The sequence below is a fragment of the Lissotriton helveticus genome, chromosome 5_1, assembly GCF_964261635.1.
Source record: "Lissotriton helveticus chromosome 5_1, aLisHel1.1, whole genome shotgun sequence".
Taxonomy (NCBI): Eukaryota; Metazoa; Chordata; class Amphibia; order Caudata; family Salamandridae; genus Lissotriton; species Lissotriton helveticus.
Window position 1 is genome coordinate 1,301,398,490 of NC_136065.1, and position 144,179 is coordinate 1,301,542,668.

A 144,179-nucleotide genomic window follows, 5' to 3' on the forward strand; every position below is an offset into this window, starting at 1 on the left:
TCAATGTTGTTGACCACATTCTCATTAGAGTCCTTAAAGAAGGCTTGCAGTTTTAGTTTTCGCATAAATGGTTTCATTTCCAGACAAATCTAAAATGTGTCCATTCTGTTTGTTGGGACGAAACCTAACCCTTTCTCTAGAACTTTGCTTTGGGAATCAGTAAGTTGAAGGTCTGATTGGTTCACTACTAGGTGTCCCGGCTGGTTGAAGCTGTCATGCTCAGTGTTGATACACGTGGAGGTGCTTCTGGATTCTGGTTCCAGTGGACCTGGGTTCCCTTCCGATTCCTGCCTTTCGTGGGCCGCGGCGCTGCCCTAAAAAAGGCGGTGGGCCATAGTAACCAAAATTCGGGGTGGTGGCTGGTTCCATTGTGGGAATGGATTGTCCATGTAAGGTGGTTCCGGTGGGTATTGCATGTACCCAGGCGGGGGTTGGTAGGGTGCCCACCCTCTACCCCCTGGTCTATGCTGTCCCTGAAAACGAGCTCTGCCTAACCGGTTACCGTGATTGCTGTTCCTGCTAGATTCCGACCCATTGGAACTGGTATCAGAGGGATCAGTGTCTGTACTTTGGTCACTATAACTATGTCTTGATACATAATCATCTTTGATGTATGGATACACACGTTCATAACTGAACACATCAGTATCTTTCTTCAGTTTCTTGAATTTGCTCTTTTTCAGTGTTAATTCAAAATCCTTCATTTCCTGATTCAGTTCTTCTAACCTTTTTTTCAGTACTGCTGGGGCCTGGTAGCTTTTAATTTGGACCTCTAGTTTTTGTATGTCCAGCTTGAGTTCTTGAGTCAGCCGGGTTGCTGTCTTGATAATAAGGACCAACCAGTCCCTGGTACAATGCCAGCTGATTAGTGACCAGTCTTTTTTTAATGTTGCGTCGTGGGTGAAAATGAAAGGTTCATTTTTTACTATTAGGCCTGGTGGTGCTGCTTTGGCCTTGAGGTATTCGGTCATTAGAAGACCATGTAGAGCTGTTGTTATCTGTGTCCTTCTCAGGGCTGCTAAATCATCCCAATCCCCCCCGGTCGGGCTAGGGTCGGTGTTGATTAAACCTTCAAAAGGGTTGAGAGTTGCTAGGATTCTGTCGACCTCCTCATCGTCGAAACTCAGACCTCCTGCTTCTTCCATCGTCTAATTAGAGTGTGTGCTATGTGTGTAGTGTTTGTGATTGAAACGTGCTTGTTCCTCAAAATCGAGAAAACAAGTGGTAGAAAGGAGACAAAATAAGAATCATTCGTCTACCTTTTGGCCAGAAATTCCAGCTTTCAGGACTCCCACAGCTGTACGCTGTCTAAAGAGTAAACAAAGAATCAAAAGGGGGAGTGAAGAGGTAGTGCTAGAAAGCACTCAGGTGGGCGCACCCTCCTCCAGTTAGTGGTATAAATAAACAACAAGGTCCACCTCTAGAAGGTTTCCTGTGAGCCAGAGTATTCAGGCATACACAGTATGTGTTAAAATACCCCTCACACACCAAAAGGGCCCTTGGTGTCATGCTTCATCATCGGGGTCTTCCTGCCCCGCTGCGGGACGGGGTGTGCTACGACTAGCGACTACGCTGCAGCACTTAGATATTGTAAGTGCTATGTGAAGTGTATTGTGTGAGTGTGAGTAGGGTCAGGAGTGATATGGAAAAGTGAGATTTAAAAGAATACCTGGCCTTATGAAAGCAAAAAATTCTTTATTAGTCATAGGCTGGTATCGTTAAAAATAGTGTGGCGGAGACAATCTAGCTTAACAATGGGCTAGTTCTCCTGGTGTTGTCAACATGTTTCGAGGCTGACTGCCTCTTCGTCAGGACGGGGTCAGATCCCTCTGTCACTCACTAAGGTTGGCAACAATGTGTGCTATGTGTATATACAAGTGAATAGAATATAGATTATAATACAACTGCAATATGGCATTCAATTTTGAACAGCTATAGCCCTGTCAGTATTTCTGAGTCGTGGGCCTGCAAAGATAAAGAAAGAGCACGTAAGTATTTACTGCGCGTCCCAATGCCACCCTCCAGACCTGATCCAACTATACAACTGAATATCAGGTTTCTTCTATGTGACACCTTCACCCCAATAGACCCATTTTGCGCTTTCTAGGCAAGATGTCCGCCTCCTTTTTTCGAATCCTGATTCACCGCCCGCAGCACATACAGGCATCTCTGCATTAACAGACCCGCATGCAATTGCCAAGTTGTCTAGCCTACAGATTTCACAACCAGTCAGTTTCACCACTGGCCTCTCCAAGATGGCGCCCGTGTTTTTGATCCTTGATACTGTTCCAAGATGGCTCCAGTTTCCGTCCACCTTCCTGAGCTTACACCGTTCTCGCGTTCTGCTCAATCAGCCGCCCCTCCCAGGTACAGGTGCCAGTAATTATCCAATTTACTCTAGTATATAACCCCATGCTCCTCTCCTTCCTCTCACACCACGGAAGCCGCGGATGAGGGAGGATGCGAGGACTGCTCGAGAACTAGTAAGTACGGCATAGCCGCTTTAGGGAGCCTTATGCCTAGACTTTCAACACCTGCTACCATGACCTTACTCTAAACCATGGCATGCCCCACTTTTACTTTACCAACAGATGGAAGTTCCATGTACCCCTCTTCCAGACCAGCTCATGGGGCACGGACTCCTATTTATTCCAGTATGTATTTAGTCCTTAGTCTTTTAATTTTACAGCTCACCATGGACTTGTACAGAACTTCACGACATAGAGTGTGTTTTATGTTAAGTGTTGGTTTTGTCTTGTAGTGTTTTTCCTTTCACCTACAGGTCACAGCACCTAAGTGTATCTTACCGGCAAATTGCAAAGTCACCATATATGTCACCATCTTTCCTTCCACAGGTGATATATGAAGGCGCATTGGGACACGCAGTAAATACTTACGTGCTCTTTCTTTATCTTTGCAGGCCCACGACTCAGAAATACTGACAGGGCTATAACTGTTCAAAATTGAATGCCATATTGCAGTTGTATTATAATCTATATTCTATTCACTTGTATATACACATAGCACACATTGTTGCCAACCTTAGTGAGTGACAGAGGGATCTGACCCCGTCCTGACGAAGAGGCAGTCAGCCTCGAAACATGTTGACAACACCAGGAGAACTAGCCCATTGTTAAGCTAGATTGTCTCCGCCACACTATTTTTAACGATACCAGCCTATGACTAATAAAGAATTTTTTGCTTTCATAAGGCCAGGTATTCTTTTAAATCTCACTTTTCCATATCACTCCTGACCCTACTCACACTCACACAATACACTTCACATAGCACTTACAATATCTAAGTGCTGCAGCGTAGTCGCTAGTCGTAGCACACCCCGTCCCGCAGCGGGGCGGGAAGACCAAGATGATGAAGCATGACACCAAGGGCCCTTTTGGTGTGTGAGGGGTATTTTAACACATACTGTGTATGCCTGATATACTCTGGCTCACAGGAAACCTTCTAGAGGTGGACCTTGTTGTTTATTTATACCACTAACTGGAGGAGGGTGCGCCCAACTGAGTGCTTTCTAGCACTACCTCTTCACTCCCCCTTTTGATTCTTTGTTTACTCTTTAGAAAGCGTACAGCTGTGGGAGTCCTGAAAGCCGGAATTTCTGGCCAAAAGGTAGACGAATGATTCTTATTTTGTCTCCTTTTTACCACTTGTTTTCTCGATTTTGAGGAACAAGCACGTTTCAAATCACAAACACTACACATAGAGACACACACATAGCACACACTCTAATTAGAAGATGGAAGAAGCAGGAGGTCTGAGTTTCGACGATGAGGAGGTCGACAGAATCCTAGCAACTCTCAACCCTTTTGAAGGTTTAAGCAACACCGACCCTAGCTCGACCGGGGGGATTGGGATGAATTAGCAGCCCTGAGAAGGACACAGATAAAAACAGCTCTACATGGTCTTCTAATGACCGAATACCTCAAGGCCAAAGCAGCACCACCAGGTCTAATAGTCAAAAATGAACCTTTCATTTTCACCCACGACGCAACATTAAAAAACAGACTGGTCACTAATCAGCTGGCATTGTACCAGGGACTGGTTGGTCCTTATTATCAAGACAGCAACCCGGCTGACTCAAGAACTCAAGCTGGACATACAAAAACTAGAGGTCCAAATTAAAAACTACCAGGCCCCGGCAGTACTGAAAAAAAGGTTAGAAGAACTGAATCAGGAAATGATGGATTTTGAATTAACACTGAAAAAGAACAAATTCAAGAAACTGAAGAAAGATACTGATGTGTTCAGTCATGAACGTGTGTATCCATACATCAAAGATGATTATGTATCAAGACATAGTTATAGTAACCAAAGTACAGACACTGATCCCTCTGATACCAGTTCCAATGGGTCGGAATCTAGCAGGAACAGCAATCATTGTAACAGGGGAGGCAGAGCTCGTTTTCAGGGACCGCATAGACCAGGGGGTAGAGGGTGGGCACCCTACCAACCCCCGCCTGGGTACATGCAATACCCACCGGTACCACCTTACATGGACAATCCATTCCCACAATGGAACCAGCCACCACCCCCGAATTTTGGTTACTATGGCCCACCGCCTTTTTTAGGGCAGCGCCGCGGCCCACGAAGAGGCAGGAATCGGAAGGGAACCCAAGTCCACTGGAACCAGAATCCAGAAGCACCTCCATGTGTATCAACACGGAGCATGACCGCTTCAACCAGCCGGGACACCTAGTAGTGAACCTATCAGACCTTCAACTTACTGATTCCCAACGCAAAGTTCTAGAGAAAGGGTTAGGTTTCGTCCCAACAAACAGAATGGACAAATTTAAGATTTGTCTGGAAATGAAACAATTTATGCGAAAACTAAAACTGCAAGCCTTCTTTAAGGACTCTAATGAGAATGTGGTCAACAACATTGACCCATCAGATACAGGCCTGAGGAATAAGTCCACCTTCACTCCTCTTGACTCTACTATACCAGTTGAGTTATTGGCTTTCGAGAAAGCAGTAATGGAGGAGCTAGAAAATCTACCTACCACTGACAAGGCGACACTTCAGAACACCTGACAAAAAGAAAGGGAGGCCCTACATGAGCTAGCCAACAACTCAGAGATTATCATAAAACCGGCTGATAAAGGCGGCGCAATTGTCATTCAGACCAAGCAGAATTATGATAGAGAATGCCGCAAACTATTAAATGACAGACGGAATTACGAGATACTAAGAGAGGATCCAACTGAGGATATCCGTATCTGTATTCTGATGATGGTTGTAGAGGCCACTGCCCAGGATTGGGTATCCAAAAAAGAAACTGACTTCCTCATTCAGAGCAACCCCATAACACCTTATTTTTATACCATACCTAAAATCCACAAGGAGGCACCCTACCCACCAGGGCGCCCGATAGTATCCGGTATCGGCTCCATATTGGAACCACTCTCCAAATTCGCGGATGCGTTTTTGAGACCGACAGTCCAACAAACCGACACCTACCTTAAAGACACGAAGGCAGTACAACAATTGATTGAGGAAATACCTTTTGACCCCGAGCATGAACTATTGCTCGGGTTGGACGTGGAAAGCCTCTACACGAGTCTTCCCCATCGTGAAACCCTCGAGATAATCGAAGAGGTACTTTTCTCAACACCATGGAAATACCAGACCCCGAGACATGTGGTTTTGGAGTGCATCAGTCTGGCTTTGAAGCAAAATTTATTTCTCTATGATGGCACACATTACCTACAAAAGTACGGGACCAGCATGGGGAGCACCTTTGCTCCCAGCCTGGCTGGTCTCTATGTTCACCATTTGGAGACCACTAAAATTCTCCACCAACAGAACCCCTTCCGTGATCAAGTGGTCATTTGGAAACGGTACATTGATGAATGTTCTTGTGATTTGGAGGGGCGACACCCAGTCTGTCCAGGATTTCATGGTCTGGCTCAACCAGCAAGATCCATTTCTGAAATTTACCCACACAGTATCCAATGAAAACTTGGTTTTTCTGGACCTAAACATTTACCCTAACCGAGGCAGACTACATACCAGTACCCACTTTAAACCTACCGCTAAAAACTGCCTCTTACTGTACAACAGTTTCCACCCGAGACACTTACGAGACAACCTCCCTTACGGGCAGTTCCTTCGCCTCAGACGGAACTGCTCCAACATCACGGATTTCAAAAGCCAAGCGGCAGACCTCGAGCAAAAACTACTACACAGAAACTATCCAAGAGAAATTGTGAAGAAAGGCCTAAAAAGGGCTAGGAACAATAATAGAGAGGCTCTATTGGAACCCACGTTGCCAAAGGAACAGGAAACCAGACCAATATGTGTAACCACATTCAACACCAACTCAAACAAAATCATAACATAATAGTGAACAAACACTGGAAAATCCTTAACTGTGGCTCTTTGAACTTCCCGAAACCAATGTTCTCCCACAGAAGGGGGCGCAACATAAAAGACATCTTGGTCCACAGTAGACCAAGAATCATGAAAGACAGTGGCCCTCCTAAATTGATATCTGTAAATGGCCACCATCCTTGTGGCTCATGCACATCTTGTTAATCCACCAGTAAAAGCAAAACAATCAAATTCTCGAATGGCACGATATGGGAACAACGTGGTTTCACGAACTGCAACAGCAGAAATGTTGTCTACCTTATCACTTGCCCATGTGCCAAAGAATACATTGGAATGACTTCTAGACCAGTCAAGATTCGTATTGGTGAACATCGAAGCAACATACGTTGCATAAAAACCACGACTAGGATGGCCTCCCACTATCTAACCATGGGCCAGGGCATTCAAGATCTTCAGTGGACAGTAGTTGAATCAATTAAATTCGAGAAAGATCTCCTTGAGAAAGAGCAAAGATGGGTGTTTCGTCTTGGGACACACATCACAGGGCTGAATGATGACATACCGTGGGCCCAACTGAGCCAGTAACAACCTCTATCAGGAGATCAAAACCCTATAAGAACTGCTTGTGGTCTCTCCAACTTGAACTGGTCACACTAGCTATAGGCTGTTTGCACTCTGCAGGCCACTGTAGAGTAAGGATTAATTGCACAATGATCTGTCTCTACTTTGCACTCGTGTGTGTTGGCATGCCACTTTAAACACAAAGCGATCGTTCTGAATAGGTTAGGGCCCATTGTGTTCCTTACCCTACATTAGTATTAACTGATTTCAAAAATATGGGTCCACCGTGTTCCCTACCCTACATTAGGATTGATTATCTTTTGGCTAGTATGCGGCCCCATAATACGTATTGACGTGAGGCTTGATACTGGATCCATGAGGCCACCCTCCAGACCTGATCCAACTATACAACTGAATATCAGGTTTCTTCTATGTGACACCTTCACCCCAATACCCCCATTTTACGCTTTCTAGACAAGATGTCCGCCTCCTTTTTTTTAATCCTGATTCACCGCCCGTAGCACATACAGGCATCTCTGCATTAACAGACCCGCATGCAATTGCCAAGTTGTCTAGCCTACAGATTTCACAACAAGTTCAGTTTCACCACTGGCCTCTCCAAGATGGCGCCCGTGTTTTTTTATTCGATACTGTTCCAAGATGCCTCCCGTTTCCGTCCACCTTCCTGAGCTTACACCACTCTAGTGTTCTGCTCAATCAGCCGCCCCTCCCAGGTACAGGTATTTTATGTTAAGTGTTGGTTTTGTCTTGTAGTGTTTTTCCTTTCACCTACAGGTCACAGCACCGAAGTGTATCTTACCGGCAAATCGCAAAGTCACCATATAAGTCACCATCTTTCCTGCCATGGGTGATATATCAACGCGCATTGGGACGCGCAGTAAATACTTACGTGCTCTTTCTTTATCTTTGCAGGCCCACGACTCAGAAATACTGACAGGGCTATAACTGTTCAAAATTGAATGCCATATTGCAGTTGTATTATAATCTATATTATATACACATAGCACACATTGTTGCCAACCTTAGTGAGTGACAGAGGGATCTGACCCCATCCTGACAAAGAGGCAGTCAGCCTCGAAACATGTTGACAACACCAGGAGAACTAGCCCATTGTTAAGCTAGTTTGTCTCCGCCACACTATTTTTAACGATACCAGCCTATGACTAATAAAGAATTTTTTGCTTTCATAAGGCCAGGTATTCTTTTAAAACTCACTTTTCCATATCACTCCTGACCCTACTCACACTCACACTCACACAATACACTTCACATAGCACTTACAATATCTAAGTGCTCCAGCGTAGTCGCTAGTCGTAGCACGCCCCGTCCCGCAGCGGGGCGGGAAGACCCCGATGATGAAGCATGATACCAAGGGCCCTTTTGGTGTGTGAGGGGTATTTTAACAAATACTGTGTATGCCTGATATACTCTGGCTCACAGGAAACCTTCCAGAGGTGGACCTTGTTGTTTATTTATACCATTAACTGGAGGAGGGTGCGTCCACCTGAGTGCTTTCTAGCACTACCTCTTCACTCCCCCTTTTCATTCTTTGTTTACTCCATTTATACTACGCCTCACGACCATCTATAGCCCCCTGCTTTTGCCCAGGGCCAGTCTCTGCATTGATATTATACACTTGATTCTCTTTGTTTAGAGCCCTGTTTCGCTATTGTTGGATAAAGTACCACAAATATAGATTGCCCTGTGTGACCACTACTCAATTATGATGAAGCTTGCGCCCTGATGGATTGCTAATATTTGGTACTTTGAAACGCACGTCAGCGCACATACCCTGTCTCTTCGTTTGTTGTAATTTTTTTGTATTTAATGGGCCAATTTTTTGTGTTATGTATATGTTTATTTTTAGTTGTGTATTTTATTGTAGTGTTTTCTTCACATGATCTGTAAGTCTGTTATTTTTATATATGTACAGCGATTGTTCTTTTAGTATAGGGTTAGGGCTCTTTTTCTTTGTACACACTAATAGAGGGATTACTTATTACATGTATAAGTGTGTCTTTTAGTTCAAACTGTGATAAAATAAATGAAAAATAAACAAGAATATATATATTTTTAATAATAAATTATAGAAAACTATAAGTTCTGTGGGTCATATATACATTTGGCTATATTACCTATTTTTATGAATATTCAGTGGGGGACATTGTTCACGTTGATTAATGTTGTGTTTTTCCTAAGCATGGGCGGCAAATCCGTTACGCCCGCGGATTTTTCGGATTTTTGGTGAATACGCAATCCGTGTATTTTACGTATTTTCCCAAAAATCCGAAAAAATCCGCGGATGTAACGGGTTCAAAAGTTGAACCCCCACCCACGCATGTAATGGCGCCAGCAAGCTGCCAGCGCCGTTGTAAAATAGTTACAAAGTTAGCTTGCACAGGAACCACTAGATAAAACGAAGCAGGTGCTGCTTTATTTTATCTAAGTGCTTCCTGTGCAAGCTAACTTTGTAACTATTTTACAACGGCGCTGGCAGCTTGCTGGCGCCATTGTAAATAGTGACCCCTGCGCCCTTCGGCGCGATTGTATAGTAACACACACATGGTCGCTGTAGACAACTCTCTGGCACTTTAGGCAGCTGTAGTGTAGTAAAAGCACTATACATTTACCCAACGAGGAAGCACTTACAGATATCAATAAAGCATGTGCCCTAGTTGAAGCTTAAATTCAGTGACTCATTCATCAGCCCAGAAACAATCGTGAGCGTCGTGGAGGCAGGGCAGGTGTGGGAAGCCCCGTCCGTTTGGCCATGAGTAGGCACATTGTGTTCGCACGGGTTTCTGCACGTTCGCGAGCGTTTTGTACAATAAAACCCTCGCGAACTTGCAGAAACCCGTGCGAACACGCAAAAAAAAAAATACGCTAGGATCCGCGGATTTTGCGTATTGTCGCAATCCGCAAATCCGCAAATACGCAGATCCGCGGATTGCCAATCCGCAAAATCCGCCCATGCTTAACCTTGCCAGTTCCCCCCAGAACCTGCATTGTTCTCAGGGACCCTCCTGCGTTGCTTTTCAGTATCCATAGGCCAGACCTACGATATGTACAACGAGAACATCCGGGGGTGGAGACATCATATAGTGTTGGGAAGTTATGCCTCGATTGGCTAAAGACTTCAACACTACCCCAGGTGAAGCAACACTTGTACCTACTCGCAGAGGATGTGGACCGACAGGATTTTTTATTAAGTCCCAGAAAACCACGTCAGAAGCGTTTTTTGTATGCTGTCTATAATGAAATCTGGAAAATCTCCCATCAAGAAGCTGCAGAGAGAATAAGGGAAATAGATAGAAGGCGTTAGCCGTAATGGACAATGGCTGACTACATTAAGATCTGAGATATATTCTCTGGGCAACATTGTATCATCCGCTATCAATGTAATAGAGCAGGATTTGTCCTTATTACAACACGGACAGTTAAAGTTATGTTCTATTATTTTGCTAAGCTAGACGCTGCAGCTATTGCATGCCGGTTATGTGCCTTGTTGTTTTATCAACAGTACATCATTATTTTCTGCATATAATCGAACAGAAAAACAGATGAAAACAACACAAAGGCGAGCACAGTATACAATGCTGCGTATTGAGAAGCTTGATAGGTTACCCTTTACTGTGGGTGAGTCACCATCTACAGAACGGTTAGTCCAGAGCCATATAACATTACCGGTCACAACTTTCCAGTTTCACTATTGCCTAGAACAGCAACAGGCTGGCAGATATGAAAAAATGGTTAAGGAGTTCATCAGGGAATCCTGGGATTTGCCAGACATATTGCGATGCAGGAGTGGGGATCTGGAAGTGTTTCTAAGCGGTCCTAACTGCGAGAACACTTCAAGTGGATCTTTCATATGCCAGGACATTATGCTACACAGGGCTTGTAATGGGTCTGTGGCAAATCTGATTTGAAAGGTTCCCCTGCAGCCATGATTTCCGGTATTCAGGCTTCTCTCAAATGAGAGTTACTTGATGCTGAATGATCAAGGTTGTTGCTTCCAGGCATTGCATATCTAGTCACTGTGAGCTCCAGGGTTACTTGCTGTATGCAAGTATTAATGCTTCCAACACATACAGTCAGGGAGGCGCCGTTATGTCCTTCGCTAAATATTTCTTTTATACGGTTTGATACTCGGAGTAGAATGAAAGCCATGCTCTTACAGCAAACCGTGCCCTTAACCTCCGTGAGGGAGACTTTTGATCTCCAGACTGCAATGTCCTCGGCAGAGATACAGGCACTTATTCATAATACCTGCCCTTTCCATTTCACAGAAATGGTAAGTCATAACTTTAACATGTCTGATACTACGGGTATTGTGCACCTATTTATGACCATAGGTTTAGGGATGTTAAGCACCTTTCAAACGGTCTTGGAGTAGTACCAAACTTTATTCACTCCGTCTTTGGATGCATTTTTGGAGGGCTTCCGCTGATCCTGTTCTTAATAGCAGGAATCCTGATTGTTACCTTTCTGCTACACAACGGACGCACCAGCCACTTAAGAGATAACGACAGCACTCTTGGAGCGCAAATACTGTGAAAGCATGGTACAACATCTGGGCACACCTCGCCTACGGGAACTGAGGGCCTCTTGGTTCCTGTCATTTTGACCAGTCTGGATGGACTATGTCCTACCTGTTCTCCGATGCCTATTCTGCGGAGAAGAATGCATGTTGGACCACTGTCTGCCACCAGACGTTGATGCTTTACTGGACCCGATAACGACCCATGTTCTACAGTGTCCTCAGCGTATTCCTATGTTGTTGGCAGCATTCTTAGAGCCACCACAGGTAGTTTCTGCTCTGGTTGGTATGGATACCGGCTCCTCCACCGACACCCAGGCCTCGGATATGCCACAGGCTGCCCCAGCATCTGCTGCAGGCAGTACGGAAGATCATCTGTGCTCAATTGACATTATTTGCGAGGTGTTACAGGGATTGTCAAGTGTGTACGCAGGCAGTAGCAATGTTGCGTCTACCCGTCGCATGCTGGGAAGATTTGGCCTTTTTTTTTACAAATTGAATCCTTTTGACCGGTCTGGCTTTCAGATGCTTGTAGTTGTTTGGACTATATAAACGGACACTTTAGAGCCAGGGATTGAGCAAATTGCTTTTTAGAACACCTTTTAAAGGGTTTTTTGGGGGCTTTTTTTTTTAACTTCTCTTACGATGTTTTATTCAGATTTGCATACAAACCTCTAGACACCTTGGTAGTACTGTAGAATTTAGTAATGTCGTCCGGTCGGATGACGAGTGGGTGTTATATTTCATCTAGGGACCCCCATATAGGTCCAGGTAACATCATAACCCTTTAGCCACTTACAATACTGTACACAGTACGTAGGGTTCTTCCCTGAACACTGGTCTCATAAATTATGCATGAGGATTCTTAGTTTCTTGGAATCACAGCAGGACCATCATCTACTGCACAATAACAATGCATAAAGTTCATTCCTGACATCATCCAAAGTCCAACATTGGCACAGAAAGGTAGAACCCCCTGGGGATACCTTCGGGTATATAAACATCACATCTTGCTGAGAAAGGCAGAGAAGATCACAACTTCAATGCCGACACACTGACACGAGACACTGAGGTTCCCGCATGCAGACACTCCAGCTCGCAGTGGTCTGAACATCCCTTGCTTGGTGTCCAACTCAAGACCAGAACGGGGTCCCGCAGTATCACATCAGGTAATGGGGTTGGCTTTATCCTAGAGGGATTCTTGGGTTTACACCTACTTGCATGCTAGGTACACTTAGGTACATCTAGTTAGAGTTGCATCGCAGGAGTACACATTTTACTACCATGTATTTTATATACTTACCTGTGGTTATGATTTTAGCAAAATGGTAGAAACCTACCATCTGTTTACTTTCTTAGTTCTGTCACTTATCTATGCTACTGTGTACTGGTGATTTCAGTACACTTTATTTACACTAGATTAACAACTGTTCATTGAAGACTTACTGAAAACGTCTCAACCATTCATTCTGTGTGTCTCTCTGAGAAAACGTGAGCACGAGTGACTGAGCGAAAAGTGAGTTACTGTTTCCACGGTCCTGAAGGATCAGGGCTGTCATGTTCGATAGTTGCCAAGAACTATTCTCTCCTTGATAAGAGGAGGTGATAGTGGCATCGCGAGCTAGCTCGTACACAGGCCAACATACCCAGTGGGGGTGTCTAGAATCAGTCTGGACACCAGTCCCACAGTGTATGTAGTCTAAACGCGCAGATCCTATATAGGTCTTATAGGAACTACACAACAAACCTTTCAATTGATAAATTAGATTGGTATATTAATCATTTGAAATTTGATAAAGATACATTTTGAGATAAATTACTCCGCTGATTAGGTTTCATTATTTGTTGTGGCCCATTAATTCATTAAAAAAAACCTACCTAAAGGTATATTCAATCTGATACATTTCATCAGTAATGAAGGATTAACAATTATCATATTCCAGGTCCGATCCTCATAAGATAATTGTTCACCCCCTACGTATTCTGGTCCCTTTCAGCACAGAACAAGAACCATTGGAGATCCTAATGTGACTAATGTGGTAGCTGATGTTATCCTGAGATAGAAAATTGACCCACTAAAAACGTTTATGAGGCCCAACACGTTTACACTAGAACATGTTCATTTAAACATAACTTTGCTCTCTTTGTTTATTTAATAATGAAGAAAGAGGAGGCATTGAGTTGCAGCCTTTTTATAGCACTTACTAAGCCAATGGGTGGCACTGAAGCACTTATCAAGCTTAGGCATGTGTAGGGTGGGTGGTTGGAAGTGTTTTCTTTGGTTAGGGATCCTATGTGGAAAGTGTTTCCTTGTCTTGCCTGATGAACCCCGAGGTGCAGTTATGTTATGAGACGCATCATGTAGCAGTGTGGTGGATGATGTGTGAGACAGATATACTTAGGCTTAAAGTCAATAAAGCTGGGCATGTGGGGACAATCAGAAAAGTGTGCGAGCTGCTTGGCCTTTAGTAGCTCATGACTATTTTCACACATCAAAATAAACTCCCACTACAGAGAAGGTTGGAGACCCATGAACTAGATAAATAAAACATTTGAACAAAAAGATGCAATTCCCCTGCTCAATATTGTCTGGAAGGTGGGATTCAAGATCTATAGCATCCATGCCATTTGTGTCCCCATTTCCTTTGCACCCACATATTTTTTAGTTCACTATGAGCAGATTCTACTGTACAACATGGCTGCTGTTTGGTACTTTATGTGACTTTGTAGGAAAATTATTTGGACCGACTGGAGGTTGAGATGGGATAACTGAGCAAAGGATTATATTTAGACAGCCTCTGAACTACCTCAAGACTGTGCCCAATCCTCTCTAGCAGTTCTTTTTAGAAATGGTGATTGTAAGCTTTGCTGAAAGGCTAACAATGAAGAGGCTGAACAAAAATTAGTTGGAATTTCATTGCAGTTTTTGGGGATTTGATACAAGAACCTGGTCTGTTAATTAACCTTCTGGTTCAAAGCAGATCAACTTAATCGCTCCTCACAAAAGGAAGGATCATGCATCAGTATAGGAGTTAACTTTCTCCTTAAGCTAGCTTGAAACTATTGAGTGAAGGCACTTAAAACTTGGAAAGGTGTAACCTTTCATAACTCCTGGGTGGCCTGTGCGGAAAAGTAAGCACCATCTATGTAGCCACCATCCTGATATTTAACATGGAGGTCAGGTGGGCTGTATGCTGGACTGAATAGTCCACCATCATCATCATCAGACTCCTCAACATCAAGTAAGTGACTTGCTTGTAAAGGCAACACTTAACTAGGGGATGTATGTCCAGGAATAAAGAAACAATGAATAGCTTTTTCTGAAATTAGAATAATTTTTCTCTCATCACCGGAGTCGGCGACAGTTTTCTTGTTAACAGTGTGGTCGGCGGTGAGGTGGACGTCGTCTATGATGAAAGTCATGGACGTTGTCATCGCTGCCATCCAACTTGCCGTTAATTGTTTTTAGAGACACCGGTTTTGTAAATGGCGACAACCAGGTTTTACCGATGGATTGCAGTCTTTGACAGTTTAACAGTCATCGACGATTCCATCAGCTTTGTTTTTTAGTAAGTATTACATACCTTACTTGATGGAGTTATAGGATTAGGTCTAGACTTTGAAGAATCTTCCTTACTGGCCTGCTTTTAAGCTTTTGAAGAATATTCCTCTTTGGCCTGCTTTGAAGATGGACTTCAATCTTCAGAGTCTACGAGGACTGTTTTTTGAAGACTTTTTAGACTGCTCTTCATCCTTGCGATTTTTTGATGAATGATTCTTTGATCCGTCTCTCTAGTGAGAATTTCTGGAGGATTCTGAGGTACTTTTTCTTTTCTCAGAGACTGGTGTCTCCTTGGCATTGAGCTTTTGAAGCCACACCAGTTGCCTGTTATTTACGTCTTGGTGGAAAATGCGTGACCGTTTTGCAGTCTTTCACTTTATGATAAGGATAAAGGCAATATATACATTCCTTGTGTGGGGTCTTCTGAATATAGTCTCTTCTCACAAAAGCCACAAAGCCTGAAAGGCTCTTTTTGAGGTTTCAGACAAAGTTCTGTCAGATTCCCAGTTGTCAGAATTAAAAAATGCAAGTATAGGAGAGGATGTAGCCTTACGGCTAAAGCGGTCAACCTCGAAGCTGGGGAACCGGGTTTGTGTCTCAGCAGGAGCGCTCATCATCCTGTGATTCTGGGCAAATCACTCCATCTGTAACGAAACTGGTGCTCATGTAAAGCGCTCCGATACCCGATATCTTTTTAAGAAGTAAAACATTTGTGGAATAGGACTGCTGACGACGTAGAAACATTTGGAAATTAGTTTTCTTCCTGTTAAGAATTGCACATCGCTCAAGACTGTCATGAAGTTGAAAATCTGAAGTACGGCCACACCTGAGGGGAGTGGTTAATAGAGTGTGCAGCCTGATTGGCTGAAGTTTGGTTCTTTTCAAATGATGTGAATTAGTTATTGAATATGATATTTTACAGCCGCTTTGGTCTATGTACGAAACAATACTACTTTCTAATTTCACTGTGGGACTTAGACGATGAGGTATGATTTAAGTATGTGAATCTATGATAGATCAGATACTAAAGAACTCAAAAACTATCCCCGGCAGCTCAATTTATTAAATTTATTATCACCCTCATTAGCAAGGTGGGCAAAATGAATTCATTCATCTATCAGGTAGATACTGTTTTAGGACCTACTCCATGAGATGTCCATGGCCTCCACATCATACTCACAAGGGGCGAAATTACAGGATATAGTGAGCATAGAGGATAGGCCATTGGTGTCTGCTTTCAAAGCAATTCTAATAAAAAACCAGTAATAAATCCCTTATCCATGTTCAATGAAGAGTTTTAAATCTGCCGAATCGAAAGCCTCGAGTCCGGTCATAAAATCAAAAATGTGGTAGCATTCATCAACAAGAATTCTGGGTTCTATTAAGAGGAGATGATTATCTCATACGGATTGCATGTTCAAAGATGTTCTTTACAGTGTTCATAAATACCTATTTTCGCATCCAATTAGAATTTGATTTACTCTTTCCTACCCACTGCTGATCCACTACAGACCGAAGTATTACTTGTTCCCATTTAATGATGCTGCCTGATGTATATGTACACCCCAGCTACCAGGTTTTGATCTTCCATTGGCATCACTGCAAGATTATCGAAGTGCATGACTAACCAAATTTTTTAGCCTTCCTGACCTGTTCTTGCCCTCAGAGGGGTACAGGTATAACAGCCATGCCAGTGACTGAATAAGATATCATGATCAATAGTGCAAACTGATAGCAATAGATAACAATTTAAGAACACTTGATCGCTTTGCAAAGCACAGGGTTATCTCATGCTGTAAAGATTATTTCAGTGAAGTAAATATAGCACATTATGGCCAATACATATTTTGTTCAAGCCAGTGAACAAATAAAAGGCCAAACAAAGATCAAAATGGGTGCAGAATTGAAAATGAGGTTTGCAGATTACTGGGGAGATTGAACTCTCCCACCATGGTACTTCAGTTAACTGGTTTGGGAAAAGATCCATCACTGAAATGAAATCTGGCATGATTTACATTTTAAACTCAGATATAAGGAGGACCTAGTTATTGCAGTGGTCTAACCTGGCACAATAACATATAATTATGAAACCTTTCACTTAGCATTTTCTGAAGAGATCGACTTTATAAAGTGATATGAACAGGGATCTACACAAGAAAATGTCAGACCACCAGTGGGACCTCGTCTAACAGGGGAAAAAAGGAATCCAAACAAGAAACCAATGGTAACCAATTGGCATTAATCTAAGAAGAAGGATGCACTGCAGACCAATAATTCACCCCCCCATTCCCTTCAATTCCCATCTCTGACTGGTTTCCTAGTTAAGATACAAATGGTTCAGTCTCTGATGCTGCCTGGTTAACAGAAATGTTGTTCCTGATTACACTTCAAATTTGTTCATGCAACATATTACTCATGTATAGTGGGTAGTGTGAAGACAGTTGCAGCTGTGTGACTTCAGGTTACAGGTGGGCCATGATTGAGAGCTATGAATTTCTTACTGTGCCTCCATGTGGGTTATTAAAGGGGTTTGGAAACAGGTTCATCCAATTTTGTCTTCTGCAGATCAATTGTCTGGAGCATTTTGTATTTCACTGTATATAATCTCTATTTGTGATTATATGCAAAAGTTTGCAAAGGGAGTACACATCTGTCAAAATATAAAAGGGCGATAGTTAAAGAAAATGCAGTGTTGCTGAATGAAGATGCAAGGATTACGTGCAGGAGAGTGAAAAGAGGGTGCTGAAAGGATGCAGTGTGAAATATTCAGATGGAGCGTATATGAGAATATGTCTAACAAAGATTGCAGAACACTGTACGAAGAACGGCAGTGATAGAGACTCTGAAAACATTGCCCCATCCACAGACAATAATAATGTTTAACCCCTTGCATGCATCGGCCGGCCGGTGGGCGTGTGCATCGGACGGCTCGCGCATGCGAGGAATTCACCCACACAGCGGGGGAATTCCAGCCACGCCCAAATGGTTAATTCAGTCTCCAGGTGGCCCTGTCAGTTGCACCTGTGGGCCCTTGTGAGCCCCACCCTCCTGACAATCCTGTCTAGAGATACCACTGTCAGAAACTTTGCAGAAACTGCCACTGTAGAACACAGCACAAAGTCCCAGCGGCGAGGCCTAACTCTGCATTTTTGTATATTTTAACCTAAGATTTGTTTCGGCAGAACACAGGCCAGGCTCAATTTCCTGGTGTCCCCAGTCATGCAGACATGACAAGGCCGGTGTCTCAGAAAACCCCTCAGCCAGCATTTGTGAACTGAGGAAAGTGCAAGGGACCATACTTTTGCACAAGTTGAAGCTTGCTACCGACTGTCCTTTCTTTACATGCATATGGACGTTTACTGTGTATTCAGGATTTCTATTTACCAATCAATCAGGGATGGTAAAGCGCAACTACTCACCCATGAGGGTCGCTAGGGGGTGAGGGGGCAGCTCTGTTGAGTGCTGGGGTAATCTGAAGAGCCAGGTCTTGAGTTCCTTCCTGAATTGGGGCAATGAACTGGGACAATGCTGGGTACTAGGTTTGCATCGGAATATAACGGATTTCAGCCTTTACAATGTTTAAGACGTGCAATCATTTTTATCTGTATTTCAGTTAATATTTTTTCATTAAACTACAGAAACCAAATTGTGGGTTTGGTTCCGTTTTCATTATTATATTTTGTTCTTTCCACAGTTTAAATATAAATCAGTTAAGCCTTGTAGATACTAATAACATGTTGGATCTGTAGTGCAACATTTCGTTCCCCAGTGGCTTAATTGCTACGTTTCCACTGGAGGCAGAAGATTCTAGGGCATTCAGATAAAGAAGCCTACCCCAGGAACTAAGCAACAGACTCCATTATAAGGCCAGGTGTAGAAGGGGGTTTTCCCATTATGTGTTTATGGAAAGATGTGTTTGCACATATGGCCCATCGTGTCTAGGAGACTTTCAGTTGTTACACCATGATAGTCACCAACTGGCCAGTGTAGCCACAGAGATATTTGCAGCAGCTGGATTGAACACTTCCATCCTATCCTCACCAAGGCGGCCCGGCCCCCATGCGGATCATAAGGAGAGGGTACTGGCTCACTCCTCCATTCCCACCTCTGTTCCTCCTTCCCACTGCACTTTCCTGTTTGCAAACATTAATTTGCCTTCACCTCGTTAGACTGGTCAACATTAGGGTGCTAACCAGTGATAAAGTGTGTGCGCTCACTTCCTAAAACATGGTTAAATTGGCTTACACCTGATTGCATATTTAAAGTATTTTTAATACACTAGTAAAGTGATATACCATATACCCAAATCTGGTAAATTGAATGCTACTAGGGGACCTGCAACACTTATTGTGCCACCCACTTCAGTAGCACCGTAAAACATGTCCCAGGCCTGCCATTGCAGCTCGTATAGTTTTAAACTGCTCCCTGTTTAAAATACATCACCCCTATGGTAGGCCCTAAACAGCCCTAAGGGCATGGTTTACGGTTTCCAAAAAGTTGGGCATGTACTTTTAAGTTTTACTTACCCTGGTAGTGAAAAACTCAAATACACTTTTCACTACTGTGAGGCCAGTCGCTCCCATATGCTGGGTTATCTTATTACATGCAATATGTGCTAAAATCTTTTTGGTAAGCAGGTAGAAATGCCATGTTTGATGTCTAAAGAATTTACATTCAAAGTCCTCTTCAACTGTAAAGTCAGGTTTTAAGTCACAATTCAGAAAATGACACACTTAGAAAGTTGGAGTTTATTTGTTAACTACTTGGTGCCTGCAACCTATTCCCTGCGTTTCATGACTAGGTGTAGTTGGCCGTTGTGTATTCCTCCCAGACAGCAACACAATAGAATGGGTGGGTGTTGAGAGGATGGGCCATTTAGCGGAATGAGGAGTATGAGCTGTGCATAGCCCCACTTGTACTCCAAAGTAGCTGCCTCAGTTCACACACAAAGAACTTCATACTACCCTATTGTGACAGCAGACAGCCTGGAACCAGGGCAGGGATGCAGAAAGTTGCAGTCACTTCTGTGGGGGGGAAAACTTTGGAAGTTTCTTCCACTTCAAAGTTGGCACCAGTTATAAAAGGGGGATCCTCAGACCGACTGTTCAGTTCTCTTCTGGACCAACGGAAGGACTCTGAGAGCTGCCTTTGGCCTGCTCTGTAGCTTCAGAGGACTACCCTGCTTTGTGCCCTCAGAGGACTGACGTGCTGTTTGAGACCTGCTTTCCTGCTTGAAAGCAAGACTTCGAGATTTTCTCCATGGGCTAATGGACTGACCTCCTGATCGGAAAAGGCTCCAGCCATCTTGAACCTGGACCCAGTCTAAGTCCTGACCCTCCAACGGCTGCCCCCTCAGGTCTTGGACCTTTGGAGTGGTGCTAAAGGTGCCCAGATAGCTCAAATCCAAAACGTGCAATGTAGAAAATGTCCTATCAAGAAGTACTCCGAGAACGGAGTTGAGACCAGGATCTACAGGCTTGCTGAGGCACCCAAGGTGTTCTCTGACCAGACCGACTTTGTAGCAGTTCCCACTACTGTCTTCTTTGCAGCAGCAAATGCAGTTCAGTGGTTCCTCGCAGAAAAAATTTCCTGCCTCATGGAGCCTTCATCTGCCAAGTCCTGCTGGAGATTTTTGACTTCCATAAAAGAGACTAAGCCAGAAAGTAGAAATCTTCAATGCAACGTCGTCCAGCAGTTCCAAGACACCACTTTTTCCTCCTCAGACACCGTAAGCTGCCTTGCCAAGCTGAATTTTACCTCCTTAGATAGTTTTCTTCAAAAATTCTTTCAAGTCCAAAGGTAATGGGACACTGGGTCCAATCCACTTCTTGTAAATGAACTGCTCTCCATTGCGGTCAGTCATAACTTTTAACTTTGCCCCTGTCTCGCGCTTTGGTCTTTTAGGTGTTATTTTTCACTTTAAAAAAAAACATACCTCCAGTTCTACTGACTGGATTTTGGTGTCAAATAATTTATTAAGATGTACTCTATTTTTCTAAATTCGTGTGGGATTTTTCTTGGTGTGTTTTCACTTAATTACTGTTTAAGTACTGCATAAGTACTTAACACATTGCCTCTATCAGCCTGACTGCTTTTGTGCCAAGCTACCAGAGAGTTAAGTATAGTTTTATTTAGTTACTTTGTGGAGTACCCTCACAAGGAATGTGGCTGTTGCTCAAGTAGGTTTTCACCCCACTCAACCAACAAACACAATTTCTCACACCTTTTATTTCTCTTTCTTGCCCCATATTGCTCTATTCTTTTCACCTCAGGCCCTTTTCGTTATCCCATTAGTTCCACTCTTCGGTCCCTTTCCTTTCACCCTCGTCTGCTCCAGCTTTTCCCACTCTCCATTTATCTTTCTTAGCTACTTGTCTTTCGCCAATCTTCTTTTCGCTCCACCAATCCCCTCTCATCTTAGCTCCATATTTCTCCTTTCTATTCCTCCTTCTATTTACTACTTATCTTCACCCTTTCCCTACTACTCACCTTTCACTCTAAGATTCTTTTTTTTAAATCCTAAAATGACTTTTGCCCTTTCTCCATTTTCTTTTCCCCTTGCTTTACCCCATTCATTCTCAGCTCCCTCCTCTAGGAGCAGAACCCCAACCTGGTTGCTCACAGTGTCCAAGTAACACAGAACACAATTTAATTGGAAGATTAAAAATCCCAGTTTCAGCTCAGTTTCACCTATAGTGATCTATTATAAGTTCGCCTGTTCCCTTTATTCAAAGGGATAGCTTTATATGGTTTCCATCCTCTTCTCTGATGAAGGTTCACTACCAGACACTTCCTCCTTTACCAGCTGACCCGCAGGACAAGACTGAGGAACAAAAATGCTCAAACCAGCCCTACTCCCTTCACCTCCTTGCTCAATCTCGTTCCTCTCGCTCTTCATCCTCTCGTAACATTCTCTCTACTTTACCCTTCCCTCCTCCTCTCTCTCTTTACTGAAGCCCCCTCATGCCTGCTGCACTTAACATCAGGGATCTGGGGGAAGGCACAGAGGCACCAGGAGTGCCCTTGTGCTTTCAAAACAGACCTCCTAAGGCTCCAGATCGCTAGGGAAATGCTGGGTGAAATAAAAGGCCTGTCTGGTCCTACTGACCCGTCAGACCACTACCTTCTAACAGTACATCCAGTCAAGCACACCAGGTGCCTATACACTAGAAGTAGCCATACTTAACTCACTTACTCATGAGCAATCCAAGCATAACCTGGGATCATGAACATAACAGTCTCCGTCCATCCACCTTTAGTTTTAATCATGTATGCGGGGTGGCCATCCACTTCAGGTGGTCGTGCTTTAACAGTCACACTATTTCAGAAGCCAGGATTCCTTACATTCAGTCATTCTGGCATGTCAGTTGACCATCTACTTCCAGTAGCCATGCCTAATCCAATCATGTGCACTGAGTAACCTCCATGTCCTTCAATGTCACTTCGACCATGTCTACCATATGGCCATACTACTCCCTATCATGTCCTATCAATTGAACATTCACTTCCAGAATTTAATTACACCACTGATCATTTCTGGGTCCTCCCATGGCCTGTTTGCTAGGACTCCTTTTATGGCCCAAGTTCCTTTGTGTCACCTCTTTATTCTGGGACAGCGACTGCAGTGGATCAGCTTGCAAGACACATGTAGCTGCAAAAAAAAGGGTACTTCATGCAATGTTATTCTTGAAGTGTTCAGCTCATTGGACCTTCATTGTCTTTGTTGTTGCGGCAGAAGTGTGGCATTCATGCTGCCTTTCAGGAAAGATGGATCTGGAGGGCAGCAAGGGTATTATAAACACACACTCCAATCGGTTTTATTTAAGGATGTGGATGCAGATCTTTAAACCAGCCACAAGTTGGGGGTTGGGTGCTGGCCCTTCCTTTAGCAAATCTTATGTTCATTTCTGGAGCTTGGAAAAGGGCGAGTGTAAAGGATTTGGTATCCCCCTGGGGACTCTACACTAAGATCCCCGGTCCATCAAGCTCCCCTGTGAGGACAAGCCTGGTGTATTTCATCTGTCCTTCCCGCTCTCCTCACCCTGTCCCTTTCTGCCTTTTCTCCCGTTATTCCAATTGTATCTCTTCTTCACCACTTCTTTTCCGAATGGCAACACAAGCTGCTTTCCTGCGCCTCCAACCTCATTTCTAGCCTCCCACTATAGTGACTTGCCCCTGCCTTTCGTGCAGCTGCTTCAGCTAATTGGAGTGCATTGTAAATGAACTCATTCTCAAAAGCTTTTACACATTTCCACATGCAACTCATTCACACAACCATACTTATAGATTTAATAAAGAATACATTCATTTGAATAGCTTTCTACACACACATTGCAGCCGTGAAATGTGATCTGTTGCCCGTTTTTTAGAAGCTGTTTTGAGCAGCCACGCCCTAAGATGACTTGCTGTCCAAATTTAATGAAGTCAATGCAGACTAACCATCGAACTTTTATCTATTGTAAAGTATTACATTGCTGCACTTTCAGCATGCTTGTAACTCATGTTGCTTTTTTACTTTACCTTTTTGTTCAGAAAAGGCTTCTATTGGAAAATGTTAAATCAAATGTGAGTGATGCCGGTGCAGAGCAGAAATGCCTACTGCAACAGGCCACACTTGCTTTGTTGACAGTGGTCGATAGAGGAGTATTCCAAGTCCATCCACTAACCCACTGTAGCTATTACGTTACATGTTTCAAACACCTTTTACACTTGAAACAGCTGATTTTGTGGCTACCTATGAGCTCTGTAAAAATGAATGAAAATATGCAAACCACTTAACAGAATTGCGGAAGCACTATTAATACATTTTTAATCCATTCTATATAGAGGCGATAAATGTTCGCTGCTATGTGTAAGGAAAACAATCAAAAAACAACAACCTGAGGCTTTGCTAATGCTGGTTTCTTTTAAAAGAAGAGTGTTCATAATAAGCAACAGTAAACTGGCTGGGATTTATATTTTGAAAGTACTGGGCTAAAAATTAATTGTAAAGCACAAACTTCGTTTTAGTTTTGATGCCATCAAATAAAAAGGCAACCATACTTTTTACCTGAACTAATTAATAAAAAAAAGATTCTTATGCCCTCCTATTACTTTCTGTTCAGAGCAAGATTATGTGCCATGGTCACACCTGGAATCAAATGTAGCACTGAATTTCCCGAAAAACGTACAGATGCCATTACATTTATACTATTTTTAATATATTTTTTAACAAGACATGTTCATCCAAAAGTTATGTCTAATCGAAGAGACCAAATCCCATATCTTCATCAGACTCCTCGGATTCCTCCTTCTTCTCTTCCTCTTTCTTTTCGGCTGCAACAAATAAAATCGAGGAAATAAGTTAAGCTCCAATTCGTACACTTCTAAAAACAAGGTCATGTTTTAAATTAAGGGTGATTGGCATCAAGATCTGCAATACACAGAGCTCCATCCATAGGAGTGGACAGAAATGTGACATTCTGATGGCGGTGTGCTAATTTATTGGTTAGTGTTTCAAATTGTTAATCTCTTTCTTGTGAGACAGGGTATGTGGGATTGTAGTGTGCATTGGTAATCATGGATTTTAGAAGCAAGTGCTCTTCCTGGTCTCGTCTTTGTGTCTTTTGTGGAGTTCAGAGTGTGCCCTCTTTAAGCTCCGATGTATCCAATACAATTGACAGACTCATCTTCTTTGAGCCGGAATCTTATTTATTGGACTGCTTTCTTCATTCTAGGGGATAAACAAGCTATGTACGAGATTCCCAGGAGTAAGTAACTTTCCAACTATGTTTAAAACACGTCCCAAATGTCAAGGAATATCAGGGGTGTGGAATATCAAGTCAGGGTACTCTCGATTCCACCTAATGTCTCTTTCAGCCACCACCAGACGCACCCTGTCTCTTTATCTCACTCTTGCAGGTTCTTTTTCATTCCTACTTTCTCCCTTAGTCACCGTTTTGCTGTCTCGCTATCATTTTCTTTCCCCCTTTTGTGCTTTTCTCTGATGGAGGAAATATTAGTGCTGGTTTGGGACCAACCTGCAACCACTGTCAAAAATTAAGCGCTGCGTATGCAGCTCAGTGCTCCGATAGTTCACCATACCTCACTGTGGCAAGAACAGAAAGGAACTTGCTAGACACTGGAGTGAGAAGGGGTTCTTGTTTTTATCCCCAGGATATCAAGCTTGGTGTAAGGGTCTAAGCTCTCAATGGCGAAACTCTGACTGAACCTAGATTAAAAAACATTTTTTTTTAAAAAAAGGGTATGGATAGCAAACAGTACTTCCCCATTTAATAGGAAACGAGGCCTCTGAAACACAAGGCATTGAATTCCTTGAAAGTGTGCATGAGTGACAGTAATCCATGTTGGTCTCCTAAGATCAGCAAGAACTGGACGTGCCAAAGGATAAAGAGGAGGATTAGAATGACAAGAAACTCTAAAAGTGTTTTCCTGCCCCCTTAGCTCTCTTAACTTAGCCTGGAGACAAAACCTGTCTTTATCCCACTCTCTGGCACACATGGCATCTCCAGATATATTTCTCACAGAAGCGAGGGAGAGGAAGGCAGATGACACAAACATCACCGCAATCTAGACGTTGCTCACATGCAAAAAAAATGGTTGGTGTAGAAACCGAATTAAATACCTTAACTAGACAACGAGAAATAAGCTTTTTACCTTCAGAAGAAATGCTAGAAACAATAAACCAAGGCAACGTCCTAAGAGGACAAGTCAAGTTTATAAAAGCTCAGTTTCCCCAGTCATAAGTAGACTTTGAGAAGGCTGCTTCGTTGACAGAGCCTACCTCAACCAGTTGAAACTAAACGAATTGATTTGGTAGTGCAGGGTAGGTACAAGTGGCAGTTGCCACTACTGACAGCCTTGCTAAGCAAGGAACCGATATTCCCTTCTTTATCTTTCAACTTAAAATTCCATTTTAGGATGGCATTTTCAGACATCTAAAAATTTTACAGGCGACTTTTTTATTTATTTACAGTGGTTTCAAATTTGGAAATAAGCAAGTTGTGCTCTAGGGTGCCTTACAAAGCGCCCGGACCCCGACCACAGTTCAGCGACTCCATCGCCAACTTCGTCAGCACACACGCCCTCGCCTCCATGGACTACATCCTCCTGGGGGACCTGAACTTCCACCTCGAGAACAATGACGACACCAACTCCACCACCCTGATCGACAACTTAGCCAACCTCTGACTCAGACAACTCGTCACAACACCCACCCACTCTGCTGATCACACGCTTGACCCCATCCTCTCCGCAAGCCCCCACATCTCCTTCAACCATACCACCGAACTCCACTGGACCGACCACCGCTGCATCCACTTCACCTTCAAGAAACCCACCACGCACCACCGCACCCAACAGACGCCTCACCGCTGCTGTAGCAAAGTCACCGAAAACCAGCTAACCACCACCCTCGCCCAGAGCCCACCTGCTGACCATACCGACCCCGACACCGCCGCCCTCAACCTCAGACAGTGGATCAACGACTGCGCCAACACCCTCGCCCCGATCAAGAAACCTTCTAACAATCATACCAACAAGAAAGACAGCTGAATCACTGAAGACCTCCGGGCCTCCAAGCAAACCTGCCGAAAGCTGGAGAAGATCTGGCTCCGTGTACGAACACCGGACAGCACACAAGAATGCCACCCGCAGACACCATCACCTCATCAGATCCGCCAAAAGAGCCTCCTTCAAAGACCGCCTAGACAACAACGTGCACAACAGCAAAGAGCTCTTCAACATCGTCAAGGAACTCTCCAACACCAACGACGTCCCACCCTCGCAAGACCTGTGCGACTCGCTGGCCATCTTCTTCCACCGCAAGATCACAGACATCCACGACAGTTTCAACGCCACGACCGCCCCGACAACCACTGAGACCTCCGCCCCCACGACCACCATCCGCACCATCCGCCTGCTCTACTGGACCAACATCAACGACGATGACACCATCAAGATCGTGAACACCATCCACTCCGGATCTCCGTCAGATCCATGCCCACACCACATCTTCAACAAAGCCAGCACATCCATCGCACCCTATCTCCGGAAAGTTATCAACACCTCCTTCGAGACAGCAACCTTCCCTGCGAGCTGGAAGCACGCCGAGATCAACGCCTTACTCAAGAAACCCAAGGCGGACCCCAAGGGCCTCAAGAACTTCCGGCCCATCTCCCTGCTCCCGTTCCCGACAAAGGTCATCGAGAAGACCGTCAACAAACAACTGACCCGCTACCTCGAGGAGAACATCCTCCTGTACCCTTCCCAGTCTGGGTTCCGCAGCAACCACAGCACCGAGACTGCCCTCATCGCCGCCACCGATGACATCAAGTCCCTGCTGGACAACGGAAAAACGGCGGCCCTCATCCTCCTGGACCTGTCAGCCGCCTTCGACACGGTCTGTCACCACACACTACGAACACGCCTCCACAACGCTGGGATCCAAGAGAAGGCCCTGGACTGGACCACCTCCTTCATCTCCGGCAGAACACAGAGTGTCCGCCTTCCCCCTTCCGCTCCGAAGCCACCGAGATAATCTGTGGCGTACCCCAGGGCTCATCCCTCAGCCCAACCCTGTTTAAAATCTACATGGCACCGCTCGCCCACGTCGCTCGTCGGCACGACCTCAACATCCTCTCCTACGCCGGTGACACCCAGCTGATACTCTCCCTCACCAAGGACCCCCACACCGCCAAAACCAACCTTCACGAAGGAATGAAGGCCGTTGCTGAATTGATGAGGAACAGCCGACTGAAGCTGAACTCGGACAAGACGGAGGTCTTCATCCTCGGATCCAACCCTTCGGCCTGGGACGACTCCTGGTGGCCCACCGCACTGGGAACCTCTCCAACACCCACCGACCATGCACGCAACCTAGGGGTCATCCTCGACTCCACACTCTCCATGACTAAACAGGTCAACGCCGTCTCCTCCTCCTGTTTCAACACCCTCTGCATGCTCCGTAGGATCTACAAGTGGATCCCCACTGAAACGAGAAGAACAGTCACCGAGGCCCTGGTCAGCAGCAGGTTGGACTATGGAAACGCCCTCTACGCAGGAGCCTCAGCCAAACTCCTGAGACGGCTCCAACGCATCCAGAACGCCTCTGCACGCCTGATCCTCGATATCCCTCGCCACAGCCACATCACACCCCACCTGAGACCTGCACTGGCTCCCGGTCAACAAGAGGATAACCTTTAAGCTCCTCACCCACGCACACAAGGCACTCCACAACACCGGACCAACGTACCTCAACAGAAGACTCCGCTTCTACACCCCCACCCGCCAGCTCCGCCGACCTCGCCCTCGCCACAGTCCCCCGCTTCCGAAGAGCGACCTCAGGCGGCAGATTGTTCTCCCACCTCGCCGCCAAGACCTGGAATACCCGCCCCATCCACCTACGGCAGACCCAAGTCCTGCTGACCTTCAGAAAACTCCTCAAGACCTGGCTTTTCGAGCAGTAGCAGCATTCCCCACCCCAGCGCCTTGAGACCCTCACGGGTGAGTAGTGCGCTTTACAGATGATATGATTGATTGACATAAGGGAATACTCCATTGTTTATGAATAACGCAAAGAGTCCGATGATTGAGAACATTTATAAGCTGTCAACTATGTAAAAACCCAGAAAAAATTCAAGTCCTGAAGAAGCAATACGACCACCTCAAAAGAAAATTACAGACATAACTTATCAATAAATATATACACATACGATTAAAACGCAGATTATAATGAACCAAGATCAGTGTTAAAAAAATTTTTTAAATCATTGACCTAATGGCGGCTCCCAATATTCATCTTTCACATGAAAAACCCAAAGGGACAGGATTCAAAAGCGGTTTCCAATACTCAAGCCAGGATTGTGTCCAGAATAACTCTGAATGGTTGCATGTCTAACAGACAATACATGTCATTTTGACGAAAGCAGAAATACTGGTATCCACATTAATTTTCATTTGTAGATGGACAATTGTAAAGTAGTTCCTGCTAAATTTTTTAATGTCTTTGTATCGATGACTGTTGCTGCACAGAACAGTTTAAGGATGGCCCTGAGGACGTATTTCCTCTTGCGACTTTTAATCAATTACCTAGTGCATGCTGGAATCTGTATGCTTGGTGACATCAACACCACTAACGTGAATGATAATGTCATGTAAAACAGACAGCTGAAGGCTCGGGCGGAGCTGTATAGTTATTTAGTAACTCTAATAACTTCACCTAATTCTTCCCAAGGAACACTGGGGTTAAGCTTTACATTGTTCCTTTCAAACTTTTTTTTTAAAGAACCTGCACCAATTCACAACAAGCATTTGCAATGCAAAAGGTCTCGCATTTACGAAAGTTTAAGCTATTGGCATGGTCAATGACAATGACTTATTTAGATGTTTTGATAATTAACACAATAATAAAAGACATTGTCATGTACAATGCCAATAGCTCAAACTCTTATAATGCCAGACCTATGCAAAGAAGTGACACCATTGTCCTGTGAGGCTTAGAAAGTGAAAGCGTGCATGGTGTTCTGAATGTTGCAGGAAAGCATGCTGTGCCTGCAGTAGGAGAAACTACTTTAAGAAAATAGTGCTTATAGACAAAAAAAAAAGACTCACCATGTAACATTCCAAGTAAAAGGTCTAGTCTCAGTGGTAGGTTATGAACGAAGACAAGGCAGTACTAAGGAGGGACTAACACGCCTTTTAACGATTCAGAAGCCAGCATTTACAAAGGAGAAGGACAAGCGAATGACGGAGAATGGGCAGGTCTTCTATTTCATACTCTAATACAGCATGGCTCGCAGAGCAGCACATGCGCTTCCCAGGATACAACCTAAAAAGGACTCTTCAGTGCAGCTTCACCAGAATCAAAACTCTTGATTGGTTAACCCAGTCTCTTTAAAAAAAATAAGTTACATTATTTTACTACATGGCTTCTAATGCTCACTGCTAAAGTATCAGTCAATTGTTACGGAAGCACACAGTGTGCACAGGAACACACAAGAAGATTTATATGACAAGGCCTCGCTCTGAAATACTTGTATTGCACACAAGAAATGTTGAGGAGGCAAGGAAACACATTTGGTACAAGAACATTTTAATTGATTTGGTATTCTAGACAAAGGTTAAGAAGCTCACTCCAATTCATTGTTAGGCTTTGAAGCAGGGGATGCATCAGGCAAAGCTACTCTGTCCAATCAAGAACAGTGACCATTGAAATACTAGATTAGATGTTCAAAGCTGCAGGTGAATCATACTTCCTAGTCCAGTTGGACTTGTCGGTTGCAGTCAACACCACAGAACAAACACTAGACTATATGCCACAATAGATCGTGAATAAGAGGTTAATTGATAAACTGGTTATATTTCTTTCTATCCAATATGGATCGTCGTGATCTCTGTGCCCATTCAATTTACATGGAATCACTTCACACAAAAGTCCAGGAAAAGCTAATCAACATCTACCAGCATTTTGATGATAGACAAAATTACTTAAACATTTCCAGTCCTTCACAAATTAAGAACTCGAAAGATATTCATAGACAAACTAACAATTTTGATAAATTTATCCCTCAAACTAAATCTGGTAAAAACAGATTTTATATACCTGTAGTTCGGATGGATATCCAACTCCATATCATCATGGAAACGGTTTCCAATCCTGGGATTTTCATCTACAAACTATTGCCATTAGTTATTCATCTAAGTATTTAAATGGGAAGACACCAAGAATATAACAGAATACATTATGTTGTCAAAAGAAAGCCCAGAACCGGATTCAGTGTTTGTTGACATGGAGCGAGGTTGTCCTTTAGATGAGACAACCTCCTCCTACAGTTCAACAAAGCTTGAACAAGTATTCTCTGTAGGAATATCTAGCACATTGGTCCCATCAGTTAAAGCACTTTGATTCATCATGGGCCAGAAATGGACTACTTTAACCTGCCTTGCCAAACTATATCACTTCAACTCTTTCGACTCAATAACATCCTTCCTCCTGCCTTCAGAGTAGTGGTATACGCTGGGTTTATCACAACGTGATGGTAGCAATGCAGATGGCTTCCCCAAAACCTCGCTGACATCATTCAAGGCAATTCTGCACGCAGCAGCATGCCCTGTCTAAAGCGCCTGACAATCCTAAAACAGCACTTATTTTGAGCGACCTCCACTGACTTGCACTCGAAACTCGATTTTTTTTAAATGCCCTGCCTCAAATAAACAGTGATTTGCCTTGGTCTTTCCTCCTACCCGAGAAACAAAACCCGCACTACAGGAGGACAAGACACACTAGAAACATACATAAAGAAAGTTCAAGTGGTTCAATGTAAAACAAAACATTTCCTTCGTAAGGTGCGTGGGATTCCTAAAGACTAGGAGTTTAAATTTCTTTATAATAGATTATAAAACACAGAATACCAGATTGCTTGTAATCACATAATATTTTGCATCTTTTTCTTTTTTTCCCGTGCAATTAAGTCACTCGCACTGCACAATTTCATCTGGCATAGCTGGATAATTAAAGTACCTTTTTGAATTACAAGTGCATTCTCGGTAAACAGAAAAAAAGCGTAACGTATCCCAGAAGAAAACTGACGTTCAAGTACGTACCTGGGGCTGCAGCTCCGCCAGCAGCCGCAGCACTAGCAGTAGGTGCAGCAACAGCACCACCGGCTGGAACACAGGCTAACTTCCCGAGGCCTATGGAAAAAAAGGATAACTGTAAGCAATTGGCAGATGAACTTTTGTACAAAACAGAACACTTGCCCCCATTTTCGATTTTTGATGGAGGCCCACTAAAATTATTTGCCTTTTCTTTTATGGTATTTAAAATACTTTGTGGAAGTGGTTAAGCGTACATGCCAACTTCCCCTGTTCGATTTCTAGTCATACACACGATCTAGGACTGCTTTCACTCAGTCTAGGAGGGAAACACACCAAAGTTACGAACAACACTTGCACGTAGACTCGTGAAACGAGTATCACACCCAAGAAAAAATAGCAGGTAGGCGTGATGTACATTTGTGATTCCTTCAATATGGCTACTTGGTGTCAGTAGGCCTTCCTTTGTGTTCCCATCTTCCCAGCCTCCCATAGTACCTGCGAGTGTTCTAACTTGTATGTGAAAGTTCCAGTCTTGTCAGTTGATCGTCTGATCAGCTGGCGAGGTGTACTGCTCTGCTATCCTAATAAATCTCTTGTAACCTGAAGACATGTCTTGCGGCCTACCTAACTTATTTACAACATTTTGGCGACAATCTTGGCTGACCAGACCAGAGAGGAATCTCTAGAAGAAATACCCAGCACGAGCAGCACCTCGCACGAAGAACCCACCTAACTGCGGACTGAAACAAGAAGAAAACTATAAACCTTTGAAACGCACTTGTAACCTGAAGACGTGTCTTGCTGCCTACCTAACTTATTTACAACACATGAATAATAAAATGAAGAACGAACAGTAGTTTTGAGTCTGAATTCTTGATCACACTAAATAGAGCAGACTGGTTTTACAATTGTGATAGACTTCCTTTTGGAATTTTCCTGACAAAGGGAATTCTTGAAAAAGTTCGAGAATTGGTGAGGAGTATAAGGCGAAGCGTTAGTTTCCAGGCTCCATCCAAAGTTTGTTTTTCCGGTTGTCAGCGCTGAGCCTGAAAACTTCAAGTGGCTGGGAAGCAGATCTGTGGCTTTGACTTCATCTGCCTGTAAGGACGGAGGAGCACACTATGCCAGAATAACTATTTTGAGCTAAAAACACCAGCCACCTACAACTTATAGAAACACCCTCCGCACACTTCCACAGCTTCTCTCCAACGCCTTCCATCTCGACCTCAACTATCGTCCTCGTTAACAATACTAAGATCCCCACAAAATAACACATAGCATAACGTACAAAACAATGAAAACATTTTTAACAAGCAAAAATAAAAGTAAGTAAGTAAGTAAGTAAAGGGGGTTTTGTCATGCGCAAACTTAGCCCAGTGGGCGTCAAGGCGCCTAATTCCAAATCCAGCTCATAACAGATAACCCTGCAGCTCAACCTGTGTAGGCTCTGGAGAAGCACCACGTTTTTAAGGCCTTTTTGAAGAGCGATAGAGAAGCGTTTAACATCACTGAATGTAAAAGCATGAATACATTTCATATAATTAAATATTGTACATGGCTCCCCTAGACAAAAGTGTACATGCTTTTCATATAAATGAGTCATGTACATAGCTTGCATATCTGATGTCACCCTACAAAATAATCTTCACATTTATGAGAACGTACTATACGCCCACCTCCAGTAAAGAAGTACATTTCTCCCACTTACACTAGCACCCCAACCTGATGTAAAAGTTCCAGTTGCTTCTGACATCACACAACCATCAGAGTTTTCAACACCATCCTCCATCAATCACTGTATGCGTCCTCCACTGCATGTCACCTCATTCTCAGGCTTCTGAATTCCAACACACTTCTGGTATCTAGCAAGTTTACTAACATACCATGCCTTCCAATTACTCAATTTGGCAAAATTATTTAACAACTCCACTACTTCAAAAGGACCTATACATTTACTGCAATCCATTTCCTTTTTCAGTGGATCCATTACTTTAACTTAATCTCCAACCTGCAACATCACCTCTTTCACCCTATGATTCTGGTCATATTACTTTTTATAGTTAGACCTACAACTATTTTTATTCTTTTTAACATCCATAGAGATCGTACTCTACCTCTGTTGGTTCATACATGCTTATCTTTGGTAAACAGATCTCTTCCCTTCAAAACTTGAAAGGGTGAGTATCCAGTTACTGTAGAAGAAGTTGTGCAATAGACCCATACAAGGTTTTATATTTCCATCTTTTAGAACTCTTTACAGCCATTTGTAAATTGCCCATTAACACCTGTTGAGGCGTTCCACTACACCATTGCTTACTGAATAAACCGAGGTAGGTTTCCATAAAATGCTTCTCAGCAAGTAACCCTGGAACACACTGGACACAAACTGTGGGCCGTTGCCACCGAGTAGAGATTTGGAAATATAGTCCAGCTGGAGAATCTCCGCACACAAATGATTTCTAAAATTGACTTTCTCCATCACATACACACTTATTTATAAAACAAGTCATACAATACAACAATGTCTTGATCAACACCCTGCCGATCTGGTTTGGTTCAAAGCATAAAAAGCTAGCAGTTCCCATGGCTCATCCACACAAGCAAAAAGACAGCCTAAAATTTATCAAAGTCTTTGTGAGAAGTTGGCCTGGTAGGGGATGTTTCCAATTCTGGAACCACCTACTACCTGACCAAACAATCCCTTATGGTGTCTGGTTGTAAGTCAACCTTATTAGACAAGCTATCCTAGGGGTAGCATGGACTAAGCAGCCTAAAGGCTTAACTTAAGAGGTCGTGTTAAGCGAGCTGTTTTACCACATACAATCCTGTAATACCAAATGAAAGGACACCACACAAGTATATATTATAAAAATATATGTGTTTATTACTAAAAACAATCCCCAGTATTCTTTATGTATAAAGGGGCACAAGCGTTAAATCAAAAAGCACTGTTTAAACATACAAGTTGCACAATTATGGATGAGGGCAGGGGGCCACTCAAACCATATACTAAACAAGTGGTATAAGAGAGGCCACTCGAACAGTGGTTAGGCCTAGGGCCTAGGGAATCGCTGGGAGCAGTCAGGACAAGCAATGCTGAAGTCGGGAATGGCCCTCGGGATTCGGGAGATGTGCGGAAAGCGCACGCATGCACCAATGTTAACCAATGGTGCGTAAAAGTCAAATAGTTAAAGTTTAAGGACACTTCCGCTGAACCTAGAGGAACAAAACTTAACACACAGACCCTAGAGGTGTGCACCAGTGTGGGAACACCGGCGGAGCAAAGTTACCTCACCCACAGGAAGTGGGTGCACAGGGTCGAAGTGGCGTCGGGTTTTGACACGCAGGCTCTTGGTGCTTGAAGCTGAAAGGGCTGCAGGCAGGGTGAAGACGAAGTGTCCGGTGGAGTCCAAGAGTGGACTCAAGTTGTAGAGTACCTGAAAGCAGAGGGGACAGAGTCTGGGTCACTCAGCAGTGACCAGGGTGGAACCAGGACGGAACCAGGCAATGTCGGGCGCAATCAGGTGGTCGTCGAGGCGCTTCTCTTCGCTGTCACGTGGGCTCTGGGGCATCTGCGACGTCCAGGAGCAGGTCACGATCTGTCCCACGCAGGCTCTCACCGTCGGTGCAGTCGGCTTCCGGTTTGGAGCAAACAAGCCTTGGTAAGAGCAATCCACGCGGGATTGGAAGATGGCGTCTCACTCGGACCAGGAAGGTCAGAGTCGGGGCTCCCTTTCAGGGGAGCTGGTGTGGATCTGGAGCAACCAGAATCACGAGTCTTCTTTTGTAGTTCGTCGGCACAGGGACCACAAGCCAGCTGGCAAGTGACCGGGCCAACGCGTTGAGCCAAATCGTGCCAAAGGGCCCCACGCAGCACTCGTCGAGTGTAGAGGGCTGAACTTCGGCTCAGGAGTAGCTCAGGGTGGGGGCTTCTCAAACCCCGGTGCACAGCTTCGAGGGTCACTCGTGGGCTGCACGGTCAGCGTCTCGTGGTCACTTCAAGATGGCGTGCCCCACGCTTCCGGTCGCCTCCACGGGTCTCAGCTTTGCAGGGACTGTGGATCGGGCGGTTAGAAGCTGGGCAGGCTTGATCTCGTCGATCTCAGTCGCTCGAGTTCCGGCGGGAACTGCAACCAAGTAGACGTCGAGGGCTGGATGGTGCCTGCTGCTGCAGGGTGGTCACTCCTTGACCACAAGGGAGATTCTTCGGGCTTCCACGTTGAGATGGAGGGCGAAGGGTCCAGAATATCGTTTCAAATGTTTCTTCCAGGAAATCTGATGTGCATTGGCACTGCTCCCACTCTTATTCGAATCTGGTGGGCGTGATTACCTGCTAGGTCCCCTCCTATGGGTGGGACCCAGGAAGTGGGTGGATACACCCCCTTCCTTTGATCCAGGCCGCCCTGGCACGAGGGCTGGAGTGCCCCAGAACCGGTTTGGCCGGATTATGCAAGGGGCAGCCTTGTGCGCCCCAGGCAGTGTCTGGTTTCTTTCAAACCTCCCTGCTACAATACACTATCTCCTGTCTGGAGGGCGGTGACACCCTCCTGTGACAGGAAACCCTTTGTCCAGGACCCCCTTGACTGGGTTTCGGTCAGCTCCAGGGGTCCAGACATTTGTCTGTGGCAGAGGCATCCATTTTGTGGATCTTAAGGCCTTTGGAGAAATCAACCGCATTAAAGTGAAGTAACATGTCTTACCCCTCTAGAGGGGTGGAATGCCATCCCCGTCGCCAGAACTGGCGAGGGGATGGTATTCCAAAGCGTATGACACCTTACACGACATGTTTTGATAAAGCCAAACCAGAGTTGCTAAATAACCGCGAGGATTATAAGGCACTTAATAGTATATGGTATGGCATTATCCTGAAAACAGCTTAGGGATTTGTTCCCGACGGCTGCAGACAGGCTCAGCTCATGCTAGAGCTCCATCTCACATAAAAACCATGCACCCAGCCTCCAGGATTGGTGAGGCCTGTCTATAGGAGTGGCTCACAGGTTTACATGTGTCCAGATATAGGTTTAGACATAGGTATACTATATCTAAGCAAGGGGTGTGTACACCACCTTACCCCAGCTGAGTGATCAGCCAGTTGTGTCAATTTAAGAACCAGCCAGGGGTGGCAAAAGATATGCTGCAGCCCCTGGTAGGCCTTAGTGGCTCCTGTGCCCTGTGCACCTATAGTGCATTCTACAGGGGCTGACAAGGAGTCCATTTCCAATTGGTATGTACCTAGGGTACATGGAATCCATTTTACAGAGAGAGCAGATGGCCTGGGGCCCTGATTAGCAGGGAACCAGGTCAACTAAGTCAAAAAACCAGCTAAACACAGGCAAAAAATCTGGGGTAACCATAGTCAGGTAGCCACCTTCCTACATAACCCCCCCCCAAACGAAAGGAGATAAGGCTATCCTTGGCCAGGTAAGCCTATATTGCCTGAGTGGCCATATAAGGAAGTACCTGCACTAGCATGGGTACCCCCTGTCTCATGGTCCACTAAGCAGTCCCTCACCCTTTGGGTATTAGAGGGTCTCCACCATAGGGAATCACTACCTTGGGTGTGTTTATGCAAAGTTAAAGGCTGGTTTGGATATGGAGTATTGAAGTGAGGCTCTACTAATTTAGGGCTTAGCTTCCTCCAATTATCTTCCACCATGTGTGCCTTTCTTTCTTTAACTGAGTTGCACTGTGCTCTCAGGGTCAACCTCTGGCTACCTAAAGCTGGAGGCTGGGTCCCTCTGTTTGGCTTGCTGGAGGGACAGTTCAGGTTTGGGCCCTTTGGGTCCCAGGTTTGGCTGTGCCCAACAGAATCCATCTGGGGGAGGTCCCTAACTGTTTTTAAGGGGGCTCCCTCAGGAGTTTTTAAAGTTTTCACCTTACTAGGGCTACTAGTTTTGGTGCACCTAATCTTTTGATGGGGGTGCTTTATTTGACAGGGGGCCCTCTGGGTCTCACTGTCCTTCTTGTCCTCTGCAGCCCTGGGCTGGCTAAGGCAAGGGAGAGAGGGGCAGGTTACCTGCTCCAGACTGGGTCCCACCTGAGAAGGGTCCACTGACATCAGAGGTTCTGTCAGGCTAGGCCCAACCACCTCTGGGGCAGTTCCTTCATCAGGGGTAAGATCAGTTCCCTGAGGAGGCTGATCCTGTCCTAAAGTCTGGTGAGGGGGAGATTTCTCTTCCTCCTCCATGCTCTCAGTTTGTGTGGAGTTATCCATCATTTCAGGTTTCACAACACACGTGTCAGTTTGAGTTTGGGCTGTGGCCATCACAGCCCCACCAACCTTTTCAGGAGGAGACTCAGTTTGGGTTTCTGCTGTTATCATAACAGCTTTGCTATTCTGTTCAGGAAGAGCTTTTGCTAAAGGTGGGGCAGGGAGTATCTCCGCCCTACCAACCTTTTCAGGAAGGACATCTTGAATTGGGGCTGTAGCCATCACAGCCCCACTAACCTTTCCATTGGAATTTACCATTCTAGAATGGATTTCCTGTTCAACCCCAGCCCAGGCTGAGATTTCTAAATCATTACCCAGTAGACAGTCTACAGGCAAGTTTGGGGACACTGCCACTCTCTTTGGGCCAGTGACACCTCCCCAGCTGAGACTTACTACTGCCATGGGATGATTTGTTTGGATGCCATCAATGTTTATTACCTGGTATGTGGCACCAGGTAAAAGTTGCTTAGAGGGGACTATGCCATCGGCCACCATGGTGATGCTAGCCCCTGTGTCTCTAAAAGCTTCAACTCTTAAACCATTGATGATGGGTTCTTGTCTATACTTGCTCAAAGTATTTGGGCAAGCAGAGAAGTTGGCAAACCCCATGCCAGCCTCATAAACAAGATCATTGGGTGATGGGGACCTGGATAGGCCAGGGTCCACCTGATTTCCAAAAGTAAACCCACCCAGATTCCTGGGTGTGCTTCCACTTCCTGGGGGATTACTGCTGACAGTAACAGGAGGTGTTGAAGCTGGCTTTGGAGGTATATTTTCTTTATTGTTATTCTTGGGACAACAGCTGTCTGTTTTGTAATGCCCCACCTGTTTACAGGGATAACAATAGGGTTTTTTCTCAGTTGAAGAAGTGTCTTGGGACCCACCCCCATCCTTGGAGTTTTGGGGCCCTGGGGAAGTCTTTTCTTTACTTTTATCCCCACCCTTATCTTGAGGCTTGGTAGACTCCTTCTTCTGGTTACTGTCCTGATTCTTAGGCCTAATCCTGGTTCTGACCCATTTGTCTGCCTTCTTTCCTAATTCTTGGGGAGAGGTCAGATCAGAGTCTACCAGGTGCTGGTGTAAGAGCTGGTTCTGACAATTACTTAGGATCTGCTCCCTCATAATCAAATTATACAATCCTGTAAAGTCATGTACTTTGCTGCCATGTAGCCAACCCTCCAGAGCCTTAGTAGCACAATCTACAAAATCAGTCCAGTCCTGAGTCTGTGTCTTCTGGGTGTCTCTGAACTTGAACCTGTACTGTTCAGTGGTTAAGCCAAACCCATCTATCAGAACACTCTTCAGGACTTTGTAATTGTTTGCATCCTCATGTCTAACAGTGAGGAGCTTATCTCTCCCTTTCTCTGAAAAGGAGTACCATAAGATTGCTGCCCACTGTTCCTCAGGAACCTGCTGTACCATGCAGGCTCTCTCAAGAGCAGTCATCCATTTGTGGATGTCATCCCCTTCTTTGAAGGGGGGCACAATCTTTGTCAGGTTTCTACTATCATAGGACCTGGGTTTCTCTTTTGGAATATTGCTGCCACCAGTGGCATCTAAGCCACACAATTTCTGCTCTCTTGCCAAGGCAAGTTTAGCTTGAGCTAAGGTGAGTCTAGCTTGACTCAGGGCTACCTCCTCTCTCTCTATCTGGAGTTTGACAGCCCTCATTCTAGCCCTATGCTCAGCTTTCTGAGAAGCACTCATGCCTCTCTCTGAGTCTCTGGAGGCACTAGAAATATGAGAGTCCCCTGAGGGAGATCTCACTCTTCTGTTGCCTGGGAGAATCACATGTTGGGTTCTGGGGAGGGGCTGGCCCTCTCCATTCCCCAGTAGGTCCAAGTTGGCCTGGCTAAGCCTACCAACTGGAACCTGGCTACCCTGATCCTGTACTCCTAAGTCCTCAGCATCTGAGTCCTCATCTTCATCATCATCCTCCTCTTCAGGGGGATCAACTGCAGGGGGGTTCCCTGTGTCTAGGGAAGCTGCTTTTGCCTTCTCTAAGTCATCCTGTTCTAGGATTTCTACCAGGATTAGGCAGGTGGGGCTTCTGCCCCTTTTTAACCCTCTTGCTTTGCACAAGGCAATCAAGTCTCTGCGGGTTAGTTTGTCATATCCAAAAGTTGCCTGGGTAGGGTCAACTGTCACAGGAGCAGACCCTGAGGCTTTTCCTGTGTCAGACATGGTTACTAGTGAGGTGTAAGTGGTGCACTTACCTACACTAAGTGTTTTCCTACTGGACCTTGCTAGTGAGTTGTAGTCAGGGGTGTGCTACTCCCTTCAACCTACAACTACTAAGTTCAGTAGAACTTAATATGCTAAGCTTTTGATTTTATATGTACCTAGAGGTACTTGATGTGATCTTTCAATTTGATATAAAGATTGCAATGGTAAAACAACAGCAAGCTCAAATCCGCACCGCTGCTCACCAATGTGAGAAGTTGGCCTGGTAGGGGATGTTTCCAATTCTGGAACCACCTACTACCTGACCAAACAATCCCTTATGGTGTCTGGTTGTAAGTCAACCTTATTAGACAAGCTATCCTAGGGGTAGCATGGACTAAGCAGCCTAAAGGCTTAACTTAAGAGGTCGTGTTAAGCGAGCTGTTTTACCACATACAATCCTGTAATACCAAATGAAAGGACACCACACAAGTATATATTATAAAAATATATGTGTTTATTACTAAAAACAATCCCCAGTATTCTTTATGTATAAAGGGGCACAAGCGTTAAATCAAAAAGCACTGTTTAAACATACAAGTTGCACAATTATGGATGAGGGCAGGGGGCCACTCAAACCATATACTAAACAAGTGGTATAAGAGAGGCCACTCGAACAGTGGTTAGGCCTAGGGCCTAGGGAATCGCTGGGAGCAGTCAGGACAAGCAATGCTGAAGTCGGGAATGGCCCTCGGGATTCGGGAGATGTGCGGAAAGCGCACGCATGCACCAATGTTAACCAATGGTGCGTAAAAGTCAAATAGTTAAAGTTTAAGGACACTTCCGCTGAACCTAGAGGAACAAAACTTAACACACAGACCCTAGAGGTGTGCACCAGTGTGGGAACACCGGCGGAGCAAAGTTACCTCACCCACAGGAAGTGGGTGCACAGGGTCGAAGTGGCGTCGGGTTTTGACACGCAGGCTCTTGGTGCTTGAAGCTGAAAGGGCTGCAGGCAGGGTGAAGACGAAGTGTCCGGTGGAGTCCAAGAGTGGACTCAAGTTGTAGAGTACCTGAAAGCAGAGGGGACAGAGTCTGGGTCACTCAGCAGTGACCAGGGTGGAACCAGGACGGAACCAGGCAATGTCGGGCGCAATCAGGTGGTCGTCGAGGCGCTTCTCTTCGCTGTCACGTGGGCTCTGGGGCATCTGCGACGTCCAGGAGCAGGTCACGATCTGTCCCACGCAGGCTCTCACCGTCGGTGCAGTCGGCTTCCGGTTTGGAGCAAACAAGCCTTGGTAAGAGCAATCCACGCGGGATTGGAAGATGGCGTCTCACTCGGACCAGGAAGGTCAGAGTCGGGGCTCCCTTTCAGGGGAGCTGGTGTGGATCTGGAGCAACCAGAATCACGAGTCTTCTTTTGTAGTTCGTCGGCACAGGGACCACAAGCCAGCTGGCAAGTGACCGGGCCAACGCGTTGAGCCAAATCGTGCCAAAGGGCCCCACGCAGCACTCGTCGAGTGTAGAGGGCTGAACTTCGGCTCAGGAGTAGCTCAGGGTGGGGGCTTCTCAAACCCCGGTGCACAGCTTCGAGGGTCACTCGTGGGCTGCACGGTCAGCGTCTCGTGGTCACTTCAAGATGGCGTGCCCCACGCTTCCGGTCGCCTCCACGGGTCTCAGCTTTGCAGGGACTGTGGATCGGGCGGTTAGAAGCTGGGCAGGCTTGATCTCGTCGATCTCAGTCGCTCGAGTTCCGGCGGGAACTGCAACCAAGTAGACGTCGAGGGCTGGATGGTGCCTGCTGCTGCAGGGTGGTCACTCCTTGACCACAAGGGAGATTCTTCGGGCTTCCACGTTGAGATGGAGGGCGAAGGGTCCAGAATATCGTTTCAAATGTTTCTTCCAGGAAATCTGATGTGCATTGGCACTGCTCCCACTCTTATTCGAATCTGGTGGGCGTGATTACCTGCTAGGTCCCCTCCTATGGGTGGGACCCAGGAAGTGGGTGGATACACCCCCTTCCTTTGATCCAGGCCGCCCTGGCACGAGGGCTGGAGTGCCCCAGAACCGGTTTGGCCGGATTATGCAAGGGGCAGCCTTGTGCGCCCCAGGCAGTGTCTGGTTTCTTTCAAACCTCCCTGCTACAATACACTATCTCCTGTCTGGAGGGCGGTGACACCCTCCTGTGACAGGAAACCCTTTGTCCAGGACCCCCTTGACTGGGTTTCGGTCAGCTCCAGGGGTCCAGACATTTGTCTGTGGCAGAGGCATCCATTTTGTGGATCTTAAGGCCTTTGGAGAAATCAACCGCATTAAAGTGAAGTAACATGTCTTACCCCTCTAGAGGGGTGGAATGCCATCCCCGTCGCCAGAACTGGCGAGGGGATGGTATTCCAAAGCGTATGACACCTTACACGACATGTTTTGATAAAGCCAAACCAGAGTTGCTAAATAACCGCGAGGATTATAAGGCACTTAATAGTATATGGTATGGCATTATCCTGAAAACAGCTTAGGGATTTGTTCCCGACGGCTGCAGACAGGCTCAGCTCATGCTAGAGCTCCATCTCACATAAAAACCATGCACCCAGCCTCCAGGATTGGTGAGGCCTGTCTATAGGAGTGGCTCACAGGTTTACATGTGTCCAGATATAGGTTTAGACATAGGTATACTATATCTAAGCAAGGGGTGTGTACACCACCTTACCCCAGCTGAGTGATCAGCCAGTTGTGTCAATTTAAGAACCAGCCAGGGGTGGCAAAAGATATGCTGCAGCCCCTGGTAGGCCTTAGTGGCTCCTGTGCCCTGTGCACCTATAGTGCATTCTACAGGGGCTGACAAGGAGTCCATTTCCAATTGGTATGTACCTAGGGTACATGGAATCCATTTTACAGAGAGAGCAGATGGCCTGGGGCCCTGATTAGCAGGGAACCAGGTCAACTAAGTCAAAAAACCAGCTAAACACAGGCAAAAAATCTGGGGTAACCATAGTCAGGTAGCCACCTTCCTACAGTCTTTTTCGCATTTGAGCATGCCACACATTCACGCTCAAACCTCCTCGTCATCTCAATATCAATTCCTGGTTACCAATGAATTTGCACTCTTGTTACACTTGCTGATCCCATTTGTCCTTCATGACATTACTCTAGAACCTTGTACTGGAGTTTTGAAGGGGAAATTACTAAGCCTGGACGGACGTCACGAAGTTCCAAGTACAAAAACTCTGCCTAGATACGCAGAGCTCAGCGAGTTCCGAGTGCGTTAGATAAATGCAGTTTATGATGATTCAGTGCCAGGTGCTTGTCCGCACTGTGCAATCGCATACGGCACCATGCACAGGACAAGTGGGCACTGCTTCCTTTCTGCCACTCAAAGAGATTTTTACTCGAGCGGCAGCTTTCTCAACGCGAACGGACAGTTTCTCAACGCGAGCGGTAGTGAGCTTATGAGACCATTCGTAATGAGAAATCTGACCGCCCGCGTTGAGAAATCTTGCTGGGAGGTTGATTTTCCAAGCTCGCCAACTTGATGTAGACGATCATGAACGAGGAAAAATCTTGCTCGCGAACTTGACGTTGACGAACGAGAGTGAGGAAAAAACCTTTACGAGCTTCAAGTACTGCGGAGTGTGGAAAACTCTGCAAACTCCGCGAGCGGAGTTCACCACCCAGACTTAGAAATTACTTACTTAATACTCAAATTTGTTAGTTGCTAAATCTTTGACAAACTTAGCATAAAACTATCCTAGACCTAAAAAACAAAAAAAGAAGGGGGTTGAGGAGAAAACCCCACTAGCACCAGGAATTTTTAATGTCTGCATGTGGGCGATCCCATGGAAAAGGATCGGGACGATTTTGAGGGCCATTGGTCCCCCGGGGGGCAGAAAACACCACTGGCACCAGGAATTTATAATATTGGTGCACCTTTGGGCAAGGCTTGCCCACCCCATTTGTTTTTTACTTGTGGTTGGTTTCTGCCCCAACATCCTCCCACTACTAACATACAGCTCCCTGTGTGTAAAAGCAATTCTGCTCCGCTTCTAGCAGGCAAGCGTATTTTCTGCTCTTGCTTACTAGAAGTGTAGCCGCCTTTTCTATGGCTTAGCAATAGCAAACAGCAATGTCCTGGGGGGGGGGGGGGGGGGGGGGGTGGACCCCAGGGCCATCTAGGGATCCTGAGGGGGCTGCCCCCCTCCCCCTCCATTTTAGGTGCTAGAGCTACTCTAATTGAAGAATTATTTTTTTTACAGCGGGATAACTGCCAAACTGCACCCCAAAAATCCAAAACCCAGAGGGGCAAAAGACGGCGACTTAAAGACAATGAGCCGCAAAACAAGAACCCAAACAGAATTGCCAGAGAAAACAGCAGAAATAGACAGTGGACATACAAATCATCCCCGAGGGGATCTCTGGGCGCATTGAGGAAAGGATAATTGTTAGGCGAGCACACCTAAAACAGCCATACCATAGTTAACCTCACGCCACTGTCCCTTAACCCCTTCCATGCTGATGACGAGCTCAGCTCGTCATCAGCGTTACCTACCGTGTGCTGATGACGAGCTGAGCTCGTAATGTAACGCGGTAATCTGAAAAATGCCGCATACCGCGGGAAAAACGGCCGCACGCATGCGGTTAACAAGGCAGAGCAACAAATCTTGTCCCTGGATCTCTCCTACCATCTTGAAAGTTCATTTAAATATAGGCAAACAGGTATAGATGTGTTAAAGTTTATAAGGAAATTGAAAATAATAAATTTCCACACCACCAGACAACCCAAACAAGTTATGCCTAAATCTACAGTGAAAGAACTCTCTCATCAAATAGGACTAATAGTAGCTGATATGACATCGCTCAAGGAACAAACAGCTTTACAAAATGAACATCTAGGCTTGAGTGCACCCATTGCTAAACAGGAGCTGGATGAACAAGAGCAAAAAGAGATATGGTGTGAAACAAAATCAGCTTTCAAGTCAAAGTTTTTACCCATCACCCCACATGATGGCATCATGGGTCCGGTGACGACCTAATCAAGGATATAAATCAAATGGGCAAACAAGCTAAATAACACAAAAATTGTAATTGGCAACAACAGAGATACATTGCTTTGATCAACAAGCAACACAATATTGTAATATCTAACTCCGACAAAGGAGGAAATGTTCTCAGGACAGCAACAGCTTATAAAGAAGAAGTCAAACGCCATCTGCAGTATAGCACCTGTTAGATCAGGGCCACAAAGAAACAATGGGTCCAAGTTAAAATGAAAGAACAGTTAACGGAGTGGTGCAATGATGGACTCCTTACCCAAGAATACAGTTTGCCTGTTCTGTATGTAATCCCCCAAATTCATAGGATCTAATCAAACCACCAGGACAAACGATCATCTTGGCAATAGGAGGATTACATAAAAATGTATCTAAATATATGCTATGTGCAGAATTTGCCATCTTTCATCAAAGACACCGGTGGCTTCCTGAACGTTATTTACGACATGCCCTGGGAGGATAATTTAATTTTGATGTCCCTAAATATTTCATCGTTATACATAAGCATTCACCACACTGATGATTTAAGAGCAGTTGAACATTACCCTAGCAAAAGACCACCTGCACTACACCAACATACGGAAATGTTGATGAAGATGATTGAGCAATGTTTGTCTAATAAGTCATCCTTGGTTGATAATTGTATGTATCACACAAAATGCACAACTGTGGACAAGGTCATGTGTATATGATCAATGAGTAAGTCAGCCTCTCTCAACACCCATGTGATATCATCTACCTAACTAGGGGAGACATCCCTTAAGGATAAGAACCCTCACTCACCCGAGGGTGACATGCTTCATCATATGGGTCCCCCTTACCAGTGTAGAAATCCTGGTCCACACTGGGAGCTACTACTCCGGGATCTTAAAGGAGGAGCTCAGAGATGTTTTAATGGGCAAAGGGATGATAATCCCATATGTGAGCAAGATAGGTGTAGTGAGGATAGCAGCGCTGTGTCTATCAAAAACAAGTGAATTTAAAACTATGGAAAAAATGTGATTTTGCTGCTCCCGGGGCTAGCTCTACTCGAGCCACGAGGTACCGACGGACAGTGCGGGGCCTCCTCCCAGAGCAGCTTGTCAGGTAGAGGTGAGGCAGGATTTCCTACTTATTGAGGATACCTGGGTATGACCTGATCATCAGAATAAAAGACAGGAATACCGGTGGAGTATTTAAAATTCCAATTTAATTTCTTTTCCTTTGTTTGTCACATATTGGCAGCAGCAAAATCACATTTTTTCCAACTGGTCCTGAAGAAAGCCGATGATACTTTGTGATCAAGAGGCTGAAACATGTTGACCATTTAGTGACAGTGGTTCTACCTCTATACCACTGTGCTGTTACTTTTTAATCCTGTCAAGCGGAACACATCAATAAAATAATCTAGTGTATCCCCTTAGATAGTTTTAAATTCACTTGTTTTTGATAGACACAGCGCTGCTATCCTCACTACACCTATCTTGCTCACATATGGGATTATCATCCCTTTGCCCATTAAAACATCTCTGAGCTCCTCCTTTAAGATCCCGGAGTAGTAGCTCCCAGTGTGGACCAGGATTTCTACACTGGTAAGGGGGACCCATATGATGAAGCATGTCACCCTCGGGTGAGTGAGGGTTCTTATCCTTAAGGGATGTCTCCCCTAGTTAGGTACATGATATCACATGGGTGTTGAGAGAGGCTGACTTACTCATTGATCATATACACATGACCTTGTCCACAGTTGTGCATTGTGTGATACGTTAATTGGGGAACGCACATTCAGTGGTCTTAGAATTTCCCCACAGACCCCTAATCTACGGTAGTTTTTTTGATAATTGTATGTACCATTAAATACAGGGCCTACGATGGGTACCTGCCTCCCGACCAGCTATGCATGTGGGTTCTCAGTGTGGATCACTCCAAATGGGATGACAACATTGTGCTCTGGTTATGGTATATTGACAACCTCTTCATCATCATAGGAGAGGGTCGAAAGAGTGCTAAGGACTTAATAATACATTAACGTGAACAATCTGAATCAAGATTTCACTGGGGAAGTCAGCAAAATTAAGATACACTCGTTAGATCTGGAGGTATTTGTTGCAGAAGGCAGATTAAAAACCCAACTACACAGAAAAGGTACAGATGGAAATTCACTTTTGCATGCATCCAGGTATAATCCGGAGACATCTCATGATGCATTAATTTGCGCCAAACGAAATTGCAGTTTACCTCAACATATATAGAGCAGAATGACAAGATCCACTGATTTACACAAAAAGGATACGGCACGCAAATGATTATAACTGCAGTAGAAAAGGTTTGTCATCTAAAGAGGGAGATTTGTATTCAGCCAATGCAAAAAAACTGAGACGGAGGGCACAGTCATGTTAAAACCTCATAGCGTAATCAAATCAAAACTAGCTAAGGTAGTCAGGAAAAACTGACACATAATTTGCTCGGATTCTACTATAGGGACATAGGTCCCAGAGAGCCCCAAGTAACCTATTGCAGGGCTAGTTCAATGAGACAGTCTGGTGGGGACCAGTCCAGAAATAACAACAGCAGCTAATTGGCTTACACAAACCAACGGTTTCCATAACTGTTCAAAATGTAGAGACTGTACAATTGGTATCAACACAAAGGAATAGCTTTCTCCTTTTTATCACACACCTATTTCTATCAAGGGCAACTACAATTGCAAAAGCGAATTTGCTGTATATGTTTTTACGTGCAGTTGTAACTCAAGATATGCGAGCAGCACTGTGTTGCAGGTTCACACACACGTATACTGCAACACATGCAAGCTATTAGGAACAAGGATCTAACCTATCCGGTGGCCAGCCACTGTGCCAAAATTCATCAAGGTGATGCCACACAGATGATGTATCTCATCAAACACAATACCATACAACAGAGGGGGTGACGGGGAGAAAGCTTAAAGAAGACTTGAGAGTACATACATTTTGAATCATGATTCTAAATTCCCAAATGGTTTGAATATCGAAGAAGATCTACATAACTTTTTGTAGTTGGGATCTGGACATTTGCCTAATACTACCTAAACTGTCTTGTTGGTGTTTTAGGCTCCCTCATTAGTAAGAGCAATGCCATGCAGTAAGAAAGCAATGATGGGTTTTGAATATTATGTTCAGGAATAGGATTGGCAACACAGGTTTGCTTTGATCGTTCAATTTTCTGCATTGCAAACAGTTGTAGGAGGCAGTACAAATTCAGTATATAAAAAAAGAATGATGCATGGATATTATTTTATTATGAAGTTTCCACTGGTATAGCTAAAGCAACAAACGACAATTATTTGAATGTTATTGACAAAATAATGATGCATTTCACAGTGTTACCTTTTATAGCTTAGTGTTGTATATATTGGTATTACAGAAAGACAAGAGTATTTTTGTATGTCTGTGCCGTCTTAAAAGTTAAAATCATGTGTAGGACGCAGTGTGCGGAGCAGCATGTGCTGCGAATGGCAGGGACCAGGAAACATGCTGACTGGTGTGCATGGAGGACACAATCTTGAAGTCAGCACAAAACCATAGTTTCCCTGCAAGCGGAGTTCATCATTCGTGGACTGGACACCTTGAATTTCATTTATTCCAGGGCAGCTTGAAAATATTATCGGAACCCCATCCTCACAGCTTTCATATGTTCTGGGTGTAGCCTAATAACCAGAGAAACATTGCTAAAGTTGCCCAGGATCAAACTACAAAACGTTTCAACTGGTCTTAACCAGCCTGCAGTTCTTCATCACTTGGGATAAATGCTGTTACCTTGGAACCCTTCTGCACTCAACTGGACTTTGTGAAAGTGACTGATTAGGAGTATAGAAATGGTTTAGCTGTTGCTGATGTCCTCCACAAGAGGATGGGCAAGCCCCAGGTTCTGGTGAAAAGGTTACATCTGCAACTGCAAAACAGAAAGCTAAACTGCCTGGAGTCAAAAGGAGCAGTCCTCCAACACTCTATAGCCAGCAAGTTCCCAGGAACCATGAGGACTTTGCAGCAGTGTAAGTCTGAATCACCCACATGATGGACTGCATCACCAAAGTATATGTGTTGCCGAGGCAATCAAGGATAAATGCAGTGTGCTTGCCCCTTCCAGATTCAACAGATATTGTACAGGAGCCCTTTATCTGACCGAACCAAGCCAAGAGGTGTTTCCTCTTATCCCATTTCACCTCTCCCAAACCTAACAGTTAAAAAGTTGCATGGTTTAAAACAGCAGTTGGCCACCAAGCTCAAATGCAGGTTTTAAATGGTGGAACACGCAAGTCCAGTGGGTACCTCTAGTACCATAGTTGAACCAGTGAAACATAAATGCTGCCCTGCAGTACAGGCCCAATGCATCAACTAGTGACCATCTAGGATTCTAACTACACCCTCTCCCTCTGCCCATTGATGTGGAGCATGAACCCAGCTATTCGGTCCTGTATCTCCCTGCTAACACATCAATACTTAATTATAAACTTGGTTGTGGGTCTATTTTGGGACATGGGTGGGACTGTATTCTAGTTTGTGCATGATACAGGAAGGTGAAGGTGGGTGAAAATGAATGAGAGGAAGTAGGTTGGGTTTAATAAATTAAGTCTGGCCTAGAGCCAACTCTAGCTACTCACCACCCTCATAAAAAAAACAAATTATAAATACATGCCTATGTTAATATATGGACAGACTTCAGATCAGCAGTTTTATCCACTTGTCTGTTCAACTGTAATCCACATTTTGTTCTGCCTACTACCGACAGCATGGGTAAATGTGCCAGAGCACTCTAGGAACTGGCTCTTGAAGTGTGAGTGACAGCATGTTACCTGATCACATCTACAGATCCACCTATAAGGAGGTGCACTCAGAGCTTGAGGAAATAGGCAAATTATTTGCTTCGTTAAAAAAAAAAAGTTTTTACTCTTTATTTTTTTTTAATGTTTAATGGTCCTTGTGTGTTTTAGGTACTTCTTCAGGTTACAGTAATGCAAAGTTAAGTTAATTTTTTCCAATAAGAATCATACTGTTAGAAAATGCCTCAACTTACCTGGTCATCCCCATTTTTTTGTGGACTGTTTTTTTTCTTCAATACTCTGTGCACTGGGACTCTGCTAATCTGGCCCCAGTGCATGTGATCTGACTCATAAAACATGCTGAAATTAACCACACCGCTAATTGGCATATTTAACTGACCCATAAGTCCCTAGTACAGTTTTCTCAAACTGTGGGTCGGTCGGGAGTAAATATTTGGCGGGTCATGAAAGTCCAAACAATAAATAAAGATGCCTTTAAATTCTGAATTTATCTGGTCACATTTGCTGTGCTTAAAAGACAGATCATATATCAGGCTAAGTCTTTTGACAAATTGAGTTGTTTTTTAGGTTGAGCCTAGGCAGCGCATGCGCTTTCTGGAAGACCTGTGTTAATCACTCTACAGAGTGTAGTCCCGCCAGCTGTTTGTCACTGGCTCACTCGTCGGCTGCTCTTTTTTTCCTGGCTCCTAATTGGCTGGTGCTTGGATACATCATTTTCATTTTGTATCAAGGAGCACCGGCCAACTACAGTTTACTTGCGTGGTAGGTGATGATGTGTTTTTTTCCAGACTACTTATTCCATATCCTGAATGTGAGTCACCAAAGCGCCCGCTTAATTAGATTTGTCCTGTTCACTTCCACGTTGCACACAAAAGAGACTCGAAAGACTACGTTTGCGTGCATCTAACCCTCTCCTGCTTGTTTAACCTCTTGGGGCTGTGCCAGAATACTTTTCTCCACTGAAGACTGACAATACTTTAATCGGCTCTGGGGCCTCATATACCATCTCCTCCTTCACAAGTCTGGGGGACGTCTCAGTTTATGTTACCTGTGCCGCCTGCAGATTTCTTCAGCAATATTGTCAGCATAATTTTCTGCTGCAAAATGCAGCAGCCAGATTTCTCTGGGGTTGCACAGAGGACACCCAACATCGGCTGGAATTAGATCACTTCACTGGCTGCCCATTAAACAGCGCATTGAATTTAAATCCTTAACTTTGGTATACAAAGCAATAAATGGTGGGAGTGCAGCGGATCTTCAAAAACTTTTTATACCATATGTTCCCTTACGTGCCCTTAGATCGGCCACTCAAGGTCTCATAGAAACTGAAGTTTAAACGAGCTAGATGGGGGGGGGGGGGGGGGCAGAGCCACAACATACTGTGCGGCTAAGCTTTGGAACAAACTGCCTTGGTCCCTGAGATGCCAGCCAAACCTCCAGCTTTTCAGAAAGAATCTGAAAACCTGACCTTTTACAGCCACATAGACTTCCCTTTTTACCCTCACACCTCAGCGCCAAGACGCTTCGGCATTCGAGCGCTTTACAAGCAATTAAACAAACATTTTATTTTTCAAGAGGAGAAGGTTGGCACCACGTTGTGGTGGTTCCTGTGATTTTGTTTTCTTTGATAGAGTGGTCTACGTCGAAGGAAACAGTACGTGGAATACTTTATTACCGGTATTCACCTGCACATGTAGGAATCATCCCACTTAGGAGTGAGGCAGGCTCCTAACAATGTTTAAGGTCGGTCCCCAAAGTACGGCATGCATATAAAGACGCAAATGACAAACAACTAATATAAGGAAGAAGCTTTGATCAAATTTGCCGATTCTTGCGGTAATGCAACTGAGCCCAGTAAACAGCCACAGTTTGAACTACCTCTGGAAGGTCTGTGGATTTCCTGGCCTTTTACTTTTAAGGGGTGGAAGCACCCTCAGTGCGGGGACCAACAGCAAAAAGAAAGACCCCCATGTATATGCCTTTTCAAGCACGAGAGAGTTATCGGCATGTCACGGTGGCATGGATTGTAGAAATTTGTCAAATCTCAGGCATTTCCAGCCACTGATACCCACTGTGCAGGTGGACCTAAACCACGTCAAAAGAACAGACCAAAACATTACCCATATGAAGGCCACGCTGTTTTCAGATGGCCCAGGTTATTTGCTCCTCTTGCCGGTGATAGGCCAACCCACATAAGTGTAGATATCATCTTTACTGAAAAAAGTGGCAAGATACTAGGACGTTTGACAATCCGTGCAGGTAGCTGAACTTTCCCTAATAGAAATGTTGGCCTAAGTTAGATGTTTGCACGACATTCTGGTTTAGAAAACAGTCAATCCACAAATGTTGCACCACCCATATATTCCTTGTGGGTCTGGTTTTCAGAAACCTATGGCATTTGTAGGTTTCCCTCAGTGATGGACAAACCTGGCCCCATATACCACAGGTACCCACAATTCCAGAAAGACGGAACTTCCTAAGAAAATGCTTTATTTCTCAATATTGCATTTTTGGGCCTTTCCCGTCACAGGTGATCGGCCAACTCATGCAAGTGGGATTACATTCATATCTGGAGAAGCGTGGAGAAACAGAATAGTAGAACATTTGTAATTATCTACTTAATTTCAATCTATTTTTGGCTTCCAAACACAAGTCAGAGATGAAGAAAGACCATTCTGTAAACTGCCCTATTACGGTTAACCCGCTAATTCGGAGTCGTACAAATAACCACTTTTCCAAAAACAAATTCATTGAAACGATTAAAAAATGCGTAGCAGTCCTTTAGACCCATTTTTCATTCATTACATCAAAAGCTGCAGCTCGGTTGTCGGCTCAAAGTAATGAGTGCTTTTGGACAACCAACAACCACTATATGCCTCCCTTGCGACCGAAGAGTCGGACGTTACTTCTGTAATTCGGCCTTCGGGCAAACAAATTACAAATGAAAATACTTACCAATTTCAATTTGTGATCTACGATTATAGTTTATTTAGGAAAAATATGAGAGGTCAACCACAAATGACTGAAGAATTCAGAAATCGGTCTGTTATGAAATGTGCAGGTTTCTGGGTTCGCCTCTGGGTTTCACACCATTTCCACCACCGATGCTACAAGAGGGGGGAGGGGGGGTTATAATTTTTCTGGGCCCTGGACCTTTAGTGTCTATTAAAAATGAGATTGCTCCCATTACCTTCTCTATAGTGAACCATCTGGCTGGACCATTTTCATTTGGCTGTGCATTTCTGGTGTACTTACCTTTTGATGGCATGTTGGTGCAAAATGTTTTCTGAAAGTGTGCTATCTATTCATTCGAATGGATACTGGCATGGATGTTCATTTGGGGACCTCCACTCGGTTTGCCCACAGACGTTTGTAAAACTTTGTTTGAATCAGTTCGATTTTTGTACCTCTATGTAAAATATATGTTAAGGTGTCATGCCTTCTTAGCTGAAGTTCCTTTTTCTTTTTTTTAATAGTTTAACACTTCTCAACAAGCCACGGCTTGGGAGCTGTTTTGGTGGATCATCTCATTACACCTATATTTCGTTTTTTTTATCGGTTCTTCCTAGGTCTCAATGAAATTACAGGTGCGAAGTAAGTATTGTTCTCAAGAACAACAGGTCCAAGGATGAGCAAAGACGTTTTAGATAAGTCTGTTAAAATATTGTCAAGTTTATCTGTTTTGACGGAATGGCAGTAAAGTGTAATAACTTGAATACACCACCACACACCTTCCATATAAGCAAGCAATTACTCTGCATGTCTTGTGGACCAGCTACTAGTTCTGCTTCTCTGTACTCTCCAAGTATGTGACCAGTAATGCCAAGAGCACTTTCGTGTCATTTCAGCAGAGACAAAGCACGCACGCTAGATAGGTTAGAAGAACTGGACAATTGTGTTTTCCCCTTTGAGAGCATTACCACAAATTATGAGAAGGACTATTTCGGTGTCATATTCTGGGAGAAAGCCACGCTATTGTGGATAGCTTCTGTAAGCCTGTAGAAACATAGTTTTAGAGTATTATGACTGCTGAAGGGATTACAGAGCTAGGGTAAAGAGGAAGTCAGGAGGCTGAAATTGGCCTGCAGATGTTGGGGCCAAATGAAGAGCAGTCTGCTGATCAGTGGTAAAGAAAATGAAATGGCTTGTTAGATGGCAGCCGCTTAATGTTGGTGCACTCCTGGATATTGTAAGATGCCGTTAGATAACGAGTAGTCATGTACACTGTGAATGATGGCACTGCAGTGGTAATGTAAAATTGTTCTGGAAGTGGTGTTCAATTAGTTTCCAATGTGTCTGTTTTGTAGGTTTTTTGTGGTGTGATATACTATTTTATTGAACATTGTCAAATATTTTGCTGATAAAAGATCTTGATGGTTTGTCAGAGCTTTATAAGGAATGGTTCTCTCTTATTCAGACAGGAAAGGTTTAGCATCTAGATTAAACCAAGCTGTTTGTGTTAGGGATTAATAGCGCATGTGAATCTGTAGGTGAAATCTTTTCGAAAGCAAATATCATGCCTTAGTATACTAACGGTTGTTTTGCATTTCATATGGTTACAAAGCAAACCTTTAGTCATGTCTAAAGGTATGAAATAGCGTTTCCAACACATGATAGCTTAGTAAGACCATTTGAAACAACAGTGGTCCCATGTAAAAGAAGATTAGCCACAATGAATATAGACACAATGGAACTATATTAGTTTGACATGTCCAGCCGGACAGAGGTCTTAATCTTTACTTAATCAGGAATGAAAGAACAAAAATGAAAAAACAAGGATTCCTTTATCAGTTCAACGTAGTGGGGCACAAGCCTGCACCCAAGCACATACAGATGTGTACAGTGAGGAAACAAGGAACAGAACAGGGCTATTAGGCAAAAGCTGCGAATTTCTGTGGTATATGATGAAACAGAACATTCAAAGAAGGACCTTTACATATACATGACATAGTGTACGTTCTGTATAGGGTGCACAAAAAGGTAGACGGCATTTCGATCCCACTACGTAATCATGGGGATCATCATCAGGACATTGAATATAGCCTAATAATTGTAAGCCTCTATTGCCTAGGGGCGGAACCCTGGCGATCTCGCGAGTACGAGCAGGGGAGCTGGAGGTTGAATCGGGCTGCCCAGATAAGGGTGCCAGGAGGGGACGCGTCACTTCGAATATGATCGCGTTGTAGATAAAGAAAGGGACCCGGATCAGTCGGGTGGTTTCCTTTCCTGTCAAACTAATATAGTTCCATTGTGTCTATATTCATTGTGGCTAATATTCTTTTACATGGGACCACTGTTTCAAATAATCATGTTTCCCGAGGTCCTGTGTTGACTCGTTCGGGCTCCCTTGTTGACCTTTAAAAACAACAGCTTAGTAAGACCAGCAACTGCATTTGCATGTGTCCTTTTGAATTTGCAAGAGTATATATGAAGAAACAATATACTTCGGCCAAAAGCACAACATAAATAATTTGAACAGTAAGTCTGTATAGCTCAGAAAATTACACTCTTACCTGCATTGACAACTTCATCAAGATCTTTACCGTTCAGTTCAGTGATGACCTAGTAGGTGGAGAAAAAGGGAAAAAAGATGTGCATTTTAAATATTGTATTTATTATTATTCAGTGATTAGCTCGCAGAGGAGTAAGATTTATGGATATGTAATAAAGAGAAAAGTTATTCAGGAGAGTAAGAAAAGTGGACAATTTGTATGGTTGGTCACATGTTACCAAGTTAGTGGTTTGCCTCTCACGAATGGCTGCTGGATCACGAGGGAACAAGACCTGCAAATGCTTGGCACATTCAGATGGTTAGACGCAATATAAAAGCACAAATGAGAATCTATCAGAGACCTGCCTGCAAAAGATGAAAAAGCACCTGAACCCCATAAACTCCCCTGACGAGGCATGCCTGCCACTTGAGTACATAAAAACAAAAACGTAACAGAGTTAGTTAGTGCCTTAATGGAGCTCCTTTATCACTTCCATTAACTACATTATGCGAATCCAAGCTAATACTGGTGAAAAGGAATTGCTTTAGAAGCTTCCTAATCAAGCCTGGAACCGCGGAAGAATCTGTGTAAGGAATCTGTGAATGAACATCTATTAGATTCCATAGACTACACCATTTTTCATGAAGCACACATCAGCATGCAACTTGGCTGGTGGGCGAACTTGATTTTGATAACTATGTGGTGTATGCATGATGCTTCTGCTGTGCCATCATTAAATGCAGAGGGAAAGGCAAATAAGCAATTTTATTATACGCCACTTATAAACATAATTGTGGCCCCCTCTTTGCCAATCTAAATAAATAAATAAATAAATAAATAAATAATAAAAAGAGTGCAGCTCCCTCTGTTCAAAAGCAATTCAGCTACTCTTCTAGCAAGCAAGAGCATTTATCTGCTCTCACTTGCTATAAATGGAGTAGCGTTTGCTATAGCTTGGCGGGAGCAGTACTCATCCTGGGACATTGCAGGAGCCGGAGCTGTGGGGTGGAGGTCCACAGGGCTATCTATGGCTCCAGTGGAGGGCCGAGCGCCAGCCCACATTGTTTTAAGTTTAAGCCGAGTGGCAGTCCTCGGGGCTGGGATCCTTGCGACCCCTGCATTATTTTAGGATTAAGCCCTGGGTAGGTAGTGGTCCCTGGGGTTGGGGGTTGTCCAAGAGGGCCACCCATCCAAAAAAGAAAAAAGTTCCAGGGAGGTGACGGACCCCAAATTTATTTAAAAAAGAAGCCATGGTAAGATGGTGGTCTCCGAGGAATCAATGGGTTCCAGAAGGGAGAGGGTGCCATGCACCCCCTCCTTTACTACAATCCCTCAAGAACCTGGCCCACCAGGGGGCAAATTAGAAACAAAGTAAGTGCGGGAGCTCAAACGTAGGTTTTTTTTTTCTTTTATTTTTTGGCAGGATCCACAGATCCTGTCAAATGTTTTTCAATGCCTTTTTGGACCCAGCAGCCGCAGCCACCCCACACCCCCCAAAAAGGAGGCGTTTGGGGTCAGAGTGCTTCTACCATGCACCCTTTTCTTTTTTAAATGTTTTTTTCGTGTGACTGTTCAAATGAGCCACTAGATGGCTGCTAACACTTGCTTAATTGAAGTGTTGGCAGCCAATCTGACCCCAGCATGAGATCGGGAGGGGTCGCAGAGCCTTTGCGTCCCTATAGATACACACAACTGGAACTTTCTTTAAATAACTCCGACTACTGAACTAATTTACACAATTTAACAAACAACAAAAGGACAAACCCACAGTAATTAAGCAAATCGCCCTCTGAGTCCTTTATCTTAACACGCGTTCTTTGGTCAAACACCAACTTGACATTTTCTTGCTGCTTACTTCTGACAAGCCAGGTCTTTTAATTACGGAAACCTGGCTATCTGAGGATTCTCTACCCGACATCCTAGCAGCCCTCCCTTCCGACTATTACATCTTGTCGGCAAACCAGACGTCTGGGAAGATGGGAGGTGGGGTCGCTGCCATAATTAACAAACATTTTTTATTTTCTATTATGACCTCTCTTACTCTTTCTGAGTTCGAGAATATGGTTATAAAACTTGATACAGACACAGGTTCCCTGGTGTTAGTCCTCATCTATCGCCCCCCTCAAGTAATGCCTACCTTCCCCACCTCTTTAGGAGAACAAATGGCTTCCTTAGAAGGTGCTTCTTATCGGGGACTTGAAATACTGGTTCAATGATGCCTCAGGGGGACCCCAGGCTGCTGAACTATCTGAACTTTTATTCAACTTAAATCTAGTTCAGCACCTACATAACCCTACTCATGTCAAGGGACATATTTTGGATCACATCTGGGCTCACAATATCTCGCTCTCAATACCATTGATTACCCCATGCATTTGATCAGATCACCATCTGATACAATTCACTATTATTTCCAGTGGCTATAAAAAACCCTCCTCTTCGGCGGATGGCACAACTAGGAAATGGAAATCCCTAAATAAATTGGACTTCGTCAATACCCTGGAAAATTCTATAGCCACTTTCAGTCAGAATATCAACATCATGGAGGGAAAAGTCACTGAGTGGCTTTCTTCGGCTAGTAACACTCATGCCCCAATTGTGAAATTCTCTCGTACCCGCCACTCAGACACCCATAAATGGTTTACCACCGACCTTAAAAATCAAAAACTTGAGTTGCGTCAGTATCAGAGAAAATGGAGATCAAGATAATCCGCTGAAGATAGGGAACAATTCTCCAATGCTCGCGAAATGTACAAAAAAGCCATCCCGACTACCAAAGCGGCGTACTTTTCTACAAAATTACTCAGTGCCCAAAATAAATCCAAGGAAATTTTCAAAATAGTGAATGATTTATGTAAATGATGTTAGAACGTAGCCTATTCAGACCCCCACCCAGGAATTCTGTAACTCCTTGAACTATTACTTTCTGGATAAAATCTCTACCATTAAAGCCAGCCTTCCCAATACCAGTAATTGGGAACCATTGGATGATATCTCTAACAACCAATACACACTTGACACTCTTCAACCGATTTGTTCTAACACTCTATCAGAACTAATGACCCGTGTTACATCAGGGTCACCCAATGAATGCTGTCCTCCGCACATTCTGAAAGATGTCTTCTCCATCTTGCCTCAGAGTGTGCTCCCATTTCTTAATGAGTCACTTGCCCATGGGAAGGTTTCCACTGCCTTCAAGCATGCAACGGTAGTTCCCCTCATAAAAAAAAACCAGGGGCCGAACCCAAAAATCCTGTTAACTATCGTCCCATTTCCCTCTTACCTTTCCTGGCGAAAATACTAGAGGCCCATGTGACTAAGTGGGTGTCTAGTTTCATCGAACGCTCAGATTACCCAGAGCCTAATCAAGCTGGCTTCCGTCCGGCGCACTCAACGGAGGCCGTGTTTCTTGCTGTCTTGGACACCCTTAGAGCAAAGGCAAATAAGGGAGACCATCAAGCTTTGGTACACCTGGATTTGTCGGCTGCGTTCGAAATGGTCGACCATAAGTTTCTGTTGAACCGTGTCGAGCAGGCGGGTCTACGTGGTCCCGCACTCGGCTGGATAGAATCTTTCCTTGCGGATCGCACTCAAGCTGTGAGGCTTGGGAACCTTTACTGCCCCCAAGCTCATTTCTACCTGTGGGGTCCCTTCTTTATCCCCGTTGCTTTTCAACTTATATTTAAAGCGATTGATCCACTCACTAAGAAATAGAAACATTACCATCTTTAATTATGCTGATGACCTACAGATCATTTTCCCACTTGGCTCCCCGGAGGCCGTGGCTGAGTTTCAGGCAACAATGCTTCACATCCAGCGTTGGATTGACACGAACCACCTGAAGCTCAACCCGGGTAAGACGGAGCTGGTATTGCCTGGGAAGAGTGTGGACAGTCGGGGCTCGCATTTCTGGCCCGTGGAACTGGGGTCCCCCCCCACCCCTTCTGCCTCGGTGAAAAGCCTGGGGGTCATCATTAACGCTGACCTCTCGCTCCGAGGACAAGTGGGAGCAGTGGTCTCCGCCAGTTTCCACCAACTACGAAAAATTAAGAAAATTGCACACCTACTGACTCACTCAGCACTAATACAGGTGGTCATAGCCCTTATACTCTCTCGGCTTGACTACTCAAACTATCTAGGTTTGCCTGTTGATCTACAAAAAAGACTTCAAATGGTCCAGAATCAGGCAGCTAGACTGATTCATAAGCAGCCGAAATGGCTGTCAGCCAGATCTGGACTGGCAAAATTCCACTGGCTTCCGGTTGCCCAACGGGTAGCATTTAAGACCGGATGCTTGGCCTTTAAGGCCTTGAATGGCAATAGTCCTAGATTCATTAGCAACATGATCTCAAGGTATACTCCTTCGCGTAATCTCCGCTCAGCTCCCCTCTCCCTGTTAACCACCTCATCTTTTAGACGCAAACGACAGGGAGGATGCTGCTTTTCTCACTTGGCCCCCAAATTTTTGAACTCTCTCCCCCTGACACTCAGACTGTGACAACCTTCTGAGTTTCAGGAAAGCTTTGAAAACATGGCTGTTTGAGCAAGCATTCTTCTAGCACCCCGGCCGCAACAGTCTTCTTCAGCGCCATGAAACCCATGGGTGTCCGTGCGCTTTATAAATGGCTATTAACATAACATAACTTTCTGGACCAACAGCTACCTTTCTCCTAAATCTGGTGTTAATTCCATTCAGCAGTTTGAGTTGTAGCCGTGCCCGAGATTTCCAATGGAAATTAACATGGAGAAAACGCACTTTGGGACTCCCCTTATTCTCGGCACCAGTTTGATGGATCTCCCTGAAATTTTCAACAGCAACTGACATGAGTGGCAAATGTTTAGAAAAGTTTGAGGATCCATCAAACAACGTCAAACTTGTTGGCAAATGAAAATAACGCTCTTCCTTCGGAAACTGTGTCCTAACTAGAACTACCTACTGGAGAGCGCCAGTAGGAGATTATATACCACTCCTACGACCACACTCTAGTTATCCCCAAATCGAAGCAGACATCACTGCAGTCAACTAATTTTTTACTTTATTCACCTTGCGCAAAAACACGTTATGGCCGTGCAAGCGGCTTTGGTCACATGACATGCATGTGTTATGTCGTTATTTTGACGTTTTTACTCTCCATTGACAGAGAAGCAAGACTTTCATTAGTTATGTTCCATCGGGCGCTTTAAATACCGGTTACATTTTCTTCCATAATTAATGAAAAGGCAATTGATGTTTCTAAACATACATGATTTTGATTTCAGTTATTCATTGATTTTCCAGATTCAATTAATAGTTTTTTACGCAACTCTACATGCTTTACAAAAACAAATACCATGATAATGTTGTGTGAGGGCAAGTGACAAAATCGCTTGGAAAATGGGGATACTTTTCTTCATAATATTTCATTGCCATAGTGGGCACTCAACATTTTTCCCCTTAATCTCGAAATCATACCCACTTTACATAACTGAAATTTCATGATTCTTACTCCCACTGCATTTCTTACCGACTCATGATTGCTGTGGTGATGAACATTCATATCCCATATTGTGCTGTGGAGATGAACATTCATATCCCATATTGTACTTTATCTACTTTGCATTGTATCTACTATTCCTAAAAACGCAATCTGTACTCTTTGGCAAGTGCCTTAATAATCCTACTGTTATCACTGGATTCTCACTGATTCATTTACTACATGACTTCTTCTACTATCATGGCCCCACTTGTACACACTCGCCACTTCTTATTTATTAGCAGTTTATCCCTTGTGGGTTACTCGAAAAGTGGGATTTTCTGTTTATGGGAGTCACTTAATCTCATCGATTTCTCTTCCTGGATGTGGCCGCTCCTCATTGTCTATCAGATATTTTTTGTGCACGTTTACATTAAGTCACTTTGCTGTATTAAATTTATTGCTTGTTGGAGCAAATAAAAGAAGAAAAAAAACATTGTCTCCAATTTTCCTTCATGAATATACACATGTATATCCAGGAATGTCACCATAGATGTGCTTATGTCATACATGAAACTCAAACTCCGGTCACTGATATTCAAATTTCTAACAAACTGCTCTGCTGAGTCTACAGACCCCTTCCAACCCACAAAAAGATAATCAATAAATATAGTCCAGATTATGATGTGTTCTGTCCATGTTTCTTCTTGGTCCCTGTGGAGCACCTGTTCCTCCCACCAGCTCACATGCGTAACTGAAGGCCCAACAGGTGCCAATTGCAGTCCCGCACATCTATTGGTACAGCTCTCCATCAAACATGAAGACATTGCCTTCCAGACACCTTCTGTGACACCCATAGCAATTAACACAATCTTTTTACACAGGAATATCAGATGAGCCTCAATAAGTCCCCACTGCTTTTACATAGGATGGTAAATAGTCTACATATTGGAGAAAAAGAATATTAATGTATTTAAATGTACTCTTCATCAGGCTTTCTTTAGCTGAAATTATTAGATGACCTGGTGGGTTGAGTGCATTCTTGTGGACTTTTGGGATTAAATACAAGACTAGGAGTTTTTACATTCTCATTTAATAAAAACAAATATTCATCACACGATAACAGGCCAACGTTCATTCAGCAATCCAGTTCCTGTTTGTACTGCGACTGGGCTCGGACCTGTAATGTTTAGTCACATTCCATTTAACAAACACTCTGGTTCAGTCAATGCAAAGCTTCTTGCATATACATGTCCATTGGCGACAGCACAATTATACCACCATAAACATAGTTGCTCACCACAGCGTGCTTGCTTTTTCTTAATTGATACCAAGTTCTCATATTTCCGCATGGCAGCTGATTTCTTCCTATTCTAAGTAGACTTCTGTGTGTAGTTTCTATATTCCTTCTGCTATTAAGTCATGGAAGATATCAATGGTGTCTCTTCTGGTGATGGGCATAGTCTTTGAGTGTGATCGGAAAGGGGTGGTTGCGATCCCCCACTCCTCCATATCAAGTTCATGAATGAGGTTAAGATCCGTCAACTGGATATCGGATTGTTCATTTTCACTTTCAAATTGTCTTAAGGTTTTCAACAGTGACAAATCAGAAATAGTTGTATTGTCTTCCATAGTCCCTAGCGCCTTCGTTTCCTCCCTAGGTCTGTTGGTTAGTTTGCTGTTAAAAGAGTATGTACTTTTAGAAGCTTTAATTTCCTTACAAATTTGAAGGCATCGATCCTTGCCTGCACATAATTTAATGGACACTCCCGACAGTCCGAACAGTAAAATCTCTTTCTCAGCTTCTGTTAAACAAGGTCTGTTAGATTTACGATAGAGCTTCCCTTGTCATTACCAATTATTTTGACCATCATGATTGCTTGGTGTTGGTTTTGTTTCTTGGAGTCTTTTGCACTGTCTCTTCTTTCTGCCTCTGAGGCCTTGGATTCATTGGTCTCAATGTTTGCCTACAATCTAATCCTAAAAAACAAGCATTTACAATGCAATGGTTTTGCCTTTTGAAACGTTTAAGCTATTGGCATTGTAAATGACAACATTTTTATTTATGTGTTGGTTTTGAAAACAGATAAATAAATGGCATTGTCATTTACAATGCCAATAGTTTAATCTCTGGCAAATTCCACACAAAAACACACAGACCCCCACATACACACAGACCCACACACACCAACAGAGCCCCACCCACACACACACAGCCACACACCCAGAGCCACACACACCAACAGAGCCCCACCCACACACACACAGCCACACACCCAGAGCCACACACACACCCAGAGCCACACACACACACCCACCCAGAGCCCCACACACACACCCACCCAGAGCCCCACACACACCCACCCAGAGCCCCACACACACACCCACCCAGAGCCCCACCCAGAGCCCCACACACACACCCACCCAGAGCCCCACACACACACACACCCAGAGCCCCACACACACACACACCCAGAGCCCCACACACCCAGAGCCACACACACACACCCACCCACCCAGAGCCACACACACACACCCACCCAGAGCCACACACACACACACCCACCCAGAGCCACACACACACACACACCCACCCAGAGCCACACACACACACACACACACCCACCCAGAGCCACACACACACCCACCCAGAGCCACACACACACACACACACACCCACCCAGAGCCACACACACCCACCCAGAGCCACACACACCCACCCAGAGCCACACACACCCACCCAGAGCCACACACACCCACCCAGAGCCACACACACCCACCCAGAGCCACACACACCCACCCAGAGCCACACACACCCACCCAAAGCCACACACACCCACCCAAAGCCACACACACCCACCCAAAGCCACACACACACTCAGGAGAGCAAGCACAGCGAGGGGGCAGGGAAGCAAGCACAGCCAGGGGGCAGGGAAGCAAACAGCTCCTTAGTGAGTTTAGTGTGCAGGGAAATAAAAGATGAACCCCTGGGGTCTTGTTTGTGTGACTCTCCAGCTGACAGCGAGCAGCACCCAATGTTCTTATAAGTGCAAATATTTTGCGATGCATTGGACGGTGCCAGATCCTGCGGCCACAGAAAGTTTGTCTCCAGACACGGTGGGAAAAAAGGTGGCCTTTATCCAAAGGCAAGGACGTAGCTTCCAATTGTGTACCAGGTGCAGTGGCACCTGGACTGGGGGGTGGGTGGGGGGGAAAGGGTGCATTCAACCCTGATTAACCCCATCTTTCACCGTTTAAGCTGCTGCCAGCGGGGTCCATTCCTTCCTTGCACTAGGGCCCACGACACACTGGGTACTATTCCTTTTCTCCAAAACTTTTTAAAAACTGTGCCCTAAAATTGTTTGTTGTCTTGCACAAGTCACCCTTTGTGCACCCTTGTCCTTATGCATACTAGCCCAGCTGTCTAGTAACTAAGACCTGTGCTTCTAGCCCTTGTGCGTGAGTAGCGTTTAAGAATTGTAAATACTAACACTGTAATTGCCTGCTGTCATATAAACAACTGTTGTCAATGCACATAGCCAGTGGAGAACACCTTGATAAAGGCAGTAGGCAGAAGCTTATTGCTTGTGAAATACTCTATTTCAGAGTCTGAAGGCAGGGACTGTTTTTTGAAAATCCTGTTGAAGCACATTGTGAAAGCCTAAAGTAAGTGGCGTATTGATTATGAAACCTTTAGTCAAACCTAATAGGCAGAGAGAGCTACTGATTTCTATGTATTAATTGCTCTGGTTACCGATTCCTTTCATATAGTCATAGGAGCGGGGGGGGGGGGGTAGGGGGGAGAGGGGATATTAATCAATTATCCGATCAACCCCTCATGCCGAAAAAACACACAACTTCTACTACCCCATTACATGCACTCACTTCTTATACTTTGCAAACATGAATTGACTTCAAAAGGATTTTAACCTGTGACCTTAAAGGTTGCACGCTCAACTTTGAGACAAGCTAATTTCCTGCTGGGCTATGGAACAACGTTCTAGACATCACTGTGTTTAAATGTCTCTATTCGCCTTCTTGTAAGAAAAGGCAACAGTGTGGCCATATATTGCACAAACATTAAGTGTTTACGGCCATTAAGTTCTCCCATGGCTTCAGTGTTGAAGCTGGAGCCTTAAATATAAATCGCCCACATTAATCTAACCACAGTTAGAGCTCTAATAGGGAGAGGGAAATGAAGTGTTCATTTTACAGTCGCTGTGAGGAAAATTGAATTTTGCCCTGTCATGTGTCCCTACGTGTTCCCCATCATATGTTATATGTGCATGATCAATATGCATATTTACCCCTTTGACCGAATCAAGACGCATTTACAGTTGCGTCCAACGTTAGTATGTTAGCTATCCAGTCCCTCTTGAAAGCAACAAGTATTAGGCCTATGTTGCAAACGTCTTTACATTGTGCACGTTAAAACATCGAGATGCACCCGTTTCTAGGCCTCACAGGGCCCGGACACCAGATTCAAGCCTCAAGTCTCCTGAACCATTCAGAGGAGCGATGCAGCCCCTCCCGCATCCCTGACCCTTCACTTACTTCCTGCCAAGCAACGCGGTGCCCGGCCTGGCCTGCCTGCCAAGAATATGTTATGCCTACAGTTATCAGTTCAGCTCTCCGGTTTCACATTCCTAGCTAACGAACCTCATAAACATCTCCATCTACAGTCTAGTCTTCCTGTCTCCATGCAAGTAATTAACTGAATTAATATCCATAGAAGATTCATAGCACGCGCAATACATAAAGAAATATATGCACGCACTAGCCTTAGTTACAAATAGTCTTTGCCCTGATGACTTTTAGATTCAAGCAACATGTACTCCAAACACCAGATATCAGATATCAGATATGCTATAGGTACAGGTCGTTCTGACATCCCAGACTTTAGTCTCCTCTTCTAGTGCTAGAAGTCAGAGCCCCCAGCTCTCCCCAGTTACACGTCATGGCCCGTTTGCACGCACCACTAGGTTAAAGGTTCCAGCTGCCCAGGTAGCCCCCTCCATGTACCCACCCACTTATGACACTTCTGTGACGTCTACATCACACACCTCCGTGCACGCCCTGTGCACTCCTTCTTTTCACGCCCATATGTTCCTATCTTTCATTTGTCACTTGTTACGCCTACTGTATTCAATACAATTATACTGTTTTACTATATATACTGTATGATGTTAATGAGATGCAGCAGCTGCCATTCCATGCCATTCCCTTTCCTTGTGTCTGTCCCTTCCTGAACCTTTGCAGGTGATGGAACCCGATGGTCCATTGGCTCGAGCCATCTGATTAAAGCCTATATGACTCAGACACCCCGGATTTTGCCTCTTATTTATTGAGCTATCCTTTTTGATTAATGCATAGAAAAATAGTACCGGTAATTATTTATTTATTTACCACATAATGGCGCCCGAACAGGGACGAGCCCCTTCCCCACGCGCCGGCGATGTAACGCAGGCCCCCTGACCCTTCTACAGCCGTGACGGACCCCTACTGTGCACGTGCAGATATTTCTGCTTCAAGTCTCCCTCAGGCCCACGGAGGAGACGGAGACTGCGGTCCGGCATCCAGACGAGGCGGTGAGGAAGGCGGATCGTCCCGACCAGAGCCCAAGCCGAGAGAGCAAGGTCCGAGGTATCCGGAGGCCCACCTGTTTCCGAAGCCCGAAGCGCATGCGTAGTGTGTAGCAGTAACCAGACGTCGTAGCAGTCCAGTCCAGTCCGAAGCCTTCAGTTTTGCTTCCCGGTGAGTACCGTTGCTGGGGAAGTATCTAGACGGGTTCATTAATTTGTGCCCGGTCCGACGGGTTTGGGTACACAGATCCGGTCCGACGTGTTCACTTAGGTGGATACGGTATGACGTGTCTCTTTAGGAGACAGGTATGTTCTGTACTGTTTTAGCAGTGCATCCAGTTCTGTACTGTTTTGGCAGTGCATCCAGTAATTCTAGTAAGTCTGTTCTCGAGAAATTCAAGTATTATGTTTTCAATGTACTAGGTAGTATCTGTTCGAACTGTTATTAACGTGTATTAATGTCGTGGTATGAATGATTTGTTTTGCTAGTCATTACTGTGTTCATTGTGTATTGGGTTCAAGTTCGAGTCCGTTCAAATATGCCTCTGTTTTCAAAGTTACGTCAGATAAAAACCAGAAAAGGGTTACTCGAAGAATCAGTTCCTGTCCCTCCTAGGGACAGTCCTGATACATTTCATGTATCATAAGCATGGCTTAGATGCCATACTGTATCTAGATTTATGGGTGGACTACACCAAACATCTCGAAGAGAAATATAGATGGCCTGTTTCAGGAACTTGGGATGCCGAGTGCATCATGAGAGTAGAAGCATTATGGAAAAAGAAAGCCAGACAATCCCAGAAAGATGCCATAGAATTGTGGCGTAAAGAATCGCATAAAAGAACTGAAAAAGAATTCAGAAAAGCAGAACTAAGTAGGGAATCCTCAGGAAAAGCCCAAGAAAGGGAATTATTAGAAGAAGGTGAACGAGTTAGAGCAGAACAATCAGACAGGCAAAGAAATGCCCTTATTAAAGGTATGTATCCCCTTCTCGCCGAGGGTTTGCCGAAGGCGACCCCGGAAGCACCCTGTAATTTACCACCACCATTGGTCCCGACTAAGCTACGTCATAAACCGACCGCAGCTGAAATTTTCCTTTCTTCCTATTTAGACGACACTGTCCCAGAATATGCAAATCCGAATCCTACTCCGCCTGTTCAACCTCATCACCCTGTTAATAACGTAATCACTGTACCTCCAGCCGTGGGTCCCGGGAATCCTGTCCATGAGCCAGTATCCCCGGACCAACCCACATTACGTACACCTACTTTACCAGTCACGTTACCAGCAGCTGCACATTCAGTATTAATTGAAGATTCTAGTTCAGGAGGAGCAGGGGGAGGTATTCCTATCACCCCGCCTCAAACAAAGCGCCTGACACTAAGAGAAGCAGCATTACAGCGTACGCCAAAAGTGGCCACGTACGAAGCCCTCAAGAAGTACCTTACTGATTGTAGATATGATCCAGTGCCAGGCGAAGATCACATGATATTATATTCCGTACGTTTACGACGAGTTGCAAACTTTTTGACTGCAATGCCAGATATGAAGGAACATTTAGACAGAATATATCATTTCATCCGAACAGGGGAGAAACCAGAAAGTATTCATGAAGCTATGGCACACCGGAAAGTGGAGATTCAAAGTATGATTTTGCAGTTTTTGATAAATTGTTTAATAAGAGAACAAGATCATCCTGATAAAAACAAAGACGAGATGAAGGTCCTGACAAGGTGGAGTGACAATATAGCAGACGGAAAACACAAGACACAGAATAGTATAGAAACCATGTACAGAAAGATTCGTAAAGAAATTCTAGACATACACGAGAAGGAGAAAGCAAGAGTAATAGCAGAGAAAGAGAATGACTCTTCAGACGAAGAAGTAGACAACGAGAATCCCACCAGAATAGCATATGTAGGTAGGACGAGACCTTCCGATAGACACACATGCCTAGATTACAAGAAAGTTTTTCCTCCTCCCGTACCAGAACAGTGTTCTCTTGAACAATTATTCCAGGCTACAGATAAAGTTCTGAAACTACGAATAGGTTATAGTGAGCTTAGTACCATGCATGAACAAGAACTAGCCCGGTCAGCAGTTCGATGGACTAGTGATTCTACCACATTTCCAGACGAAGTAGTGGCCCAAATGTTTCTGAAGCTGCCCCCAGCCGAGCAGCGACTGGTGGGTATGTATATGATCCAGCACCTCATTACTCTGTACGAGAGTCAGCATTCTGATCCAGGTCCATTATATAATGTATTGAACGAGTTACTACTAAACCGATGGAAAGGTCTAGGTACTGATTTAATTAGTGTCATTTTAGAACAACGACACAAATACAGAACGTTCCTGACTCCGCATTTTGTTCCTGTTTCACCCCCATTCTACATAGATAGACAGAATCCGTTGCGAGAAGTGCATCCTGTTAAGGGAACGGGGGGTGAGCTCGAACGAGTATTTGTTTACACCCCTATAACGAAAATAGAATTACTCGAAATGAAGAAGTTAGTACCCTGTCACGATAAAGATCCAGCAGGGTTCCACCGAGAGTTAAAAGACATGCTCCGTATGGGAGAATACACATATCCTGATATCATTAAAATGTTAAAGGTCCTGTTGCCTGCGGGCATATATGAAAAACTTAAAGAAAAAGAATGGGAGGTGGGAGAGAAAAAGATTGACTGGACCGCATTAGAGAACGAAGATAAAACACGAGTTCCAGGTACTGGTCTTGGGGATAAAGCCAAAGAATTGCCCGAGTTGTTAATACAAGTCTTGCCAAGATTACTAGCCACGAAAAAGGAAGACTGGGATGCAATCTCAGCCTGTAAACAGAAACAAGACGAAGACACTAGTGATTTTTATTCCAGATTTGAGAAATGTTTCATTATTAATAGCAGTTTGAAAACAAGTAGTGAGTCGTATCCCCATCTTTTTGTTACTAAACTAGTTGAGAATTCTTTACCACAAGTTAAAAATCGAGTACTGAAAGTCGAGAGTACCTGGCAAGCTAATACTCCGTCCCAAATGCTACAAATGTTACAGTACCACCAGAACCGAATCAGAGAAGAGCAAGAACACGAAAGGAGACGTATGAAAGATACGAAAATGAAAGTACTAGTTGCACAGTCTGTTCCAGCAGATAGTCAGAGGAGGGGTACGAATCAGACAAGTCATCCTGCAGCTCCCGTTAAAGGGACATGCAATTACTGTAAACAGCCAGGTCATTACATAAACGAATGTGCCGTTCTGAAACACAACATAGCTACTGGTAAGACGAAAGAGAGACCGCGTCTTCCTAGACAGGAACATGTTCCGCAGAATACGCAACCACCGCAGAACGCACAACAGACAGTTACAGTACCGCAGCCTATCGCTGCCACACAACACGTTACACAGCAGATGTACCAGTACGCACAGTCAGATTATCCAGAATATCAGCAGTATTCATGAAACAGCCTAGAGAGGGAGGTTGGCTTGCCTCTCATCGAAGTTCCTGTAGATCAAGAGGGTCCCTATGTACACAGTCAAGTATTAGGGAAAGACAGAAAATTTCTGATTGATACAGGGGCAAGTAGGACTACCATCAGTCATGACGAGGTTCCAGGGGCTCCACTCTCAGGCTCAAGAAATGTTTCCCTGGGATTTTCAGGAAAGCCTATTGTTAATGAAATATCGAAACCAGTTTCCCTAGAAGTTGGTCCTTTGTCCCGGACTACAGACTTGTTACTTACAAAATCATGTCCAGAAAATTTACTTGGTATTAAAACATTGAAAGAATTAGGAGCTGTAATATGTTGTTCTCCGGAAGGAGTGAGATTGTTTTTACGTGATTTTAAAGGACATTATGTGTTAAGAGATTTTGATCCAAGATTATTGAACGTACCACAGCATTTATGGGCGCAAGGTCCAACTGATGTAGGTTGTATGCATATTACACCATATCGTGTCACTCTGAAGCAAGGTGTTGTATTACCCCGAATCCGACAATACAAGTTGCCACCTGAGGCTGTAACAGCCTTATCGAAAATTATTGACGAGCTCATTGCTCAAGGAGTGGTTGTAGAAACTGACTCCAATGTATGTAATTCTCCTATCATTCCGATTCTTAAACGTACTGACCCAAATGCACCTCCAGTTTATCGACTAGTGATTGACCTTCGAGAACTTAATAAATGTATCATACCCCAGTACCCAGTGGTTCCAGACATTTCTTCCCTATTGACTGCCATTGATTCCGAAGCTACGTTCTTCACTGTTATTGATCTCAAGAACGCTTTCTTTAGCGTCCCCATCCATCCAGACAGCCAGTTCCTTTTCGGATTCTGTTTAAATGGAAGAAGCTATAAATTTACACGTGCACCTCAAGGGTTCACAGAAAGTCCTAGTATTTACAGTCAAGCACTGAAAAGACAACTGGACAGTATTCACATGCCAACTGACACTGCCCTGATCCAGTATGTCGATGATCTATTGATCACAGCCCGTACAGAACGTGACTGCGAACGTGCGTCACTGACAGTCTTGTATTTCCTGGCAGACATGGGACACAAGGTGTCCCCTTCGAAACTGCAATTTTGTGTCCAGCAAGTGGTATACCTTGGACACTTACTGTCCAAGAGGGGTAGACAGTTGACACCTGACCGTATCCAGTTAATTGCACACCTTCCGCAGCCCAAGACACAGAAGGAGGTACGAGCTTTTATCGGCCTCACTTCTTACTGCAGACAATGGATCCCTCAGTACGCATATCTAGCCAAGCCACTGATACAGTTGACAACACAGGAGGCAGCGTCATCGACTGTCCTCCCTTGGACCCAGGAACATACACTTGTTTTCAATGAATTAAAGAAAGCTTTATGTCAAGCCCCCGTGCTAGCGACACCGAACTACAGTAAACCTTTTACGCTTTTTGTTACTGAACGCGATGGTACAGCATTATCTGTTCTCACACAAGATCAAGCAGGACAACACAAGCCTTGTGCTTATTTCTCTAGCACATTAGATCCAGTAGCCCAGGCTCTGCCTGCGTGCCTCAAATCAGTTGCAGCCACAGCTCTAGCTATCAGACAAAGTGATTCCATAGTGTTAGGACACTCCCTGACAGTACAGGTTCCACACTCTGTGGAAGTTCTTTTAAACCGAACACAGACTCAGCACTTGACAATTGCACGTTTAACAGGATATGAACTGACACAGTTTCAGCCACACATAGAAATCAGACGCTGCAACATATTAAATCCTGCTACACTGTTACCCTCGACTACCTCAAACCCTGCCACACATGATTGTGTGGAAGTTATTAACACCATGACGAAGCCAAGACAAGACTTGACGGACATTGCATTACCTGATCCAGACCTGACACTTTACGTGGATGGTTCATGTATGAGAACAAGTACAGGAGAGTTAGTTGCTGCATATGCAGTGACTACTGAAACTGAAGTTATAGAAACACATCGTATTGACACCCTGTCTGCTCAAGCAGCAGAGCTCATCGCTCTGACCCAAGCCTGTATACTAGGCAAGAACCTGAAAGTAAACATATATACAGATTCACGTTATGCATTCGGAGTCGTACACGACTTTGGAGTCCTCTGGCAAGAAAGAGGTTACATGACCTCTCATGGAGCCAAGATTCAGCATGGCCCCCTCATTCAAGCTCTGTTAGAAGCAATACATTTTCCGACAGCTATAGCTATTATGAAGTGCAAAGCACATACGAAAGCCACTGACACCATTTCCCAGGGTAACGATCTGGCAGATCGAACAGCCAAGCTTACAGCTCAGACTCCAGACACTCCAGTCAACATAACAAAGACAGACGTTCCAGTCCCGACAACTTGTATGACAGTTAAGGACCCTACACAAGACGTACTAGACATACAGACACATGCTACCCCAGATGAAATCAAGAAATGGACCGAACAAGGAGGGGTCCAGACAGATCAAGGATGGTTGACGAAGGGAAAAGCCACATGGTTTCTCCCCGACTCTATGGTTCAAGCCATTATTAATACAGCACATAGTCCAGCACACTTAGGAGAAAAAGCCATGTTAGACAGCATCCAGAACCTTTGGTTTAACAAGCATTTACGAGCAGCAGAGAAGCAGAAAGTACGTACCTGCATGATCTGTTGTCAGTTCAATCCAGGTAGAGGTGTTCCCGTGGAACAAGGTGGATTCCATCCTCCTGACCATCCTTTTGAAGTCCTCCAGATGGATTATATCCAGATGGATCGATGCCGAGGTTTCAAGTATGTCCTCGTAGTTGTATGCGCTTTGTCCAGATGGACAGAAGCATATCCAGTCCCAGATTACACTGCCGCGACCACTGCCAGGCAGTTGGTTCGTGAGTTCTTCCCTCGCTATGGTTTGCCCCGTGTAGTGTATTCAGACAACGGACAGCCATTCTCGTCCGAACTCATGAAACAAGTATCTCTTCTGTTAGGGTACCAGTGGAAATTCCATTGCGTACGACATCCCGAGGCAGCTGGCCTCGTAGAGAGACATAATCAAACTCTGAAAATACGAATTGCCAAGGTCTGTGCCGAGAAAGGTGTAGATTGGATGGTAGCCCTGCCGGTTGCCCTTTTCTACATGAGAATGGTCGCTCACTCCCGATCAGGTCTGTCACCGTTTGAAGTTGTGTTTGGTCGTCCCCCAAACATGTGGGGTACACCTATGCCTCGTAAAATAACCGATGTTGACAGTAATATGCTGACAGATTACCTAGCTTCCTTGATGTCTGCACTACTCTCTTGTCGTTCACAGGTCGTGGCTGCCTTTCCAGACAACACCCAGGTGAAACCGCACGAGGTCGTTCCAGGCGATCTTGTTTTGATCCGCAACTTCGATCGTTCTAGCCCCCTGGAGCCCCGCTGGAAGGAGCCGAAACTTGTTCTGATGACCACAAGGACCGCAGTGAAACTAGAAGGACGAAAGGGCTGGCTTCACTCCAGCCACATCAAGCGTTTTTATGGACTCCGTCCAAAGACTTTTCTCAAGGACTGCCCCGATACTGACTCTAAACTTCCCCTGTTAGAGAAAACTCCGCAGCAGGAGTATAAAATCAAACTGAGGTCTAGTAAGTCAGACAGCGTTTAATTGTTTAAGTCCCCCTCGGGTGAAGCGGTTAGACAGGTTCCTGACATGTATGAGATAGACCCACATAGTGAGAGAGATAGAAACTCCAAGAAAATACGTTACTTTAAGAGTCTGCGAAGCAGATGCATTGTTACATTATTGTTTATGTTATTTCTGAGTCTTACGATCACAAGTATAAGTTATGTTTTACATGTATTTTTTCCTCCTCTTGATTCACATGTACATCTTTCCTCTAATGATACAGTAGAGCACACCTTTAGTGAACTACCCCCTCACGAGTTATCCTATCGACTTTCAATGCGCAACAATACTTTTATCCGCATGTTACACTATTCGCATCAGACCAGTAATGCCACTGATTGCTGGGTATGTGGTCGACTCCCCCCTTTCCAGACAGTGAAGGGAGCTCTGCCACTCTTTCCCTATCCGTTTTCACATAATGGTTCGTGTGGAGCATGGTTTACGTTGACATCATCCTTAGACGATAAGTCCCTTCTGAATAGAACATGCTTCCCAGACAAGGACGGTCTTTCCCATAGGACGGGGTTAGATCTCGAAAATGAAGTATATGATCTAGGTAATTTTTCCTCCAACCTCATGGTTTTGAATGTTCAGTCCGAGACCACTCCAGACTTACCTGCTATAACAGTTCTATCAGTGAAAGGCGAATTATGTGTTAGAAAGAATGGTTCAGTACACCTAGGACACAGTGATTGTACTACTGTGGTCGAGTATGGTGACAGTGGGAAGTCTACTTTCAAAGCTTCACGTCATTCCTATTTTGTATGTGGTCAGACCGCTTATGTACGTTTGCCCCTAGATTGGGATGGAACATGTTACATTGCCTTGCTACTGCCACCAGTTTTCCTAGCCCCATCCGATTATCACAGAAATTCACATCTAGTACACGTCAGACATAGAAGGGAGATCGAGTCCCCAATTGTCGATCAGACTGAAACTGCATTAGAACAGTATACAGATTTCAATAAAGGTTTCTTTTTCTTCATAGGTCCTGTTCAGAATAGTAAATTAATACGCAGGTTAACCAGAACCCTTGAAGCAGTAGTGAATGAGACTACTTCCGCTCTAGGTAACTTAACAGAAGAACAATCTGCTATGAGATTTGTCGTTCTTCAGAACCGCCTTGTTCTTGACGTCATACTGGCCGATAGGGGCGGAGCTTGTAGAGTCATCGGATCTAGTTGTTGCGTTTTCATTCCTAATAACGCACCGTCTGTGTATTCAGCAAAAACTCGACTTCATAAAATAGCCCATCAGCTACACCAGAATCCAGGCACCTGGACTTGGTCCGGTTGGCTCTGGAATATAATATCTGCCTGGGGATGGAAAGTACTGTCATTCCTAGGAATAGTAGTAATGATCATATTCAGTTGCTGTCTCTGTTTACAATGTGGCCCTGCGATTTGCGGCTTGTGCGCTACCTCTTGTATTCCAAGTTCAAAGTCCCATTCCCGAAAGATAAGAGACGAGCAAATGATGCTGTATGAACAGATAGATGGTATCATGAATATTGATGTTTCCTGAAAGGAAACGTAGGGAACAAGGAGGGAATGAGGAAAATTGAATTTTGCCCTGTCATGTGTCCCTACGTGTTCCCCGTTATATGTGCATGATCAATATGCATATTTACCCCTTTGACCGAATCAAGACGCATTTACAGTTGCGTCCAACGTTAGTATGTTAGTTATCCAGTCCCTCTTGAAAGCAACAAGTATTAGGCCTATGTTGCAAACGTCTTTACATTGTGCACGTTAAAACATCGAGATGCACCCGTTTCTAGGCCTCACAGGGCCCGGACACCAGATTCAAGCCTCAAGTCTCCTGAACCATTCCGAGGAGCGATGCAGCCCCTCCCGCATCCCTGACCCTTCACTTACTTCCTGCCAAGCAACGCGGTGCCCGGCCTGGCCTGCCTGCCAAGAATATGTTATGCTTACAGTTATCAGTTCAGCTCTCCGGTTTCACATTCCTAGCTAACGAACCTCATAAACATCTCCATCTACAGTCTAGTCTTCCTGTCTCCATGCAAGTAATTTACTGAATTAATATCCATAGAAGATTCATAGCACGCGCAATACATAAAGAAATATATGCACGCACTAGCCTTAGTGACAAGTAGCCTTTGCCCTGATGACTTTTAGATTCAAGCAACATGTACTCCAAACACCAGATATCAGATATCAGATATGCTATAGGTACAGGTCGTTCTGACATCCCAGACTTTAGTCTCCTCTTCTAGTGCTAGAAGTCAGAGCCCCCAGCTCTCCCCAGTTACACGTCATGGCCCGTTTGCACGCACCACTAGGTTAAAGGTTCCAGCTGCCCAGGTAGCCCCCTCCATGTACCCACCCACTTATGACACTTCTGTGACGTCTACATCACACACCTCCGTGCACGCCCTGTGCACTCCTTTTCACGCCCATATGTTCCTATCTTTCATTTGTCACTTGTTACGCCTACTGTATTCAATACAATTATACTGTTTTACTATATATACTGTATGATGTTAATGAGATGCAGCAGCTGCCATTCCATGCCATTCCCTTTCCTTGTGTCTGTCCCTTCCTGAACCTTTGCAGGTGATGGAACCCGATGGTCCATTGGCTCGAGCCATCTGATTAAAGCCTATATGACTCAGACACCCCGGATTTTGCCTCTTATTTATTGAGCTATCCTTTTTGATTAATGCATAGAAAAATAGTACCGTTAATTATTTATTTATTTACCACAGCTGCATGGATACATCCAACTCACATTATTCATGTATTTTAAATTTAAGTACAGAAGGCTTCATACCCGTCTTATTTCATAATAATTCTTTTCGGCAGTGTCTAACTGATGTGAGCCTTTTTCTTGGGAAATACGTCAGTGTCATTTAGTAAACAAAATAATTACCACCATTTTCCCTGGGGCAGTGGGTGGAGTATGCATGTTTTGAAGGAAGCCTCAAGTGACTCAGTAAAGTGGATAAAGCCCAAGATGTTTGCCGAAAACATTCAAATTATGCCATCCGGAAACATTCCATATACAGAAAAAAAAATCAAGCATTGACAGACAATAGTTTAAGCGTGGTCCCAGTGAAAGACATGTTACCACCGCGATCGAGAATATATGAGGGAGGGGAAGAGAGCAGAGAGGGAGGGAAAGAGAGCAGAGAGGGATGCAGTCTTAAATCGGGAGACGGTCCAGAAGAAGAGGGGCGGAATAGGGAAGGAGGAGTTTGAAATGACAGAGGAGAAGCATGTACGGGGAGGGGGCCGGGGCGCGTGGGACTGGGCCCTGAACAGAGAGATGGGTTGCAGAAAAAAAGGGCACTCCGTCCACACCGGTGACCCGCTGATTCTGCAGGTGAGGGGCACAGCTCCACCGGCCCGGGGGCTACTGTGACCCCGAGATCGACACAAAAGGAGGAATAGACAGGCCCAAAAATTAAAGTAGGCCTAATAACAACTAGCCACAGCCTGAATGGTAATTAATCCAGAGTGGGCTGCCAATTGGAGCTTTCATGCATGTCATACGACTTTAATGAACAAGAGCTGTCCTGAGACAGCGGGAGGGAAGGCAGGAAAGGCACGGACAGCGGGAGGCGGTGGCTGCCCTGCTGCTATCAGACCGCAGAGGCCCGGCCCAGATCAGGAGCTTGAGACAGTGTTACCAGCGCTTTCCCGGCGGGTATATTTTAGCTTCTCCGCAGATACATTATATGATAAAGTAGATGATGCCAAATGTTCACATCTATCCGATACATATTAGAGAGGGGTCAGAAGTATGCATCAAACAGCAGCAGAGCCATGTGTGTTAAGCATATTGTAAGTGCGGGCTCAGGCTTCCGTCGTCTCAGATTCTCCAGGAGTGAGGCAAGAGAGCAGAGGTAGGGGTCTGTCCGCCTTCACTGCAGCTGCTTCCCACAGCCGGCCAAGAAACACCGACCGCCCCACGGTGCAGAAGGCCGCAGGGTAGTCCATGTGCACCAATGCCAACCCTCCCCTGGTGGCGCTGGTCCGGCAGAGCTCTTAAGAGCACGTGAAAGACATGTCCCAGCCCCTGCCAGGCTGCTGTCTGGACTTCCCTTACCCACTGGTTTTCGCTCACCTTCTTTCGCTCTCTACATATACTCTGGGCGCCCGCAGAGGTCGCCGTGCTCTTTAATTACCAAAGGACAGACTGACGCAGAGGTGAAGTATTTCTGAGTGTTCGCTTCAGTCTCATGAATCTGGTGGGCTGATGACGATAGCTGTGTTCCCACCATCTATCCACGCTTGTGATTCCTGGAGCTCGAGTCACATCTCTTGCTGCTTCGATCTGAGGAACAAAATCAGCTGATTGGTTTCCTGTACACTTAAAGTGACCTTCGGTGCGCTAGACACTGCAGGAATCGGACCTCTGCTTGGGTGAGGGTGGCAGAGCAGCTAAGCACGACGAAGGGCATTTACTCTGTTGATTAACCAAAAAAAGAGTTTACTTTGACTCAACGTGTGATTTGCAAACAATTCAAGAGGTAAGCCGTGAATACCTCAATTCTATCACCTGCCATAAACTGAAGTCTTAAGCCTTCAGCAGAGGATACTGACAGATAAGAGTTTATGTAACAGGCACATGGAAACGGTGCGAGTTTAATGTGCGTGAAAAGAAAATCCCGGAGGCACAGTAAGCTCGTCAAGTTACCGCAAACGGATTGTCTCGTTTTCCTACACAAGTCATCGTGTTTTAGGTGCTGGCGTCACGCAATTGGATCATTGTTGCTAATTCGGCATAACAATCGTGCTAAATGTCAGAGGGAAAACTGTAGTTCAGTTGCCTAATAAAGGATTTCTCTCACACCCCACTAACGTTTCAGACCCCGTTTGTCGACTTGACGCTTGAAAAGCACGGACAGCGGGAGGGGGGGGGAGGGTAAGGGGAAGGGGGGGCGGGACAGGGGGAGGGGGGCAGGCAGACACACGGACAGCGGGAGGGTGTTACGGGGAGGCACACGGTCAGCGGGAGGGGGGAAAGAACGGCAAGATAGGCACTCACCTCGACTTCCTCCGGCGGCGGTCGGCCGCGTAATGGGGAAAACAAACAAATTTTTTTTTAAAACGTAACTCCGCCCACCGCCGCGATGACGACATCGCAGAGGCGGAGAAGGGAAAAAATCTCGGGAACGCCCCCGAATCTGGTCCGGCCTTGACGGACAGATCCGGCTCCCAATGGCTAGCCTCCATTTATGGAGCTAGCCAATGGGAGGAGGGGGCGGATACCCGACTCCACAGAGGAAAACATTAGATTTTGCTAGCGCATGCGTACTTCGTACGCATTGCCAAGCAAAACCTAAAAATCGAGCTCATCTGAAATGGACAGAACATTGCTTGATGCACTTTCACTTCATCCCTTTGCTTGCCCAGGCTCATCATTGTCAGTTTCAAGCGCTGAACTCATTTCAGTTTCGGTGTCAACTTGACGGCTTTCCTGTTGTTTCCTAGTGCCTTCTACTTGCCGTTGCCTTCTGAAGTGCTCAAAACTCCAGGCAAATGTAAATATTTGAATACGTTCGTAGTGCATTTTATCCCTGGTAAACTGTTACCCCTTACTTTGTTTAATTGATTCTTCGTGTTTTTTCAGGCGCAATTCCATCTCTGCCCGGTATTTTTAAATTAATTCCTGCCGTTGCTGAATACCACAATCTGCTTCCAGCAACTCTATTTGCTGCAATATGCTCATCTTGTCTTAATCTGCATATTTAGTTAGGCTTTGAACCAGTCGAGCCGACGCTTCCAGATTACTAGACACTCATTTCTTTAACATCTTTGGGTCAGGATTTTCAAAACTCCGGCCCACCAATATTCTCAGGCCTCTGTGGATCGTTCCCACCTCCGGGTACTTAGTTAATGATCGGACTTCCTACCACTTGGTGAGTGAGTTGCACACGAGTCTCTTGATTAAAAGCTGGATCACCGGGTAATTTGTGCCCTATATTAGTCAAGATCTCTTCACTAAACATCTGCTATGCAACCTATTGTCTCTCGCGTATATTACAAATGTATATTATTTTTTTCACACAAAAAATCCAAAGGTAACATAGGGAATTTATAGTTGGGTTCAGATTTTACTGTCCCAAAACCATAGAAATTCAGCAGTTATAGTAAGACTTATCTGAAGAAAGTAAATTGTGCCCCAAGAGAACTATAACTCGCGCCCACGCCATGCACTTTTCACATTAATAATTTTATTACAAATGTTGCAGTTATATTATCTATAATGCCATAGAAGAAGGGCTGATGTAATATGTGGGGTAATTAGTGCATGGCGAGGGCACGAGGTATTGTTTGTTACCTTCGGTCATGAGTTATACTTATCTGAAGAAACAAACTTGAATTTCTTTGGTTTTGTTCATGTATGGCTTCTTAGGTCTCAGCTAGACAGTGCTTACGTTGTCTTGAAGAGACATGTGTTTAATCTGTGGTCTTCAGCCAACCCACAGGCTTCCCATTTGCTCCCTCCATCTTCTATCTCATATTCGTTGTCACCATTTGTCCCTGGCATGCATGGTCATGTCTCTTCTTGTGTTTAGCCCTTCCTCCAGAGCACTGACAAAGTACTTATAAACATCCACTAAATCTTTTTGGGACCATTTTAGGACCTACATTTTCTTTTTCAGTACTCTGCATACTGCTTGTGCTTTTACCAGCTCTGTCTCCTCCCACTCGTCTTCATGCCAGGTCCAAAGATCACCCAGCTCAAAGTCACTGCTTTTCCCTTTATTGCTGCTTTCGGTTTTTCTAACCTCCTCCCTCCCGTCTCTACTTGCTCACTCACACCTATCGGCGTTAACCTGCCCACCAACCACTCACTCACTCACTCACACGAACCGGTCACTGCTTTAAACCCCCATTTTAGTATATTGTTCTAGTGACCTTTGACTCTGTCCTCAGGTAGGTCGCCCCCGCCACTGACGCTGCCCCCGCGGTCGCCTCTGCCACTGCCTGGTGCCGCGTGAGTCCCCTCTGTTGCTTGCTGTATTTTCATTTTTTTACTGTACTTTGTGATTTCTTGTACTCCCCTGTTGTGCCTTGTATCCCCTTTGCCTTCTGTGCCCACTTGGTCCCCCATTTTGCCTCCGGTGTCCTGTCCCCCGTTCCTCTGTACCTTCTCCCCGCCGCTGCGTCCCCACCCCCCGCCGTTCACATTCGCCGCCCCACTCCTGCCTCCCAGCTGCCCCTCCCTCCCACAGCCACTCATATGGAGGCCGCGCGGCGGTAAAGGGAGCGACCTTTGACCCTGTCCTCCGGTAGGTCGCCCCCCAGCCGCCACACGGTCCTGCTGTGACGCTGCCCCCGCTGTCGCCTCTGCCGCTGCCTGGTGCCGCGCGAATCCCCTCTGTTGCTCGCTGTATTTTCATTTTTTTTACTGTACTTTGTGATTACTTGTACTCCCCTGTTGTGCCTTGTACCCCCTTTGCCTTCTGTGCTCCCTTGGTCCCCTGTTTTGCCTCCCGTGTCCTGTCCCCCCGGTTCCTCTGTGCCTTCTCCCCGCCGCTGCGTCCCTGCGGCCCGCCCCCCGCCGTTACCATTCGCTGCCCCACTCGCGCCTCCCAGCGGCCCCTCCCTCCCACAGCCCCATATATAGAAGCCGCGAAGCGGCCGAGCAGCTGGCAAGCCAAAGGTGTGCCAAAGGCAAGCCCGCCTGCGCCCGTACGCACCTGGACCGCGCCCAGTGCACGTACCCCTTGCCCCCGCCTGATCCAGGGAACTCGACTGAGATACGACTCCTCTGCCCTCAACGCACTCAACACCGGACACCAATCCGCCTGCTACAGAGCGACCCTGAAGCGAACCCAGGGACCCTTCACCTGTCAAGCCTGCAAATTCACCTGCCTCTGAACCTGCAGACCACCCGCCAGACCTAACATCAACAACAACCACCTCAAGTGCATCCTACTCAACACCCGCTCCGTCCACAAGCACGCCGTCGAACTCTGGGACCTCCTCGACACAACACCAGAAATCGCCTTCCTCACAGAAACCTGGATGAACGCTTCCTCGGCCCTCAACATCGCCATAGCCATCCCGGACAGCCACAAGATCACCCGGAAGGACAGCATCAACCAAACCGGAGGAGGAATCGCCATCGTCCACAGGGACACCATCAACATCACGACCAACACTGAAGACACACTCTCCACCGCCGAAAACCTACACTTCCAGATCCACACCGACCCCAAGACCCCCCTCAGAGGAACGCTCATCTACAGACCCCCGGGCCCGCGCACACAATTCAGCGAAACCATCACCGACTTCATCAGCCCACACGCCCTGGCCTCACCAGAATACATCCTCCTAGGGGACCTGAACTTCCACCTGGAGAAAAACAACGACAACACCACCACCCTGCTCGACAACCTCGGACTCAAACAACTCGTGAACACCCTCGACCCCATGTTCTCCGCCAGCAACCACGTCTCCTTCAGCCACGCCACCGGACTACACTGGACAGACCACAGATGCATCCACTTCACCTTCAAAAAGAATACATCACACCGCCGCACGCAACAAATCCCCCGTAGATGCTGGAGCAAAATCACCACAGACCAGCTCCTCTCATCACTAAGACAGAACCCGCCAGCCGACACCGCTGACACCAACAACGCAGCCCACAACCTCGCACAGTGGATCACCAACTGCGTCAACGACCTCGCCCCACTGAAGAACCCCCCAGGGAGGAACGGCATTTGCTCACATTTGCCGTTTGTTGCCTTTCGCTGCTTGCCTCCGCTGAAGTACCTTTGCACAGATCTTTTCCTCCCTCGACTCTGCACTTCACATTTGATTTTTTTTTGCAGTTTTATGTAGCGCCAACACCACTCAAAGGTATAGGAGCACTTCACATAAGCACCAGTTCAGTTACTTTACACAAGGACACATTCATTAGGTCTCGTGGCGTTAACCGTGCGAAAGCGCGGTCTCGCCAGAGACCTATTGTCAGCGACTCAGCTTCCCAGGAGACAGGACGTGGCCACGCGCATCTTCCAAATGGCGATTGGAGCAGGCCGCGCGCGCGAGAACACGCTCGTCGTGGCCATCTCCTGTCTCCTGGGAAGCACAAACATACATAGGCACACCTCCCCCTGCACCCATGCGCACACACAGACACACACACACACGAGCGCACATACACGCACGCACACATACAGAGACTCCCCCCACCCCCGCACACAAACACACACACAAGCGCACCCCCTCCCCCGTCCCACTTACCGCCAATCCGGTGTTCTGCAGGCTCCGCTGGGCTCCCTCGGGCATGGGAGCCCTGCGTCACCGTGAATTATGTCCGCCCTCCAGCGCGCGGAACATCCGAGGCCGGGGCCAATGGACTCAGAGAACGAGGCTGACGTCACAGCAGCCCTCCCTCGCCCCCTCCTCCGACGCCGGATGACGCAGACTGCCACTTGAGCCGTGAAACCCCTTGCACTGTTCCTGGTAACTCGTAATAGTATGCAGGGAGTGCTGGCCCTTCAAAAACAAATTACATTACAGGAAGTGTGTTATTATTTAGTTACGCTTATGAGGTGCTGCGTAATATTACATCCGGCCGCAGCCATTTTAAAGCTGATTTGGGCGTGTCTTTGCGCCTGCCCTGTGCCCCTCTGCCGACTGTAGCCACTTAATGCCGGTGGCCCTACAACATGCCGCCTGTCACAAGAGATTTGGCTGATCTGGGCGGAGGAGAGCTCGCTGCCCCCGGGCTCCTATTAGCCTCAGCTGTGGCACCGCAACAGGTCGCGTTTGTTGCAGCCGGAGCAGGAAATAAACCCACTCAGCCACCCAGCCTGCAGGTGCGCGCGGACATGAAGAGCACGTGCAGGAGGGCAGGGGCGCGCGCTCCGGCGGGGGCCTCCGCTGGCTAATTGATGCCTGTCCAGCGCGAGACTGACGTTTCAATCCGGGCTCTTTTTTATGGCTGAAGGTTCAAAGCCCGGGAGGCCCTCTTGGGAGGATGGGGGAGGTCGGGCCCTTGGGGGGGTCAAGTCAACACAATCCAGAATTCCAAGTAGAGGACTGACAAGTGAGGCTCCCACACGTGGGATTCATGTTTGTGTCGGTGGTTTGGGGGTCAGAGGTGAGGTAAAACATCTGATTTTAAAAGGGAAGATGGCAGTAGCTTTTAAGGTACTCATTTTCAAGCTCGGGTTTTGTATGTAAACTTCAGTTGACTTTTTCTACCACGAGAGTCCTGCTTGAACAACCTATGACTTCACTTTGCAAATTCGGTGAATATTCTGCTAAACTTTAGAACGTGCAGCTTTTTTCATTCATTAAGCGAGAGAAAATTCAGTGAAAATGTTCTCTCTATTGAATCCCTTCAGCCCATCCATAATAAACTCCTCTGGGTTTTCTTTGGGTCTGGTGTTAGCAAAGACCTTTTGATTTTAGTGACATTTTATATGTGATATACATACTTATTTATAGAGGCTCTCATGCAGAATCTTCTTCCATGGGTCTGTTGTTGTCTCATTATCGTTTATCTTTCACCAGCTACAGCAGGCAGCATGGGGCAATGGGTAGCCCACGTAAGCCATTGGCTAATCACTAGTATATGCAGTAGACCTTTGTACTCTTTACCATTCCTTTGTGACTCTTAGACTATATCCATTGGTATCCCTTCCCTATGTCTCTTCTTTGTGTGGCTTTACATCTTGTACATTTGCAATTTTTTCTGTATGTTTTTTATGTATCGCATGTAATCCTTATGTTTTGCAACTGGTTCTTATGTAAAACGCTCTGACACCTTCGGGTAAAGTTTGCGCTATAGAAAATCGCATTAAATAAAAGAAATAAAAAAGAAAGAAATGAAGCTCCCCTGCTGTATGAGATTTGTATATGGAGGAGGAGCTGGGAGGATAGCACTACGAGGCAGCGCAAGCCGCTCTGTACCTACCGGCAGCGGTCATCTGAGGTACGGGAGAATCTCGGCCAGGTACAGTGAGCAGTGCTGTGAGGTACAGAGAGAGGAGCGCACCCTCCAGTGGGAGTCTAACTGGTTCATGGGGGAGGGGCCCAGAGTATAGCGCTGGGAGGCACAGAAGAAGCGCACTGTGAGGTACCGAGGGAGCAGCAGCGCCAGGTGCAGCTAACAGTCCTGTGAGGTACGTACATAGAACAGCCTGTGGCGTAGATGTTGCTGCACTGTGAGGTACAGAAAAAGCATCAAACCCTTCAGCAAGTGTCAAAGATATACCTCGAAGAAGCGCGCAGATGATAGCGCCGAGAGGCGCAGCTGTATCGCACTGTGAGGTACAGGTAGCTGGAACACGGGTGCGAGGTACATGCAATACACCTGTGAGGTGGCACAGGAAGCCTGTGTCATACATGGTGCAGCGCTGAGGTACGTGGGTAGCACTGTGGCCTCCAGTGAGGCGCAGGCTTGAGGTAGAGTTGCACATGGACGTATACTCAGAGGACGACGTTGAGAGGCGCTGCAGGAGTGCTGTGAGGTACAGCGGGAGCAGCTGGGCCAGGTCCAGGCAGCTGTCCTGTGAGGTACGTAAGTGGAGGAGGTTTTGGATCACACAAAGCGAGGAAAGCGAGTAGCACCGTGAGGTAGAGATGGTAACGAGGCAACCTCCAGGGAGGTGTATGATAGAGGCCGAGTTGTGTAAAGACGAATTACGCAGAAGATAGAGCCGAGAAGCGCAGCAGTAGCACGTTGTGAGGTACAGCGGATGTCAGGTATATGCAATAGTCCTGTGGGCTGCGCACGGGGAGCCTGTGCTGTGATGCACACGATGCAGCACTGAGAGGTACGGTGGGTAACACTCGGAGGATAGCGCAGAGAGGCGAGCAGGAGCAGCGCTGTGAGCAGCAGGGTCGTGTACAGGGGCAGCACTCTGAGGTACAAAGGGAATAGCGGGTGAGGTACGTACACTGTGCAGCAAAGTACACAGGGTGTGCGGCACGCAGCCAGTAGCATCTCTGGGCTCTGTGAGACCTGATTTTAGAGCAGCTGTTGGAGCCTTTGTCAGTCTGTCTGGAGCTCAGTCTGTGTGTCCATCGCCTTATCTCTTACAGTCACCTCTTTTTCTTTACCTCCCATCAATCAAACATCGTGCTTCGGGCCCCCCTCTCTCCTCTTGTCTCTGTTGGAAACTCTCTCTGCTCCTCGCTCGGTCTCTGCCTCTCCACCCCGTGGGCTCCTCTGTGTGTCTCACTACCTCGGGCGCCCCCTGTCTCGCGGTTTTATTTACCATCTGTGCCTCGAGCTAAAGCACCCTGCAAACACACCAACACAAATAACATAACGTAACCTAACATAACATGCGTATTTGTTAAGCACACGTTCACCCTTGGTATCTTGGCGCTGATAACAGATGTTTATGGTTACCCAACTCAATGAGACTCATTTTATCGTCCTCCGAAGGATGAATTGCTGAGTGGACACAGTCTACTTACCTCTGTATGTCGGTGTCTGACAGTGCTGTGGGTCTCTGAGTGTGAGTAAACTGACAGGGTCTACCTGTATAACCGTGCCATGGGTCTCGGAGTGTCTGCAAACTGTCTAGTTACCGCTGTTTGTGTCAGACCATACTGTGGGTCTCAGAGTATCTGTAAATGGTCTAGTAATGTCTTCCTGTCTATGGCTCACCCTGCTGTGTATCTCAGAGTGTCTGTAAACTGTCTAGTTACTGGGATCTGTCTGTGTCTGACTGTGCTGTGGGTATCTGAGTGTCTGTAAACTATCTTACTACCTTTGTCTGTCAGTGTCTGACCGTACCGTGAGTCTCGGAGTGTCAGTAAACTGTCTAGTTACTTACCTCGGTCCGTCTGCGTCTGACTATACTCTGTGCCTGACTGTGCTGTTGGTCCTCTTTAGTTTCCACTGTCTGTCTGTGTCTCAAATAACGTCAGCCCGCCTTCAGGTGTCCCTGAAGCACCTTCAGCCATGCCTCCTTTCCTCTTTCTATTCTTGCTTCCTTACACTCTCATCCATTTCCCATCCTCCCGTTCCTTGGTGCATTTCTTCCTTCTTCCTCCTTTCATTCAATACTTACTTTTTATCCTGGTCCTTCCTTTATCCCTTCTTTAATTTCTTTTCTTACCTTCAACCCTTCCTTCTGCTTTTCTTCCTCATTTCCTTTCTTCTTGCTATTCATCCATCACACATCATCCACTTCCTTTCTCCCTCATTCCTTCTATCCCTTCATTTTTTCCTTTCACATTCTTTTCTTATTTCCTCCTTCTTTATCCATTACTCATTTAATTCCTCATTCCATTACTCACCTTCCTGCCTGAATTTGTTGCTGTCTACTTTGATGTATTCCTTCCTTCATACCTTTCTTTCTTTTAAACAGCACAGTACAAGCACATTCTCTAGTGTATTTATGCATTTATTTAAGTGATGCTTTTTGTAAAGCACCTATAGCTCCTGAGCCTTTTTCAGACCACTTAACTGACTTGGGAAATGAATATGCTCAGTTGGTGTTTCCAATGTAGTGCCTTTCCAGAGAGTCTTCAAAATGAGGTTAGTGTGCATGCTGTACCTTAATTCCACTGGGGGTCATGTCCTCCGCCGCCTCCTTTTTTTTACCCGTCGCCTGCCCAAGATCAGGAAGCAGGCACACCGAACCGGCACCTCCTCACCACTTCTTGTCAGCCAATAGCAACCCCCATGCCCAGCATACACAGAGAACTACACTGCTATGGCACAGCACTACGTACTGCCTGCCTTCCTACCCCTACACTGCTACCCCGCGGTGCAGCCACAGGACAGTGGCTACATTGCCTGTGTCTGCCCCGCAACACGTTGTTCCTGCCATGGTGGTTTCCCACATCCAGACCGCTGCCCCGGTAGCGGGGCAGCGGTCTGGATGTAGGTAATGGCCTTAACCACCACGGCAAAACTAATATGTTTCTAACCGAGGTGACACCACCCCCTGCCCTCCGATGCTAAAAGATACTACAATAGGGGTCTTTTTTCTTTTACTCACCACGCTCACCCAGTGTGGTTAGAGCTTTCACCATTAGCGATTTTTTGCTTACATGGTCACAAGGAGATAGTATTGGGTGTGCCTTATAGGGGGCGCAGACCGTCCACCTTCCTTGTTCTTGGTCCTGACGAAAACCTGCCACATTCCTTTTAGGTTGAAACATGTAGACCAGATCACATACATAGATACTTTGGGTCATAATCTACCCTTAAAGTATCTCATCGCCTTTTTTTTAACATTGTCCAGTTGCTTGTAAATAAAATGTATCTTCCCACTGAGTTAAACCAGGACAATTTTTAACACCCTTTTTTTGCACTTCACACCCACAACCTGCTCCACTGTAATTCAGGTGTTGTAGCACACCCTGGTGGCGTTAGGTCATCAGGGTGGACCCCGATGATGAAGCATGTCACCACTAGGTTGGTGAGTGAAGGGTTTTTTACAAAAGGATAAATCCTTTCCTTTTGTCTTCTACACACCCCATTAGGATTTTTTTTTATTCTCTATGGTGGTACTCCTCCATTTGTTTAATTAATTGATACCCAAAGATATGTGGCATCGCAGAATAAGAACGAACGTGGTACAGGTAGGCTTTTTATTTATTTGTTTTTACTTTTATATAGCGCAAACTTTACCCGCAGGTATCAGAGCGCTTTAAATCAGCATGCTTATAACAAGCAACACTAGCACTCTATATTACTGTCAACTTTGCTTAGCATAAGCAACAGCTAACCATTCACAAACAATGTTTATATACCAATTGCAAATTAAAAAAAAAATTAATGGAAAGCATTGTCATTTACAATGCCAGTAACTAACTTTAATGCTGCGAGACCTATTGCATTGTAAATGCTTGTTTTTGTAGGCACACTAAGATTAAGTGATCTGTCCAGAATCAAGGATGTTAAGCAGACTCCAAAACTCAAACCTGGTTTCCATAGTCTGCATCGCTGGCCTTTACACCACACCCTCTCCCTAGTAGTAATCTCGTGTTTCAATTTGTAATGCTACTTCTAACAAGCAGCCTCTCCTTTACCCAGAGGCAAAATATTCAACACATTTAGGACCATCGCAGAGGGAGAGCAAGACATAAAAATCGTGATTGTTATTTCCAAGCTACATTTTTTGTAGGGGGGAGGGGTCGGTCCAGAGTCCCAAGATGGCTGCCAACACTTCCCTGGCTGAAGTGTTGGTAACTAATCACATCTCACCGGAAGATCGGTGCATAGGCTCTGCCCAAATAACTATATTTCTTTTTTCTTTAATAACTCCAAAACTATTGAACAAATTTACACCAATAACTCTAGTCTATGCGAGATGTATTGGCTTTGTCAATGTTTTTTATCCATATTGTACAGCAGCCCTGGCTTTCATGCAGCATGTCTGAAAGTTAAAAAAAAAAAAAGTGCTACGATAAAGTCAAAGCAGGCTGTATCAGAGCTATTTTTCTTTACTTTCAAACACGTTGCAACATGGCAAAGAAACATTGGCAAATACAACAGATCGCACATAGGCCAGACCCATTGGCATTGCCAATACTGGTTAGAACTCGTATAACCAGTTCTGTGACCTGCTGTTGGATTTCTTTAGTTATAGGCATGAAATTGATTGAAGGCCTAAGAATTCAAACTGCCACAATCACGTCTGTATCATTTTCACTTTCATAAACGTCACCACCGAAACATCGTATTTGACTTTGCACTGATGAAAAACACGAAACAAAACCATGTTCGCCATGCTTGTCCTTGTAAAACAAGGAATGAAGCAAACCGATTTATTCAAGGGACAGTGGTACAGAATTGTACTTTTGCCTAAATAAATATAGAAAATAATGTCCTAAAATGTTTAAAAAATATGAAAATATATCTGTCAACGGATTTTCAACAATGCTATGTTAAACAATCACGCAACCTGACCTTGTACCAACCCGGACACCTTTGTGAACGCTATAAAAATATACCTATTTCTTATTACAAACACAAGCAGGGCCTCTGGGTGCTACCATACGATATAAAATATTTTCATCAAGCCTAGTCCTATCACATTCAAAAAGCGAAAGCGAAGAGAAATCCCATTTCCAGTCTAATAAATAAACACAGCTACAACACTGCAAACGTACTTTTGCTTCATCGATTTGTGGAAAAACTGAACACATTCATTTGGTTCATTACTTTTTCACTGGTGAAAGAAGTACTGCTTTTAGAATAGTTGTACTAAGAGTGCCTTTGGAAAATATACAGTAAACTCCTTTGGGAGTGCATGTCCTGTTTATCAGACATCTTTCTACACTATCATTGCTATGGTGGGTGCAGAGCATGTCATGCGGCAAGAGTTGTGAGCCATGGAAGCTTCGAACAATATTACTCACTGCTTTCCAAGTGACTTCTCTTGCGCCTCTCAGGACGCAAACCGATGGTTGCACCGGTGAAGGGAAAAAAGGAAGGGAAAAAAGGTGGAAGACCAAACCTCAACAAGCATTGGAAATGCAATAGGTAGCGCATTAGGAAAGTTTGAGCTATTGGTCTTATAAATTACTTTTTTTAATTATTGTGTTGTTTTTTGAAATAGCTAAATTAATAGCTTTGTCATTTACAATGGCAATAGTTATAACTTTCGCAAATGTTACACCTATAGCATTTGTAATGCAACATGTTTTGTATTTACGTGACTTAAATGTATTGATATTACAAATAACAATGGCTTTTAATTTTTTTAAATGATTAACTTAAATAAAATTATTTAATTTGTAATGGCAATAGCTTAAACTTTTGTAAATAACTTTTGTGAAGATTATGTTCAGTGTTTTTTATTGTGACGAAAATCCAAGAACTGAAGTGAAATATTAACATCTTGTTGTGATTTGTAATAAGCTTGAAAGCTTGAAAACAGCCTGAAACAGGAGAGGGTTGAGTGAGGAGAGCGTTGAGTGAGGAGAGTGTTGAGTGAGGGGGGGTTTCGGCCAGCTCTCTTAATCCAGTGGTCTGTTATTGTCATTCATATTGTTCCTCTGTCTACTACAATGTTCAGCATGAGCCAGCGGTTCAACCCATTCAATCTATTGGCTAATTTGACTGTGTGGGTCTGCATACTGCCCTTTGACAAGGAGCACATCCACACACACACATTAGTTTCCTTGAGTGACTGGGACCACTGCGGCAGTGTGTGCTTTTTGGGACAAAAAATGTGCTTTTGCTTTTACCGATGGTTTGAGCAAGTCGCACTCCTTTACCAGACACTGTGAACTGTCTGGTTGTTCCCTTTGTTGAAGTTATTCTGCTTGAAGAGCAGGGAGAACATTTAGACTGAGTCTTAAATACAGGAAGGCTAGTCTGAAACAGCGCTGTGTGTACCAGCCTAACAGCTTTCCAACATACATAATGCTTTTTTTTTGCCAGAGAAGTCGATGGGACCGATTGTAAGACCCGTTTTAAAAGAACCGTTTGCAGGGATCACATTTTTTCAGTTTATTATGTCATGTCCTGTGAATTTCTGAAAACTTGACGTTCATAATAATCATCTAAACAAATTCGACCAATTTTCTTGTGCTAAGAGTAGATTGATGAAGTGGATTTTGTGCAGGGCGTCTTTGTTTACAAGAATGACTGCAATGATGAGTGTAAAGCGCCCCTCCTCAGTGATAGGTTTGATGACAACGGAGCTCCAGCAAGCTCTTTAAACAAGGAGGGAGTGAGAGAAGGGAGGGGGGGTGAGAGCGGAGAGCTGGGGGTGGAGGAGCATGGAAAGAGACAACAATATGCTTCTGGCTACACAAATGGCCCACAATGTTTCCGTATTGCTGTGCGGCTGATTTTTTAAATCGCCGGAGGCATCAAGTTTGTTCGGTCTGTGTGCGCCTCAGAGGCTGGAGAGAAGAATATGCAAGAAACTTTAAAAAGCAAGTAGGAAGGGGAGCTGCGGTGCGCCGCGAGGCAGTTGGGTTCCCGGAAGAGACACAGCTAGGAGGGTGAAGGGCACAAATCCACTCTTGCACTGGCGAGAGCTATGAGAAAATGCGCGGCTGCCATTTGAAAAGATAAAACACAGCAGGCGCCCGGTTGATGAAAGGAAACATGCTGTGTGCTTCCTATAGCAGCTGGTCGAAGCGTGGTTGGAGAAATGCATAGCCGTTGTGCCTCCAAGAACAGCTTTAAAGAAGTGGAAGTACGGTCAAAGTGGGAAAAGCTGGAGAACGTATCACGTGCACTTAGACCGTGTTTGTGATTAAAAGTTAACGCAAGCCCAAAAAATGCATTACGGTTGGGGAATGTATAAAGTGAACAGCTTCTAACAAATGTTTTATATTTGGGGAAGTACGGTTGGAGAAATGCGTAGCTTTTGTGCCTGCAACAACAACTATGTTGCAGTCAGTAAAGTGGGTTAGCATTCCACGGTGCACTTAGACCCCGTGACTGATGAAAAGATAACTTAAAGAGAAAACAAGTTAAATAAACGTGGCCGCGAAAAGGTAAACAAGTTAAAAGAAAAGGAGACACGGCCTGCCGGCCGTGAAACTGAAAGCACGGCCGGCCGTGAAATCCTTTGATGCAGCAGGGGGCGGAGCGGGAAGAGCTGCTGGCGGCACCAAGCTGGGCAACAGATGGCTGGCGATTTGATGCTGTGCACGCGCATTTTAACTCATTGCGCTTGCGCATTGAGCTAAAAGCGCACATGCACTTCATCAAATCGCCAGTCTGGTTAAACTCGGTTTAAGCCCCTATAGTCTCGCTCCGCTCAATGCGCATGCGCATTGACAGGCGAGACCTAAAAAGGTACATGTAGGGCAACGGCTGCAGCTGAACTACGTTCTACGAAGCGGTCTCTAAAAAACGTACAAAACACTGTTTGGGTAGGCACACAAACATACATAACAGCCAATAGCAAAACTGAAATACTTGCAAAGTGTTAATGACATTTTGGTTGGCTCAACGTTACGCTCTGTATGTTTTTGGTGTTGATGACATGAGACTCGCTAATAATGAGAATATAGATAGGCAAAGGCAGTGGATCATTGTGCATATCTCTAACATACAATTTGGAACCTGATTCCATAACTCACCACCTCATTAATGGGCTAAAAATCCAATTAACTATTTGAAGCATTCTTGTGAAGCCCGACATTTTCAAAAAAGCCTATTAAAAGAATAAACTTAAAAAAGCTGGAAATTGCTCTAATGAAAAGATGTAATATTTTACATATAACTTTTACTCACTCATAAAAATTACCACCAAGCCACATGAATGCATAAAATCCAGAACAGTTGGTTTAACTGGTTTTATAGAGCGCAACAGCAACCCAAATCAAGCTTCCCAGAGCTCACTGGAAGATAGGTAACAGAATCACTAAGAATAAACTGAAACTCTATCCAGAAAGGGGATTTTTTTAGTCGTTTCCTGAAACTTAGATTATTGTTAAACCGGAGCTGTCCCAAAATAGATTTGCATAATTTGGCAGTAAAGTCACTAAATGGGCAACCTCCTCCTCTCATTCTCTTGATTTTGGGCACTGCGAGGAGGAAGAGATTATTTGATCTCAGTGCTATTGATGCTCTATGGGGTGTGGTGAGATAATGCAAAAGGTCTGGCTGAATATTTTAACTTTTGGGCAATGCATAGGGATTTAAATTTGATACATTTTTTAATGGGTAGCCTCTGCAACTACAGAAGAGCTGGGCGCACTGAATTCATATTGGGCAAACCCAAAAGAGCCTGTGCTGCTGATTATGTATGACCTGCAATTTCTGTTAACATATGCTAGACTGCCCAAGTATAAGTAGTTGCCGTAGTCAAGGTGTGAAACAATCAAGCCTTGAACCACCATCCTACAACTCTCCATCAGAAGCCACCTAGGGATCTTAACAGGCCAAAGCAGGTGCCCACCACCTTTTTGCCCTGGGAGATCATGGTCAGATCTTTGGCCAGGGCAACCCTCGGGTTCTTCAACTCAGATTTAGGAGTAGGGGATTCTCCCTGACAGGGTGGCGATGTAAGTTGTACCCAGAGCGACAGGTTGGATGTCCACCACCATCATCTCCAATTTGCCTCTATTCAACTGGAGACAGCTCGCAGCCATCCAGCTGGCCAACTGTTCTAAACATATATTTAGTCTTGTGGAAGTGGAATTGGTTTCAGGTGACGACTATTTGAGTGCTATCAGCGTAGGCTGCTGTGGTAAAACCATGGGCACAGATAATCTCAGAGAGATTTGACAAATGTTAAACAGTGTGGGTCCCAATGCAGAGCCCTGTGGCACTCTACATTCTACTTACAGGTTTCAGATTGAAAGGGACCTTCACGGATTTGGAAGCTTTTATTGGATACGAGCACGGCTGACCATTTTGGTGATTTTCCTATTCCCTTCATACTGCCTCTCAAAAGTGAGAGGGACAGTTTTGAATGCTGTGCTCAAAACAAGAAGGATGAGCGCAGCCAACAACCCTTAGACTAGGGTCATTCTCATGTCTTCGGTAGCCAGCAAGTGGGCTGTTTCCATGCTACAGCCAGGGTGGAAACCAGTTGGCGTTTGTTGCAGCACATTGTTGGTAATCAGGAAGGAAGAGAGAACTATTCTGCAATCTCTCAAGGATTTTGCTTATTCGAAGCACCAATGAAACAGACCTGTAATCCTCTGGTATTTCAGGGTCCCTTTTTTCAACAATAGCCTTATAATGGCATGCTTCCATGAATCTGGGACACAACCGTGCTCAATCACCCAAACATGGCTCAACAACCTAACAGCACTCAATGTCCAACCCACCATCGTGGACTCAGCGAAATCCCTAGGCATCACACTGGACGCCAAGCTCAACATGCAGCAGCACGTCAGCAAAGCCACAAAAGCAGCTAATTTCCAAATCAACACACTGAGGAAAATTAAACCCTTCCTCCCTGCTGAAGACTTCCGAACTGCTGTACAAGCGTTAGTCATCCCTCGAATAGACTACGGAATTGTGGCCCTCAGCGGACTCCCGCTATCCACAACAGCACCCTTAAGAGGCTCCCTGAACGCTGCCGCAAGACTCATTACTGGCTCAAGAAAACATTCGCATATTTCCCCAGACTTAAAGTCCCTAAAATGGTTGCCTTTTGAAGCCAGAATACAACTAAAAATTGCAGTTATGACACACGCGGCAGTGCACCACAATGCACCCAACTACCTCGCTCAAAAGTTGTCTATATCAGGAGGTTCGAGATCCAATAGAAGCTCAAAAAATCTACTCCTGAAACCCCGTAGATTCCGGAAAGAGAAAACTTACAAGCGCTCCTTCTCAGGAATGGCACCCAGGATCTGGAATGCGCTCCCTCCTGAAACCAGGCTTATCTCCTCCACTGCACTCATCAAGAAAGAGGTGAAAACCATCCTTCTGGCCAAGATCTCCTGAACGCTATAGGTGTTGGATCAGAGACTCTGCATTGCCTTGTGTCAATGCTCACCTTGTCCTTTGGCACTATACCTCTACTTGAGGGAGACACTATTACGCTACTCTCTTACTACCGACCAATACATGATACACGTTGGGTCACTGATTCACCCTCCCGCTGCCCCCACTCAGTGCTCTCTCTATACTAAAACACTGTTATAAGCCTTCCACACACCCAAACTGTACCTGAACACCTCTGCAGTGGGATCAATGACTTATGCCGTCTTATATTAATTGTTTACCTGACTGTATATTGATATGTTTTATGTATGTTATTATTATCCTTCATGTTAGTGACTACTACATTGCACCCATTACCTCTGTTCATTCCTACTGCCCCTACCCTGTCATTGTGAAGCGCTCCGATATCTGTAAGGATCTTGTTCGCGCTATATAAAACTTTGAATAAATAAATAAATAAATAACCGTCCTCCAAAGAAAGTATATGGTAATTAAGGCCGATATTATAGTTTCCTCTCCATTCAATAGAATGTTCACTGGTGCTGCGTCTAACAGTGATCCTGATGTTATTGTGCCTGCTACTCTTATGATCTCATTTATGCTCAGCCTAGGAGAAGATGAAAATTCTACTACGGGTACTGTCCGTGATATTGGCTTTTGGAGTCTCCAGGGAGACTGGCGGCACCACCAAGGAATCATAGAATTGTTGAACTTTATCCAGGAAGAAGTGTGCAAAACGCTTGCATCGTTCCTGAGAGGAAAAGGACTCTATCCCTACCACATTTGGTTTTAGGAACTACTGTGCTGTATATTTCTCTGGAGGAGCGAGTAGCCTGCTTGATCTTATCTGCAAAGTCATTCAATTTGCTCCCGTGGATTGCTTGGTGGTATTGTTTTGGACTCGTCCTACAGACTTTTTTTTTGCTTTTCTCATCATATTGGCACCTATATTTTCTCTTTTGTTAGCACTCTCTTTAAATCTTTCAATTCGGGTAGAAACAGCATATATTAACTCTGGCTTGCGAGGAACGGCCAGAACTTCTGGGTACCATATGTTCTAATGCAGAGTCTACTCATTCCCTAAAAGTTAGATAGCAAGCACAAACATCATTATTCAGTCTAGGGATGGATTTAATCAAAGCAGTTTGCCCACCTGGAACATCCAGTTTTGACCATTGTGCAGATGTTGTCAAAATGGATGTTTAAGTCCAGTAGTAATGTAAAATTGTCTGCCGCCAGATTGAGTGCAGCTTTTAATTTTGTACAGTCTATATAAATTGTGTTGCAGACCCATTTCACTTAAATACTTAATGAAACTCTTGTAACTATGAATAAAATGAGTAGTTTCAAGGAATCTGCCTTGGGAACTTGATCAAATTCACCGGGATCCACAGGGGAGATGGCTATGGGTAGCTGCAAGACAGAATGGGAGGATTTTAAACGTTGGAAATTATGACAGCCCGGTCTTTGATGATGCCTCTGGGTTGACCAAGATTAATGAGCTATAAGGGGTGCCCCTGGCCAGATCATTATTGGGGGAGATTTTAACTATACACAGGATTTAAAGAAGGACACCTCAAATTGAAAAAAACCCAATTGAAACCAATAACTAAAAGAATTTTTGAAGTCATTAGAAACGATTATCAGCTAATAGATCCTTGGAGATCCGCCAATGTAAAGATTGTTACACATGCCACTCTTGCCGACATCAGACCACTTCTCGCATGGACTTCTTCCTAATATCTACATTATTTAATATTCTGAAGACAGATTTCGGGATCTATCTTGAAGTGGAGATTGGTGAGGCAAGAGCAGAGAAATCCGGGGGGCAGATGGATCATCTCCTCTTGCAGGATCAGAAAGGGATTGAAGGGTTTAAAACATGGATCCTAGAATATTTTAGGATCAACGAGGAGAGGCAGAACCCTTTGCAGTTTGGGGTGGGTTTAAGGCTGCGGCATGAGGACAAATTATTTCTTGCTCAGCTGCCCAGTCCAGAGCGCGACAAGGTAAAATAGCTGAATTACAGCTGGCAGTGGAAAGGGCACAGATTCAGAGTCCGCTTGAAGACGATAAAAAGGCTCTGAGGGAATTTCTTTACTTTAGAAGAGATTAGCAGTTCTCGTACCTATCAACAACGGATTAATGAAGATAGTCAAATGGTTGGCAAATTGCTAGCCAGCTCTACAAAAATTAGACAAGAAAAGGCTCATATCTCGAAGGTGATCGACCCCAAGAGCGGAGATGAAGTTTTTAATAGTGAGGGGATTGCCCAGATCTATTAGGAGCATTTCCAGCAGCTCTATATTATGCAATATTAGGTCGGGGAAAGGAATATCCTTTACTTTAATGTTAAAAGTAAAGCGCAGGTGCCGCGATTATAGCAAAAGTAAAGCGTGGGTGCTGCGATTATAGCAAAAGTAAAGCGTGGGTGCTGCGATTATAGCAAAAGTAAAGAAATAGACGTTTTTTCCCTATTTCTTTACTTTTGGTATAATCGCGGCACCCACGCTTTACTTTTAACATTAAAAGTAAAGCATCGGTGCCATGAAACTTGTTACAATATTGCTTTGCAAAGCCTAAACAGAAAATTGTTGCTGCGAAAAAGACCAAATTAAAAGAACACACGCTTGTTGGGTCATGTTTCCTAGAAACGATCAACAGATTCAAACATTTATCTTTTTAGTGACAAGTTGACTAAAACTAAGGCACTTTGTGTGACAGAGAAACGCAGAAGGCAAGAGAGAGAAACGCAGAAGGCAAGAGAGAGAGAAACGCAGAAGGCAAGAGAGAGAGAAACGCAGAAGGCAAGAGAGAGAGAGAAACGCAGAAGGCAAGAGAGAGAGAGAAACGCAGAAGGCGAGAGAGAGAGAGAAACGCAGAAGGCGAGAGAGAGAAACGCAGAAGGCGAGAGAGAGAAACGCAGAAGGTGAGAGAGAGAAACGCAGAAGGCGAGAGACACACACACACACACAAATAGAGAGATCCCCAAGTGTTTGGAAGCATTTTATCACCCCAGAAGGATGAAGAGAGGAGTTGGCTTTTTGTGGGTTGAATCTGTGGTGATCAGTATAGCGAGTTCTCTCACATACTATTCTTAAGTCTTTACACAAGCTTTTGAAAGTGGACGCACCATTTTACATCTCCAAAGACAGAAGTTTCTGTTTAATGTAAGACTTCTCATTTCCCATGTTTGGAAAGTTTGTGAATCCTGCAGGGGTTGCTGATTAATAGACTACGAGAAATCTAATCTAATAAATAGAAATTTAGAAAGAGGTACGCACTGGTTCTGAAAGTAAGTGGTGAGGGTCCCTGTCTACCGCAAGAGATTGTGAAATGTCCACCTTTCACCTTCAAGTTACATTCTCCGGATCCACTTGAAAGGACAGGTTGAAAACATAGTGAAGGATGCTCTGTGTATTCGGATTAGTGACAGCCATGTCACAGTGGGTACCAATATCCATGGGCAGTTTAAGGCCTTCCGTAGAGCACCACTAAGGTTCTGGAAAATTTCCTTTGCGCCCCTTCAGAACCTTTGGATTTTTGTTGAACATTTATGTGACAATTGTGCTGTAAAAGTCAGTGTTTGGCGATTTATTTTTTAAGTGTGAACCCCTCCTCACCAGAACCTATTAGGTATGTTCCCCAGCTAATATTGCTTCCAAGCTGGCCCGGTAGTAACCCTGAAAACAGCGGGATGTATGACGTTACAACGCATACTTTTACAACGCCTACCTTTACATCGCAAGTTTTACAACGCATACCATTACAACGCATAATGCTTTTGGGCGCTGGATAGTGAATAGTTTAATTTACTATTCCAACTCCAGTCCCCGTGGATTGTAGGGAAGGTGTTGAATAGTACATTAAACCTATTCCCTATCCTAGAGCGCCCCCCAGCGCTATGCGTTGTAATGGTTTGCGTTGAAAAGTTGCGTTGTAATGGTAGTTCGTTGTAAACGTTTCGTTGTAAAGGCTGTATACCAAACAGCGGACAGTGAGATGGCGGCCCACTGGTGCAAACCCTCCTTAGAAACATTTTGGGCAACTGCACACATTTGTTCATATCATGATTAATGAAGGAATTTAGTTTTACAAATTAAGTACTGCCTAATAGCTACTCCTGTTATATATAGCACTTAGAAGAGATAGAAGGGAAAACCCTTGGAGGGAGGAGAGGGGGGAGGAGCAAGAGGGTGCACACTTGATTTCGCCCAGGGCGCTAGCTATCTCTGGTCCCACATGCACACCCAGGCTGCATTACGCTCTGGTGCACGTTGTCTTCCATCACCTTGCTCTCTGTACCTGCTTCTCCCATCGAGCGGTTCTCTTCCCAGCAGTGGACAGTAAGAACCTACAGTCAAATCCCGGAGTGCCTCGTGAAAGCAAGTAGTGGGCGTGGTTCCCTGCAGATAAAGATATGTTAATATCTGTTTTGCACCAACATTATGAACGGCGTGTCCTTTCTTTTAGGATAGGTGTTTAACCTGCTTTGCACATTCTTCTGCCTTCACCTGCCATGCTCTAAAATGTGCATATTATCAAACAGCAGCTGGGGCGCAGCTCCCAGTGTGCACAGCACAGAGCAGGGTGTTTCTTGTGAGTGACTCACACTGTGCAGTTAAGATGGAGCAGTCTCTGGACACAGCAGTTCAATATCCTGTAGAACCTGTTTTCTTTCTCAGACTCACCCGGACTCGCTCAATCCTCTCTCCTATTGACTCTCCACCCAATGAACAGCAATGCTACTTACCTGAGGTGTGTGACCGTCGTCCATTATATAGGCTACTGCAGCTCTGTGAGCAGCGTGTGGGTCCATAGCTCAGGGGTTAGAGCACTGGTCTTGTAAACCAGGGGTCGCAAGTTCAAATCTCGCTGGGGCCTCTCCCTCCAACTTTTAATAAAAAAATACCAGTTTTCTTGTTTAAAAGGGGTCCTCGATAGAAATCGGACCAGGACTGCCGTTCTTCAAATAAAATGAAAAGATCAAATACACTTCTCGCCAAGCAAGGTGTTTATTATGTTCATGGGCGACCTTATGATGTGGTATTTTAATAAAATATGAATACCTAGTTTGCCAGGAAGGGCCTGCTAACCTCCCAGGCACTACATCCACGAGGAACAGCCGTCACCTGCAGGGCACCTTCAGCTCACAAGGTCATTTTGGGTCTCTAGTGCCTTTACATTAGTTACATTTCTTTATTTTGCTTGAACACAGTGTCATTTTTAGGTCAATCTATGGGCAGCGGATGTGCTGCTCTGCAAGGCATGGTGCATGGAGGTAGGGACTTGAAGCCCCGCCCACTCTCCGTCCGCATTTTTCATTGGCTTGTATCATTGTCCACTGTAAACTGTGGCTGTTCATTTGTCATAATGCTTAGTAGACCCTCCTTAGTACCACCTGCTCTCCTTTTGTAACATCCCACGGCGACACCCATTACGTGTGTTGTTACTCAATAGGCTTTAATTACATACTCCTAGCAATATTGTCTCAACTAGCTGTGTCCTGCCTGTTGTTGCTGGCAGGACACGCTCTCTCCTAACGCTTTAAAAAATGTATAGCATGCATTTGCAATGTAATAGGTCTTGCATTTGCAAGAGTCTAAGCTATTTGCATTGTAAATGGCAATGTCTTATTTATGTGCACTCCTTGCAGGTTTTCAAAACACATAAATAAAAGACTGTCATTTACAATGCCAATTGCTCTAAATCTCGCAAATGCGAGACCTATTGAATTGCAAATGCTTGTTTAAAGGGGCGGGCTCTTCCGGGTTACATTATCTAAACTTGAGGGAGTGCAAGCATCTCGGCCTCCCAATTCAATCTTGCCATCTAAAAAATTGGAAGTCTTGTGGTATACTTGAGCCAAGACATTTTTTAATTCGGAACCGGATATTAACCTGGAAAGAGGTGCTGTCGAGAAACGAAGACCAGAGGAAGCCTCCCTTTTTCGAGTATTTACATATTATGCACTTTTTAAATAAACAGAATTTTTTACTTTGCACACCGTCCAAACTTGCGTCAGCCTTGCTCGGAGCAAAGATAAGAGGAGTGAGGTATTGGTATAGCTTGTTACATAACTCGGGCCACTACCTGTTGGTGCAGAGCCAGCTTGAAAGGGTGTCCCGTGTAACGCAAGGTACCTTCTCAGAGCATGAATGGGAGGTTTTATGTATCCACAAGAGGAAGGGCCTGAGAGCAGCCAACTTTAAAAGAATGACATATTTATCCCGTTGGTTGGCATATCTGACTCCACAAGCACTCAAAAGACATCCGGGGGCTTAAAATAGATGGGCAGAAGGCGTAGGAAGATGGCTAAATATTTTCTATACTTGTCCTAGAATAGGGCCCTTTTGGGGGGGAATATTTTTTCAGCTTTAAATAGGGCAATTAAGAAGAAGATAGTGCCTGAAGCCGAGGTAGCCCTGTTCGGAATTAGCAAGGATAGGAAAAATTTGAGGAAAGCTGAAGAGACTTTTCTTGCCATTTCCTCCCTAGTCACTCGCTCTTTAATCCTACAGAATTGGAGGTCGAGGGAAGTTCCCACTTACAATAAATAGATCAATAAAATGAAACGGGTAAGGGCCTTTGAAGTAGCCTACGCGAAGCGAGTGGGCGCTGCCAAAAAGTTTAATGACAATTGGACGTTTTTGAGTAATCTGGAAAGTTTGACTGATCATTAGCACTAGCCTGAAATGGATCTCAGGCTCTCTTTTATATCGAGTTTGCTGGTACATGGAATATTTAAATAAATGATCTGAGTTTTTTTCTTGCTCAAAATCCAGCACTTTAGCACAAGCACTTAAGCACTGGGACACTTTACTATAATCTTCTCAAGTTCTAAAAAATCTAAAAAATACTTGGTAGCTCCATATGAAATCAAAAATGGAGCTCCTTTCTGGTAATAATTCTGTAGAGACAGCTTGTATAGTGAATTAAATGTTAATTAATATAGATTTGATGAAAAATGTCAACTTATTGATTCCTGCCACTGTAATGTGTATGTGCTTTGTTCTCGATGCTCTGCTCAATAAAAAAAAAAAAAAAATAACTATGAATAAAATGACTAACGAAAATATCTCAACAATTCATACTTCAAAGCAAATGGATGTTTGTACAGTGTTAATATAAACTCAAAGATATTCACATTTATAGACCTCGGACAGAAGAGGATTCAAATAGATAGCCAGATCGACCTCACATACAAAACATTCCCTACCACATCAACCACCCCACGCCCAGCCAGCATTGTGTGCTTCAATGATGCATCTTTTGCAATTCTGCATCTGATAAAGCTTTTTGTGTGCAAATTACTTAGAGAAGATATCCAAACCTTTTTGAGACGTTCAGAATCAGCTTCAATTCCTACGCTGTCAAGAATCTTCGTTATGTCCTGGGCAGAGGGGTTGTTGTTGCCACCTAGGGCGGCAAGTAGGTAAGCGGCCACGTAACGCATTCTTAAGAAGAAAAAAAAACATAGTTAGTCCTTTAATAATTCCAGTTCCTGTACATCTCCACCAACGTTACTGTTTCATCTGGTTGATGGGACTAAGAATAGCCTGAGAATAAAGATATTCCATGACTAGAGAGGTGTCTATAGTAAATTGTTCTTATTACTGCCCACCCAAGCATAAACATTTTTCGAATAAGACTTGGGACAAAGCATGCAAAGAATAATGATTTAAAATCGTGGGGATAGCCCAAGTTGCAGCTTCACAAATGGTGTTTAAAATAACATGCTTTCGACAGCCTGTATGGGATTGCATTCCTATGACAAGGAGAAAATCCTTAAATTAGCAACTTTCAGTGATAACCAAAATTATACATCTTACCATGGGTGCCTTAGAGGCTTCGTTTCCCCAGCAAAAAACACTAAAAGAAACACATAGCCCATAACTTTCTGTACATATTTCGAATTCCGTCAAGTTAACTAAATGGGAAGTCCTTCAAGCATCTAGTGCAAAACTAGGAATTGAGAAAAGGTAAAAAGTGACCAATTCGAATAAGTCTGCACTACTTCATTAGAAAACATTTACAGATTGTCTGCTGATAAGACTAGTAATTAATTTCTTGTCTATTCATAAATAACAGTGACCAGGAAATACACCAATAAAGTAATAAATACGAGACCTGGTTTAAAACGAATTGTAGGCCCTGAGAAGAATGTGGTTTTATAGTGGGAGGACACCATCATATAAAACCATCACAATGTCTCTAATCACCATTTTGGATTATTATTATTATTTTTTTTTAATTCAGGCTTGTGTGGAATATTTTCTCTATGGTTGAACATTGAATTTGCAGCTCTATACATGGAGGCAAACACACAAAACAAGCAGGAAATCTTTTCCCCTTTAGCATTTCAGCCAGTAAGGAAATACAAGTCTTAACCCCTTCGACGCTCATGACGAGCTGGGCTCGTCATGAGGTAGCCTCCTCGCACGCTCATGACGAGCCCAGCTCGTCACGTAACATGCGAATCCGCAAAACCCAGCGCACGGGCGGAAATCCTACCGCACGCATGCGGTTAAAGAGAAGCTGCTGTCACAGGTAAGTTATGACATTCTCTGTTCATCTTCCACTTTGTACAGAAGCAAGATGAAGAGTTTCCTTTTAATGTATTCGGTTCACAGCTTTATTACCTTTCAAGTGTGGGCGCCAGCCAGTCCGTTGGCCGACACTGGGGAGAGCTTGAAAAAGGACCCTCTGGTGCTCGCACCAGAGGGTTTCTTTCTTTGTCCTTCAAGCTGGGCTGCTGGAGATAGGTTTCCCCAGCAGACAGTCTTTGTCTTGTATTTTCTTTTTGTACAGGGATACTCAGCGCACATGGCACACTGACAATTTTCTCTGAAAGCGAATGAGCAGATTGGCTACTTCAGTTTATCTGTGCTCAGGGCATACCTCAGCCCCAAGCTTCAATATACCTGGGGTAAGAAGTATCGCTGGAAATGGGAGAATCTCTCTTTTCCGATGATCTCTCTAGTGGATTCGTGCTTGAGGTTGCTAATGGAAGGGGTCCTCAAGCAGGGATCCACCCACTAGATGCCAGGGATATGGATGGTGGGGAGTGGGGTTGTGGACACCCAGGCATGGGCCTCTGATACTCCTATCCCATTCCCCATTAGTCTTTCTGCACCCGAATGTACCCCCGGGCAGGCAAAAAGTCTAATAGATGCCAAGTACTGGCCAATCACATTTTTTACTTTCACCCAACCCTGGGGGTTGGGGGGAGGAGCAACTGGAAGCACAAGAGACAATCAGGGAAAATAAGGCTTGAAAAACAGTACCCCATGCGTGACTGGCTTTAACACCCGCAACACAAAAGACACCAAAGCACTGGCATTTAAATGTCTACTCCGGTGCTTGTGACAGTCTGCCTCAAGGTGGCGCTCTCCGGGTTAATTTCGAGATGACTTCAACAACAGTTAATTGTTAGTTCAATATATACTAACAGTGGCTTTTGCTGCAGCCCAAGTCATTCTTATAGCCATTGGGGACTGACATACTCCGAATTGTCACACTTTTGGGTGTGTTCTGGTTAGTAGTTGTGTTATTACTATCAGCGTCAAAGGGGCACCATGTGGTGCAAACTGCAGTGGCCTCCTGACAAGAGCCCTGGAGCATATTGTTTTTACAAATTAAGCACTGCTTGGGTCCCATGATAGTTTCCTACTCACAATTTCCTGCAAATCTTAAACTTTGCCTAAAAATGCAAATTTTCATTGGATTTCTGGGACAAACTTCTTGATCCTGCAAGGCTCCACAAATTCTTAACACCCACCATCTCACCACTTTTCTTGATAAAAATGCTATCCTACTTGTGCGGCTGGGCCTAGCACCTCCGACAGGAATGATTAAATCAGGGTCACTAGGTGCCCTGGCTTATTAGGGTATAACGTGTCGCGAGCAATAATCCCACGGGGGTACCATTTGTATGACGAGATGTGTGGGAATACACAGTAGTAGAACATTTGTTATTCTTAGGGATTTTTCTGCATTTGTTCCTTAAAATTGTATACCAGTATGTAAGAAAGAAGATATTTTTCAAAATGCCTTCTAAATGAAAGCCATAGTAGGAGTACTCACAAATTCGGGGTTGTGCCAATAACCACTGATCCTAAACTCAGCAACTGGTGCACATTTTAGATATACATAGGTTTCCTTCATACCTATTTTTCACTCTTAATATACGTTACCATATGAACTGCTCTATACACGATACACAATGAAAAACCATTGTAATGTGCAGTTAAACACAATATATCCCCGCAACAAGAAGGGTCTAGTGGATGCACAAGTGTATTGCTTTAGTAAACTGTGATGAGGTTACAGGTGAAAAAATTGTCACAAATTGCTTTTTACTATTCATGTTCAATATTTTATTTTAGCAGTTAGTTTATTAGGGAAACCTTGAGGGATCCACGCAAATGACCCCTTGCTGAATTCAAAATGTTGACTAATGTTCAGAAACGTATAGCTTTTTGATATCACACATGGGTTTCACACCTGTTTCCACCACAAACTAAATGGATAATAACGAAAATTAATGACTAATATTTAACCCCCCATCTGATGAAAAGGTTATTCAATTAATGAAGTCAAAAAAATGTCCCTCCCAATTTTCAATTAACAGACACTGACAAAAATAGTGAGATGAAAATAATTCATATACAAATTTACAATCATGACATCTATAATCACACAGTATTATTACAAAGAAAAAACAACATACAACACAATCATAATAGACAGGTGATAAACAATACAAAACTTTTTGACACATAATACAAAAGACAATAATATCAACCAACAATATCCACAATATCCACGTCAAATTCATTAATGAATGTCCTGTGCTTGAAATAACCAATTATTCCAACTTTCAATGACCAGCAGGGACTAAGACATTTAATCTCAAAAGTACGTTGACGTTTCGACCCCCTCTATTACTGCGAAGTAATCAAACCATCGCTATGGGGTCTTCATCAGGACTATAGAAGTAAGTGTGTTAAACCGAGTAGAAATCACAGTAGCCTTGTTTGGAAAAATCTTCTAATATGGCTGCCTTCAATCACAAATTGCAGACAGAATCAGATCCATACATATGGTGTAATTCAAACTCCCAAAATGTTCCCGTTTCATACCTCAATTTCAAGGAGAAACTGCCTCCGGCTAAAGGGCCGAAAATCCTTTCATACTACGTGCAATAAATGCAATGACTCAATGCGAATTCTCCATTGAATCCATACACACAGAACAACCAGCGTTATTAATTCATGCTTGGTCGCTCCCGTTGACTAATCAGAGTGATCGTCACTCTTGTTGCTCAAATAACCAGTGTTAGCGACCAAGCATGAATTAATACGCTGGTTGTTCTATGTGTGTGGATTCAATGGTGGTAAGGGGGACGGTGGCAGCTTCCCTGGAACCCGCTGGGCGCCAATTTTAGAGCACTACTGCTCGTAATTATTTTAAAAGTGCGGAATTGTAGCAAGAAGCTCCGTGAGCCTGTGACTATTTTAATTATATTTGTGAATGCACTGTTTAGCCTACCCGTGTGTAAACTGAATGCTAGTTTCACATCACTGAATAATATCACTCACCCGCACGCACTGAGGGACCTGCCCTTGCTGATAGTAGATCTGTGCCTGCCCGCCCAGTCCGACCCTCCAGCCAATCACGGGTGCGGAAGGCGGGGCAGAGCCAGGAACAGCGTGGGAGGCGAGCGGTTAGCGCTCTAGCTCTCCCTAACTCCAGGGCCATAAAGCAACTCGTCGGCCCAACGCGCAGTGTTGACGCGCAGTGTGGCGCCTAAGCCTGCGCCTAAGACGAGCCAAAGACCAGCCCGTCTGCGCCCGTCCGCGACAGGACGGGCCAAGGGGCCATGGCTTCTCATACCCTCCTTGCAGAGAAGGGCCATGGCACTATTCAGGCTTATTCACGCCAGACTCTTATGGAAATAGGCAGGTACGTCTCCACACTGTGTCCCTATTGGACTCGTTCCAGCGTGGGGGGACCTTTCTCTTGTTCGGGGTGTCACTTGCAATTTACCAGCACTGCGGTAATAACTCCCTGTCACCTAAAGCCTGCTAGTTCAGGTCGAAGCCCCAATCCTGCATTTCAGCTCACCAATATACCTAAAGATCCGCCCCTTACGTGTAAAAACATTCTGTGTAATGTCCGCTCCCTTGTCTCACATGCTACACAGGTTTGGGACCTCATTACAACGGAGAGTCCCCATCTGCGTTTCCTAACGGAAACTTGGTTGAAGCCTCACACAGTCCCAGCTATAACGTTGGGGGTACCGACAGGGTACAAAATAGTAAGGTTGGATCGCCCGATTAAAACGGGAGGTGGGCTGGCTATTGTGTTTAAACAGGAGATGGAGGTTGTTGTCATCGAAACTGTGTGTACCCCGGAAATGGAACTTGTGATTTTTACGATCAACCCCACTTCTAGGGAAACCAGAAGGGGTGCACTTGTGTATCGACCTCCCGGCCCGTGTGGGACTTTTTCCATTAAATTAATGGAAATTTTGGCAGCTCACATACAAGCTAACTCTGAGTTCCTTCTGGTGGGTGACTTTAATATCCACAGTGAGATCACCACGTGCACGGAAGCACAGACTGTGTTAGCAGACTTGGCCACTCTTGGACTTAATAAAATGAATCAGGGGCCTACCCATTCTGCAGGGCATACTCTTGACCTAGTGCTATGTAATTCAACAGCTATCAACTGTCTTAGCCCCAATCAAGTTGATTGGACAGACCACTCGGTCATTATGTTTTACACCCGCTCTAACCATAAAGTCAAAGCTATCCATAGGCCTATGGCCAATGTTAGAAGGCCTTGGAATAAACTGGCCCCTGTAGACTTTAGGGAAAACTACTCTGAGCCCAATTGGGAAATATGCGGAGAAAATGCCACTCTAGCCCTAAGCGCACTCAGTGAAGCTACATTAAGAACTATAAATCGTGTGGTTCCACTGAGAACATATAAACCCCGACCGGCCCCAAAACAAGAAGTCTGGTTCACCGGGGATCTCAGACAACTAAAACAGACTATGAGAAAGTTGGAGAAAAAATGGAGAGGCACACACAAGGCAGATGATAAGGAGAACTTTATGAGGTCGTTTAAAAACTACCATAAAGCAATCCGCGCTGCAAGGAAACAGCATATAGCAGTTCAACTATCAGATGCTGGTGCTAACCCAAAAACCCTGTATAACATTCTACAGACGTTCACCAAGCCCACTGCCTGTGACACTGAGGGGATAGAATCCCAAGAACTTTGTGATAATATTTCACAGTTCTTTGTCAGGAAAATTGACGCAATATATAACAAAATACTTGCGTCAAACTCCATCTCTAACAATCCAGTTGCAATTGACTGTCGAGCCCTGTCGCATACTATGACTAAAGATAATGAGGTGAACAAGCTTGGCGCTTTCCCACCCATCTCCACTGAAGAGCTGACTGTTCTTGTCATGCAAACAAAGAGTGGGTGCCCGACAGACATCATCCCAGCACGTATTATGCCACTTCTGCTGGATGATCTGGGGGCAGGAATGCGACATGTAGTCAATCTATCTTTGTTTACGGGGGAGGTCCCTTTAGCCTGGAAACAGGCTCATGTGAGACCTCTACGTAAAAACAATTCAATTCCCTGGTCGGATCTGACAAATCTGAGACCGATCTCTCTTCTCCCTTTTATAGGGAAGCTTGCCGAGAGACATGTAAATCAGTATTTGTCTAAATTTATTGAACATACGGGTGGACTCGACCCCTCCCAGTCGGGCTTTAGGCCCAGGCACAGCACCGAGACCGCCTTGCTGTCCGTCGCTGACAATCTTCAGATGCTACAGGACAAGGGTTACTCCGTTGTCCTGGTGCTTCTGGACTTGTCAGCGGCGTTTGACACTGTCACATGCCATCATGACCTCCAGACTAGTCGACATCGGTCTGGAAGGCAAGGCTCTGGCCTGGCTAAGGAGCTTTCTCAGTAAACGCACCCAGAGAGTCATCTTGGGATCATACCAATCAGAGGAGGTGGTGATCTCTAAGGGGGTGCCACAGGGCTCATGTTTGAGCCCTACGTTATTTAATATCTACGTGGCACCCCTAGCTAACATCATGAGATCCCACGGGTTCATTCCAGTATCATACGCGGATGATACCCAACTCCTCTTCCCTTTTAAAATCATGACTCCTGAGGTGCGTGACTCCTTCGCTCGGGGGATGAAGGAGGTGGCACGCTGGATGGCAGCCAACTTCCTGCAGTGCAACGTCTCCAAGACAGAGGTTATGCTCTTTGGAGAGGCCAGACGTCTATGGACTCTGGACTGGTGGCCTCAAGATCTTGGCCCCGTCCCTGAGCCCAAGACGGTGGTAAAAGATCTGGGAGTGAAACTGGACCATGAGCTCACCCTAACACAACAAACTAATCAAGTGGTGGGTTCATGCTTTCATGTCATTGGTCTTCTCAGGAGAGTTTTCCCTCTGTTACCGGATTCCACCAGGAGAACGTTGGTCCAGTCACTAGTGCTAAGTAGGCTGGACTACTGCAATGGTTTGATGCTGGCTGCCAATGAGGGTATTCTGGACAGATTGCAGGTTGTGCAAAACACTGCTGCACGACTTGTTCTAAATGTCCCGCCCCGGACTCCCTCAAAACCATTGTTGGCCAAACTGCACTGGCTCCCAGTAAGGCAGAGGGTGATGTTTAAGATCTGCTGTGTCATCCATAAGTGCCTTATTGGGAGGGGTCCTGGCTACCTCTCTGAAAAATTCATCCCGTATGTTCCGTCCAGATCTCTGAGATCAGGTGACCAGGAACTGCTATGTGTTCCCAGGGCCATGAAGGCCAGAAAGGGGGGAAGGGCCCTATCTGTAGCTGGTCCTAAACTGTGGAACCAACTCCCGAAGGAAATTAGAGTATGCAGGGAACATTTCCCTTTTAGGAAGAAGCTCAAAACGTTCCTTTTTAACTATTAGATAGCGTAGGGCTCTGTTTCTAAACTGCGACTAGTTGCTGTTCTTAAATTGCTGCCAAAGGCGCGGAGATACTCCTCCGGGAGTCGATTCATAGCGCCATACAAACATGCAAATAAAAATAAATAAAAAATGGAGAATGCGCATGGAGTCATTAAATTCCAACGGAGTCCAGGAATATGTTCAACCATAAGATTAGCGGTAAGGCACCCCGGTGCGCCGTGATGAGAAGCCAGGGCCGCCGCTCAGGATGTGGGTCGTGGAAATTGCAGCCGCAATTCCTCCCCCTCCTTTGTGCTGCCAGGTAACGTGATCCCAGCCCTCGCCCTCTGCATTTAAATGGTTCAATTAAGAACTGCGCTCATCAGCCCCAGCGGCTTACCTGCTCCTGCAGTGGCGCGCTGCTCATTACTGGACTCCCATTGTCCTTGCAAATAAGGCCGGCCAGGGCCGGGCCTCCTGTGCAGGGACCTAGGAGTGCGGAACCCCGTGCGTGACGAACACAGAGGACCGGACCGGCAAACCTGAGGAGGGGGATCGTGCGGATGAGCCGAGGCAAAAGCCAGGAGGCCAACGACCCCATGAAGCACCAAGCCGCGCTCCAGGAGCGTGGCTCACACAGGTGCATGCTCTGTTTCGGGGCCGAGGGTGGTGGGTAGGAGAGAGGTAAGGGATGTCAAGGAGCAGAGGCTGATGCTTGCTTCCTCACACTGCCTACCTAGGCCCCGGGCCCTCTTTGCTTCCTTACTGGTGATAGTCCTCTCCACACCCTTTCCGTCTGAAGGGTGTATGTATTCCCTCACTCCCTGTCCTGTGTATATGGAAAGGAAGCGGCCATAGACCCGATACCCTGTTTTCTTTCTTTTTGTTTATTTGAGCAAACAGCGGTTCCTCTCCTGGGCCTTCTTGGGATTTTATATTCATTTTTTAATTAAATGTTGGTCTCTTTGTACCAAGCTGTAACAGTAAAAATAAAAAATAAAGATAATGTAGCCTAGTTATTTTAATTTATGATGTCATGTTTAACATGTCATGAGTGTTGTACTATATGAAGTCATGAACAGTGCATGAAAGGGCACAAGGTATAGTGTTCAAGCTCAGGTACATACTTTTTTCCCTCTTTTTTCTTAAACCTTTATTTAACTTTTTGTCCATTAAAGACATTGCACATCATAGCTGAAAAAGAGGCCTAAAAAAATAGGCTTTCCACAGGGAGCTATCAGTTATTACAAGTGATTCAAAAGGTACACATCACAACAAGCACTGTAGGTGTATCTGGCCATAGCAATACATCACTGTGGTATGAGAACAGATTCAGGCAACATTGGGACATTATATGTAACCATCGGACACCTGGAGGACGTCACTAACGAACAACTTGTTGTTTATTATGTCATAAAGCGTACGGTGAAGATAGCTGAAAATCCTCAACAAGGAACATACATGCACAGGACGATGGTCGACAGACACCTGTATTATGGAACGTTCTGTGTGTCGAAGGCCATGGGGTGGGGATTGAAACATACCTAGAGAAAGTTAGTCTCACCTTTACCCCCTAGTATCCTGCTCCGGGGTGAAGGAGTCAGACTCCTCTGTGGTGTGTTTTAAGTGACTGCTAAAGAGTTAAGATTTTTTTTTTCATCCTAAGGCTGAAGGCAAAAATGGAGAGCCCGATAGGAACCCATCTTGACACCTGCTTTTTAGGACTGCCCCGGAAGGACCCAGCTCACTTAAAACACTGGGTAGATGGGATCTGGTGAGCCATCTTGGGTTCATCAGAGCCCACCCCACGTAAACTTCTTGCAACGTCACAGAGCTCCGTGAGCCTTTCTCTAGCCTGGTTACTTTTAGTGGGAGTGCTTTAAGCTAGAATGTATGACCCAACAACTACTGCCTAAACCACGACTTCCTCAATAACGAAAGCTAAACCACGAACTGTATTTAACAACTACTTTTTTAACAACCACTTGCTAAACAAAGAAAATAATTAGCTTAAAATGCACATTCCCTAATAATGCCATTTTGTTATTTAAAATAAATACGTTACGAGCTGTGTTATTTATTCTGATTAAACAATAGAGCAGAGTGAAGCACAATTAAACTATTATTTTTAAAGTTATGTATGCGTAAATAAGCTTTTTTGAGATTGAAAAGCCATACTTCAAAATACAGAAAACGAGTCAGCCCCTTAAACCCTACACCCAGTCTCAAATTACTAAACAAATAAAAATAATATCTTTTCTCATTAAATTAACTGTAAATTTAAATTAATACCTAGGTATTACATTTATTCAATTTTTATTTTTTTTAAACGTACCTGATATGCCAGTTGATTCCATGAAACGCTATTCCCACGACATGCTACCATTTGCAGATTCAATCAATTTTAATAGATACGAGTTGGGGGGAGGGAGATGAGTGACGTTATACTACGTCACTTGCCAATCAAAATGCAGGAAAGGTGAATGGGACGTGCCTAAACATTCCTCCCGGATATCGTTGTTCCAGCCAAGGTGAATGAGTGCGGAAAAAAGACGACCCACCTAACATTCTTCACTGACTTCGTGGTTCTAGTCTTCGTAGTTCCAGACTTCGTAGTTCCAGTCTTCGTTGTTCGTCGTGGTTCGTTGTTAAGACATCGTGGAAAACGTAAGTCGTTGTTTAGACTTCGTGGTATAGGATGTTCCCCTGTGTTGTATGCATTGAGAAGTACTTTATAACGTTTTATGATGGTGATGGCTACTCTCTGAATCCTTCATCACGTTTAGGCTTGATTCTTCTTGTAGACCAGTGGTTCCCAAAATGTATGCCGCTTCACCCCAGTGCGCCAGTAAAAAAATGGTGGGGAGCCACGGCCAACTGCCAATTAGGTCAAGGGAGCCACGGGTCAAAAAAGTTTTGGAACCACTGGACTAGTGGGTCATGGGGCCATTTGAAAGGGCAGGGCTAATTTATAAAGTCTTAAGTGTAAGGTCATGAAAGAATACTAAAAACAGCTTGTGGGTATTCACAAACATTTTACCATTTGCTCTACTGGCTCTGATCCCACGAATCAATATGTGAACAACAACTTAATTTTTAGTCTCCAATTTGAAATTACTTCACATTTACTGAATGTTTTAGAATTTTCAGTTTAGGTTAATGGACACTGTTATACTAGTAAATTTAATTAATTTTGTAAACAAACGCAGACTCCATGAGTAAGCACCGCGGACCTGAGTTTAAGGACTGCTGTGACAAACAGTTGCCAATCTCCCAACCAAGATACAGATTTCCAGCAGAAAAAAAAGTCAAGCTTACAGGCTAGCCTGCCAAAATATTCTGTACACATTTGTTATAAAACATAGGACACAAACCTGACAATACTCGGAAATATTAAATGAGCAGCAACAATCTCTAACAATTTCCAGCTAAAAAGCAAAGGGCACAAACAATTGGTAAAATGATTTGGCAAAAACCTCACACCCACTTATGGACAAGTTTAACAGTCCACACTGGGAGCTTTTCAAGAATAGAATAAACAAAACACAGGAGCGCTGTGAAGAAGTACATCTCAATTGAAGGTTAGATAAACAAGTTTCTTTATTCTTATAAGAGGAAGAAAGGATCCCATCCACAGCAGGGATAGGCAGTCAGCAACTGTCTTTGTGCTGGACAGATTGGAACCATAACAAGACTACATCATCAGGTTCTAAGGATAACATTCTAGTAAGGGTGAGGCAGAGAAGCAGGTAAACAGAGAGGAAGATACCACACACCTTCCCCTGAAACACAAAAAAACAATGATAGAAAAAAAAAAAATATTTCTAAATATAATCATTTAGAGCAGAAGGAGCATAACGTAAGCGCCCACTTTTCCTGGTGGGGACATCAGACACAACATCAGATTTAGGAAGTACACATTTCTTGGCCCGACTGATGTTCGCATCTTGTCTCCCAGCCGAACCTAAAAAGGGAGCAATGCGATTCAAATTCCAGATTCTTCCATCATTTAACTTAACAGCATTACGAAACAATTTTGCAACAACAAAAGGAGAGGAAAACTTAGGACCTGAGGATCTGAGTGGAAGACGGACTCTCACCTGATCACCAACACAAACCTTGGTAGCAGAGACAGCATTTCTGCTATCAAAGTTCTCTTTTCTCAGCTCAGATTTCACCTTTTGCTTTAGGACTGGATCCCTGTTAAAAGTAATAGTTTCCACCCCCAAATTCCTCATCCAAGTCTGAAATAAAGATGTGTTCGGAGTGCGACCACGAAAAAGTACAAAAGGTACCTCACCTGTGGAGGAATGTGGCGTAATTCTATAGATCATGACCCTCTCCATAAGATTCACCTTCCAATCTGAACCCTGGTCTTTAGAAATTTGAATGGATTCCTTAAGAACCCGGTTGAACCTTTCCACCATACCGTTACTTTCCGGATGGTAAAGTGAACAACGCTTGTGTTTAATACCTTTACTAGCTAAAAAATCTTCCATCTCTTTTGAAACCAGCTGTACCCCGTTATCAGTAAGGATGGTTTCAGGAAACCCCACCCTACTGAAAACCTCACGTAAAAACTTGACAACATCTTTAGTCTCAATGTTTTGAGTGATTTTAATCTCAGGCCAACGAGAGAACATATCTACCATGACTAAGACATACCGTGGAGAGTTGTTCCCTGAAGAAATGGGACCTAGGATGTCCAAAGCAACATCTTGCCAACAACGCACAGGGGCATCCCTAATAACCATCGGTTGTGTTCTTGTTTTACAAACCTTATCAGAGGAGCTACATTCAATGCAATCACGAATCATACGTTCCACAAGAAGGTCAATACCCGGCCACCAGAAATGCAGACGTATCCTTTCCTTAGTTTTGGAAATACCCTGATGTCCTTGGTGAGCCAAGAGAAGAATTTTTTCCTTGATTAATGAAGGTGGTATGAGTCTAGTACCTCTCCACAACAAACCATCCTTTAAAGATAACTCATCTTTGACGTTCCAATACCTCTTGGCACTATCGCTCAGATTCTTGAGACATGGCCAACCATCACTCACCAACTTGCAGACCTCTTGTAACTCAGGATCTGCACATATTGCCTCCCGCCAATCACACTCCTGAACAATTCCTTCTACAACCTCACACACCTTAAACTCATCAATCTCCCATGAATCCTCTGATGATTCATCCTTCTGGTTATTTTGCTCCACAACCAACCTAGAGAGACAATCGGCAACCTTATTGTTCACCCCCGGCAAGTACTTCACTTCAAATTCAAACTCTTGAAGAGCAATAACCCATTTACAGATACGTGAGGAAATGGCATCTAGACCCTTTTTATAAAAGACCTCCTTCAGTGGTTTGTGATCAGTGTGAACTACAAAAGCATTGCCCCACAAGAACTTCTTCAGTTTCTTAATGGCCCAATAAATACAAAGTGCCTCCTTTTCAATCACCGAGTATGACAATTCTGGACCAACTAAAGACCTTGATAAGAACAAAATGGTAACCTCTTTTCCATTTCTCACTTGCTTGAGTACAGCACCTAACCCCCGGGAACTGGCATCTGTGACCAAAATGGAACTATTATCAACATCAAAGCTACGTAATGAGGGAGCCAGACTTAGATCTCGTTTAACAAGTTCATATTCCTCTTGACAAACCTGAGACCAAGTAAATTTCACCCCTTTCTTTAACAAAGCCCTCATGTTAGAAGTTTTATTGGCAAAGTGTGGTATAAACTTATTATAATATTCCGCCATACCTAAAAAGGTGACTAACTCTTCCCTAGACTTTGGTGTAGGCAAGTTATGTATGGTCTTCACCAACTTGTCTTTAGGTTTGACACCATCAGGAGTCAAACAATGACCTAGATAGTCAATTTCAGTCAAATTGAATCTACACTTGTTTTCTCTCAAAGTCAAACCTCTGTCCTTAAATCGTTCCAAGACAGACCTAACTCTTAAATCATGTTCATCCTGTGAAGAGCCAAAAACAAGCACGTCATCTTGATAAATTTTGACTCCCATAATACCTTTTATTACATCCTCCATCACTCGCTGGAAAACAGATGCTGCAGATATTAAACCAAAAGGCAGGCGAGTAAACTTAAATGTTCCTAAAGGCGTGATGAAAGTAGTGAATCCCATGGAAGTCTCATCAATCCTCACCTGATGGTAAGCAGCCCTCAGGTCAAGAGTGGAGAACATGCAGGCATCTCCTAACTGAGTCAACATGGTGTTGATATTGGGAAGGGGATATCTATCTGCCACAACCTCCCTATTGAGAGCCCTGAGGTCGACACAAAAACGAATCTCGCCTGAGGGTTTATGAGCTAAAACAACTGGCGAAACCCATTCACTCGCCTCCGTCTTAACAATAATCCCATCATTCAAAAGTTTTTCCAATTCCAATCGCATCGGTTCTTGCATGGCCAAAGGAACATTACGCACTTTACATGCCACTGGAACAGCATTAGTCTTTAAGATAATGTTATGAATATACCCAGAAAGACAACCAAGTTTGTCACTAAAGACTCCTTCATATAGTCTGCGCCAATCAGGAAATGACCCAACCTTCTTACATACATCAGAGAATTTTTGAGCTGATACCTCATTACAGCCAGATATAGATGGAGTCGCATCCTTTAAGGAAGAAAGATTGTCCTCAGGGTGAGAGACCACATCTCTTAACACAATGCAGGGGTCTTCACCAGGAAATAAGGCAATACGTAAATCAGCCTGATGAAACCAACTTAAGATGCTGTCACCCCTACATGAGATGTAGACTTTACCTGCAGTGAGTCATCCCTTGTAGTCAATATGACCAATGAAGTAACCCACGATTTTTATAGGCTTCCTACCATAGGCCAATGGCCTTATGTCAGGTTTAAAAACTTTCACCTTTCCAAACAGTTTTTCATCAAAGAAAGTTTCAGGAATTAAAGTGATCTTTGCCCCAGAGTCAAATAGCATCTTGACTTCACAATTATCAATGTAAACAACATCAACAGCACCCTTACATTTTTTTCCCATCAGATAAGGATACCTCACCACAGTGTAGTTCATCCGAATCAGGATCATAGTCATCATCAAATACAGAAATTTCTTCACAATGTAATTCATCAGAATCAGAGTCAGAGTCATCGTCAATCAATACCTCCTTCACTTGCTTTTTCTTTCTGATTACCTGAGACCTGCAAGCCTTAGAGTAATGTCCTACTTTACCACAATTATTGCATTTAGAAGACAAGGCAGGACATGACTTATCATTAGCTAAATGATCTAAGGCATTGCATCGGTAACACTTTAACTTTGAATTGGTAGAGGTTCTTGAAAAAGTATGAGAAGAAGAAGGTGTACCGTACACTTTCTTAGAGGTTTTAGAGGTTGATCTTGGGTCTGATCTCTCTGTATGCTTATTTTTATTAACCACAAAAACCTTTTCCTCCAAGATCTCCTTCTGTTTCTTAAAAACTTTCACACATGCATCGGAGTGTTCTAGTCTTTTGGCTATAGCAATAACTTCGTCTAAGTTAGGATCATCCTTTTGCCACAGTTCGTCCTTAATTTTTTCTAGACAACATCCTAGCATGAACTGGTCACGCAGTCTTTCCTCTAAAGTACCATCAAATTTGCAAGTGGCAGCTAACTTTCGTAAAGCCGTGACATAAGTCTCAATAGACTCTTCCTCTTTCTGCATGCGTCTGCCAAAGTGGTACCTTTCTAAGATGGTACTCACTTTTGGTAAATAGTGTTTATCAAGTTTTTTAATGTTGACATCAAATTCATTTAAATTATTAGCCTCTTCAGTAGTTAACTCAGGCAAATGTTCAAATACTTCTTGCCCTTCTGAGCCTAGGCAGTGCATTAGAAGTGCCGACTTCCTTTCTGCAGAAAGAGAAGTGCCACATACTCTAGCGTAGTTTAAAAATACCTTTTTCCATTTAGACCAGCGAATAGGTGGATCCCCTGGTTTTGAAAGGAAAAAGGGTGCAGCCGTAACGTTTTGCATAACTTCAATGAATTAAACAAAATTTAATGAAAATCAGAAAATCCTGCAAAGGAAGATGACGTCAAAATAAGTATCAATATCAAAGAGGAAACATCAATGAAAAAGATAGTTAAAAGTAAAGTGACTTAAATATTAAATATAAGTACAACCTGTAAAAGAAAAGGTTATTAGCACAGACTGAAAGGTTAAAACCACTTAAAGTCAAGTTTAGCTGCACACATGAATGAAGCTGAGTGTGTCAGCGCAGATAAGATTTCTCAGGACTTAGATTCAGTAGCACTTGTCCAGTAGAAGTCTTTGAGTCCCAAACAGAAGAAGTCAAGGTTGATTATAATCACCTTAATTCCGAATTAAAGTTGTAGAATAAAACTCCTTTACCTTTTTCAGATATAATAAAATTGTTCATTGAGTGAAGTGCAGCTGAAATGGGCACTCGAAAATCTGGCTATCAAGGAACTGATCCGAAGCGTTATCTTGTAAGGGGATTTTAAGCGCCGCTGAGGAAAGGCACTCGACGATCCAGTTGCTAAGGAGAGTAAACGTTGCTAAGCAAGGCTCACTGTGATGTTAGTGGAGCGCAGCGAATGAAATGCAGCGTTATTTGAAGAGCCTGTGACGTATACAACCAGGAGCGGCACAGCGTATCCGAAGAAAGGGCAGATGAAGTGCCAGTGACGTGCACATCCAGGAGCGTCACAGTTCTCAGAAGGAAGAGCAGAAGCTGGTAATGGAGCGTGACGGCGATGAAGGCGCGCAGAGCATGAAGGCGCGCAGACAATGTCGGTATTTATTTTTAAACAGTCTGGTGATGGAGCGTGAAGGCGCACAGATGCGGTGTTTATATTTAACACATTAGCATGAAAGCGTACTCGGTGAAAGATCACAAGCCCCAAGCGTCAACATGTCAATGGACTCGGCGGGCAAGCACCACACACAGTAAAGCCATCAATCCAGCACATTATACATCGCCTCAAAGCAGATTGTTAAAGCAAGCGTTTTGAACGGCAGGTATCACGCTTTAATCCTACGGCAGGCACCACGCTTTAGCGCTATAACAGTCTAGCGTGCCAAAGATAGAGTCTGTAAATTAGCTCTTTAAATTAAAGGCAAACAATGTGTTGAATGCGCAAAGTCAAATATATCAGCTAAAAAGAAGAAGACTACTGTCTTTAAATTATGAGGAGAGTAGACAGATAGTATCAAGCCTCAGGAGAATACATTAAATAAAGGTAATTTAAGTGTAGTAGATCAAAGACTCATAATGCTGCCAAGTCTTAGAGTCAGTACATGACCAAAGAGTACCTTGAGTTGAGGCTTGGTGTTGAGATCCTTTTGTGAAGTTTTCAGTTAAGCGAAAATGTTCCTCTTTTTTTTTTTTGAAGATAAAGTTGCTTGTAGTAGGGAACCTTCTTTCTCATCCCGTCCTCGTCGCCAATGTGAAGAAGTACATCTCAATTGAAGGTTAGATAAACAAGTTTCTTTATTCTTATAAGAGGAAGAAAGGATCCCATCCACAGCAGGGATAGGCAGTCAGCAACTGTCTTTGTGCTGGACAGATTGGAACCATAACAAGACTACATCATCAGGTTCTAAGGATAACATTCTAGTAAGGGTGAGGCAGAGAAGCAGGTAAACAGAGAGGAAGATACCACAAGCGCAAGAAATACCAGTCTTATCTGAAAGGATCTGTGGACCTGACAATAGTGCTACAAGCATTACTAATGAGACGGAGTCTTACAAATTCCAACAACAAAGAAAACCTTAATGACTATTTTTGTTGTATAATAGTTTAGCAAAACCTTTTTTCCAACTTACAGTTTTGTCTAATTTTATTATGACATCTAATCTCTTTTATACTGGAGTCACTGAGTAACAAGCAGACCTCACAGCATTTGACAGACCTATACTTTGGTACTCTGAACAAGCAACCAAAGGATTTGTGCTGGTGAGCCTACTTGTCCAGTGGACAAAAAACTCAAATGTATTGCCTTGACCCGAAATTATATAGTCCTGGTTCCAGAGTAACAAAAAATCCCACCCCCTGATCCTTTTGTTTGTACTGGATGAGGGACGGTATATGCTCTTTTTTTTAAAGAAAATCACCACGAACCAGCATGCAATACTGAATGGCAAAAATGAAGCTAAAGAAAAACTTGAAACAAGCTTAATTAAGAATGTGGATTATAAAGGAACTAAAAAATCATAAAAAAGAAGCGCTTGGCCAAACTACATGAAGGTTACTTACCAGGAGAGAAAATCCTAACAGAGAAAATGAAGCAGTGAAAATATTGAACAAAATTGTACCAAAAATATTTTCAATGTGTGTGTTATTTTCAATAAGGGGACGGGGGGAACAGTTGTGTTATGGAGTTGCGGGTAGGTAAAAAAATAAGTCCACTGGTTGCTGCATTGGTCAAGACTGATTTATTTTCATATGGCTGGGTCCAAACTGGGGTGGTGAGCAAAAGAATAATGAATTAAACGCAGATCCTTGTGACTGGGGGTGAATGTTTGCATTGTCCAGCATTCCGTCGATCAATTGTTTCTTTCGCATAGGTGATTGGAGACAACACGAACGAAGACCTGCAAGTATACAAGAGGACTGTGCAAGGGCGACAGCAGATGAAGGTTTGTAAGCATCAACCAGATTGGCAAAACAAGGTTAAACGCCACACGGACGAAGACCTGCAAGTATACAGGAGGACTGTGCAAGGAGACAGCAGATGAAGGTTTGTAAGCATCAACCACTTACACAGAAGAGGGTACACCGGCAGGTGTTCATTTAGAAAGGTGATTTGAGAATGGCTACTAGTAATAAGCCCTTCTTTCAAAACAGTGCGTTTTATGCAATGTTCAGAGCACGTGTTAATTTTTTCCACCTCAAGGATTCTCAATTTATCATCTTAGAAAGACTAGGCGTCAAACTGGAGGTAATGATTAATATCAGAGATGGATATTGAGACTTATCGGATTATAAATGTGGTAGAGGTGGTGACTGATAAGAAACGAAGGTCAATTAAAGCAATGTGTCTGATTTACTGGGAGGAAGCGGAGAGCAGGCATCAAGTTAAAGCTCCTCAACAGATATAGGTATCAAAGTTGAAGTTTAGGGGTGGAGTGTAAACAAGTGAAGACTCGGAGTACTGCACCACGACCATATAGTATTGGGGCCCTAGATGGCAAGCGATAAACGATGAATTTATAACAACTGCAGTCTAGTGACCTCAGTTTGCCCTAGCACCCAAATTACACATATTGTGTATACAAAATAACTCGTTACGAATGCTAAATTCAACACAAGCTACTATGACCTGCCTGGGACCACAATTTTGAGAAGTAAACCTTAATCTTATCGTTGGAAATAACCACGTTTCCAGCTCTGCCCCATTCAAAAATAGTCAGTCGAAAGCATTTCAATGTATTTTAAATACGTGTCCTTAATGCCATGCGCACGGCCCCACGAGCATCTGTACACGTGCTGTACTGGGACAAGAGCTTGGATTTCCTGACAGCTCCTATCTGCGTCACTGGTGGGCACTACCGTAACCTCCACCGAACAGGGTGCGGAATGATGGCCCGCACCCGCCCTTGGCAAGAGATTTAATAAACCACTAGGCTCGGAAGAAGGACACATTTGTAACAAATCAACATGCCGGGATAGGGTCAGTATATGCAGCCTTATAGACTTACTTTAAGTCTGTAACAGACGCGAAACGATGTGCACACTCCTCTCGTCTCCGACCGAAGTTTCTCTAAGAGCATGCGCATATTCTACACGGGGTTTCCCAAAGCAGACGGCACGGGCTTCCGGTTAAAGGACATAAAAGGAGACAACAATATAATACAGAAGTGCAGTTGCACCTGTTCGTGACTTCTTCTGAAACAGAGGCGATGAACTCATGATGTATTATTTTAATGTAGACGAAAGTCAACGTGTCTCTAAATCTAGTTATGGTTAACAAGTATAAAAAAAAATGTTGTTAGTCACTTTATGTAAAATGTGCAGGTCCATTTCATAATGCTAAAGACGTTTCTTAAAACGGTTTTCATCGTCCTGCTGCTTTAAGTGTAAGTTAAAGTAAGCAGTCTATTTTGCAACGAACGGGCGCTTGCAGCAGTGCCTCAAAAAGAGACAGAACACCTAGCATATTTCCCAAAAATAGATGTGCTGCTCTGTACAGAATGTAACTGTTAACTTCCTAGGAGGAAATATGGATATGCCTAACATGTGCGCCAGACGGCCCTTCAGTCTCAATTTCTAATTTTCGCTCTAGCTACCAACGGACAATGAGTCTGTCTCAAGTGGGCAGTAACTGCGCATGTGATGGAGAATAAAACGAGCATTGGCAAAGCCTACAGGTCGAATTCAACTATATATATCGACTATATATACAGGGCACAAGTCCTAAGAAAAGAAGTGGGGGGACGCTGACGTCACAACAGGAATTGACGTCACGAAAGGTGGCTTGCACCATCCGAATCATTACCTCCCCTCGCTCACCCCTTAGCAAATGGAGCCACACATTCACTCTTTGGCCTCTCTGGGGCGAGATCTCACCCCAGAGAGGCCAAAGAGTGAATGTGTGGCTCCATTTGCTCCAGCTATCGATCTCCTGGTAAAATACGTGGGGGGACGCCGTCCACCCGCATGGTACCGCGACTCGAGCCCTGTATATATAGATATATAAGAAATGGAAAAAAAGAAGTGCAGGTACTCTGTATTAGAGTACTGCTTGTCTCTGAGAAGTGTCTGTACTCTCCAATTAAAAGTATTGGATTTCTCTTGAAAAGTGCAGGTACTCTCCCTGTCAAAAATAAGCAAGTATTTGCAATGCAATAAGTCTCGCATTTACGCAAGTTTATGCTATTGGCATTGTAAATGACAATACGTTTTATTTATGTTTTAAAAACCAAACATAAAAGGCATTGTTTACAATGCAATAGCTCAAACTCGTGTAAATGCGAGACCTATTGCATTGCAAATGCTTGTTTACTTACTGCGTCAAGAAAACCCAGAGACAAGCGAAACACACCGAGGGCATCTTCACTAGCAAACCAAGTGACACGTAAATCAGCCCCTCACACACTGACAGCATCTTCAGTAGGCCCCCCAAAGGCAAGCCAATAAGACCGTCATACACCAAGGGATATTCACTAGGCCACCCAAGGCAAGCCAAGCAGACCATTACACACAGTGTCGTTAGGGAATGTAACCCTCGACTTTTTCAAGGCTATACTCCGGAATGTCTCTCTGTAGTTTTTGAGGTGATACTTCCAACCCTCAACGGAACCCCATTGAGGGTTGGAAGTATCACCTCAAAAACTACAGAGAGACATTCCGGAGTATAGCCTTGAAAAAGTCGAGGGTTACATTCCCTAACGACGAAACACATGTTGGCTGTGACGTCTCCAGAAATAAACAACACCAATCGACAACCCTGAACGACAAGGATCTCAATTATTAATGAATGCGTGATGGATGTATTGTGAAAACATATGTACCTGCAATATGATATAAAAACGTGTGCTAAGGAGTGTTTAGTCACCCAGAGACAAGCCAGTCAGCCCCCCACACACTGAGGGCATCTGAACGGGGTCACACTGAGACAAGCCAATCAGACCCTCGTACACTGAGGGCATCTGAAAGGGGTTACCCTGAGACAAGCCAATCAGACCCTCATACACCGGAGGCATCTGAACGGGGTCACCCCGAAACAAGCCAACCAGAAACTCACCCGCTGAGGGCATCTTCACTAGGTCACCCCGAGACTAGCCAATAAGACCCTCGTACACCAAGGGCATCTGAACGGGGTCACCCCAAGACAAGCCAATCAGACTGCTGTACACCGAGGGCATCTAAACGGGGTTACCAGGAGAGAAGCCAAACAGAAGATCACACTCCGAGGTCATCTGGACAGGGTCGCCCCAAGAGAAGCCAATCAGAACCTCACACACAGAAGACATCCTAACAGGGCCACAGAGACTAGTCAATCAGATCCCAGCACACCAAGGGCATCTGAATGAGGCCACCTCGAGACAAACCTATCATAACCCCACACACCGAGGACACCTGAACAAGGCCACCCGAGACAAAGCACTCATAACCCCACACATAGAGGGTATCTGAACAGGGTCACCCGAGAGAACCAAATCAGGCTTCTGCATACCGAAGGCATCTTAACAGGGCCACAGAGACTAGTCAATCAGACCATAGCCGCACACCGAGGGCATCTGAACGGGGCCACCTCTAGAGAAGCCAATCAGAACCTCACACACAGAGGGCATCTGAATGGGGTCACCCCGAGAGAAGCCAATCAGAACCTCACACACCAAGGGCATCTGAACGGGGCCACCATGAGACAAGCCAAACTTAATCCTGCCACACCACGGGCATCTTCACCAGGCCATCCCAAGAAAAGCCATTCAGATCCTGCCACACCAAGGGCATCTTCACTGGGCAACCGCGAGACAAGAGAATCAGACCCTCACACACCAAGGGCATCTTCACTAGGTCACCCCAAAAAAAGCCAATCAAAACATTAGACACCAAAGGCATCTTCACTTGATCACCACAAGATAAGCCAATAAGACCCTCAGACACTGACGGCATCTGCACCAGGCAACCTAGAGACTAGCAAATCACACACTGAGGTCCTCTTCACTAGGCAACCCAGAGACAAGCAAATCAGTCCCTCACACACTGACAACATCTTCACTAGGCCACCCCAAGGCAAGCCAATAAGACCATCATACACTCAGGAATCTTCACAAGGCCACCCCAAGGCAATCCAAGCAGACCATCACATACGGAGGGAATCTTCACTAGGCCACCTCAAGGCAAGCCAAGCAGACCATCACACACAGTGGGAATCTTCACTTGGCCATCCCAAGACAAGCAAATCAGACCCTCTCACACTGACGGCATCTTCACCAGGCAACCTCGAGACCCAGACCCTCACAAACCAATGGCATCTTCACTAGACCACCCAAGGCAAGCCAATCAGTCCCTCAGACACTGAGGGCATCTTCAGTAACCTACCCTAAGAGTAGACCTGCAGATGCGATAGGGCCTGGTGCTGCTATGTAGCCCAAAAGGTTACTCATGGCATGCGAGGTTTGCACCAACTAGTAACTGCATGGGAATGGGCAAACTTCCAACTCACCCTGTGGAGTGTCCGCGTGAGGACAAGGCTATGTACAACCGTGGAATGACTCAACAATGTGTCTAAAATGAGTGGGTAAACACTAGGTTTACCGAGTAAAGAGACAGACCGAGGCCTCTTCGAAAAGCGAGGGGGATGCAGCTTCTCACAACCCACTGACTCCGGGAAGCGAGCCCATCATGGCCCACACACAGCTCCGTTCTGACGTGACCCCTGTGGGTATAAAGACAGAACACCCCGCCCTGTGTACCTCACTCTACTCCTCCCGCGCTTTCGGTGAGGCCAGAGTGCTTAAAAAGATGAAATGATGGCGCAAAAATAAAATAAAAGACAACACAAACAGGGATGGGGGTCTAATTTCAGGCTAATATAAAGGGACACCCATAATAGACTCTGGCTAGCTATCGGGGAAAGCGCACCTTCATGCTTTGCTGCGGGTGCCCCTGCTTCCGTAGTTTTTCGTAAGACAGTCATCCAGGCCAGGGAGCCTGGTCACAGTGCCAGAATTGTCCCATATGTTTTGTTAAATGTTATATAAAATATTTATAGAGCACACAGCTACTCAATAGAGTGTCCCGGCGCTGAGCAGAACGAGCAAAACCATTTCAAGGCAGACTCTTTAAATAGATTGATCGAGGAATAGCCATGTTTTAAGTTGTTTTCTGAAGAGCCCTAAATTGTCCAGTTGTCTAAGTGTAGTGGGCAGCCTGTTCCAAAGTCGAGCCACTTGTACCTGGAAGGAGCGGCCGCCCCTACGTGAGCGGGCAAACCTAGGCACCGTCATCAGATGGAGTTGAGAGGACCTTAAATTTCTGCTAGGAGTATAGAAAGATGCCCGCTTCCTAATATATGGGGCTCCTATGCCATGCAGCGCTTTGAAGGCCAGCACTAGGGCATTAAAGTGAATTCTGTTACGGATCAGCAGCCAGTGTAAGTTCTTTAGGTGGAGTGAGATCCGTTCTCTAGGACCCAGCATAAGAATAGCTCTGGCAGCTGTGTTTTGTATGACTTGCAGTTTATGCAAGAGCAATCCGGAAGGCCTAAATAGAGGACATTTGCGTAGTCCAGTCTTGATGTTATAAGGGCCTGAACCACTGTCCTTCTATGAGTGAGCGAAAGGAGCAGAATACATTTCCGGAGCATTTTGAGGGTGCCATAACAGGTACCAGCAACTGATTTGACTTGGGTTTTCATGTCAAGAGAGGCATCCATTTTTACCCCCAGATTTCTTACTGCTCCTACTGACGACTGAGGGGGTGGAGTATCACTAGGCCACCAACCACTCCATGCTTCCAGGGTGAATGAACCAAAAAGGATCAACTCAGATTTCTCAGGGTTACATTGCAGTTGCTTAAGTCTGAACCACTTAAACCTCGCTTAGGCATTTGGTAATCCCCTCTCCATCTGGCTCCTCACCCCTTTTGCAGGTGAACAACAGCTGAGTAGCATCAGCATAGGATATAATGGTTGCACCATAGGCCTCAGCCAGAGGGGCGAGAGGAGCCAGATACAGATTGAACAACAGCGGGCTCAGAATAGATCCCTGAGGGACACCAACCTTCAGAGGATGCATGCAGGCCGCGAAGGGGGGGGGGGACCAAATCTCCTGGCTCCTGTCATCCAGAAAGGAGAGCCATTCTAACACCTTGCCGCCCATGCCACACACCCTTAACCTCTGCAGGAGACGGTCATGGGGCACGGTGTCGAAAGCCGCGGACAGATCAAGTAGGACTAGGCCCACTCTCCCTCCTGTGTCTAGAGTCTCCTTAATGGATTCTGATATCTCCAGTAGGGCTGTCTCCGTGCTAAAGTTAGCACAGAAACCAGATTGACTCATATGGAGAATGCTGTTTGTTTCCGTGAAATCGGTGACTATAGAATTCACGTATTTTTCAATAGATTTCGCAAAGAAAAGCAGTAGGGAAGTAGGCCTATAATTAGATGTTATAGTGGGATCTGCTGTAGTTTTTTTTAAAAGGGGGAAGACTTTTGCCCTCTTCCATACCGATGGAACCTGGCCGCTACTCAATGACAAGTTCATAACCTTATTGACCTCTGGAGTAATGATCTCCGCCATAGCCGCAAGTATTTGTGCGGGACAGGGGTCCGACGGAGACCCTGACTTTAGGCTTTTCAATATGGCCAGAGATTGTTCCAGGGTACTAGTAGGAAACTGAGAGATGGTGGTGATGCCAACTGGAATAACTGAGTGCAAGGGAGAAAGAGTGTCACCCTGCGGCCCCTCCGTGGTGGCTAATGATTTATGAATCCCTGAGACTTTCTCATGGAAGAAAGAAGCCAACTGGCTCATCCAGTTTTCTGACACATCCCTTTTCACAACTGCTGCTTTCAGCGAAATGAAATGTTGAACAATTTTAAAAATGTCCTTGCTCTTATTCCCTGAAGCCTCAATTCTGGCTGAGAAGAAAATCTTCTTTGCCTCCAACATTTTTCTATGGTATTCCTTTAGTGCCTCTTTATATAGTGCTTTACTATCTTTACTAAAGTCTTTCCTCCACACTCTTTCCAGGTGTTTGCAGGAGCTCTTACATTTCCTCAGTATGTCATTAAACCAAGGCTCCGATGGCCTTATTATCTTGCAAGAGCATAATGAATGTGGGGCCAGATCCTCCATGCCGTGCTTTATCCAATTTTCAAGATTAATAGCATCTGTCTCGATCTTGCTATGCATGAGGAAGGGATTAGAGGAGAGTTCTTTACTCAGAGCTTCAGGGGTGATTTTATGAAAAGCTCTTGTGGTAAATGAAGGCTGTTTCTCAGGAATAAGGACCCGTTCATTAGTTTATCGATCTGAAAACCTCTCAAAAAGTGGTCTGTCCAGGCTAAGGGAATAGGTTCTTCAACAAGTATTGAGATGTTAGAGCAAATCTGATCTAGCGTGTGGCCTTTGTCGTGGGTTGGCTTAGATACATAGGAAAGCAAGTTCATGATCTCCAAAGTCTCCTGTAGAGAGATCGTATCAGAGCTCTCCAGATTGTCCATATGGACATTAAAATCACCCAGGACCAGAAAGTGCTTAAATCTGGGGGCTAACGGTGTAATTGAAGTGGCCATGTTCCTCATGAAGGTCCTTGCGTGTCCTGGAGGTCTATAAATTAAAACTCCCCCCACAGATTGGTGGGTGGAGATAGTGCAATGGAAACCCAGACACTCTGCCCCCTCTGTTTCCTCCATAGGAATGACCTTAACTGAGATGTTGCTTTTGGCGATTATTGCGACACCCCCCCTTCCCCGTAGTGCGGTCCCTTCTAAAAATGGAATAGCCCAGGGGTATAGCCATTGCTAATGTGGGATTGGCTGTCTCTGTGAGCCATGTTTCTGTCAAAAATAGGATATCTAACTTCGACTCTAATATAAGGTCGAATATGTATTGGGCATTTTTGTTTAACAAGTGTACATTCAGTAAAAAGGCTTGAATATTGTTTGCCTGCCGGTGGGCCCCTAGTGTTACTATGTGCGTGTCCTCACCCTTTAGAATAGGTACATACTCACCTATTAAGCCTGTCACAGAGGTCCAGTTGCAATGATTACATGCCCAGGATCTACAGTCACCCTCCGGCATAATGCAATTGCCACAGTTCAAAGCAGGCATATGCCTCTTTAAATCTTCACTGTTGTAGATAATACGTGCACCGTCTCCCGCCCCTGCCGCCTCTGGGACGCTGACGGGTGCAGATGGGCTTGCTTTGGCGCGCCCGCAGCGCGCTTCCGCTGCGCGTTCTGCAACACATCCTCATTTATAGGGCCGTGCCACTAGAGCGCCGACCTTCCAAAACCGGAAGTTCTTCAAATTCTCTCTCCACTCAAACGACCAACGTCGCGGTGGACCGGAGAAAAAAGAACCTGCAGGTAGGAAACCTACGCTATACACTTGCCGGTACTGGTTGTGCAGGTTTTAGAAGTGCCACAAACAAATAACACAGGTGCCCGCTTTCAAATAAAATGGCAGTAGTGGGCCAATTAAAAAATTCACAAGATTTTCTCCCACTCGCACACAATAAGTCACAAGTGCCCTCGATTTTTCATTACGCGTCTGCTGCACGTTCTACAACACTTCCTCTTGTATAGGGCCATGCCACTAGAGCACCAACCTTCAAAAACCGGAAATGCTGCAAATTCTCTCTCCACTCAAACGACCAACGTCGCGGTGGACCGGAGAGAAAAGCACCTGCAGGTAGGAAAACTACGCTATACACTTGCCGGTACTGGTTGTGCAGGTTTTACAAGTGCCCCAAACAAATAACACAAGTGCCCGCTTTCAAATAAAATGGCAGTAGTGGGCCAATTAAAAAATTCGCAAGATTCTCTCCCACTCGCGCACAATAAGTCACAAGTGCCCTCGATTTTTTTATTACACGTCCGTGTGACGAAGTTCTCAAGGCAGGTAGTAGCACCGGGCTCCTCCCTGGCTCCCGGCTACCAGTAACAGGCTAGAAGCGCCCTCACTTTCATTTAACTGGGAGGTTTCACTTTCACTGCAAAGAGTCAGCAGAAGGGACCAGCTGCCAGACTCTTAGTTTCGCGGTGCGATTGGCAGCTGATCCCTGATGTTTCTAAACCCCCTCCTATGCGCTCTGGAGAGCTGAACAGAACCACTCGCCCACCCGTGTGCTGCACAGGCAAACACCAAGTGCATGCTTCCAGACAGACATTTAAGCAAGCACGGACTGGTGAGAGGAAGGACAGACCAAGCAAAGGGACTTTCGACAAAATATCCAATAACATAGACTATATGGCGCTACAGAGATCTCGCTGAAAAGTTAATTGCTTCAAGAGAAACAAACATTTGTAATGCAATAGGACTCGCATTTACGTGAGACCTATTGCATTGCATCAAGGACAACAGGAGGATGGGGGTACGGACAACATGAGTGGGGGCGGCGGGAGGGGGGAGAAGGGGGTGAGAAGGCACGGACAAAGTAGTGGTCACAGTCTAAATAACACGTACCGTACTGTGTAATACTCAAAGTAAAGGGGCCAGTAGCCATGGGAGGGTACAAATAACAACCTGGCCATAATAGGAGGGACTAACAAGCCTCATAATCAATCAGACGGCAGCATTTACGAAAGACAACGGCATGAGCCAATTAAAAACATGGGCGGAGAGATGGCAGAGCTTCCACGAAGCTTCCACTCCATACTCCATTAATGTATGCCTTGGCAAAGCGAGCAGTGCATGCGTGCAGCCGCTATAGGCTCGACCTAAAAAAAGTACTCTGTGTGTGTGTGTCTGTGTGGTGTGTGTTTTTTTAATGCTTACATGCAGTGGTCAAAGTGTACTAAAAAAGTTTGGGAATTGTGATGCTGCATGCAATGGGGGCTTGTTCAGTGAGCAAGGGGGCGGGCCATATGAGTGGCTAAAAACTAAATATTTTGTACGGTTTTCTATACCTCTATCCGGTATGATTAAAAATGGGGAATTGGGAACTCACTGGAAATAATGTTCCTGAGGTCCGCTGGTCAACATATTTCTAGTCCTACCCCAAGGCTATTCATCAGGGCCAAGGGTTATTGCTCCCTGATTCTACGCCTGTATCTCTCAATTTAGGAGTATCATTGTTTGTTGTAGAGAACGAAAAACCTATAAATAGGTATATACATAACGCACCTATTGGTGTTTGTTACTGGAAAATATGTTAATTGCCTCCACTGGGCTTGATGAGACCATATGGGGGAAGAGACACCTGTCAAGGAGAAACACCAGCCTGTGGCTACGGAGCCACGGGTGGGCATTTCTCTTCAAGTAAGGAAGTCGCCTTGACGGAAGTGTGACTACAGGCATCCCTTACCCCCATAAAGTCTCCCTCCCACTTTTTTGATTTGATTATTTTGATATTACAAACTATTGTTTGGTAAAATGTTTATTAAGCTTTTTTCCTAAGAATCTGGCTTGTTCTCTTAATATTTTTATGGTTTTTATTAACTAAACAAAACAGATTTACCTTACCTTACCCGCCCACTTCGACCCCTGCTTACATGCATGACAACAGAGCAGATTCTGTGTCAGGACCGGAGGCGTCAGATTATGCATTCTCCTCTTTGTTTTATTCAATAGCAGCCATGTAAACAAACAAAATAACCATAGAGTTGTCGAAAAAACCTACCAAACCCAAAGTTTCAGCATGAACTGTATATCCCACAATAGAATGTTTAATATCCAATCAGCACTTGTTAGAAATGGGGGTCTCTAGTTGGCAGAGGTAGGCACCTTTCCCGCTTCGGCTGGCACGTCGGTGAGAGCCTGTCGTGGCAACCGTCGCAGTTGTATTGCAAAATGGAAGTGGTGCAGGGTGCGGTGCCCTCTCGATGCGGTGCAGGCAGCAGCTTGGTGACGACTGTCCAAACGGTGTCGGTGATACCAAGGCCTTCGGTACAGGGTGAGGCGGTGCTGGCAGGTTGCAGTGCAAGCGACAGAGCTGGTTTGCGTGAGATGGTGTCGGTCGGCCCAGACTGCTCTGTGGGACGAGGCTGTGGATCGCGAGACTTGCGCGCGGTGCCCCCAGCCACAATGCGGTCATGGGTGTCAGAGTCAGCAGGAGCAACGGTGTCAGTGAAACCAGGATTGCGAAGTGAAGTAAGGCGGTGTGGAGTGCGGTGCCCACTGGTCATGGTGCAAGCAGCGGCTTGGTGGCGGTCGTCGTCGTTGGTGAGACCAGAGTTGCGATGCAAGATGCAGACATTGCCTTCTGCGGTGCCGTCAGGACACAGAGCCAGCGACGGAGTTAGTGACGGAGTTGGTTGTGTTTCCCTTCTCTGTGTCAACTTAAACAGCAGTTCCAGAAGCGGTACCCAGAGATTGGTAACATCTTTGTAGTCCCTTTGTAGTCTACTTCAAGCTCTTGGAGAGACTTAACAAAAGTAAAGAAAGTTCAGTCAAGTCCTTTCACTGCCAATGGCAGAAGCAGCAACTGCAGGCAAACCCAACATAGCAACAGCAAAGCAAAGGGGCAGCACTCCTCATGGCAGCTGTTCCAGCTCTTCTTGGCAGGTTCCTTGATTCCAGAGAGTTCTAACATGTTGGGATCTGGGCCCCAATATTTATTCTCAAAAACCCTTTGTTCTCTCAGGCAGAGAGAGTCTGTGCTAAGTCCAAACCTGTTCTGTCCTCTCTGGCCCAGCTTCCTGGTAGGTGGTGGAGACAGCATTGTGGAAGGCAGACCAGGCCAATTCAGGTGAAAGGAAAGCTCCCCCCTACTCTAAATGCAGCTCAGGTCTATTCAGCCCAGCCCTGACCCATCCAGACCCTCTGGAGCCACTGTACATCCCTAGACCCTGTCACTCCAAAGACAGACAGTCAATACCCATCCTAGCAGAGGCACAATGGATGGTAAAGCAAGAAAATACCTACTTTCTAAAAGTGGTATTTTCAAACACAGGATGTAAAAATCACCCTCACTAAAAGATGCATTTTAACATTCTGAGTTTAGGCCTACTAAATTTTATTTTCTTACCTTGTTCCCAGGGGTAGTTATGTTTATAAAATGCTATAAGCAAACTCCCCATTCTATCCTATGAGAACAGGTAGCCTTGCATTAGTGAAAAATGAAGTTAGCCGTATTTCACTATCAGGACATGCCACACACATCAGGGCTTGTCCCACCTTTGACATACACTGCACCCTGCTCACAGGGTTACCTTGGGTCTACCTTAGGGTTGACTCACATGTAAGAAAAGGGAAGGTTAGGGCCTGGAAAGTGGGTGCACTTGCCAAGTCGACATGGCAGTTACAAACCATGTGCAGACCCTGCAGTGGCAGGCCTGAGATACCTTGTCAGGGCTACTCATGTGGGCGGCACAATCAGTGCTGCAGGCCTATTAGTACCATTTGATTTACAGGCCCTGACACACTCGGTTCACTTTACTAGGGGCTTGCCAGTATATCAATCATAGAAACACCAATCCATAATAACAATTTACAACAGGAGCACTTGCACTTTAACGCTGAACAGCAGTGAGAAAGGGCACAGAGACATTAAAACAGCAAAAACAGAGTCAAAACCGGGAGGTCAGAAAGCAAAAAGACAGGGGAAACATGCTAAAAGATGCCAAGTCTAACAGCTCTCATGCAGATCAATAAAGAGGGTGAACAGTATTAGCACCACCACTTCTTTGCTGTTCGGTGGGCATTTTAAGTATCTTCCTCAAAATGTTCACCAAATATATTACCTACTGACAGTCGCCAGGAGTATTTTGACTTGCCTGTCTCCTTGGTGCCGGTTGATGAATCATCATTAAACATTTCCAAAAGAAAGTTCTTTTGGAACGTTTTAGGGTGATCCATGAAGCGGTGGGCGAGAAAAGGGGTGAGTCAAAAAAAGTGCTTTTCCCATGTTAATTCCCATAGGGATTTTGAACAGGACTACAGGCAGAACCGACGGTCGGAATTACACCAAATTTGGCATAAAGCTAGCTCTCGGTCCAGAAAGAGTGCTTTTTGTTAATTTTTGTAAATCCATTCAGTACTTTTAGAGTTACTAAAAGAAATCCAAATTTGTTTATCTAGGGATGTGAAGGCAAGGCAAACCCTCCCGATCACGTGCTGAGATCTGATTGGCTGCCAACTCTTCAACCAACTTCAGTCGAGTCCTAGAAAAAACTTTAAAACAAAAAGGGGCAGGATAGGAATAGTGTAGAAATCAGAAAATCCCAAAGGGTAAATCACTCATCCATCACTACCGGTTCTCCAATAAATTTGAGAGATTCATTCATTCCATTCACTCTACAGGGATGTACTACAGCAATTACTCAGTATGCAACAAGGGCCAAAGTTTGCTTATCTGACACTTTATTCAGTTAACAAAATTCATAAAATTGTTTAAAAAGCTGGACATCAGCTGAACAAATTAAAACAGCATTGCGATATTAAAAAATCACAGATAATTACAAAGATACATTAATCTAACACAACATAAAGAGAGTATTTCACCAGACCTACACAATTAGTCTTGGAAAACTACACATCCCATGTTAAAGTCTAAACTTCATACAATACTTGACCACTTTCGTATATTTTTATTGTTCAAGTAGTGTAGATTTGGGGGATTGTGTATTGATTGAAGTGCGTCGACGCGTTTCGATGGACTCCTAATTTAAACCATCTTTGTCAAGACCAAGAGATCACTCTCTTATGGGCTGGATACAATTATACATTGCGTGTGTACCTACAAAATATAAATAAAAATCACAACCGTCCTATCCAGTGTTAAACTTACACAATGATACAGTGTTTAGTGATGAGAGACCGTAGATATCATACCTATAGCTAATAGATAATCCCAATGTACAGAGAAAGAATTTGCATGCCATTGGCTCCTTGGCCACCCTAGATAGTGAAATTAAGATCCTTTTATCGAGTGTTACGCCTACGGCGACCCAGGGCTCCAGGTCGTAGCCCTACAACCCTTTAGGCAGACCTCAACTATCTCTAGCTAAATGTGTCTGTACCGCTATACTTTGCCGAACCCTCCTCGTCCTACCCGGGCAACTCGTTCTTACCTGTTTTGCGACATCTCTTTTCCTGCGTGTCGTCCTCTTCGTTTACAGGGTACAAACGCCCGGTAGGGTTACTTCTTGTTTATATACTCAGGCAAGCCGGGATTTTACTGACTTAACTCCTGTTAGGCTTCGTGCCTCGCTGGAGAATTACTTCCGGGCTACATGGGTCATGTGTGCCTCTCCACGGATATTTACGTAGAAAGTACTTGCAAAATGGCGCCATCTTTTCGTGTCAACCGTTCAGTTGTTAATTATACTAGGCAACTGCTCACAAGGCTCACTAATCCGTTGCAAAACTAAAATTCTATATCGGTTGACTCCAGAAAGCATCTTAATCACAGTGATAGGAATATCCTGACCCCCTATCTCTGGGCCTGGGGTCACTTAGTTACCGCACTGGGGCAAAAAAGCACTTTAAAAAAATCAATTGCTTCAAAATTGTGACAGAGTCGCAAATCTGCGGCAAATAAATTAAAGCAAGCCCAGGCTCCAGAGCTTGTTTTGAAAAGAGAACTGGGGTGGGCAATTTTTATAAAAAAGAAGGGGGCCTCATGGGCCCCCCTCCTAAGACTCTTTGAGCCCCTGAGACCCCCACCTCACCGGGGCTTGATGTAAGTATTAGCGGGGGCCGTGCGCCCCCACTCCCCCAATGGGCTCATTTGCACCCTGGGGATCACCATCTCCATGGGGCTTTATTTTTATTAGTGGAGGGGGACACACAGACCCCCTTCTAGGGCTTGTAGAAGCCTCGGGGACCACCACCTTCTGGGAGCAAAAAAAACATTTATAGGGGGGCCAAACAGACCCTCCAGGTCTCAGGGACCACCACCTCTCCGGGGCCAATATACATTTTTGAAATGGGAGGGGAGCCGTGCAGCCCTCCTTCCCAGGCCATGTATAGCCCTGGGCACAACCACCTCCCTGGGGCCAGCCCATGCAATTAAAGGAGGGGGGCATGCAGTCCCCCTCCTGGAGTTGCTAGTGGCCCTGAAACTGCCACGACCTAGAACTGGCTACTGCTACCTCCCGAGGTGCCCACCCTTGGGAGATAGCTATTTACTCTGACTTGGCGGGAGCTTCGACAGTTCCCAACATGTAAGAGCAAACACTAACTTTACTTCCAGCAAGCAGGAGCTGTCAAAGGGCTACCACTGGCTGGGAGAAGAGTTTTCCTCTGTTTCCCTTCCCACAGGCAAACAGATGAAACGATTGCTCTCACACACAGGAAGCTGGATGTTTAGAAGCTCCCTGTGTGTGAAAGCAGTGCTGGTTCCTGCTGGAGTTGGGGAGCCAGCAGGGACTGTGGGACATTCAGGCTCCCCCTGTGGTCCCCAACGGTGCTGACTGGGTGCCCTCGGTGAGCTCCAGGGCACCCAGCATCTCATGGCTGGGCACTGGGGGATGGCATCCCTGGGGCCAAAATCGGCCTAGGGATGGGGGCTGTTCAGTCCTACTCTACCATAAAATTTTGTCCAGGCCCCAGGGGGTTGAAAGCGGCTCAGGGAAGGGGGCTGCTCAGGCCCACTCTACCATAAAATGTTGTCCAGGCCCCAGGGGCCTGAAATCGGCCTGTAAAGGCGGCAGTGCTGCCCTGCTCTCCCAATGAATTTGGCCGAGCCCTGCGGGATGGGGTCCCTTGGAGCCGAAATCAGTCCGGTGAGGGGAGCCACAAAGCCTCCCCTCCCACATTCAGTTTTGTCTGGGCCCCGGCGGATGGGACCTCAGAGGCTGAAATCAATCCAGGGAGGCGGCCCGCCCGGCTCACCCCCCTCTTATGTTTTGGCAGGCCATTTTGGCCTTAATGCTTATTTCACAGAAATTAGACCTCAATGGGAGGCACTTACAAATATAAACATAGCAGGTGCCCCCGATGAAGCACCAATTCTGTAAAGGACAAATGGTCCTATCTAATGGGCTTGGCGAAGGCAAAGCAAGTGTGTTTTCTCGGCAACTACATATTGAACAAGCGTTGATGAATGCAATAAGTTTCGCCAATGTGAATAATAGTAATCTGTTTTTTGTTGTAAGTTATAGCTTGATGAGCAGTTGCGCAGTATACGCTACTGAAACTCTGTGTTACAGGATGAGACAGCAGGCCGTATTCTGTTTGCTCAAAACAAAGATTTATTGAAGTTTCTAGTGAGTGAAAACTCCCAAGTACTCTAAGGTTTTCTCTTTTTACAGGCTCTCCGGGTCTTCCTGTTCCCTTTATCCTTTTAGTTACTTCATTATTTATTATTTTATTTTATTTATGCGATTTTATATAGCGCAAACTTTACCCGAAGGTGTCAGAGCGCTTTACATAAGAACCAGTGGAAAAACATAAGGATTTAGGATTACATGCGTTACAAAGAGGAAACAAACAGAAAAAATTGCAAATGTACAAGATGTAAAGTCACACAAGGAGGAGATACAAATGGATATACTCTAAGAGTCACATAGGAATATGTTCTTCACTGTTCGTTTTGTCTGTTATGCCCTTGTTGATTTATTGACTGGAGCAGAGTATCTTCCAGAAAACAAAGGCATGGGCCATTAATGGTCAGGCAAAGAGGGGTTTAATAGGCCCATCACCGTTTCATCACTGTTTTCAAGCGAGGGGATTTATTCAGGAGTGTTGCCTTTGGAAAGGAAAAGAAACCGTGAGGGGGTTAGAAGAAACAAAATAAAACAGGCCTTCCCTTACTCTTTTTACCCACCCTCCAGACTGTGTCTGATGTACACCCAAACAAGCAAGTCAAAATTATAATGGCCCAGTAACTCCAAAAGAGACCTGCTCCCAGTTTCTCTAATGTCTCTCCTGACACAACCCTCACAGGCCTGTTAGATAGGTGTGAGCCAGAAAGCACCTACTCATGTAGCGCGCAGCAGTTTGTGTTACTTGCCTGAGGCCGTGGCTCAATAACTGAGCCACGGCTGCCTCACCATTTCGCCTTCCCTCTGTGTGTCCTGCTCCGCTCCACTGCTCCTCAGAGCCAGGAACCAGGAATGGTTGTGCTTGTTCCACTTCTTCTCTGCCACGGTGTCCTCATTATTCTCCTACTCTCTCGACTTCTCCTACTGCTTTTCCTCCTCTGGCGACTGCGTTTCACTCTTCCTGAGACCACTCCAGCTGCCCTTCCTCGCGGCAGGCACCAGCTGACAGCTCTCCAGGTCTGGAAATAGGGGCGTGTCTTGCCACGTCAAGACCGTCAAACAGGGATTCTTGGTGCCCCCAGGGCTCCAAACACAGGCCTCCAGGGTGCCTCTGTTTCAGTACTCCCCATCCAGGCATGGCCGATTGGGCCATGAAGCCATAGCGGATTGCAACAGGAAATCTACGTTCCCCTGCATCTTCCCCGGCAAATGCTGCACCTGGAAGGAGAAACATTGAATAGCAAAAAACCATTTCAGAATACGTGCGATGGAATCCTTGTGTCATGCCAACCACACCAAGAGAGCATGATCAGTAAAAGGTAGAACGGAACTACCCAACAGATAGTACTGAAAGACCTGTGCGGCCCCTATATTACCAGACATTCCTTCTCAGTCATGGAATAGCGGGATTCCTGGGGCAACGGCTTCCTGCTAAGGAAGGCAACGGCACGCAACAACTCCGAACCCCCGGGGTTGAGACAAGAGAGTTCCCAATCGCCTATCCGAGGTGTCGGTCGGTAACACCAACTGTTTTGCAAAATCCAGGCAAGCTAACACAGGTTCTCCAAACAATAGTTCCTTCAATGCCTCAAAACTCCTCTGATGGTGGAGCAACCACTCCCTGAGAGAGGAGGTCGTGATTTAGTGAGTAGATCCTTCAAGGGAGCAGCCACCCCAGGAAAGTGGGGAGTAAAGTGGCGGTAGTAACCCACCAATTCTAGAAAGTCCTCATTTCCTTTTTTGTGGTGGGATGGCTTAGAGCTTTGATGGTTGCCACGTTATCCACTTGGGGACATATTATTGCCTCCTGTATATGATATCCCAAATATCGGATTGCATTCGTGGCAAGTGTACATTTTTCAGGGTTTGCTGTTAGGCACGCATTTTTCAGGCTATCCAGGACCGCTTGTTATGACAAGCCACTCACCTGAATTCCCAATTGCTCTTCTTTGATGACGCATATTTCCCAAATCCTCTGGGAACTGACAGAAAGGCAGTAGTGACAATGAAACACCGCCGTCTCTGGAAGTGCCCAGGGGGAAAGGGGGATTTGGGATGAGAGAGAGAGAATACAAGACAGGCACGGGTAACACGTCTTTATGATAACTCTGAAGGGTGCCTCCAGGAATTGTCATGATAGGTCTTGGGACTTGAAGGCCTAAATGGTGAGATGCTCAAACTTCTGGAAATAAGACTGGTGTTCTCGGCGGACTAATCTGCGAAGAAATAAGAGAATTGCTTTTGAGATTATTTATACAAACATAATCTTTAATTCTAGTGTATAATTATTTTAAAAAACTCTTAACAGCAACTATACCTAATATGCACAATAATATTAAAATGAGGAGGAATCTCTGTGTGTTACATTTGATATTCACCACATCTTCTTATTAGCGACTTTTGCCTATAAACAGAATAAGCATTGATGAGTATCAGTACTAATATCTCTTTTAACACAAGATGTCTTGTTTAATCTTTTAAAGTACCTGTGTCTTCTGAATTATCCGCTTAACATTGTCTCTGTAACACATATTGAAAATAAACAATATTAAAAAACAAGCATTGGCATAGCCAATAGGTCTCGCCTTTGGGACTTATAAGTGTTTAGTTATCCAGCACAATATCCTTTTTGCAACAACATCAACTGTTGCATGGCTAAACACTTATAAGGTCCCAAAGGCGAGACCTATTGGCTATGCCAATGCTTTTTTTTTGGTGTGCCCAGGCCAATTTTTGATCCCAAACCAACCATGCAGAGGAACCCCCATGGATGCATGCTGTCATGCTTTCTGTAGTTTAGTGTGTACAGTCGGAGTTCTTGAAAAGTTTGTGAGCCTTCCTTCTGGGAGGACTGGTGTGTACATTGCCCATGTTAAAGTATGTCTAAGGTAACTGTGACTATGGTGTCCAGTTTAACCACATTAGCTGTATATGGGTGCTAGGCTAGTGTGTTCTGTGCTGTTTTATGAAAGTGCGAGATTATTTTTATGACGAGTGAAATGTTGCTGTGAACTTGTAATACCAACTGAAAAAAGACTGAGGCAAGAAGAAAAATACATTGCATTGTAATAGTATTGTAACTGTATTTATATAGCGCTTACTACCCCTGACGAGGCGTCAAAAAGCCTAATAATACTAATAATACTAAGTCTAACTTTGCATGTAGACTCCTTAGATGAGAAATTATTTTATAATTATTCATATATCCACTGGGTTTTTTAAAAAGTAAAATCCATTCTTATAAAGGTTAAACGTGCTTGATATTTCTAAGTGATGTAGTGGTTCAAGAAACAAAAGCAAGGAGACTAAACAGGCTTGAAACCTGGAGAGGACATACGACAAATACAAATCAATGGTTCTGCATCACTTTTTTCACTTGTGTTTATTTCATAGCATTATGTGACTTCCCCTACCTTCAGAGATGTACTCCATTAGCACTTGTAGCTGGCCACAAAAGTGCACTATGAAGAGCTACCTGTTGGAAGCCTGAAAGGGCGGGAGGCGGGCGATCTTGAGAGGAGACATGAACAACAAATACTTATTGTTTGCAAAAGTCGGTGTACCCGAGGGTGGCAGGACAATACAGTCGCTCAGTTCGCTTTTTGTCCATGCTGCTTCACCTGCTGCTTCATTACAGAGCTGTGAATATGGCCGCCTCTCCGGAAGCAGTGTCACCTCTCAGTCCACGCCCACTATCTTGCACTAGTGATGAATGTGAGCAGGTGCTGTGGATGGGAGCTGCACCTGACCTTCTTTAAAACCAGCTAGTGTGCAAGTACGTGATCTCTGGAGATCCGCTTTCAAATGGCGCTCATGTCATGTGCAACATGCCCACTTCCCTGACACCTTCCTCCCCCGATCATAAAGGCATGGAGAGCTGCACCACAGGCCGGGCGAATCTCTGCCAATTACGAGTTGCCACAAACAGCACTTCATTAAAGAACATACACAAGCTCCTTTTCCGGCCTAAATTTCACCATCCGAACATGCATGATGAAAGTCTAGTCCTTATGGACTGCTGGAATGTAGTAAACCGTGTTGATAATGTAACTGCCTTATCTCCGTTTTGTTTTTTTGCACTGCCCTTCTGTTTTCAGGTCGGGGCTAGACACAGCTTTAGCTCTCCTCAACCTTATGTTATCCCAAAGCACAATCCATTTAAAATAAGCTCTAGCGCATTGCAGACACTTGTTTACATCGCGCTTTCTCCATAGTGAAAAAACAAAGTGCCTACTTGGAGTAATGAAGGACAGAGTGTCACGCCGCCAGTAAAAGATCCAGTTCTGGTGGACGGGGCTAAAAGCGAACGGCAACAAGGAGGGATTACAAAGCCTCCTTCACAATAGAAAGGCTGCATTTAGCATAAGCTATGACGCAAGCCAATGGAAAGAAGGGGCGGGGCTTCAAGTCCCCTTCGGACGCCGTACTGATTCCAAGAGGCCCTTGCATGGCGAGAGCAGAGCTTGCGCGCTGCTAACGCCAGGCAAGACCTAAACATTTGTCAAACAGTAAATCAAATATACTGGGTTATGTTTTCCTGTACTTGTTTTCCAAAGGAAAGTTAAATTCTAGTGTCCGATTTCCCAAATGTCCAATTTTAGAGTCATTACCGTTCTTGAAGCACTGCAACTGTTTGAATGAGCCCAAAATGTTTGAATTCCAAAAGACGTCCTGTTTTTGTCCACAAGATAACACCTGGTTCACATTTCTTGTTAACCTTACCGATTATGCATAGATGACTCGGTTTACCTGAATTTAGTGTTCTCGGGTTTTCATTCATTTTCGCTTGTGCTTTCTTTCTAGGTACCATAGCTCTACAGCCCGGAAGAAGGAAGTCTCAGAGCATGGAGGGGAACCGAGGAAAGGAAGATCCATCCGATGTAGCCAGACTCTGGAATCAGGAAGGGATCGCCGCCAGCCGATGGGAAAACAGGTAAGTGCTATGGAGCAAAGAAGCTAAGCAGCGGATGATTGCGGGAGTGTTTAAATACCCTTGCGGCACACGTGTATTAGCATACTCGTGTTACACATACGTTTTGTCTGTAAACACGAGCAAGTGGCTGCCAGCAAGCAGATTGATTATCATGCTTGTGAATCACATGTTTCTCTTGCTACCAACATCTGCAGAATGATTACCAATGGGTTTGTAAACTTTTATAATAATACTCGTCCTAATCTTCACAAATACCTTTCTGGTTTTTTAACCATTTGTACAGCATTTCTCTTGAAATCCTAACTATTAAATAAATGAATCACATTATTAATTCTTTTTACAATGTTGACAGTTCCTCATGTTATTGCACATTCTATATTAAATGATACTCAGAACCACCAAAGACATGATCACTCATTCATGGGAAAGGCGGGAAAGAGAGGATGAGGTCATGTTACCCATAACAGTTCTCCCCCCAAAAGGTAGACCTACCGAACGGGGTTTGTTAGGATGGAGGGCATGTAAATGGCAAACAAGTCGTGGGGCATTGAGGTTAGATGCAGGGTACCAGGACCTTTCTGAGGCATCATAACCTTTCCAATCCAGTAAATAATATAATTTGCCTCATTTTCTTTTAGCATCTAGAATGTGTTGTATTCCCTACTCAGGGTGATCATTCACTATGACTGGAGGAGGGAGATTGTCTTTTCAAGTCAATGGATGATATAGTTTCTTAAGAGACACATGGAAAACAGGATGTATAGAATACTCCTCAGGTAATTGTAATTGAACAGAAACTGCACTTATTACTTGTTTAATGGGGAATGGGCCAATATATCGTGGTCGTACATTTTTAGGGCCATCCAAATGGAAATTTCCAGTAGATAGCCAATCCAAATCACCTATTTTATATGTAGGTTCAGGAGATATATGTTTATCAGCTTGCAACTTTGTGGCAATCTTATGTTTTGCTAGACTATTCCAAGCTTTTCCCTTGCCCATCCGCGGCCTATCGGGACAAGGGGCAAGCCACTATGACCAAATCACTGCTTACTCCACAACCCAGCTCAAATCACTCCACTTCAACAAACTAGCAATTGACCAGCGCTGTCGGGCTTACATAGCCGCAAATGGGATAAGGGTAAAAAGATCCTCATTCCCCAAAGTCGGTGAATATACACATCCAAGTTAAAGTATGAAACTCAAGGCTATAAACACTAGAAAACCCCCTAAGAGTTATCTATCTAAATACCCACTCCATGGTCAAACACCAACTTGAAATACACAACCTACTGGCGACTGAAGAACCAGACATCCTACTGTTAACAGAAACCTGGCTAACACAGGACTCCTCCCCTGATATCCTAGCAGCACTAACTAGCGATTATTACATCGTCCAAGCTAACCGCCACCAGGGAAAAACAGAAGGAAGGTAGCAGCTATAATACACCAAGACTTAAAATTCTCAGTACTTACCCCCCCTTGACCTACCACAAGTAGATAACCTACTGATTAAACTAGAGTCTGATTCTGCCCCTCTAGTCTGTGTCATACTCTATAGACCACAGAGCATGCCACAGTTCCCACAGTCTGAGTGAACAGATGGCATATCTCATAACAAATCATGCAAAAATACTACTCATTGGTGATCTCAACTACTGGGCCAATGACCCAGCAGGTGGACCTAACTCAGCTGAATTAACTGACCTACTTATGGGGCTAAACCTCAGCCAGCACATCACCTCCTCTACGCACATTAAAGGGCATATATTAGACCAGGTATGGTCCGCAAACCTGACTATGAAAATTCTAGGTGTATCTCATTGTAACTGGTCAGATCACCATCTTAATAAATTCTCCATAAATAACCTTGCCAAACTTAAAATACCCCTGCATCGCCACGAAGCCCAGAAATGGCTTTCCGCTGACTTAAAAGAATCAAAACTTGCTCTGGGACAAGCAGAAAGGAAATGGAGAAGCAAATACTCACCTGATGACAAAAACACCTATTTAACAGCCCTTAGAACTTATAACAAAACAATTCTGACCACAAAGGCCAAATACTTCTCATTTAAAATCCTCACCTCCAAAAACCGATCAAAGGACATCTCCTCATTAATCAATGATCTATCAAACCCTGACAAAGTGGCTTTAAAAACCACACCTTCGCAATCCCTATGCGACTCCCTGAATAACTTCTTAATTGACAAAATTAAAACTATTAAAGCAAGCATCCCCATATGCACAATGCCCACTTGCCAAACTATACCTAAAAACAATCAAAGGCTAGAACAGTTCCCAATGATAAGCCAAGAAATATTCACAGACCTACTGGCCAAAGTAAAATCTGGCTCTCCTAGAGACTGTTGCCCCCCTTGGATCCTAAAGGAAGCCTTCACGGCCTGCCCAGACTCAGCCATGGCCCTCTTAAACAATTCGCTATCCCAGGGCTACGTACCTGATACCTTCAAAGAGGCATCTGACATACCCCTCTTGAAAAAACCAGGAGCTGATCCTGGAACTCTCACCAATTACCGACCCATCTCACTACTTCCTTATCTGGCCAAACTTCTCGAAGCCCATGTAGCCATAAAGCTT

At 44.8% G+C, this 144,179-nt stretch overlaps 1 protein-coding gene and 1 non-coding gene across 2 annotated transcripts; one reads left to right on the forward strand and one right to left on the reverse strand.

Annotated features, from left to right (window-relative positions):
- Positions 1 to 24,207: 24,207 nt before the first annotated feature.
- On the reverse strand, positions 24,208 to 121,659 carry LOC144755337 (large ribosomal subunit protein P2-like). The gene is made up of 5 exons (XM_078644143.1): positions 121,524 to 121,659; positions 102,179 to 102,302; positions 55,359 to 55,407; positions 31,632 to 31,721; positions 24,208 to 24,344 (listed from the first exon to the last, which is right to left on the reverse strand). The coding sequence occupies exons 2-5, from the start codon at positions 102,299 to 102,301 to the stop codon at positions 24,268 to 24,270; spliced, it is 339 nt and encodes a 112-aa protein (XP_078500269.1). The 5' UTR covers position 102,302; positions 121,524 to 121,659; the 3' UTR covers positions 24,208 to 24,267.
- Positions 99,657 to 99,729, forward strand: TRNAT-UGU (transfer RNA threonine (anticodon UGU)). Its single transcript has one exon. It is a non-coding gene; the product is annotated as a tRNA-Thr (tRNA).
- Positions 121,660 to 144,179: the final 22,520 nt, after the last annotated feature.

Coding starts and splice junctions, on each gene's coding strand:
- LOC144755337 (XM_078644143.1), bottom strand. CDS start 102,301: ATGCGTTACGTGGCCGCTTACCTACTTGCCGCCCTAGGTGGCAACAAC. Junction 31,722..55,358: donor TGATGAAGTTGTCAATGCAG/GTAAGAGTGTAA, acceptor TTTTTTCCATAG/GCCTCGGGAAGTTAGCCTGT. Junction 24,345..31,631: donor TGGCGGAGCTGCAGCCCCAG/GTACGTACTTGA, acceptor TATTTGTTGCAG/CCGAAAAGAAAGAGGAAGAG.